Source organism: Papio anubis, chromosome 5 (assembly GCF_008728515.1).
Source record: "Papio anubis isolate 15944 chromosome 5, Panubis1.0, whole genome shotgun sequence".
In the NCBI taxonomy this organism is placed as follows: Eukaryota; Metazoa; Chordata; class Mammalia; order Primates; family Cercopithecidae; genus Papio; species Papio anubis.
The window spans coordinates 142,737,240-142,846,389 of NC_044980.1; the positions used below are offsets into that span (position 1 = coordinate 142,737,240).

General features: G+C 45.8%; 4 protein-coding genes, 1 long non-coding RNA gene, 1 other non-coding gene and 1 pseudogene across 13 annotated transcripts in view; 3 read left to right on the top strand and 4 right to left on the bottom strand.

Annotated features, from left to right (window-relative positions):
- SLC26A2 (solute carrier family 26 member 2) overlaps positions 1-8,319 on the top strand; it is a 34,514-nt gene extending 26,195 nt beyond the window's left edge. Inside the window, exon 3 of one of the 2 annotated variants that reach the window (XM_009209373.4) lies at positions 1,161-8,319. In XM_009209373.4, coding sequence (XP_009207637.2) covers positions 1,161-2,681 — 1,521 coding nt within the window. In that variant the 3' untranslated portion in view covers positions 2,682-8,319. The remainder of the gene's footprint in view (positions 1-1,160) is intronic. The other variant, XM_003900357.5, reaches the window with a different exon arrangement.
- A 7,283-nt stretch (positions 8,320-15,602) lies between these two features.
- On the bottom strand, positions 15,603-21,909 carry TIGD6 (tigger transposable element derived 6). Of its 2 annotated transcripts, none has more exons than XM_003900355.4 (2): positions 21,223-21,909; positions 15,603-17,353 (listed from the first exon to the last, which is right to left on the bottom strand). In XM_003900355.4, exon 2 carries the CDS (start codon positions 17,270-17,272, stop codon positions 15,707-15,709), a length of 1,566 nt encoding a protein of 521 aa, XP_003900404.1. In that variant the 5' UTR covers positions 17,273-17,353; positions 21,223-21,909; the 3' UTR covers positions 15,603-15,706. The 2 variants fall into 2 exon arrangements, with proteins under 2 accessions (XP_003900404.1, XP_009207643.1); XM_009209379.3 differs by having other exon boundaries at positions 15,603-17,375; positions 21,223-21,301.
- Positions 20,589-73,636, top strand: HMGXB3 (HMG-box containing 3). 6 transcript variants are annotated; one of them, XM_003900352.4, is made up of 20 exons: positions 20,589-21,921; positions 25,906-26,044; positions 27,464-27,638; positions 31,047-31,544; positions 33,151-33,249; positions 39,385-39,516; positions 45,075-45,493; positions 47,505-47,680; positions 47,819-47,916; positions 51,393-51,491; positions 53,110-53,259; positions 56,849-57,150; positions 57,626-57,753; positions 61,244-61,375; positions 62,287-62,471; positions 65,967-66,186; positions 67,837-67,970; positions 68,751-68,867; positions 70,748-70,957; positions 72,226-73,636. In XM_003900352.4, the coding sequence occupies exons 1-20, from the start codon at positions 21,369-21,371 to the stop codon at positions 72,691-72,693; spliced, it is 4,434 nt and encodes a 1,477-aa protein (XP_003900401.2). In that variant the 5' UTR covers positions 20,589-21,368; the 3' UTR covers positions 72,694-73,636. The 6 variants fall into 6 exon arrangements, with proteins under 6 accessions (XP_003900401.2, XP_017815535.2, XP_009207639.3 ...); XM_017960046.3 differs by having other exon boundaries at positions 21,349-21,921; positions 72,210-73,636; XM_009209375.4 differs by having other exon boundaries at positions 21,349-21,921; positions 45,318-45,493.
- On the bottom strand, positions 42,346-43,541 carry LOC108586195 (annotated as a pseudogene).
- Positions 50,019-50,122, bottom strand: LOC116275170. The gene has a single exon (XR_004184127.1). It is a non-coding gene; the product is annotated as a small nucleolar RNA U13 (small nucleolar RNA).
- A 148-nt stretch (positions 73,637-73,784) lies between the features above and the next one.
- CSF1R (colony stimulating factor 1 receptor) lies at positions 73,785-108,309 on the bottom strand. Its single transcript, XM_003900353.3, has 21 exons — positions 107,907-108,309; positions 102,429-102,686; positions 101,714-101,998; positions 99,769-99,905; positions 98,950-99,109; positions 94,729-94,921; positions 91,847-91,962; positions 91,569-91,689; positions 91,260-91,450; positions 89,530-89,645; positions 83,087-83,213; positions 82,855-82,959; positions 82,230-82,340; positions 81,079-81,241; positions 78,632-78,720; positions 78,418-78,515; positions 77,017-77,139; positions 76,824-76,935; positions 75,735-75,834; positions 74,829-74,937; positions 73,785-74,731 (listed from the first exon to the last, which is right to left on the bottom strand). Exons 1-21 carry the CDS (start codon positions 107,953-107,955, stop codon positions 74,567-74,569), a joined length of 2,928 nt encoding a protein of 975 aa, XP_003900402.2. The 5' UTR covers positions 107,956-108,309; the 3' UTR covers positions 73,785-74,566.
- LOC116274971 lies at positions 84,530-99,873 on the top strand. Its single transcript, XR_004183857.1, has 3 exons — positions 84,530-84,672; positions 98,912-99,143; positions 99,761-99,873. It is a non-coding gene; the product is annotated as an uncharacterized LOC116274971 (long non-coding RNA).
- Positions 108,310-109,150: the final 841 nt, after the last annotated feature.

Sequence of the window (109,150 nt, forward strand, 5' to 3'; positions counted from 1 at the left end):
TTGGTGACACTTCGTTTCAGTTATCAGGTGGGTGTTTAACCGTTTCAAACATCATTGAAACGCTTTCGTTTTTCGTGCGCCGCTTCACCCTGGCTTTGGCGTCAGGTCAGTGCCAGGATTAAACCTTCTCTAATGCAGGCATTTCAAACCAACAAGGGGAGGGGAAGAGTAGCTCACTTTAGTTGGAGATCAGGTGAGTGGGGAGGGAGAGTGAAGATGGTGTGAAGAAGAGCTGTGCTTCTCAGAGTCTACTTATTTATTATTTACTCATTTATTTATAAAGAGACAGGGTCTCTCTATGACCAACCTAGGTTGGTCTCAAACTCCTGGGCTCAAGTGATCCTCCCAATACTGCCTACCCCAATGCTGGGATTACAGGCATGAGCCATCACGCCCAGCCAACTTTTGCCTTTTTGTTAGTATGTCTTACCAAGAAGGAGGAAGGCATAACAATTCTGAAAACTTATTAGATGGAGGAGAATATAAAGAACTAAAATTTTAGAATTTTTATTAATATGGGAGACAGTGTGGCATAAGTACATATATACTGTGTGAGAATGATTTCTTAGTATGAGGTTAAAGATAATTCTACAATAATTTCTAAAGTGTGATTCTATTTTGATGTAAATCTGGTTTTTTGTTTTACCAATTAAAACTTTCACTTGTACACTTGCTCTTAGCCAAGGGGCTAAGAAAGCAGTAAGACTTCACTTTTACAGTAGTGATTTGTAATTTAAGGAAAATACATGGTTTCTTAACTAGAAGAATTTTTTCCAATTTGAAGTTTTCTTGTGGGTCCTTGAGAATATTTTTCTTTTAAAAGAAGTCTGTTCTTTGTGATGGGAAAAATGAAAAATAAAAATAAAAGAGGTCTGAACCTTTTCAAGTTTAAGAAACATTGTATGAAAAGACAGAAATCTAAAGTTCCTGTCTCACCTGGGCTAATAAGTAACAATGTGACCTTGGGCAAGTTGCTTAGCCCTTTAAACATAATTTTCGTATTTGTAAAATGAGAAGATTGATGTATGATTGTGTTTATTCTAGCACTGACATTCTGTGATGCTCTGATGATATGTCTGCATGCAAGAAATATCAGGATAATACAAACTTTAAAAGTTCTTTTCCATTTATATTTAACATTTCTATATCCTTCCTTCCAGGTAGCGATGGGCCTCTTTCAAGTGGGTTTTGTTTCTGTCTACCTCTCAGATGCCTTGCTGAGTGGATTTGTCACTGGTGCCTCCTTCACTATTCTTACATCTCAGGCCAAATATCTCCTTGGGCTCAACCTTCCTCGGAGTAATGGTGTGGGCTCACTCATCACTACCTGGATACATGTCTTCAGAAACATCCATAAGACCAATCTCTGTGATCTTATCACCAGCCTTTTGTGCCTTTTGGTTCTTTTGCCAACCAAAGAACTCAATGAACACTTCAAGTCCAAGCTTAAGGCACCGATTCCTATTGAACTTGTTGTTGTTGTGGCAGCCACATTAGCCTCTCATTTTGGAAAACTACATGAGAATTATAATTCTAGTATTGCTGGACATATTCCCACTGGGTTTATGCCACCCAAAGTACCAGAATGGAACCTAATTCCTAATGTGGCTGTAGATGCAATAGCTATTTCCATCATTGGTTTTGCTATCACTGTATCACTTTCTGAGATGTTTGCCAAGAAACATGGTTACACGGTCAGAGCAAACCAGGAAATGTATGCCATTGGCTTTTGTAATATCATCCCTTCCTTCTTCCACTGTTTTACTACTAGTGCAGCTCTGGCAAAGACATTAGTTAAAGAATCAACAGGCTGCCAAACTCAGCTTTCTGGTGTGGTAACAGCCCTGGTTCTTTTGTTGGTCCTCCTAGTAATAGCTCCTTTATTCTATTCCCTTCAAAAAAGTGTCCTTGCTGTGATCACAATTGTAAATCTACGGGGAGCCCTTCGTAAATTTAGGGATCTACCCAAAATGTGGAATATTAGTAGAATGGATACAGTTATCTGGTTCGTTACTATGCTCTCCTCTGCACTGCTAAGTACTGAAATAGGCCTACTTGTTGGGGTTTGTTTTTCTATGTTTTGTGTCATCCTCCGCACTCAGAAGCCAAAGAGTTCGTTGCTTGGCTTGGTGGAAGAGTCTGAGGTCTTTGAATCCGTATCTGCTTATAAGAACCTTCAGACTAAGCCAGGCATCAAGATTTTCCGCTTTGTAGCCCCTCTCTATTACATAAACAAAGAATGTTTTAAATCTGCTTTATACAAACAAACTGTCAACCCAATCTTAATAAAGGTGGCTTGGAAGAAGGCAGCAAAGAGAAAGATCAAAGAGGAAGTGGTGACTCCTGGTGGAATCCAGGATGAAATGTCAGTGCAACTTTCCCATGATCCCTTGGAGCTGCATACTATAGTGATTGACTGCAGTGCAATTCAATTTTTAGATACAGCAGGGATCCACACACTAAAAGAAGTTCGCAGAGATTATGAAGCCATTGGAATCCAGGTTCTGCTGGCTCAGTGCAATCCGTCTGTGAGGGATTCCCTAACCAAGGGAGAATATTGCAAAAAGGAAGAAGAAAACCTTCTCTTCTATAGTGTGTATGAAGCGATGGCTTTTGCAGAAGTATCTAAAAATCAGAAAGGAATATGTGTTCCCAATGGTCTGAGTCTTAGTGTTGTTTAATTGAGAAAGTAGATAGAGGAATGTCTAGCCAATAGGTTAAGATTTCAAGTGTCCAACATTTCCCAGTTCCACAGTGGAAAATTTTGCACACTTGAAATTTTAACCAAGTGGCTAGATATTATTCCTCCTTTGAAGCTAATGGCATTTGTATATACACACTGCAGCAGAGCTTGTAGCTGGACAGGGTCAAAAAGAAGAAAATATGGTTTCAGGTTTTCTTGCAGATATGAAGTGTTCTTGGAATGCAATAAGTATGTACTGAATTGAACTGTAAAGTAGCTCCAAAACTTAATTACTATCCTGTTTTAGGGGTTATACATTTGGATTCTTCATTCTCCAAGAGATGAAGCAGTGAAGTTGGGATTTGCATTGGAAGTGCTGTAGACTTCTTTATGTGGCTCAGTGGAGAGAGAGGAAAAGAATGTTGCACCTGCTGTAGTACCAATAGGTCAAGAGGCTTCTGGATCACAAAGTCATAACTAGACAGGTTTGTTCTTGTAGTTCTCTATTCCCAGTCTTTGCTCCCCAGATGGCAGTAGTTTTTAGTAGGAAAGTGCCATTCCTGTCCTTAAGGCACAGTCTCATCAGAAGTCTAACACCTGGGCAGGTTTGTAACATCCTGAGAGCCAGCCTGACATTAGACAGAATACCCTTTGTAATACACTGGAAATTTTTAGTCATGCCTTTCTGTTTAGGATAAATAGGTAAGCACAAAGAGCTCTTCAAAATCAGAAAAACAATAGGAGTCCTTCCTTGTCTTTTCTGTGATCTCTGTCCGTCCTTGTTTCTGAGAATTTCTCTACCATTAAGCTCTGTTTTAGCTTTCAATTATTCTAGTTTGTTTCCCACAGAATCTTTCCTAAACTGGTAATTTTGTCAGTGACAATCTTGTCAGTCAGCAATTTCTAACAGCATTTTAAATGAGTTCGATGTACAGTAAATATTGATGACAATGACAGCTTTTAACTCTTCAAGTCACCTAAAGCTATTATGCAGGAGGATTTAGAAGGATCACATTCATGAAACCCAAGTGCCATGGGTGTATTACTCATGATAGCTGGCCTACAGGTCATGAATTGAATAATTTCCTTTCAAAAAGCAAGAATGTCCAACATTGAAAGTTTATAGTTTTATATTTGGACCTTGAAAGGTAAGAAAAAACCAGGCTCTCCAAAGTTAGGAATAGGGAACTAATTTATGAAACAGCCCTCTTTTTAAAAAAAAAAAAAAAAAAAAGCAAACTACAAAAGCACAAAATCATTTTTCAATCTGTTCCCAGATTCTAAACAATTTTAAACATTTATGAGAAGCAAATCCTATGTGTAGGGCATCTGTTGGAGTGGGATGCTTTTAGACATATATTAAGTATGTACATGTTTAATATGTATGTTTAAAATGCATATATATTTTATATCTCTATTATCCTGTATAGATATATGTAACTTAGCTTTATTGTTAGCTCCATAAGCTGCCAGTGTTGCTTTTCTGTTGGTAGAGCTCTCCCATTTGGTGACATGGAAAATACCTTTCCATTATCACAACAAAGCAGTTGCTCAGTAGAAAGTCTAGATTTCTGTCTTATAGGTGATTCACGTTATAATTAAATGTAGACTTCCTGAATTTTGACATCCTTTTAGAACTGGGGTCTGGAATTCTAGAAATGTTAATTGCTGCTTGTATTTGTGCTTGTTTGTTTTTAGCCAGTATTTGCCCTTTCTATCCAGCCTTATGAATAATAGCAGTAAAATCACAGTATCTTGGTCAGTCTTTATTTTTTTCCTTTTTTCTTTTTTAAGAGACAGTCATCCAGGCCAGAGTGCAGTGTGATCATAGCTCACTGAAGCTTCCAACTCCTGGGCTCAAGTGATCCTTCCACTTTGGCCTCCTGAGTATCTTAACCATAGGTATGAATCAACACACACTGCTAATTTTTTAAATTTTTTCTAGAGATGGGGTCTCACTGTATTGCCCTGGCTGGTCTCAGACTTTAGGCTCAAGCAATCCTTCAGCCTCAGCCTCCCAGAGTGTTGGGATTACAGGTGTGAGCCACTGCAGTTGGCCAAGTTACTTGTTTTTAATCTCTCTTGCCCTTCTCCCAAGGCAGGCTTAAGTTGAGACTATTAAAGGTGTCTAATACCCTGTAACAGAGTAATGAATACATGCTTAAGACGTTATAATTAGCCAACACCAACACAGCAAAAAATATAATTCCAGCCAGACTTTGGAAAATCCCTCAGAAGGAGGGATAACAGGATTTGACCTTTACCAGCAATTTCTGTCTATATGTGGATGTAAACAGTTCTGGAACGTTATGTATGCAGTTAGCGAATCCTTGAATTATGTTCTGGTTTGTACTTGTCCCATCCATCCAGACAAACAAGAGATTCTGCTTTTGGTAGCCATTTGTAGAAACATTTAAGATGTCACTAGAATTTACATTTCATCCTCTCTACTTGGGTTGAGGTTGCCTATATTTGGATATTGTTAAAAATGTTTTGGTTGCTGATATTCAGAGGAATCAAACCTGGAACCAAAGCCTAATTTGCCAATAAAAAAACTGTTTTCGGCCAGGCACAGTGACTGATGCCTGTGATCCCAGTACGCTGGGAGGCTGAGGTGGGTGGATCACCTGAAGTCAGGAGTTCGAGACCATCTTGGCTAACACTGGGAAACCCCGTCTCTACTAAAAATACAAAAAATTAGCAGGGCGTGGTGGCACGTGCCTGTAGTCCCAGCTACTCAGTCGGCTGAGGCAGGAGAATCACTTGAACCCGGGAGGCAGAGGTTGCAGTAAGTCAAGACTGTGTCACTGCACTCCAGCCTGGGTGACAGAGCGAGACTCCGTCTCAAACAAAAAATGTTTTCATTTGCTCTCTTGACCAAAGGCTAGGATTTTAGTTCATTAGGCGTTATTTTAAATACTATATTGATACAAAAATATCTTGCTTACTCTAAACTTTAGAGTCTAAATGAAGCATTTTCTCAATGATTACTGACATATACAAAATTCTGAATATCATAAAATGGTTACCATTTAATTGAAATGTAGTGTGGTATACTCTCGATGGTTAGAACTCTTACAGCCTTATATATTTTTAAATTTGTTACACCCAGAGGGTTGGAGTGTGCCAGTGCACAGGTAGACTAAGGAAAACATTGTAGAGGAGTGAAGAGAATAGACCACTGAAAAGACTATTATCTGACCAGTGGAGGCAGAAAAGAGAGGAACCCAGTTGAATAGGATCCAATCCCCGGTTAGCCCCCACACAATAATAGGGAGACAAGGATTAGGAGCCATACCTCTGAGAACAAGGTCTCTTTATAGAGCAAATTTCTCTTTCTAGAAGGGGAGCGTCACAGGGTCACAGATTCACCAAAGCTGAAAGGGCTGAGGAGCTCATGGTAGCCTGGGTTGACCTACTCTGGAGCATGGTGTCTTTCTTCTAAACTGAGTGACTGTAGTACTATCTGTGCCTCTGATGGAATAAAACTGACAGATGTCTAATTTTTTTTTTTAAGTAGGATCAAAAGAAAACAAGATTTAGATAGTCTGACTTTGCTTTTGAACAACAGCAGACATTGCAAGTCAAAATTGTTGTCAAATTTATATATGGTAAATGATGAACTTTAAAAATGTGTCCAGGTGTTAGACGAGTTCATTAGACTATTTTAATGCTAATGGCTAGTACGTTTTAACAAGAACAGCAATTATCTGCTGTGGTATTTCCTTAGTAATTGGTCATTTAAGAACATGTTAGGGTTAGCCCTGATCTGAATATAAAAGTGAGAAAAGGGCTACAGTGCATTTCTTGGTAACTTAAATTGAGTCTTGAAGTTGTAACGATCCATTTGGAGTTCTGTGATCCTTATTGTTCTTAATGAATTGTGTTTCTCTATGTTTTGTTACAGATGAGCCATAGGTTTCTTTGTATCAATGTAGACATTACTTCAGATACCTCTGAGGACCTAGCCAGCAGTCTAGGATCCTGGGCCAAGTGCTGGGACTATGGTACTAAATCCAGTAGATGGACTGTGTAGTAACTCTCCCAGGGAACGCACTGGGGTACTTAGGGAGGTGCTTTGTGGAGCATGTTGAAGCTTTGACTGAGATCTGAGCAGGAGGCAGTGATGTCCCTGGTCTATTCAGGGAAAGATTTCACTGGAAATGGTAAACATCCAATTGACAGGATTTAGATTTCGCTTAGTTTTTCTGCTTTTTAATGTGTCTCTCCCCCATCTCAGTGTTTTCTTTATCCATTCTAGTGATGCCTTATTTGAAACTGGGCTTAAACTGCAAAAAGAATGAAGTTGGATTTAGGAAGCTGTTAGATCATTGAGTGGCATTAAGAGTGAAATTTCACTGGCAGTGAAATTTCCTTGAGCCTAAAAAAAAAAAAAAAAAAAAAAATTTAAAAAGAATCAGTTTTTTAAATTAAAAAAATAGAAAGCTGTTAGGCTCCTAATTTGTGGAGTTTTTTTGTTTTTTTTGTTTTTTTTTTTGTTTTTTTTTTTGTTTTGTAAAAACAGTTTAGATAATCCTGAATGGAATCATTAACTTGGGTGCTAATTACAAGAATGAAAATTATAATGGAAAAGGATAAAATAATATACCAGCTGGTTTGTTACTATAGTCCATGTATTAAAATACTGTTGAAATATGTTAAAGGTAAATTTTTAAGGTTTAAAAACTTTTAGTAACTTTCAGGGATGCAGAATTTAGATGTTGGAGGTGGGGAGATTTATTTTTATAAGGTAATTTTTATCCTGATAAAGACTTAAAAAAAAAGTTTTGCAACTGAAATTTTAAAGTAAACATGTGAAACACAAAAAGTAAAATAAGCATTATAGTAAATAGTGGATTCTCTGGTGTGTGTTTTTTATCTTAGTGTTATAAAATTGGAAAAGAATGGACTGAAGTCTAAAAACTAGAATAATGAAGGACACTAAAACGCCTTTATTGTAGATACTATGTTTGTAAGTCTGTAGATAAGCAGCTTAAGCCAAAAAGGTCTTTCAACTGAAACTTTAATCAACTTATTTTGGAGATGTTCTTTTCCCTTGTCTCATGCGCCATCCCTAAAATAATAAGATACATGGGATCAAACAGCCCTTGCCTTTTCAACACAAATCAGTTGGAAAATTATGATTTGAGTCCTGTTGTTGCCATGGCTTCTGTTTCTCAGAAATGAGTGTATATGAACATACCGATCTATGTAATAGACTACTTTTTTTTGTCTTCTTTGCAACTTTGTATACAAACCAAGACAATATCAGGGTGACAGGTGAATGAACTTAAATTCTCAGTCTTGTCTGTTCACCAAAAAAGTATACTGCCTGTTTTTTCTTTAATTATTCAAGGTTGATGACTTTTAGGAACATGTTTTATACTGTATTTTTTAATTAAAGCAAGTGCCTTGATGTAATTCCATGTAAATCATTGCTTAACCCTCTTAGGGGATGAGGATGAGTTATGAACATATTGCAGCCTACTGGAAAGAAGGGGGAGTTGGTTAATAGCAGATACTTTTCTTCTAGAAGGTTATGTTTTATGCTGTTTATTATGTAAGATCCTGTATGTGTGTTGAGATTTAGAGGTTTCATTTATTTTATCTGCTAATAAATTGTTACTCTAATAATACATTACTCTGTATTTAAATTATTTAAGTGCAAGGAGGGTTCTGACTAAAACACATTTAGGCTCCAGTGAGTTTTAAAATACCATCTGTTGGCCAGGCTCAGTGGCTCACACCTATAATCCTAGCATTTTGGGAGGCTGAGGTGGGCGGATCACCTGAGGTCAGGAGTTCGAGACCAGCCTGGCCAACATGGTGAAACCCTGTCTCTACTGAAAAAGCAAAAATCAGCTGGGTTTGATAGTGAACACCTGTAGTCCCAGCTACTCAGGAGGCTGGGGCATGAGAATTGCTTGAATCTGCGAGGCAGAGGTTGCAGTGAGCTGAGATCACGCCACTGCACTCCAGGCTGGATGACAGAGTGAGACTCTGTCTCAAAAAAATGTATAAATAAAATAAAATATCATCTGTTAGGCTGGGCGTGGTGGCTCATGCCTGTAATCTCAGAACTTTGGGAGGCTGAGGCAGGTGGATCACGAGGTCAGGAGTTCAAGACCAGCCTGGCCAAGATGGTGAAACCCCGTCTCTACTAAAAACACAAGAAGTAGCCAGGCATGGTGGCAGGGGCCTGTAATCCCAGCTACTCAGGAGGCTGCGGCAGAGAATTGCTTGAACCCAGGAGTCAGGTTGCAGTGAGCCGAGGTCAGGCCATTGCACTCCAGCCTGGATGACAGAGCAAGACTCCACCTAAAAATAAATAAATAAAATAAAATAATCATCTGTTACATTTGAAGAGTAATTCAGTCATTAATGTTTCCCAGCTATAACAAAAGGATCTGTCCTCAGAGAAGGACATAAAGAAATCCAGTTCTTTTTCCTTTATGGTCTTGAATGAGTCAGTTAACCCTTTGGTGAAGAGGGGAGGAAGACCAGATTACTTGAGGACCCTTTTTGTTGTTTGTTTGTTTGTTTGTTTTGAGACAGGGTCTTGCCCTGTCGCTCAGGCTAGAAGTGCAGTGGCGCGATCATGGCTCACTGCAGTCTCGACCTGGGCTTAAGCAATCCTCCTGCTTCAGCCTCCTGAGTAGCTGGGACTATAGGTGTGTGCCACCACACTTCGGCTAATCTTTTCTATTTTTTGTAGAGATGGGGTTTTACCACGTTACCCAGGCCGATCTTGAACTTCTGGGCTCAAGCGTTCCTCCCGCCTTGGCCTTCTGAAATGCTGGGATTATAGGCATGCATGACTCCTATTCCATACAGTGCTGGGATCAGAAAGCCCAATTTTGGATCATGTTTTACTACTATCTTAACTTTTGAGTTTGGACAAGTGACCTTTGAGCCACATTTTTTTCCATCAGTAAATACAGGCTAACACCTTCTGAAGACTAAGTGAGAGAACTAGGAGTAGATTCCTGACTGGAGCACACCACTTTGTAAGGAATAGAGCACTACCCTCACCCTATACATGCCATGAAGCCTCTCCCAGAATGTCCTCCTCTTTATGCCTCTCTCAGTTCATGAGGGTACAGGGTTAAGAACAGTTTTTAGTCCTCCTTTTGCAATAACTCTGAGCATTCTCCCAACCTCATACCCACCTCACAGAGTGAAGGAGTTGAATAGTCTAAGGGGCCTTCCAGTCTTACCGTAGTGTGCACTGCTGCCTGTGAGCAGCACCTGGGATCCAGAGCCCTGTGAGGTATACTCAGTCATTCTCAAGCATCTCTGTCAGCCATCTTGGAGGGCCTTGCTTCCCCATCTGTCCTTTCAGGGCTTGTGTCCTTGGCCTCTTCTCTCTTCACTCACTGCTTAAGTTTTTTGTTTTCAGATCCAGTTGAGGCTGATGAAAGTATGACTCAGGGAAATAGCCACATGTGCAGGTATACACATACAGTTCTAAAAAGGTTGGCTCATGGGCTCTCATATGTTGAACACCTTGCATTATAAGCCCACTCTATATAACTGCATCCACATGTATGGCTTCAATCACCTTGCTATCTGTGGCAGCCAAAAAATAGTTCTAGCCTAACCATTCTAGAACGCCAAACAGTCTATCTGTCTATATATAAATCTCCAGGGCTGGTTGTTACCAGACAACTGCCTGGATGCCCAGAGACATCTCACGTGTAACATGACCCTCAAACTCGTCTTCCTTACGTCCCAGTAACGTACCTTGATCATGGTGCGACCCAGCCACTTAAGCAGAAACCTGAAATTTCATGAAATCTTCCTTTAAAACTCCCACAGTAAATCCATCTTACCTCGTAAATGCCTCTCAAATCCAACATGTTTTTCCTACCCCTCAGTGTAAATTATTTCTCTTCAGTACTATACTACAGCCTAACTAGTTTATCTGCTTTTCTACAATCCAGCCTCCATACTAGTTATCAATTATTTCAGTAAAAAATAAAAATTATTTCAGCCCTGACCATTGCTACTTGTCAGGGCAAGTAGAAGGGGTCTCCAGTGTCTTTAGGATAAGTTCAAAATAAATGGTCTAACCCACAAGACTTAAAAAACTCTGCCCTTACATCTCCAGCCTTTCGTTCTACCACACATCCTTTGCTTGGCATACCACCCACCAACCTGAGGTGCTCCCAAATGGGCCATTTAAAAAAAAAATACCCCAGGCCTTTGTATATGCTGTTCTGCCAGGAGTTGCCTCCCAGCACCATCTCCCTAACTCCCTACTTTTCCTTCCAGATACTTACCAAATGTCCCTTTTCCTTGGCAACATTTCCTACTGAATTCGTCTTCTCTTATTCAGGGGCTTCTTTAGGGTCCCCCTCTATATTCCTGTATATCTTTGCATATCCTCTAAAATGACATTTACCACTCATAAAGCGTAAACTATATTATTTGCATATTCTCTAAAATGACATTTACCACTCATTCCCCCATGCCCCATCTTATCTCCTCTACTAAGCTTCTTGAGAGCAGGGCCACGTACTTCATCCTTAGAGCTCCTATGACCTGCAGTGGGTTTATAAGGTTAAATAAGTTATTACTGCAAACATGGATATATTTGTTGGGTAATTATTTCCCTAATACTGGCTCATTTCCAGAGCTTGAGTGTCTATCCACAATCAGGTACATAGCCTATGGTTTTTCATTTTGGGGGTTTTTTGGGGGTTTTGCCATTTTTTGAGACAGGGTCTTGCTCTTTCACCCAGGCTGGAGTGCAGTGGCGCGATCATGGCTCACTGCAGCCTCAAACTCCTAGGCTCAAGTAATTCTCCCGCCTCAGTCTCCCAAGTAGCTGGGATTATAGGCATGAGCCACCACATCTGACTAATTTCATTTTTTTAGAAACAGGGTCTTGCTATGTTGCCCAGGCTGCTGTCAAACTCCTGGGCTCAAGCAATCCTCCTGCCTCAGCCACCCAAAGTGCTGGGATTACGGACATGAGCCACCACGCTCAGCCTGGCCTATGGTTATTAATAGGTTGGAAAAAGTCTCTAGAGAAGAGATAGTATGTAATGGAGGGGATTAGGTGGTCCCAGGCAGTTACTTCTAGGTAAATTGTTTGAACAAGTCCAACATCCTATGTGTCTTCCTTCTTTCTTTGTTGCCTTCCCTCTCAATCTGTACCACATCAGAGAAATTACAAGTGGCAGCTCCAAAGGTTTCTTCAGTTGACACTGTCTCCCTATGTAGTCCACCTGTGCCCTCTGGTGGCCACAATATGCTACCACATTCCACTTTAAAGATAAGTCTGGCTTCAGGTAGCATGAACAGCAGTTTAATAGGTCTACAACCTTGGAATTAAATTATCTGAGTCTATTGTGGTTTTGTATTATGATTTACTAAAAATATTAAATAATAAGTAAATAGTGCTTGAAATATAATAGACAATAAATCTTAGCTTACTTGCTTTTGAATCAGGCCCTTATGAGTAATGGCACAGAAAACTCTTTGAATTATCATCTATTGATTAGGCTGGTGGTTCTCAAACACTGAACCCCAAGACCTGTTAGTGGAAGAAAGGGCTGATAAAGCAGGTCCCTGATTCTAGACGGTACTCATTTCGTTCCAAATAGGGATAGAATGACAATAGAGTGCATTTATAGAATACTTAGTCTGTACCAGGTACACCTTTTTATCCTCATGACAACACAATTGAGGTAGGTGCCTAGGCCTAGTATGCTGGCCTGCAGAGAGGATTAGTCAACTGGAGCAGAAGTGGGGTTGCCACTCAAGTGACGTTGGAGTGACCAAAGAGGTACAGAGAAGCCATAGAAAGCCTGACGAGGGGTAATACCAACCTCTTTTAGCTTAATAAAATACCAAAAAACTCTGTTGTCCAATAGAATCAAAGTTTTAGCCATTGTAAACTGGACTGCAAAAATTTTCTTTTTTGGATGATTTCCATCTTCCAGGATCTAAATCATGACATATTAAGTAAATCAAGAATGTTAAATTTGTTTTTATTATTAGTAGTAGTATTTTAGATGGAGTTTCACTCTGTCACCCAGGCTGGAGTGCAGTGGCAACCTCTGCCTCTTGGATTCAAGTGATTCTCCTGCCTCACTCTACCAAGTAGCTGGTATTACAGGCACCCACCACCATGCCCAGCTAATTTTTGTATTTTTAGAAGAGACAAGGTTTCACCATGTTGGCCGGGCTAGTCTCAAACTCCTGACCTCAGGTGATTCGCCCCCCTCGACTTCCCAAAGTGCTGGGATGTGTGAGCCACCACGCCTGACCAGGGATGTTAAATTTGTTTTTTAAAAAAAGCAAGTTTAAGCACATATTTACTGAACATCTACTGTATGCAAAGGACTTAGACAAGCCCTTTCATACTAAAGTCCTGTGTGTATAAATGGAAGCCAAAAGAAACCCTGGAATGACTTTCTGGTGGAGGGACATGGGTTCAACTATAAATGGTATATATTCTGTATACTTATCAATTATATTCTATATAATTCATTATCAAAGAACAGATTGTAGCCTGGATTGGAATTATATTTGAGGCAACTATTTCCATGGAAAAATTTTGCAAGCCCTTTTAAATGGAGTAAAACCCTACCTTATCTCCAAGCCATTTCTAGTAGAATCAACGCTTAATACAGCTTTAAAAATAAGATAGCTTCAACACATTATATGTGTCTATCAATTTATACACAAATGTTTATTGAAGTGCCTATGATGTGTCCAGCACAGTCCTAGGCACCATTAAGATTATAAAGGTTGACTGACCCCTGCTGTCATGGACCTTACAGTCTAAAGAGCCAGAGAACATCTAGAAAACATCTAAGTGTTTGAGTGGTAAAGACAAGAAGTTCAGAGATGAGGGGAAAACAGGTGGAGTAGTTGCTGGAGTCTCCAAGAAAGCCTGGAAGAAAGAGGATTCCAGTTAGTTCTTGAATGTGTAAGGCCTAGCTTAGTAGAGAACAGGGTGAGTCATTTGGGCAAGGCACACAGGCAGAAGTCAGTACACAGTGAGAGAAAACAGTGACCTCTTCAGGGAGCATTAATGTACACGGAATTGTATCGAGCTAACAAGTTGGAAATGCAGGTTGTAGTCAACTATAGAGGATACTAAAACTCAGCTAAATAGTTTTTTTGTAGGCATTTGAAAGCCACTACCGACACTTGGGCAGGGGAAATGGTGTGGTGCCAATAGATCAAACAATATGTGCAGAATGCACTGCGGGAGAACGGTGAGGGAAGGAATTAGATACCATAGCAGTAATCCTGACACCAGAGGATGATAACAACAATTAAGGAGCTGACAAAGAAATATAACCACAGGGCTTAGCCAGAAGAGTTTTCCTCTCTCACATGTTAAGAATTTAAAATATGTACAGTACTTTTAATTCAAATGATCGTATTAGTCTGTTAAAAGAAAAATATCCAAAATGAGCGGTAAAAGAATCTATTTAAACATCTGCCGTTTTTCAGTGATTGTTGTTTTGTTAATGTGGAAGCAATATTTTCTATGATTTATCTGCTGTATCTGTTTTGACTAAGCTATTACAGAAAGAAAAATCACTGAATTGCTATGGGTTTCTGAAATATCCAGAAAAATTAACCTGAAGCAGGGGGGAAAAATGACACCACACCATTAGCAGGTATTGTGTGAAACTTCTGAAAATGAAACTGACATTTATCTTATTAGGAATAAATATACTGTCTAATGAACTCTCTAATGAACCTTCCTCTCACCCTTTCTGGAAAGTGAGAGTCATGCTGGGCTGTATGTTCTCCGCCATGATTCTGATTAACAGGATGCTCTATTATTATACCCTCCCTCCCTGGTTGTATCCATGTCTTATTAAATTTTTTTTTTAGAGATGAGGTCTCGCTGTGTTGGCCAAACTGGTCTCAAACTCCTTGCCTCAAGTGATCCTCCCAAAGTGCTGGGATTACAGGCATGAGCCACCATGCCAAGCCTATGTCTTAAATGCACTGTATTTCCTTGTACTCCAGCTCCCTATTAGTGAAATGCCTATTAAAACATTTTCTAAGGCCAGCGTGGCAGTATGCATCAGTAGTCCCATCTATTTGGGAGGATGGCTTGAGGCCAGGAGTTAGAGACGTGTTATAATCATGCCTGTGAATAGCCACGGCATTCCTGCCTGGGATGCAATATAACAAGACCCCATCTTTAAAAACAAAGTCTTATAGTGCTTCCGGCAAATCAACGGAAAGGAGAAAGAGCTCTAGAGTAAGAACAGTTTTTTTTTTTTTTAACAATTAGTGACGGGGGAGTATTGAGATGGCCAGCTAAAGAGAGAAGTTCTAGAACTCAGCTAGACCAGTATATTGCTTTATTTAAATTGGCTCAATATCCTATCTAAAGCTAGACTGGTGGTTTTCAAAGCATGGAGCCTGGACTGCATCAGCTGAGAATACGTTAGAAATGCACATTTCTGGGTCCCATCTGAGGTCTACTGTATCAAACTCTGGGGGTGGGCCTAGCAGCCTTGGGTTTTAACAAGCCTTCCAAGTGATTCTGACGTGAGCTAGATTTGGAAGTCCCTGAGATAGACTTCCTGGAAAGAAGCTGGACCCAGGCCCATAGTGTACTTGATGTTCCTGTGGTTGGTTCAGTTTCCAAACTTGTCTGCACATTGGAATCACCTGGAGAGCTTCAAAACTTCCAATGCCTGTGACCCATCACCAAAGATTGTGATTGAATAGGCCTGGGATATGGCCTGAGCTTTGGAATTTTTAAAGGATTCTCAAGTGATCCTAATGTGCAGACAAGTTTGGAAACCCTTGGATAAATCAAAATACATCTTGAATCAAGGACCAGAGATAGCCAAAAAGAAAAGACAAGACAAGACAACACACGTATTAGTTAAATTCCATTCAAGGAAGTTTCCTGGCTATTTCAGAGTACTGGAATGTTGTCATAATAATATTGCTTTACTTAAATTGGCTCAACAGCCTATCTGAAGAAATCTTTATTCTTGTAAACTACATTTTCTGAAATAAATTCCTGCATTACTTTGTTTGGAGGAAATCTGTAATTTTGGAATCAACAAGGGTTTGTGTCACTCTTTTCATTAAATATTCATCTATGCCATTTAATTGTCCAAAAATGGCATCAGGAACGTCTACACAAGTGGAAAGGAACTGTCTAAGTTTCTGTACACTTGATATGGCTTCTGTGATGGTGACTTTTGGTTGCTGTGGTAAAGATACCTCCCCTTCATCTTCACTTCCTGCTTCACTGGTATTTTCGCCAGCCACCATGCCCTGGATGATGTCTGTGTCCTGAGAGATAATGAGATCATCATCTGCAGTAACAAAGTCCTGGAAATTTACTTCATTTGGGACACAGGTGGCAATAGCCACTGTGTGCCACAACTTTTCAATGGCAGTATCTGGTTCACTGGCTGCTGATTCTATGTCACATTCTGCAAATTCCATAGGGATGATGCCTGCCTTCTGCCAACATTTGACCACTGTGGATGGCTTGACTGACCACCATGCTGCAGCAATCATGTCGATGGCCTGCTTGATGTCCACCTTTTCTTGATCCTCCCTGCTGCTGAGCTTGAGGAGGATCTGTTTGAGAAGGTGGCTCCGGTATAGTACTTTCATGGTGTGAATTATGCCAAGATTCAGTGGCTGCAGGACAGCAGTACAGTTGGAGGGCAGATACCCAACCTGAATCCTTTCCAAGCGTGGAAGCATGTTATGAGCAGAGCAGTTGTCGATCAGCAAGAGGATCCGGCGTTCCGCCCTCTTCATCCTGGCATCCACTTGCATCAGCCACTCATTAAACAGATCCCTTGTCATCCAAGCCCACTGGTTGGCTCGGTAATCACAAGGGAGGGAATGGATGTTCTTGAGGCAGCGTGGGCTGGCTGACCTACCAACGATCAATGGTCTCATTTTTTCAGTCCCTGAGGCATTGCAACAAAAGAGTGCTGTCAACCGCTGCTTTGCTTTCTTGCCCCCTCTACAATGGTCTCCTTTAGCAGCAAGTGTATGCTGGGGAAGCAACTGGAAAAACACTCCTGTCTCATCAGCATTAAAGATATCATCTGGGCTGTAGTCAGCAATCAGTTTTATAATTTCCCCTGCATGCCACTCGTTAACCTTATCTATTCCTAGACCATTCATTAATCTGTCAGTATCTTCTCTACAGACTGCTTTCAAAGCAATTCCGTGGCGATCTCTAAATCTGTTCAGCCAGCCCACACTTGCTTGAAAATTGTCATAGCCAAGCATGTTGGCCAAGTTTAGTGCTTTTTTCCTAATGACAGAACCAGTCACAAGAATGTTTTTGGCATGGATTTCTTGAAACCAAGCAAAAACAGCCTTATCAATGTCATCATAAAGAGCGCTCCTCATCCTTTTCCGCTGGGGTCCCACGGATGCCTCCCGTACCTTTTTTTCAAATTTGGTGCGATCCTTTAAGAATGTAGATAAAGTAGAGGGAGTGATACCAAATTCTTTTGCCACGTCACCTTTCCTCTTGCCTGAGTCTACAGCTTCCACAACTTTCATTTTCTCTTCCAGAGAGAACTGCCGACGCTTCTTGTTCCCCTTGTTTGCCATTTCCAGGGAGTGAGGGCTGGCCACGACTAACAGGGCTGTCTGGTTCCTCCTCGCAGCTTGCTTTGCCACAAGTGTGGCAAACTGAGAAGACAAAATGGAGTACCTATCAGGAAACAAAGATAATGGATTTCCCCTAAAAGATGGTTCAGGTTTTCACAAATCGTATTAGGAAACGACAATTTATGGTCAAAGTAAAGAGAAGATAGGATTCACGCTACTGACTTTTTGTAGAGGCTACTTATAAAGACTCACAGAATGTTTGAAACAGAAGGGATCTTATTATATAGTTTACTTAAACTTTCTGAAGCCCTTAAAAATGGGAATAACAATGTTTGCTCTGCCTACCATGAGAACAGATTGAAATAGGCAGGGAAAGAACTTTGCATATAGCACTGTGCTGTATACATTCCGAGTTATTATCCAGTTTCTTTGATGGACACAGAAACTGGGGCCCTGGGAAGGGGCCTACGCAGGTTCATGCAGCTTAGATTTCTTAACTCAGATTACTATTTCTGCCAGGTCATGGTCCTGCTTGAAATTCCACCAAAATGAGATCTTCAAAGCTCTACCACCATCTTGCCTGGAAAGATTTTTACTGTGGGAAGATGTTTCTGGTAGCCATACATTCATTTTATATTCATAGGTGCCAAGCTTTAAGGGTACAGTAATGAACAAAAGAGTCAAGGTCTCTGTTCTTATGAAATATAAAATGTGGTGGGAAAGATAAATAAGTAAACAAGATAATTACAGAGGGTGATATGTGCTATAAAGGAAATAAAGACTATGACAAGGAATAAAAGAGGAAGATCTACTTACTATACAAAGGGTGGTCAGGGGTGTCCTCACTAAGATGGCACTGAAGCAGAGATCTTCAAGAATATGGGGAAACGGCTGTCCAGCAAAAGACATAGCATCAGCAAAACCTCAAAAGCAAAAATAGGCCGGGCGCGGTGGCTCATGACTGTAATCCCAGCACTTTGGGAGGCCGAGGTGGGCGGATCACTTGAGGTCAGGAGTTTGAGACCAGCCTGGCCAACATGGCAAAACCCCAACTCTACTAAAAATACAAAAATTAGCCTGGCGTGGTGGTGGGTGCCTGTAATCCCAGCTACTAGGGAGGCTGAGGCAGGAGAATCACTTGAACCCAGGAGGCGGAGATTGCAGTGAGCTGAGATCGTGCCATTGCACTCCAGCCTGGGCAACAAGAGCAAGACTCCGTTTCAAAAAAAAAAAAAAAAAAATAGCTTGAGGTATTCAGGGAACTGAAATATTTGCATGAATCCAAGTATATGACAAAGGTGGGTGGCCAGACCATTCAAAGATGCCATGGTAGGCTGGGTGCGGTAGCTCACACCTGTAATCCCAGCACTTTGGGAGGCTGAGGTGGGTAGATCATGAGGTCAGGAGATCGAAACCATCCTAGCCAACATGATGAAACCTGTCTCTACTAAAACTACAAAAATTAGCTGGGTGTGGTGGTACGTGCCTGTAATCCCAGCTACTTGGGAGTTAGAGGCACGAGAATTGCTTGAACCCAGGAGGCGGAGGTTGCAGTGGGCCAAGATCGCACCGCTGCACTCCAGCCTGGCAAGAGCGAGCCTCCGTCTCAGACAAACAAAAAAAGATGTCATGGTAAAGAGTTGGTATTTTGAGTGCAACAGAGATCCGCTGACGTTTTCAGGCATTTTAAAAGGATCACTTTGGCTGTTTTGTGGAAAATGGATCAAAGAGGCAAAGAGACCAATTAAGTGACAGATTATGGCTGAAGTGATGGGCAGGTTATAGTACTTCTCTGGGCCTGTTTTCTTTTTTTCCTTTTTTAAATATATTTTTGAAAAGTCCCATGGTTGCAAACCACAAGACCAGATGATGCCTAAGGTCCTTCCAGATGTAAGTCTTGGACCCTAGATAGGTACTCCAAACTCAAATGCCTTTAGGGGCCAGGATGGTGGTGTAAGTGAGTAAAACAGGGATTGAAGTATTTGGAGAATGTTGTGGTGTATCCTGTCTAGAAGTATTCAGAATTTAAAACTAACAGTCCCCCTGCCCCAGGCTGGTCCAACAAAACATGATCCAGCAGTAGCAATTTTGGGTAATTGCCTTCGTAGGCATTTTATCATGAGAATCCTCAAAGGACAAGAGAAACTGCTGTGACTTTACGCTATGATTGTCCCTTCTAAGGGTAGATTTTTACTATCACCTCCATACATTATCCATCCATTCGTGACATGTACTATGTATTAAGCAGTATGGTTGATGCCAGCCATACAGAGATGAATGGAGCATAGTGCCCACCTTTGAGGAGCCTACCAGGGAAGACAAACACTAGAGCATGTGAAAACTATAGCAGAGGTTACAGAGTACTACTGGAACATAAAAGTGCAGATAATCAACTGGAGTGGGGCATGGATGGCAGTGCACTTCAAAGAGGGAACAATATGGTGGGCCTTAAAGAATAAACAAATAGGAACTCATGAGATGAAAGGAAATATTTAATATGAAAGGCGATGAAATGCTATAGAAAATAGAATGTCCTTGTCAGGAACAAAGAAGTCCTTGGAGAAGAAAGCAAGGACCAAATCACAGGAAGTCCTAGTTAGGATTCTAGCTTGCATTTGGGGCATTAAGAGACTTTTGACGGTTTTTTGGTTTTGTTTTTTTGGAATGACATGATCAGATTTACAATTCAGTCTTCTGGTTGCAGGGTAGGGAACCTAATGGGTAAAGTTGATTTTCCTAAGAGATGGCCCTAAATCTGAATATAAAAGCAGGCTAGCCCAGTAGGCCATATATAGTTTGGATGTTAATTTGAGTGCAATAGGAAGCTACTGAAGGATTTTAAGAGAGGAGAGATAGCTGCCATGTAAAGAATAGAAGGGTATCAGAGAAAAAAGCAGGAGAGTCCACACTAGATAATGGTGGCTTGGATAAGAGTAGTAATAGCGAGATGGTGAGTAGTAGTCAGTTTGGGGCTATGTTTTTGCAAGCCCTGTCATGGACCGGATGTGAGGTGAAGGAGGAATCAAGGATAACGCCCAGGTTTCTGGTTTGAGCACTGAGCAATCCAGCGGATGATGGTGCCATTTACTGAGGTGGGAGGATCTACTGCGTAAACGTAATTTGTTAAGCACTTTACATGGTTAATATTGCTTACCTGTGGCAGGGCTGGGATTCAAACCCAGGGAGGCTCACAACAAAGCTAGCACTCCAAACACTACAGAGTGCTATATAGCTGGTTCTGGGAACTACTAATATTGAGAGGAGACATAGAAAGAGAATAAAGCGAGAGCCAAATCAAAGTCTTGGTCAAGCTAAGTCGTCTGAATTTTATTTTAAGTGAATGAGACACTGGAGGGTTTTAAGCTGGGAGTGACTTGATCAGACAGGGCAAAATGATCAATCTGACTGCTTCGTGGAGAACAGACTGTAGAGGGGATGTGGGGAGAACTACATCAGTCCAGGCAGGAGATGATGGTGGCTAGAAGGTTGGTGACGGCGGTAGATGGACAGAAGCTGACAGATTGGAAACACATTTGCAATACAGTGAGAGTTGTGCGGGCACTCGTACAAATGTGGATAACCTGTGACACTGGGGAGAAAGGATTGGATTGTCAATCCAATCCAATCCCTATTTGACTTACGAAGGCTCTCCACACGGTCATTGAGCTCAGCATAAGTCACTCCAGGAACTCACTACCACCACTATTCGTGGGCCAGTGGGAGAGACGGATTGAGGGCAGATCACTGGAGTGATGAAAGCGCTACTTGATGCGGCACTACGTATGAACCCGATCTTGAATGAGAGGGAAAGACGGGGCAGGCAGAAGTCAGGCCTTGAACGTCGTGCGGAGGAGAGGGTGGTATTGTAGGCTTCCCAGCGCCCGATGTGGCTCTTAGAGGTGAGGCGGGGTCTAGATCCCTCACGCTCAGCACAGCCCCGCCCCTGTTACCTGAACACCCCACAGCAGTGCCCAGGGGCTGAGCGGCCGGGGTGCCCCACCGCCGGCAACCACAGCTTCCTCCTCTGCCCGGGACCTCTGGCCGGAAGCAGTCCTTTCACCTTAATAGACCCCCTCCAAGCCTTTGAGTATTTCGTATGGGTCCGCCCCCAAGCTACGGCTGGGCTGTTGCGCTTGCGCGAGGGGTCGCACGCAGTCACGCGCCGCCGACCGCTTCCGGTGCGCCGCGAGGGCAGCCGGGACGGGTCTCCCTGGCGATCCGTGGTGTGCTGCTGCTCAGCGGCCAAACCGGTGCCTCGGTGACGACTGTGTACCTGCTGTCTTCCTCGAGCTCCCCGGGGCTTGACCCCCGGGGCCCTCGGCAGGCATCGGTGAGGAGCCTGCGGAGCGAACCTGTGCTCCTACACTTGCCCTTCTCGACTCCATATCGCGACTCCGAGGAGGGGAAGCGAGGGGGGCTGTCGCGACTCCGCGCCGTGTGTCGCCGGGCGGGGCCGCGGGGCCGGGGCTCCTCCAGCCCCCGGGATGCGCGCGCGAGCCCTCGCCTCCACTTCCTTGTTGCTGCTGTCACGACTGGAGCCGCCTCTCGCCGACAGCGGGGAGCGCGAGTGCGCCAGCCATCCCCCTCGTCGAGCCCCCGGGCCGAGCGCCTCCGGGAATGTGAGCGGCGCGGCTTGCACGCTCCTCCGGGTAAGTCCCGCCTTCGAGGGTCGCGCCGAGCCGCTGGGCGACCTCGAGTTGGCTGCTGCGGCTCTCTGAGCCTCGACTGACTCTTCCACAAAGTAGGGCCACTGAGCCTTGGTGTCCTCCTTCCGCAATCCGTATGGGACATTCGGATGTCCCAGACGTCTTAGCTTGACCAATACTTTGTCTCGTTTGGCTCTTGCTTCATTCATGACCCACAATGAGGGAAAGAAGCTAGCCCAGAGTCAAGCTGTGGCCCATGGCTGAGCCCTCAAAGGCCATCTCGTGAGATTCCGAGGAGGATGTGATGGGACAGAGAAAGTGTCTCGCATATTTTAAGTATTGACCTTAACTGTATTTTACAGATGAAATAACGGAGACTTAGGGTAAGTAGACTGCTTAAGGTCATAGGGCCGCGTGCTGGTGCGACTCTGTAGCCTGCACTAGAACCCGGATTTTCTGTCCTCCAGAGCCTTTCGTTTTTAACCTTTGTATTGTCCTGCCTTTTTTTGCATTGCTATACTGCGGCCTCCAGTCTGATAACAAACTTGGACCCAGGCTTAGAAGAGGGTAGTAAAACAAAACCCTAGGGTGTTCTCTTCCTGCCCTCAGCCCAAGGTGGTTGTAATGACTGTTTCCTAACCCGTTTTGCTCAGAGTGCTTAGTACCCTATATGCCATTCATTACAGATGCTCTCCTGCAGTTACTGCCCTGCTCCACAAGGGTTTCAACCGCCCAGAAGTCAGTTAAGGGCAAAAAAGAGCAGTCCCCACGTAGCCTTGATTTGAACTCCTGCTTCCCTTATCATTTACTGGCCTATTGTTTACCCAGCCAAGTTGTAGACTGTGTTCTCTTCCTGGGTTGCACTATGGCAGTTAGAATGTAGGGTTTTTTTTTTGTTTTTCTTTGTTAGTTTAGTTTTTGTTTTTAATGGGAAGAGGAATCGTTTAGAGATGACAGAGAACTAGGAAGAACCTTAAGAAAAATGTGTGCTTAACCTGGGGTATATCCTTAAAACTATAGGTGAAATACAGTGTGTCTGCATTTTCTAGGATAGTTTTTGTTTGTTTGTTTGTTTGTTTTGCTTTTGCAACATTGTGAAAAGAATTCTTGCCTCCAAAAGATTAGGAGCCACTAGGTTCATCCTCTTCTCACAGTAGAAACAGTTGAAATTTAGGTTGTGGAATAGACTTCTCTAGGATCATAAGGTTAGCGTTTAGGTCTCTTGACTCCACATGCAGTGCTCATTACGCCTTATTTGTGGAGTGAGGTCTAATTGAGAGGTGAATGGGCTTCGTACTGCACATATCACTCCCATATTTACCACCACAGCTGCTTCTTCACATAATTCTAAATTTCCTCCTGACAGATTTTCAGGGGCAACTATGTTATTTCCCTCCTGCAAAATTCAAGTGGTTTCTGTGAGCCTTTCTGGCTCCAAGGATTGAGACTTGTGGTAAAACTCCAATTTAGAACTTGGCTACAAAAAAAGCTAACTCTTCTTGAAGTAGTTATTAAGTTTTTTTATGCCTCTTTTCCTAGACATAAAAGCTGTTAGTAGATTCTCTGTTTGTTAGCCCAGCACCAGAGAGCTGATATTGGTTGGTGAGATGACTGTTTAGATCTGTGCTGTCTCTAGCTCCTAGCCTATGTTGCTATTTAAATTAATTACAATTGGCCAGGTGTGATGGTGTCTCATGCCTGTAATCCCAGCACTTTGGGAGGCCAAGGCAGGAGGATTGCTTGAGCCTAGGAGTTTGAGAGCAGCTTGGATAATATAGTGAGATCTCATCGCTACAAACATTTGAAAATTTGCCAGACGTGGTGGTGCACATGTGTAGTCCCAGCTACTTGGGAGGCCAAGGTGGGAAGATTTCTTGAGCCTGGGAGGTGGAGGCTGCAGTGAGACAAGATCGCATCACTGCACTCCAGCCCAGGGGACAGAGTGAGACCCTGTCTTGAAAATAAATACATTTAAAATTAAAACTAATTCAATTCTTCAGTCACACTAGCCATGTTTCTTTTTTTTTTCTTTTGAGACGGAGTCTTGCTCTGTCGCCCAGGCTAGAGTCCAGTGGCACAATCTCGGCTCACTGCAAGCTCTGCCTTCCAATTCACACCATTCTCCTGCCTCAGCCTTCAGAGTAACTGGGACTGCAGGCGCTCGCCAGCATGCCCGGCTAATTTTTTGCATTTTTAGTAGAGACGGGGTTTCACCGTGTTAGCCAGGATGGTCTCGATCTCCTGACCTCGTGATCTGCTTGCCTCGGCCTCCCAAAGTGCTGGAATTACAGGCGTGAGCCACCGCGCCCAGCCCGCACTGGCCATATTTCAAGTGCTCGATAGCCATATGTGGCTGGTGGCTACTATGTTTGACAGCACAGATGTAGAACATTTCCATCATCAGAGTTTATTGAACAGTGCTGGTTTGGAGAGTTGCCAGTAGAGATGGGTAGCAGTGTAGCATAACGAAAGAAGGCCCAGGGAGTTGGATTTTTTAATTGAAAATCTATCTCTCAAGTCCCTGTTTGGGCTTGGTGGCCTTGGGAAGGTTGTTAAGCATCTCAGACACAGATAATAGTCTTTAACAGAGGCCAGATATGGTGGCTCACGCTTGTAATTACAGCATTTTGGAGGCTGAGGTAAGAGGATCGCTTGAGCCCAGGAGTTCAAGACCAGCCTGGACAACATAGCGAGAGCTCATCTCTATTATTATTTTTAAAATTATATAAAATTAAAAAAAAAAAAACTTAATGAACTCTTTCTTTTTTTTTTCCTGCCTGCCAATTACCTGACTTTAGGAATGAACCCAGCTGGGTGCAGTGTAATCCCACTCATGCCTGTAATACTAACAGTTTGAGAGGCCAAGGTGGGCAGATCGCCTGAGTCCAGGATTTTGAGACCAGCCTGGCCAATATGGCAAAACCCCATCTCTCCAAAAAATACAAAAAATTAGCCGGGCGTGGTGACATCACCTATAGTCCCAGCTACTCAGGAGGCTGAGGTGGAAGGATTGCTTGAGCCCAGGAGGTTGAGGCTGTAGTGAGCCCAGAGTGTGCCACTGTACTCCAGCAACAGAATGAGATCCTGTCTCCAAAAAAAGAAAAAAAGAAAAAAAAAGAAACCCTTTTCGTTTGTATAGCACTTGACTATTTTCTTTTTTTTTTTAATTAAAAAAGATTTTTATTTTTTAAATAGAGATGGGGTCTCACTATATTGACCAGGCTGGCCTCAAAACTCCTGACCTCGAGCAATCCTCCCATCTCAGTCTCCCAAAGTACTGGGATTATAGACGTGAGCCACTGCGCCCAGCCAATTATTTTTAAATAGAGTTGTGTCTGTTGTATCCTTTGAGTCCTATCACTATAAATCTGTGAGAAGGTAGGTGAGACATCTCTTTTTTTATACATGAGAGGGAGAAAGCTGAACAAAAAGCAGCTAAGAGACCTGCCCAAAATTGCACAAGCTGGCAGAGTGTAAAGAAATCTCTTATATACAGACCCTTACTACATGTTTGAGTGAATCAATGAAGGCATTTGCTTAAGTTGATGAAACATAGGAGGAATGGGCCAGAACTTCTGATTTCTGGTCAAGCATTCTTTTCACCTATTTCCGTATAGAATTGTCATAATTTGGGGCTAATAAATCTTTGCGTAAAAGGGGTGGGTGGGTACTGTATCCCGTGAATATAAGTGAAAAGTCTTTCTAAGTCAGTGGTCACAAATTTGCCCGGTCTAAGGAATTACCTGAGGCATTTGTTAAGCATGTGGATTTCCATACCCTTGGGAGATTCTGATTCAGAAGGGCTGAAGTGGAGCTCTGGAATCTGTATGTTAACCAACCAACCCAGGTGCCTCTTAGGAAATATTGGGTTTGGGAAATGTCTAAGCCTTAAGGCACTGGCAGAGGTAAGGGGTTATTTGATCAGGAAACTGCTGCCCCTCTTAGGGTAAATTCTGGAAACTTTATTTTGACTTTCCTTTCCTTTAGCCATGGACGCATCATATGATGGTACTGAGGTAACTGTCGTGATGGAGGAAATTGAGGAAGCCTATTGTTACACCTCTCCTGGGCCACCCAAGAAGAAGAAAAAGTATAAAATACATGGAGAGAAGGCCAAGAAACCCAGGTTAGCCAACACAATTTGGTTGCTGCTAGCATTTATAAACAGAAGTTGCTTGGAGAGCTGCATTGAGGAAAACTTTCAAGACTCTTTGAAAAAGAATGTTATTATTGAAGTCCCGGGTCGAGGGATGGGGAGTGGGAAGTGAAGGGATTTCTGCCAGCATTGCTATTACTGACTAGACTTTGCTTTTGTTTTCAAGTTGTCACAAGAAATTGTACCATACTGATGGTAGAAGCTAGGTACAAAAGAGCTACATTATTTATTATTATGCCATTGTTGTTATTTAAACATTTAAAACAATGCATTAATAAAATTACAAAATTAGAAATAAGGCTGGGTGTGACGGTTCATGCCTGTAATCCCAGCATTTTGGAAGGCCGAGACGGGTGGATCACTTGAGGTCAGGAGTTCAAGACCAGCCTGACCAACATGGAGAAACCCCGTCTCTACTAAAAATATAAAATTAGCCAGGCGTAGTGGTGCACGCCTGTAATCCCAGCTACTTGGGAGGCTGAGGCAAGAGACTCAGTTGAACCTGGGAGGCAGAGGTTGCGGTGAGCCAAGATTGTGCCATTGCACTACAGCCTGGGCAACAAGAACGAAACTCCATCTCAAAAAAGAAAAAAGAAAAAAACCACACGAAAAGAAATAATACCAATTACATCTGTACAGAATATCCAAATTGTAGCTCTAATTTCACTGTTGACTGTGAATACCTCAAACTTGCTGAAACTACCAGCATTGGTCATTTTGATTGGTCTGCTTGCTTCCCTCTCTCATCCATGGGGAGGTGCTGTTGACCAGGATGGTGACCAAAGGCTGCGTAGAGGAGTACAGAGTGTGAGTGATAACCAGCCCCTTGAGGAAGCTTTCCCTGAGAGTGGAATGACAGGACAGGACACCTGTATCTTTCTTTGCTTCTGTTGGGTTTAAAATCATTCCTGCACAAAAGATGATCTTTAGGAAAGCCAGTCAAATGAGCCTTTGCCTCCAGGTTTCTGAAGAGAAAACAGCCACTTGCTATCTTTACCATTCATTTTCCCCTACTCCCTTGGAGCCCCTTATCTTCCTGGATAGTTACTCCTGACTGTAATATACTGGCTCTAATGTAGTAACTTTAATATGGTAGCTTATATAGGCATTTCTCCTATACCATGAGTTTTTGTATTACAAACTGAATGTAATATAATTTGTGTTGTACTGACAGCTATCAGTTATAATCAGGAATAAGATTATAACTTATTATAACACCATCTAAGGATGTTATTTAAATGTTGCTTTGCTTCACTTTCAGTCCCTATTTAGATAAATGCTTAGAAATGGGAAGCTGGGTTTTATCAACCTCTTGACTGCCCATACCTTAGCATAGTAGTACTTACTGGTTGAATGATGGAAAGCCTGAAGAAGTCATTGCTTCCTCAGGTCTGCTTACCTCCTGTACTATTACGACATCTACCTGAAAGTGCAGCAGGAGCTCCCCCACCTCCCCCAGTCTGAGATCAATAAGAAGATTAGTGAGAGTTGGAGGCTTCTCAGCGTGGCCGAGAGGAGTTACTACTTGGAGAAAGCCAAACTAGAGAAGGAAGGTTTGGATCCTGTAAGTAATTTTTTTTTTCAGCTATTTTTTCCACTGGTTCAGTGATGAAGGCCTTAGGGAAACGAAGCCCCTTGTTCTGTTTCCTTTTCTTTTTTGGGGGAAACTTTCATCATTTTGTTCTTCTTGACTCTGAGCTTGCTTGTTTCCATTTTGATGATGCCCTGCACTCTCTTGTCCTGTTCGGTTGCAGCAATACGTGGAGCTGACATTTTTTGTGTTTTCTACAGTGAGCCTTAGGTTCCTTTTCTAAATTGTAGTGTAACTTGGAGCCCTTTGTAGTTACTATAATATAATAGCTTTAATGTAGTAACCTTAATATAGTAGTTTATATAGGGCTTTTCTCCTATGCCTTGAGTTTTCATATTACAGATTGAATGTAGTGTGTTGTACTAATTGCTATCAGTTATAATCAGGAATAAGGCTTGCATGTTTAGAGGTAGGTAGAGCTGCTTGTGTAATACAGTACCATATTATTTTGTTAGCACTGGTGGTTGGAAATTATGCTAAAAGCAAAAATGCCAGTAAAGCCAAAGATGGTGGAGAAGACCGAGGCTTTGGGTGCTTGGGTTAAAGGACTAACAAGGAAGCATTTAGATTTATGTCTGTCAGCATTTTCTTATTTCTAGTTCACAATAACAAAACACACTGACAGCTATTTAAACTGCTGGGTTTTTGTTTTTTTGAGAGTATCCCTGTCATGGCATACACTGCTGTTTTTTTAAACTGAAATTCCTGCAGGAAGAATAACCTTGCTGTTGAAGACTGGAACCTTTTAACCTTAACTCCTTATTTCAATAGAAGCAATTGTTTGTAACTTCTGTTTTGGTGGTGTAGAGCAACAGCAACAACTATGTTATAGCAGAACAGGTTTTATTTTCCCTTGTTGGAGCCCGTCTGCTACTGCCGTTTAAATTATTTTGTGCTTATTGGCCTGGCATTCTTCTTTCTGGAAGAGCTTTGTCTTACCTATAGGCTTGGAGATGCTACTCTGTGCTCCCTCCTCTAGGTGATTTGTTTATTAACAGTGAATCTGGGAAATAATCCCTGTAGTGGATGATGAAGTCTAAGAAAAGTTTATCTACTCCCTTCGGTTTCCTTTCTATAATAAAATCAGCAATCTAGGCCGGGTGTGGTAGCTCATACCTGTAAACCCAGCACTTTAATAGGCTGAGGTGGGAGGATCACTTGAGCCCAGAAGTTTAAGACTAGCCTGGGCAAGATGGCAAAACTCTACCTCTATGAAAAAAAGGAGGGGGTGGGGCGGGGAAAGATTAGCCAGGCGTGGTGGCACGCACCTGTAGTCCCAGCCACTCAAGAAGCTGATGTGGGAGGATCACTTGAGCCCGGGAAGTCGAGGATGCAGTGAGCGGTGATTGTGCCATTGCACTCTAGCCTGGGCAACAGAGTGAGACTCTTTCATACACACACACACAAAATCAACACAATCTTTCTTTATCATGCACAATCTTTTTGTGCATGATAAAGAAAATCCTATGTAATCCTGGAGTGATTTGGTTTTTAAAACTATACACTAATGTAGTTCATTATCAAGACTTTAAAAAAATTTAAATCGTCTGCAATGATTCTTACTTATTTACATGCTTATTTATATCTACCACTATCTCTACTGCTGCCACCAAGAACATGAATAGGTTAGTTCTGATAATAGCTGAGTGACCATTGTAACTTTTGAGTCTTGGTCTCCTCATCTGTAAAATGGCAATAGTCTCTTCTCGTAATGTTTAAAATAGGTAATGTAAATCACCTAGCTGAATTCTTGATAATACTGACATAATAAATATTGCCCTTTAGTAGATTAAACATTCAGTAACCATATAATAAGGAAAAGTGGCATTTATTGAGTACCTGAAATGTACCAAGACTGAGTGAAGCTTTATGTGCTGTGTTTGACGTCTCCCAGACTGCCTGGTGTGATGGGAAGACACTCAGTGTCTTCATACCTTAGGAGCCTGTCAGAGCCCTGTGGCAGGCTGTCCTCCTCAGCAGCCCTTCAGGTCTCTTGCCAAGTGCAGGTTCCAGTTTTATGCCTTCTAGTCTATAAAATGAATATCATTCAGGCCTTCCAGGTTTCTTTGTGCTTGGATTTGTTAAGTCCAGACCATCCTATGTGTATTTGCCACCATTTGGTCTTGTTCTCCTAACATGGCTGCTTCAGAGGTTGGCTTGAGAATGCCATTTCCCCATTACCTCTCCAATAAAGGCTCCATAAAAGATTCAGTCCATCTGCTTTTATGTTTCGTCTGAGTGCTGCTTTTAACTTTTCATTTCTGAGTGCTTCCTTTATGCCTTAAGTAGTCTCATCGACTTCTTTCTTTTGATTTATTGAAGAATCCTTTTGTAGTTGACTTTAGTGTTCCTTTTAAAAGATACTTCTGAAATTATTTTTTTGTTCTGTTTAATTTCAGGTCTCACTTATCTGTTCACTTTGAACTTTTCCGTTTTCCTTATTGGGTGCCTTTAAATTGAAAAAATAAAACATAAATTACTTTTTCTTGGTGCCAATTAGCCATTCAGGGCTGTGCTTTTCAGTACCTGGCCTTGATACTTAGAAGACCTGGCCTGGAGTCCCAGCTCTACTGCTTACTAATTTTGTGTTTAGGGAAAGTTTACCTCCCTGAGTTTTATCCTAAATTTTCTCATTTGTTAAATGGGAATAATAATCTTATCTAACATAATAGTGTTGTTTTTAAGATAACATCAGATAATGTGTTTGAAAACATTTTCTAAACCTGAAGGTATTGGGTCATTGTTAGTATTCACATTTTTTTCCTTAGTGTATTCAGGACCTTATCACATAACCCCTTCTATATATACTTTCTCTCATGAAGGCTTCTCATGAAGCCCCTTAGCTTTGTGATCTGTTCATCTTCTTTGTAAGTCTGGGGAAAACCAGTGAGGTCAGAATGCTTACTTGCTGCCTTGAGTTTCATCTTAGCCTGTTAACTTGTATTTTATGCTACTTTGGAATCCTAAAGTGTCAGAGCTCAAAAGGAACTCATAAATTGCCAGATTCAGCTCCCTTGTTTTACAGATGGGGCAGCTGAGGCCTCAGGAGGGGAAAGGATTTGCTCAAGGCTATGCCAGACCTCAGGTTCCAGCTCACAGTTTCATATGGCAAGACCAGTGCCATTTCCAGAGTTCAGTTCATGCTGTTTCCTGTGTGATTGAGTGAATAAGCTACATTGGCTAAAGTGTGATTCAAATGAAGATGACACTGCTGTTGACAGGGGCTGACCTTATCTGAATTAGGTCAAGAGAGTAGAGTTTTTCCAGTCCCTTTTGCAGGGGGGGGGAAAAAAGACCTTACATACATATATATATATCTCCACATGGTCTTAGTCCATTTATCTTTGCTTGTCTCCCCCTTCCTGGCTTCCTCATCCTCAGAACTCTAAGCTCTCTGCACTGACTGCTGTGGTTCCGGACATCCCAGGTTTCCGCAAGATCCTCCCACGCTCAGATTATATCATCATCCCCAAGAGCAGCCTGCAGGAGGACCGGAGCTGCCCTCAGCTAGAGCTATGTGTGGCTCAGAACCAGATGTCCCCGAAAGGACCTCCTCTTGTGTCCAACACTGCCCCGGAGACAGTGCCCAGCCATGCAGGCATGGCAGAGCAGTGCCTGGCTGTGGAGGCCCTGGCTGAGGAGGTGGGAGCCCTTACCCAGTCAGGTGCTGTACAGGAGATTGCCACCTCAGAGATCCTCAACCAGGATGTGCTCCTAGAGGATGCTTCCCTGGAAGTAGGAGAGAGCCACCAACCTTACCAGACAAGCCTGGTAATTGAAGAGACCTTGGTGAATGGCTCAGCAGACCTCCCCACTGGAAGCCTGGCTGTGCCCCACCCCCAGGTTGGAGAGAGTGTATCAGTGGTAACAGTCATGAGGGTAAGTGGCTTTGGTACTGGTGTCTTTGGCTTTGTCTAGAGTTACTTAAAGGGCAGCTAGCACCATGCAGTGTGATTCCAGAGCAGTGGCAATCAAGAGTGCTGATGTGGCGCTTCTACTGATACTGCAGTTCTCTTGAATGTTTCTTGCCCCTGCGCTCACTCCAGAGTTCTTTGGAATTTCTCAGGCACTCTTACCAACTCTTTGCCCAGCTTAGCGAGAATTTTCTTTACGTGAGATAGTTCATAAACTACATTAGCAAGAAAGCTGCAAATTGTATTTGAGTTATCCATGAGTCAAAGCTAGGATCTGTTAGGCAATTTAGTATCAATCAGGATTTTGTTTTCTGAAGACTGCTTCCTTTTCTTGAAATGGGATGTCACTCTGTTGCCCAAGCTGGTCTTGCATTCCTGGGCTTAAGCAGTCCTCCTGCCTCAGCCTCCCAAGTAGCCAGGATTATAGGCTTGTGGCACCACACTGGCTCCCTGAAGACTATTTCAGCAAACAATGGCACCTTGAACAGTGTACAAGAATTTTCACACAAGACCTGTACCAAAGTCTTCCTGGGTTCAGATGGGGTAGGAAGACAAAGGTTATCTTCAAGGCCAGGTTGATGGGACTCATATCTGAGAAAGAAGCAAGTTTCCACAGTGGCCTAAGTGTCATTCTCAGCTGAAGGGAAAGCAGCACTTTTAGCGATCCCAACAACCTTGTCTCCTAAAAGTGGAAGTGGAGAGAAACTGCTACCCTGCTGTAGTATAATATATAACCTGCCCTCTATAACCTTGGAGAGGATAGCATTCTCAGCAATGGGAATCTTTCTGTTCAGGCTGAGAGGACCAGCTTGCTGTAGCCCTTATGGCCTGAGCAGAGAGAACAAGTACCCCTGCAATCTGTCCCAAGTCTAAATCCTTATTTGTTGCCTCAGTGCTATTTATGATAATGAAGCATGCAACTAGCCTGTTTTTGTTGTTGTTTTTTGAGATGGAGTTTTGCTCTTGTCGCCCAGGTTGGAATACAGTGGCGAGATCTTAGCTCACTGCAACCTCCGCCTCCTGGGTTCAAGCGATTCTCCTGCCTTGGCCTCCAAGTAGCTGAGATTACAAGCATGTACCGCCACGCCTGGCTAATTTTTGTATTTTTTTTTTGGTAGAGACAGGGCTTCATCACGTTGGCCAGGCTGGTCTTGAACTCCTGACCTCAGGTGATCCACCCGCCTCAGCCTCCCAAAATGCTGGGATTACAGGCGTGAGCCACTGCACCTGGCCACCACTAGCCTGTTTAAAGCAGGTAAATAGGGTGCTAAGAACACTTGAAAGGGTTAGAATTGGATTCTCTCACTAACTGCTTATGTGATCTTTTAAGTCCTAAATCTCTTAGAATCTCAGTTTTCTCATCTGTAAAACAAAGATAGCACATTTCCTGTGGTAGTAGTTTTCTCTTTGTTCTTAATTAAACTTTTTGAGATCATCACAAATTCATTCCTTTTGATAAGCACACTGGGATGAGTACACTGTCTGTTATTAAACTTAATCCAGTCTTCCAGTGTCGAGTGGCCTGGGTGTTTACTCTGTTTCAGTGAAACTGTCCTCTTCGTTGCCCATAGGATTCCAGTGAGAGTAGCTCCTCTGCACCAGCCACACAGTTCATCATGTTGCCTCTGCCTGCCTACTCAGTTGTGGAGAACCCCACCTCCATCAAACTGGTCAGTACTGTATGTGGGGGATTGATGGCAATTAGGGTGTCATAAGCATTTTTTTCTACATAGATTTGTTTTTTTTTTTTTTTCTTTCTGAGCTACCAGTTGTAGGACCAAGTAGATTTCTAAAAGTATTAGAACCTCAGGATGTGAGAACTGGCAAAGGTTTCGAAGAGATTATGTGGTCCATATGCTCTTAATGGGGGTGAGGGGTTGTAGATAGATCTCCATGGGATCCATGAACTCACCTCAATTTTTATACAAACCTTTTTCCTGGAATAGATTCCATGACTTTTATAAAATTTTCATAAGTGTACATGATTTAGGAAAATGAGCAGCCGCTGATCGAATTCAATACTGTGATCGTACAGATTAGGAAAAGGGCCCAGAGGAGAGAAGGGACTTGTTCAAGGTTACAACACAAGTCAGACCGGATTCTAGTTTCTTAATTCGCAGTTGATATTTTTTTCAGCATCGGGGCTGAGATTTATCCCTAACTCTTTCTCTTTTTCTGACACTATTATAAATGGCATTTTAAGAAAATTTTCAATATCTGATTGCCTACAGCTAATACGTTGTAATACAATTGATTGCTTTGTATATTGGGCTTGTATTCTGCAACTTTGCTTAACTCACTTATTAGTTCTGTTAACTTTTGTAGGTGCTGTTGGATTTTCTACGTAGTTAATCTTGCTGTCTACATGTAATGACAGTTTTATATCTCCTTTCTGATTTGAATTCCTTCTTTCTTTTTCTTGCCTTATAATATTGTCTAGGACTTCTGGTACAATGCTAAATAGAAGTGGTAAGAGCAGACATCTTTGTCTTGTCCTCATGTAAGGAGGAAAGGATTCAGTCCTTCCTCATTAAGTATATTAACTATAGGTTTTTCCTACCTGCCCTTTATCATGTTTAGGAGTTCCCTCTATTGCTAATTTTCTGAGAGTTTTTATCAGGAATGGATGTTGGATTTTGTCAAATGCTTTTTCTGTGTCTTTTGAGAGTATTATAAGAATTTTCCAGAAGTTGGTTAAGGTAGTGAACTTCACTATTATTCAAATTTTAAACCACCCTTGTATTCCTGGGACAAACCCCATTTGACAGTGATATATTATCCCTCTCATAGATTGTTGGATTTGATTTGCTAAAAATTTTGCTCAGAATTTGGCTCAGAATTTCCTTGTACAGTCTGTCCACTTTTTGTATCAGGGTAATGCTTGCCTCTTAAAATGACTTGGGAAGTATTTTCTCCACCTCAGTTCTTTTCCTTAAATGGTAGTATTACCAGGGAAGTCATCTGGGCCTGGAATTTTCTTTGTGAGAAGGTTTTTAACTGCAAGCCCAATTTTAAAAATATATCAAGTTGTTCGTAACATTCCCTTATTACCCTGTAATAAACACTGTACTTATCTACAAAGATAATTTGGACTGTTGTTTCCCTATTGCTGACAGATGAAAAAGTTTAGACCTTAAAATAATACCTGATTCTGTTGGCCGCTTCTGGTTAAGGCCACTCTCTACAGCTTTCCAATGACGAGTAATGCTTTACATTACAGCCAGCTAATATTCTAAGATTCTTAGAAGTGGACAAACCACTTGTTGCTTATTTTGGTTGTAATCTGGACAGTTACTACCTGTGTGGAAAAATTCAGGGTACTAAACAACAGTGTCACTTTATGGCCTGGTACTACACTGGAGCATGTCACAAGTTTGCAAGGGCTGTAGCTCCTCCCTCTACTAATGGATACTACCAGAGACCTTCACACAGCGCAGACCTCGATTACAAACACCTAAATATTAACACTCATGGGATTTGCAGTCCCTATGTTCATGCCTAGTACTTTGGTAAGCTCCACACTAGGCACATACTGTTTTATGCAATCTTTAAAGACATCTGCAATAGACAATATGCAGTTTGTTTATAAACTATGAGGTTTATAAACAGAGAGAACTCTTTACATTTGCTATTATGTCTTAACAGGCACAATCTGAAATACAATTTTGTACTAGCAGTGTATAAAAATACTTTTAAAACAATACTTTTGATAGGTACAGTAGCACTTTAAAGAAAACCACTGTGTAGTTATTCCTTTTGAGGACCTACTAAAACAATTCAACTTACTGTCCCCAGCTACATCTAAAGCACGAACGTGGAAAGCAAGTTCTCTTACCCAGGTACATACCACATACACCCACGTACTGAAACAATCTCCATCTATGATGCATGCTGATGAGGTATCAGTCTCAAACAGGGCATGAGATGACGGTGTTTGGAGCCTGTTTCCATTTCCAGGTTTGGTATGAATGAACAAAAGGCAAAGGCAAGATGGAGTCTGTGTATGGGCCCTCTCTAGGAGTTTAATCTGGCATGTCAATATTTAACTTGGGAGGTGGGGGAACGTATTTCCTGGGGCTCTGGATTAAAACTACCTGATCTTCCTCCCAAACACTGAAGCAATTTTTGGAGCTTCTGGAACCGATGTTTCTTCAGCACCTTCACTATCTTCCTGATGGAGATTGTATGAAATGTTTCCATATTCTCTTAAAAGTGGGAAAATTTCAAGCAGAAATTGACAGAAGTCTCTGTGAATACCAAACCACTAATGATTGCCCCCTTTTCGCCTAAATGTTGTGACCATTAAAGTTAGTAACAAAAGCCAAAGGGGGACAAATATGGAGATATAGGAGAATGTATTGCGGCCATCCAATCTGTGAACCAGCAGGACCTCAAAGGTGAGCAGGGCACGACGGCAGTCGTTATCCAGCTGATGTCCATGGTCACGTGTATTCTTCACTGCCCCAGTAGTTCTCATTTGTTCTTTTTCTAGTTTTTTAAGGTAGAAGCTGATGTCATTGATTCAAAACCTTTCTTTTCTTTTCTCTTTTTTTTTTGGTAGATAAGGTTTCACTCTGTTGCCCACACTAGAGTGCAGTGGCACAATCATGGCTCACTGCATCCTTGACTTCCCGGTATTGACCTGCCTGCCCCAGCCTCTCAAGTAGCTGGGACCACAGGTGTACACCAATATACCCAGCTAATTGTTTTAAATTATTTGCAGAGACGGGGGTCTCTCTGTGTTGCCCAGGCTGGTCTTAGAACTCCTGGGCTCAGGCAGTCCTCCTGCCTTAGCCTCCGAAAGTGTTGGAATTACAGGCGTGAGCCACCGTGCCCAGCTCTTTCTTTCTTTTCTAATGTAGGTGCTTGCTGCTATGAATTTCCCTCTAAGCACTGCTTTAGTGGCATTCCACAAATTCTGATATGGTGTGTTTTCATTTTCATTCAATTCAAATACTTTCTAATTTACTTCTTTGACCAATGAGATATTCAGAAGCTATTATTTACTCTCCAAATATTTGGGGATTTTCCAGATATCTTTCTGTTATTGATTTATAGTTTAATACCACTCTGGCCTGACCTTTTTGATTTATATAAACTGAATCCCTTTAAATTTATTGAGATTTGTCTTACAGCCCAGAATGTGGTCTGTCTTGATAAATGTTATGTACACTTGAAGAGAATGCATAGTCTGCTATTGGGTAGAATGTTCTATACGTATCTAATTAGGTCAAATTGATTGATAATGTTCAACCCTTTTATATCCTTACTGATTTTGTCTACTTGTTCTATCAGTTATAAGAGAAAGCATCTGGCCAGGCACGGTGATATGTGCCTGTAATCCTAACACTTTGAGAGACTGAAGCGGAAGGATTGCTTGAGCCCAGGAGTTCAAGACCAGCCTGGACAAGGCAGGGAGACCCCATCTCTACAAAAAGCAAAAAATTAGTTGGGTATGGTGGTACACACCTATAGTCCCAGCTACTCGGGGCTGAGGTGGGAGGATTGCTTGGGCCCAGGAGTTGGAGGATATTCCAACTGTGATCGTACCACTGCACTGTAGCCTAAGCAACAGACTGAGATTCTCCAAAAAAAAAAAAAGGAGGTGACATCTAACTATCCTTGTAGATTTGTCTATTTCTTACAGTTCTCTTAATTTTTATGTCATTAATTTTGACTCTATTGTGAAGTATGTAAGCATCTAGGATTGTTGTGCCCTCTTGATAAATTGACCCCTTTGTTGTTATGAAATGACCTTTATCTCTAGTAATCTTTGTTCTGAAATCTACTTTGTCTAATGGCTAGCTTTTAAAAATTATTGTTATATCAATAAATTTATTTTTCCATCCTTTTAACTAATTTATATCTTCATAAAGTGTTTTTGTTTTGTTCTGCTTTGTATAGATAGCATATAGTTTGAATATAAAAGCAAGACCCTCTGACGGTCTCTGTCTTTAAAAGAGGTTGTTTATGCCATTAATATTTAATATGATTATTGATATGGTTACATTTAGATCTGTTATCTTACTATTTGTCTCATCTATTTTGTTCTGCCTTCTTCTGATGTGATTATTTTTTATGGATCTGTTTTCTTTCTTTTATTGGCTTATTAGCTATTGACTTTGTTTTGGTTATTTTAGTGGTTTCTTTAGGGCTCAAGTACATATTTTTAACTTACCAGCTTATTTTATCTTCAAAAATGTCTGCTGCAGATAAACAATATGTTGCAGATAAGAAAGCTGCAATATTTTAAAATAGGAACAGCCTGTAGCTTTGACTCATGGAGAAACTGCTTGTTTCTCCTGAGTCTTTATTCTCCTGGAAATTACTGTTCTTTCATGCTCTAATAAATGTCAGCCAAGCACTTCTAGAAAAGTGTTTTATAATTAATACTTAGGACTGAAACATCATCCTTGAACATTTAGCAGTTTTTTTCCTAAAGTCATTTCTCTAGCCTACTGTTAAGGAATATTTCCAAGTTCATGGTAATTTTCTTATAAAACTAACTTATCTTAAATTTTTACTCTGCTTTCTTGAGGTGTTCAGAATGAGAATTATACATTGGCCACAACCTGAGAAAGGATCAGAGATGTTTTATATTCTAGTATTAATAGTCTCTCACAAGCATGTAGAATCTAAATGTTTTCTCATTCCTTATGTCACTTTCTCAGCAAGACATGCCTATGAAATAGGAAAAACAGGTGATTTTACAGAGGAAGAAACTCAGGGCCCAAGAGTTAAGGTCCCTTACCACCAGGTCATTCAGTGTATTAGTGGCAAAATTGGAACCCAAATCCTGGTCTTTCTCTCTTTTGGTGCCATACGACTTCACACTCATCCTTGGCTTAATACCACTGTCATAATTGCTTTTTCCTTAGGCTTCCTTGCAGAGGTAGCTAATGGTAGTTTAGTGTTCCCCAAGGGAGTTTTTTGCTTTTCGACTGGGCTAGGTAAGCTGGGATTAATAGCTGAGTAAACATTCATATGTGACAGAACAAATCTGACAGAGAAATGGATTTTTTTTCCAGCCTTAATCTAGAAGTGAAGCATGACTAATGAATAAGTCATTTCTATTTGTAGCTGAAATATAATAACCCATTGTAATACATTTTGCTCAAAGGGAGATCGGTGGAGATGATAAGAGCCAGTGGCTATATATATTAATATGCAAATAACTACATTCTTTTGAGTATCAAAGGATAGGGCCTGGCTTATACCCTGAATTGCCCTTGTTTTTTCAGTGACCATGGATCTACTTTTATTCTGAATCCCAGGTCCTTGGTTGTCTGAAGAATGAAGATGAAGCAAATTCTTTGAAGTATTTAGAGCCAGAGGGTGCAGCTGGATGCATAGAAGGAATGTTGGACCAAGAATAGAGAAATCTGGGTTCTAGGTCTAGCTCTGCCCTTGATTGATGATATGAAGCAAAGCATTTAAACCTCAGTAGTAATAATACATACTTAATACGATTGCTGAGAGTATTAAATGACATATTGATAAAGTGTTTAGCACTGTGTGGTGCCTAGCTCAATGCATAGCAACCAGCACTTTCTTCATTCTTCTGGTACCTAATTGTAACGTTGGGCAATTGTCTTTCCCCATTTGAACTTCGTTTCTCCATTTCTAAAAAGTGAATTTGTTGTATTGTAGTACCTTTCCAACACTGACCTTTTATGGTAGGATTATGAATTGGTTATCCTTCCATAAGCTCGTGACCTCCTGGTGTTGGCTGTGGTTATAGTGGTCATCTGAGTCCGAGAGAGGTTGGATTGTTCTATTGATTCTGATGTACTCTTTATTTACAGACCACTACATATACCCGCCGGGGCCATGGGACATGCACCAGCCCAGGGTGCTCCTTTACATATGTCACCAGGCACAAGCCACCTAAGTGCCCTACCTGTGGTAACTTCCTAGGAGGGAAGTGGATTCCAAAGGTAAGGTACATTGGCTGTTGCTGCTTTGGAAGCCTCACAGAGTAGGCTTTCTGTTTGCCATTAGGAACAGGTGATTTTTAAAAAGTTAACATTTGTTTTTACTGTCTGACTATACAAGTAAATCATTTCCATTATATATAGTTTGTTTAAAAAACACAAGAAAAATAAATTGTTATCCAAACTCATATACCATCCAAAGAAAAGCCATTATTAACATTTTGGTGTACTTCGTTCCAGTCTTTTTTTCTGTGAATAAGTTCTGCATCTGTTTTTTTCTTCTTCTTTCCCTTCTTTTTTTCCTTTTCCAATAGAGATGGGGTCTTGCTCTGTTGCTCTGGCCTGAAACTGTCTCCTGTCTTGGCCTCCGAAAGTGCTGGGATTACAGCACTGTGAGCCACTGTTTTCCCTTTTTTTCTATTTTTTCGTGGATATCTCCAATACTATAATATTTTACTTTTTTAAATTTAACATATCATACCTTTAAATATTCTTCAGAAATATTACCTGTTTCATAATTTCCATGAACTACTACACCATGTTTATTTACTTATTTCTGTCATCCCCTTATCTATATATATAGATATATCTGTGTCTTTATTTAACACTCATCGCCAGTTAACAGTGTTTCTGTTTATGTCACATTGTGAGTTCCTTAATGACCTTGGGATCCCCCACAGTCTTTGCCCATAGAAGACACTCAAGAAATAAATGAGCATCACAGCTGTGCCCTTTTGAAGTTGTGTTTAACATGCTGTCACCTGTGTATGCTTGGTGTGCACCAGATAAAACATACATACTTGCTACATTTTTTATATGAAACTATACATTTTAAGGGCTAAAATGGATGGAATAGGCAGTAAATTCTCACCTAGTTCAGAGAGGAGAGACATTTATAAGGCCTGGGACAGACAGGGAAGGTTTTATAGAAGAGAGAGAGTCTTGAAGAATCAACAGAATTTGGGTGGGTAGAAAAGGAAAGAGAGGACATTATTTTAGTGAAAATTGCTTAGGTTGGGATTGTGATGATCACATGTTTAACTCAGCATGGTCCAAACTTATATATGTGTAGAAAAACCTTATAGCAGCATACCTTAAATTTCTCCAGGGCAATTTTCACATCTCTTTGAGAAATAACTGGGATGGTGACTTTTGCCCTCTGGATGAGTGTTTTCGCTTCTGGCTAAGTTCAGGGTAGCACCAATTCCAGGAGACAGAACAGGATAATTGAGAACACAATTCTGGAGTTAGCTACCTCAGTTCAGACCCCTACTTGCCATGGTTTTTAACTATGTAATCTTGGTCAAGACATTCTATATCTGTTCTGGATTTAAGTTTTGTCTCATCTGTAAATAGAAGTTAGTACCTACTTCATTAGGGATGTTAGCAGGGTCACATAAGATTATCCATATAGACTAAATGGCACAGTTTCTGGTATATATTAGATCTTCAGTGAATGCCCTGCTATCATCATGATAGACATCAATGTAATTATTAGCCCTACTATTGCTCTTCATGTTATCACTTCTAGGGTCAGGAAGGACCTAGTGCTAATATCTCACAGGAGGTTTTGTAAAGCTCTTGTGCCATCTTCTCTGATGTGCTTCTGTGAAGCCATCAGTGTATTCCCACTGTATTCCCCAAAAAGGCAGTTCTCTAGCTGCAGTAGGGAGATTGAACTGGATAGTAGTCAGAATTTTCCTTGGCCTTTCTTGACCAATGCAAAGCAGGTCTCTTAAATGACCATATTTCCTGCACGTGTGCATGAAAGACTGTCAGTGACCGTTATGGGCTTGTCCCTCCTGCAGGCTATTTTTACTTTGGCTTTTTCATTTCTTGTATGTATGGTTTCTTTCCACTTTGATTGAAATAACTTTTGTTTTTTTTTGAGACAGAGTCTCTTGCTATGTTGCCTAGGCCCATTTCGAGTTCCTGGTCTCAAGTGATCCTCCTGCCTCAGCTTCCTGAGTAGCTGGTACTGTAGGCATATGACATCGTACCATCATACCTGGCTTTAACTGAAATAACTGTTTTTGTTTCTGGTTTTTTTTGAAGATAGAGTCTTGCTGTATTGCCCAGGCTGGATGGCACGATCTCAGCTCACTGCAGCTTCCACCTCCCAGGTTCAAGTGATCCTTATGCCTCAGCCTCCCGAGTAGCTGGGATTACAAGCATGTGCCACCACAGCCAGCTAGGTTTTTTTGTATTTTTAGTAAAAATAGGGTTTCACCATGTTGGCCAGGCTGGTGTCGAATTCCTGGCCTCAAGTGATCCACCTGCCTTGGCCTCACAAAGTGTTGGGATTACATGTGTGAGCCATGGTGCCCAGCCTGAAAAACTTTAGAGCCGTGGTTCTCTTACTAAGATCAAGCTGATGGCATGAAAACAATTTTTTTCTTAGCTACCTTCCCCCCATCTTGACTTGCTAAGTCAGAATTTGCCAATGTATTTTGCAAGAATTACCATGTAAAGAGTAGATACTGTGATCTCTAAAGCTTATAGGAACAGAATAAGTGAGAGAAGATAGGTAACATTTTACCATCAATGCACTTAGAATTTTAGAAATAAAATTGACTTTGATTATCAACTACTTCAACTCTTTTGAGTTTCCAGCTGAGGAAAAATAGATTTTAGAAAAGCGACTTACTAAATTCACACAGCTAATTATCCCATTGCCTTTTCCACTAAACCACACTTCTCAGGCATTGCTGTGCTGTTTAGCTGCAGAATGTAAGACAAGCTTGTCCAATCCATGGCCCAGGATGGCTTTGAATGAAGCCCAACACAAATGCATAAACTATCTTAAAACATTGAGATTTTTTGTTTTTTAACAACTGGTAATCAATGTATTAAAATAGTTGACTTAAGCATCTGTAGTGGTGACTTCCATCTCAACTCCTGGCTCAGTACTGATGGAAGTAATCTGCTTAATTTCAGAAGGACTGTGCAAGTCAATTAGTTGTTTGTGGATTCTCCTATGGCAACATTCCTGTGTCTTAGAACCTTGACCACAAATTTTTCTTGTAGTGATTCTCAAAGTCTTGGTAGGCATTCGAACTGATCCTTTCACTGAGATTATTTTCCTTTGCTCCTCTGATCAAGTCAGCACACATCTTCTCCAGGGACTTTTTGTTACAGCTCGTTAGAATGATTTGAATTCGGTGAATTGCCACCTCCAGCTCCATGAGTGTTTTTCCGGTATCTTTAAAAGCCTTGGCTGCAGCGGGCTTCCTGACCGACTTGTTCCTTGGCGAGAGAGAACAGCGGTGAGTCAGGAGCAAGAGCGGGCAGGAGCGGGCGGACCACAGCTCTGCACCACCTACGACCGTGTCTTCCTCAAAGAGCAAAACATTACAATATTTTTGTGTGTGTGATTATTTTATTTTTATTTTTTTAAACTCATCAGCTATTGTTAGTGTATTTTATGTGTGACTCAAGACAATTCTTCCAGTGTGGCCCAGGGAAGCCAAAATTGGACACCCTTGATCTATTAATAAAATTTCTTGAATTCTGATTTTTGAAGCAGCAAGTATAATTTGTCTCTAAAAGCTCCAAGTGTGTTTGTGCCAGGCAGGAAATGACTCGCCTTTTGTTGTATTGTTCTAGAGTTCATACTGGCTAAAGTTAGCCCAAGAAATATGTGGCATAGTTCTCAATGAATTGAATAAAACAAAAGATAGTATATAAGGCTGTTTAGCTCAAGGCTTCATTCTTAAGGCTCTCCAATGGCAGCAACTGAGGTCTCTCTGAGCCTGCAGCCTGTTTTATTTACCTTAAATTTTGAAAGTAACATCTAATATGAGTAGGCTGAGTTAATGAAATGTGAGATCACCAGGTAGAGTTTTGCTCAGGTTGCTTAAATTAACCAATCTTTCTGCAGTGATTTTTGTCTAAAATAGCCTACTTAGTGCAGTGTTTGCTCAAAGATCTTATCTCAAGAAATGAGTTTAGTCTCCTGTTTTTCTAATAAATTTTCTCTCTCCTGCAGTAAATAAACTCTGTGCACTTGACTTGGAATTTCTCGTCATGTTAACTCACTCTCTTAGAATCTGAGAATGCTTTACCAAAGAGCTCTTAAGAGGTCACCTGTTACTGGCTCTTCTTTTTTTTTTTCCAGACAGGGACAGGGTCTCGCTCTGTCATCCAGGCATGAATACAGCTCACTGCAGCCTCAGCCTCCTGGGGTCAAGTGATCCTGCCACCTCAGCCTCTCTAGTAGCTGGGAAAACAGGAACACAGGCTGCATACCACCATACCTGGCTAATTTTTTTTTTTTTTTTTTTTTTTTGTAGAGATGTGGTCTTGCCATGTTTCCCAAACTGGTCTTGAACTCCTGGGCTCAGGCGATCCTCTTGCCTCAGTTTCCCAAAGACTTAGGATCACAGGCATAAGCCATGGCGCCTGGCTGTTACTGGTTCTGAACTAGAAGTGCAGTGTGCAGATGGCTTTAGAAATGTTGAGGGGTTTTGGGGTAGTAAGCTACTGGGAGATAAATCATATTGAAATTTAATGACATTGGCACAGACACTAAACTTCTGTAATGTGCAGGTAGGTCCTCCACGCTGAATAATTAGGTCACCCAAAATGCTGTCTGGCTCCTGTTGACAAACACTGAGAGCCCAACCCTTTGCTATTTCATAAGGGGGAATGAGGATTCAATTGAAGCTTGCCTTACACCACATAACTAATTAGGAGTGGAGCTAAGCTTGATAGAACCTAGCCTTTATGTTTCCTAGTTTACAGTGCCCTTCATGATATGCATGGTGGGTAGAAAACCTTTCTGAAACCTATTCCAGAGACAACCACTATTTAAAAACATTTTTTTAAAGTGTGCAGGTGTGTATGTAATACTGTTATTTCCACTGCAGTGCTAATTGGATAAAAGCTGAGACACCAAGGGCTTTTTAAAACCAGGTCTAGCTAAAATAGCGGCTGCCATTTTTAGTGAGTTTGAGTATTTATAGCAGATAATAATGCATGAGTTAATTTGATCCAGTGCAAAGTATGTGACATATGTGTAAGTCATTCTTAAGACTCACCTTAAAGAATCTGGAACAAAAAATAGAATTTTTCCCAAAGGAGGTGAGAAAATTTGAATCTGTCCACATGAGGTTGTGGCCACACTGGGATTAACTGAATCTCATAAAAGGACCACCAAGGTGAACAACTTAGGACTTTTAGTTCCTGTATGGCAGTATGTCACCCTCTTTCTAGACACAGAGAAGTAGGCTTTGAATAATGTCAAACTAAATGTAAAACTAAAAAATGCCGACATTTGGTTGATGAAACCTGGAGAGGCTTTTCAATAAGAATTCATTAGAAGATGAATAGCTTTATTCAGATGAAAGCGTTTAATACTATAGTGAAAGGAGCCTGTAGCCAGAAGACTTAGATTCAGGCTAGTTTTACACTTGAGACCTTAAGTTAACTTCTTCGTTTCATGGACCTTAGTTTCCTTATTTGTTGCCCATATGTTATTAAAATGATCAAATGAGAGAATGTTTGTGAATGTCATCAACTGTAAAATGCCTTATGTATACAAGGTATTCTTATTTTTCTAGGAAAAGCCAGCCAAAGTAAAAGTGGAATTGGCTTCTGGTGTCTCTTCCAAAGGCTCTGTGGTGAAAAGAAATCAGCAACCTGTCACCACTGAGCAAAATTCCTCTAAGGAAAATGCCTCCAAACTGACTCTGGAGAATTCGGAAGCTGTAAGCCAGCTCCTGAATGTAGCTCCTCCCAGAGAAGTAGGTGAGGAGAGTGAGTGGGAGGAAGTGATCATCTCCGATGCCCATGTTTTGGTTAAGGAAGCTCCTGGGAATCGTGGTACAGCAGTCACTAAGACACCAGTCGTCAGAAGTGGTGTGCAGCCTGAGGTCACTCTGGGGACAGCTGACAATGACAGTCCTGGAGCAGACATACCAACACCATCTGAGGGGACAAGCACCTCCAGTCCACTCCCTGCTCCTAAAAAACCTACAGGGTAAGTCAGTGTGTTTGTATAATATAGAGTTGTATTTAAAATAACAGCTTTGGAAATGCCCCATGTTTGTTTTATCCCATGTCCTTACAGCATGCCTTAGAGAGGCAGCAGAGCCCAGGCAGTGGTTCCTGTTTTAGAGATACAGAAACCAAGGCCTAGAGATATATAAAGATTGTCCCTTCCCCTTGGACTCTGCTATCCATGTACTGCTGTCAGATTACTTACACATCTCTTCTTATCAGTCTCCCTAAAGCAGTTACTAGAGTCTTGCTGGCACAGGCTCTGGGCAGTATTAAAACTGTGAGTTACCAGTCCTGGATACTGGATTTGGAAAGAGAAGCTTTATTAAAGCATCCTGTAGAAAGAGTTCTGGCCTGATGGTCAGAGAACTCAGTACTGGTTCCAACTGTTTCTGGCTTCTGTTTGACCTTGGGCGTTGTCACTTCATGTCTGTTGACCTCAGTTCTCTCCTCTGAAAAATCTTGAGTTGGGTATTAGAAAATCTCTTCCTCACAGGCTGACTGTACAAACTGAAGATTGTGTATAAAACATGCAACCGAGTACCTTGTAAGTTGGAGGAAGTCACTATCTTTTTCTCCCCTTTTCCTCCTTAATTGATTCTGCGTATATCCCTTCCCTGAGGAAGTTGTGTTCTTGTAACTGAAGACCCTTATTTGTATCAGTGGTTCTCAACTGGTAACAGTTGTGCCCACAGTGGACACCAGAAGCCAATTCCACTTTTAACTTTGGCTGGCTTTTCCTGGAAAAATAAGAATGCCTTGTATACAAATATGTATGTGTGCATGTATATATATTTTTCCTACTTTTTTTTTTAAACACAAATCATAGCACAACATACTTCTACATCTTATTTTTTATTTTTATGTTTATTTTTATTGTTTGAGACAGGGTCTCGCTTCGTCATTGAGGCTGGAGTGCAGTGGCGCAAACACAGCTCCCTGAAGCCTCACCCTCCCGGGCTGTCGATCTTCCCATCTCAGCCTCTCGAGTAGCTGGGACTACAGGCACGCACTACCACACCTGGCTAATTTTTGTATTTTTTTTTTGTAGAGATGGGGTTTTGCCATGTTGCCCAGACTGGTCTCGAACTCCTGGGCTCAGGTGATCCACCTGCCTTGGCCTCCCAAATACATCTTGCTTTTTTTTTGGAATGGAATCTCGCTCTGTCGCCCAGGCTGGAGTGCAGTGGTGCCATCTCATTTCACTGCAAGCTCTGCCTCCTGGGTTCACACCATTCTCCTGCCTCAGCCTTCTGAGTAGCTGGGACTACAGGCGCCTGCCACCACGCCCGGCTAATTTTTTGTATTTTTAGTAGAGACAGGGTTTCACCTTGTTAGCCAGGATGGTCTTGATCTCCTGACCTTGTGATCTGCCCACCGCGGCCTCCCAAAGTGCTGGGATTACAGGCGTGAGCTACTGCGCCTGGCCCCATCTTGCTTTTTTTTAAAAAAATAATGTGGCAATATACTTTGGCGATGGTTTTGTATATTTAAAGGGTGAACCTATGCACTTTAGAACTTTTGTTTAAGACATGTAAATCACTTTTTATTTAGGCCTTCTGCAGTGCAGGCCCTGTGCTCAACATTGGTGCTGCAAAGATGAAGCAAACATGGACTCTGTTCTCTAGGGTCTCTAAGCTGCTGTTATAAGTATGTGCTCTAACTAGAGATAGATTAAATGTTATAGCTATAATAGCGATTGGCATTACTTGCTATAGACATTGTTTTACACTTCTTTGTCTTCGCAGTGACTCCATAACGTATAGGTAATTACCGTTCCATTTTACATGTTAGAAACTAGAAGTTAACAGAAGAATGAAATTACTTGCCCCAGGCCGCACAGCTATTTAGTGGTTGAATTTGAACTCAATCTGTCTAAAGCTTGATAGCTGAACCCCAATACTATCCTCTAATAAAGCACTATATAGAGATTGCACTTTGGTTTTCTTCCCTTTGTTCCCGAATTTCCAGATTTCTCTTCTTCTTTTCAGAGTTGACCTGCTTACCCCTGGGTCCAGAGCTCCAGAGCTTAAAGGCAGAGCACGGGGCAAGCCCTCATTACTGGCTGCAGCAAGACCCATGAGAGCGATTTTGCCAGCCCCAGTTAATGTGGGGCGAGGCAGCAGCATGGGACTGCCCAGGGCCAGGCAGGCCTTTTCCCTGAGTGGTAAGGGCTGGGGCATACCTGGGATGGAGGGGCTGTCTGATGGGAAAGGGACAGGAGTAGGGGGTTGAGAATGGACATAGAGACTTGGGGAGACTCTGAATGCACTGAAGTCACCAGTTTGGCTCCTGTTTCTCTCAGATAAGACTCCTTCTGTGAGGACTTGTGGTCTGAAGCCAAGCACACTGAAGCAGCTGGGCCAGCCCATTCAACAGCCATCTGGCCCTGGTGAGGTGAAGGTAAGACCCATTTTCCGGAGTGGGAGCTGTTTGAGGGTCTGGCTGCTGCCGTTTAATGTATCAAAACTATAGGTAAAGGCAGATCCCAATTCTTACACGTTGGCAGACCTCTGGGAGGAGGTTAACATGAATGATTTATCTATTTTTTAAGTAATTTCTTTTTATAAAGTGAATACATGTTTTTAAACCTTTTACTTAGAAATAATTTATAACAGAAAAAAGTCGCAAAAATAAAAATAGTACAGAGAACACCCATATACTCTTTACCTAGAGTGACCTATTGTTAATGTATTGGCCCATTTTGCTTTATCTTTTTTGTTCATGTTTTTCCCCCTGCCATGTGTGGGTGTGTACACGTGCATGTGTGTAAAATACACATTATAGGGTAAGTTATGCCTTTATGCTTGTTTGTGTATTTCATAAGAATAGGGATATTCTTTTTTTTTTTTTTTTTTTTTTTTGGTGGCGGGGTCTTGCTCTGTCACCTAGGCTGGAGTGCAGTGGCACAATCTTAGCTCACTGCAGCCTCCACCTCCTGGGTTCAAGTGATTTTGCTGCCTCAGCCTCTCCTGAGTAGCTGGGATTTCAGGAGCACACCACCATGCCCAGCTAACTTTTGTATTGTTGGTAGAGATGGGGTTTCACCATGTTGGTCGGGCTGGCCCTGGACTCCTGACCTCAAGTGATCCACGCACCTCAGCCTCCTAAAGTGCTGGGATTACAGGCGTGAGCCACCATGTCCAGCCTAGAATAGGGATATTCTTTTACTGAAACATTGATGCATACCTTTACTTTCCCATTCATATTCCAAATTGTGTCAGTTTGACCTGTGAGCCCTGAAAATCTGAGACAGGTCTCAGTTAATTTAGAAAGCTTATTTTGCTAAAATTGAGGACATGCACCTGGGACACACCCTCGGGAGGTCCTAATGACATCTGCCCAAGGTAGTCATAGCAGTTTGGTTTTATACATTCTAGGGAGACATCAATCAACATACACAAGATGAACATTGATTCAGTCTGGAAAGGCAGGACAACTCGAAGCAAAGGCAGGAAGACTCAAAGCAGGGAGGGGGCTTCTAGGTCGTAGGTAGATAAGAGACAAGTGGTCGCATCCTTCTGAATTTCTGATTAGCCTCTCCAAAGGAGGCAGTCAGATATGCATTTATCTCAGTGAGCAGAGGGTGACTTTGAATAGAATGGGAGGCAGGTTGACCCTAAGCAGTTCCCAGCTTGACTTTTCCCTTTAGCTTAGTGATGTGGGGGCCCCACGATTTATTTTCTTTTCACAGACCCAATTTTATATATATATATATATATATTTTTTTTTTTTTCCCCCCAGAAACAAGGTCTTGCTGTGTTGCCCAGGCCGGAGTGCAGTAGTGCAATCATAGCTCACTTCTGCCTCGAACTCCTAGGCTCAAGGAATCCTCCCGACTCAGCCTCCTGAGTAGCTGGGTGCACAGGCAGGCACCATCATACCAAGCTAATTTTTAAATGTTTTTTTTGTAGAGATGGGGTCTCTTGCTGTATTGCCCAGGCTGATCTCAAAACTCCTGGCCTTAAACGATTCTCCCTCCTTGGCCTCCCAAAGTACTGGGATTACAGGCATTAGCCACCTCACCCAGTGTCTTTTTTATTTTATTGTATATTTTTAAAGCCTCTCCCATTCTAGGACAGTTCCTTTACATGGCATATTTTTCTCCAGTCTAAGATCCAGTCTAGGATCAGATATTAACATTTAGTTGTCATGTCTCTTTAGCTTCCTTTTAAAAATGAATGCATGATTGTAGAAAATAAAGAAAATTCAGGTAAAGGAGAAAGAAAAGTCCCTTATGATCCTGCCACCCAGAATGACCATCTGATATGCTTTCAGGTCTGTTCCTGAATTTGTGTGTGTTTATTTTTTACAATTTTTTAAAAATCAGAAACTTGGCTCTTACTCCATATACTAGTTTGTGGCTTATATTTTCACTTCATTTAGTGATACAGATATTAAAAATTTTCTGGGTGTCCAGATTCCATGGATTAGTGGGGTTTGTTTGTTTGTTTGTTTTTAGCTGTATGTAGCTAGAATAATTATCAAGGTTTTTTTTTTTTCCATGTCAAATGGGTAATGTGCTGACATTATAATGAGGTTTGAGGGAGGCACATCTCACCCATGTGGGTGAATACCAGATCGTCATACTTGTGAGCTATAAAAGGATCTATCAAAATGTCCTTAGCTAGCATTTTTCAAGCTTTTGATCATGACCCTCAGTAACAGGCATATTTTTATATTACTGCCTAGTAAACATATATACTAAAGGTTTAATGAAGCTGTGCCCTTACTATATGCAGTCACTTTTTTTCTCATTCGTATTTGCAAAATGCTGGTTTCAACCCATTAAATTAATGTTATGACTCCTCATTGGATTGTGGCCTGTAGTTTGCAGACTGTGTCATGGACCAGGTTGGAATAGGAAAACGGGTCTGCCATCTTCCTTTTCATGTGTTCTTTGTCAGTTAACTTCCTTTCTTTAACAGTTTTACATTTGCCCTGACAGGAATATCAACTGGCTTTTACTTTGAGAATTATTTTATTTTCCACACAGATATGGCAGCTCTGGGTGTATGTGCGATCTTGCGGTGTAGAAGGAAGGTATCTGGTTAGTGTCGGTAGTTTTGTAGATTTCCAGCCCCTAGATTCCTTCATGTACACTCTGTTACTTGGGTCAACCCCCGTCTTCTCTGTAAATAGTTTCCTTTTGATTGGTGACATTGGGTATTTGTTAAAAGCCACAAACTCTTTTACTAGTCTTAAACCAGTAAACAGGTACATGAAATACTCTGAAAATCAACTTAAATTCATTATTATAGAATAATTTTAATTTTGTTTGCTTTATCTTTTCTCTTTTTAGCTATATAAGTAAAATATACATTCCTTATAAAACATTTGAGGCTCATGCCTCTAATCCCAGCACTTTGGGAGGCTGAAGTGGGAGGATTGCTTTAGTCCAGCAGTTCAAGGCCAGCCTGGGCAACATAGTGAGACCCACATTGCTACAAAAAAAAAAAAGAAAATTTTGTAGATAGTGGTAAAGAGGGAGAAACAACCATGATTGTCCTCTTACCCTGTGACATTTTAGTGAATAATCTTTCAGACATCTTTCTATGCAAAGTTGTTCAACCGTGTATTTGTATGTATAAAAGCTATTATATGCTTTTATAACTCAGTAGTAGTTGCAAATCTGATTCATGGTGTTTCTAATACCTGGTATTAGAAACTGCACAGAAGCCTGTGGCAAGCCCTGGACTTGAACATGACACTCAGCCTTTGGTGGACTGGTGACTGCCAGCTGGCAGTCCAGAGGGCTCATTTGGAGAATAGCTCTACAAATTCCCTGGGAAAGCATTCCCTCAAGTTGTTTCAGGACATGGGACCTCAGGAGTTTGGCTAAGGTTCAAAAGCACTAAACAATTTGTTCTGATCCACAGCTACCAAGTGGCCCATCCAACAGGACTTCTCAGGTGAAAGTTGTGGAGGTCAAGCCCGATATGTTTCCTCCATATAAGTACAGCTGCACTGTGACATTGGTAAGTATGCAGCTAGGTGGGTGGTGGGTTGACATGGAGGTTGTTTTGATTTTGTGGTTGAAGGTCAGTAGGAGGCTCGGGGAGAGGGTGGTTGTAGCTGGGAGGGAGAACAGCGTCAGGTATAGATTGTTAATGCTGAAGATCCCCTCCCTGATGCAAATGATAGCTACTGGATAAATCTGCTGGGTTGTTTTGGTCTCTTTCCAGGTGAGATTTATAAAGTGTAGGACAGCTGAGATTAGTGTATTTTTATTGAGAGCTGCCAGAGATGAGAATCCAGTCCAGATTTAACATTTAGCAGTCTTGGAACCTTTTAGCTTAGAAAGGGTGTTCCACAGTTACGTTTAGGCGACATTGCCTTTTTCTCCCTAAAACAGAGTCCAGTTCAACACTGCTATCTTAAAGTAAAATAGAGAAGTACTTTAGTAAAGCAACTTATTTTGTTTAGCCTAGTGTTTCCCACAGGGGTTTTCTCTTTATTTTTTAACATAACACATATTAACATCCTAATGGACAAATGTGTGACATTGGGATCACCCTTTTGTAGGGCAGGCAGCATAGAGCAGGGAAATAAATGCTAGACAGCTGAGAGACCTGGTCCAAAAGGAGTTCTGGCTCTGCTGCTAGCATGCCGTATGCCCCTGGGCAAGATTCTTTCCTTCTGTGGTCCTCAGTTTCACTGTCTGTAAAATGCTGCATTGGTTTGGACATCTTTGGGGCATCTATCACTCTCAGTATTCTCTAATTCTGTTGATGCTTAAAGTATCAACCAGCCAGATGTCTTTTGGCAGTTTCTCGAGCTGATTTGATTAAGATGAACAGATTTTGAGAGAACAGCTAGATTTTTAAAAATTCTGGCCTCATAATGGCAAACAGGTTCAGAAAGGGTCATTCATTTGTTCAAAAAATATTTATTGAGCACATATTCTGTGCCAAGCTCTGTGCTGGGGATTCAGTAGCAAACAAGACAGCACGGTATGATGGGTTAATGTCTGGTCTGACCGGATCCCTAAGGAGAATGTGTCTCTTATCCTGGAGATGTGCTCAGATTTCTTTTTCCCGTGACCTAAATATAATCACTACCTTCTCCATGCCTTTACTCTCCATTTCCTTTGGCTACAGGAGGCAACTAGATTTACCATTTAGGGGGAACTACCCCTAAGTAGACCCTCTCTTCTGCTGATTAGTTAGTAACTTGTCATAGGAGCTTAGATGCTAGAGCTTTAAGCTTTAATAGTCCATAAGTCACAGTTTGTCTTCAGGCAGGGCTTGAACTCTTTAGTTCACCAGTCTCTAGCCCTCTTTGTTTAAACAGACCTGCTTCACTCCACCAACTGCCTGGACCCTGAAGGCATTTGAGTTTCTGACCATTGAGAGTCTACTCTCTTGTTTCACAGAGAGGGAAGGACTGGACTGGATTTGCCAAAAATTTACAGCCTATATTAAAAGTAAAAAGGTTAACTGCAGAAAAAAGGTTAAGGCTCTTGAAGTCAGGCTGAATCTGGTTTGCAGTTGCCACTCTCTTCTCTGATTTACTGGCAGCTGCTCATTCTGGTTCTGGGCTCTGCCCAGGTTTAACTTAATTTTTGTAGAATTGAACATTGGTCTTACTTTTTAGGATTTGGGCCTGGCTACATCAAGAGGCCGGGGAAAGTGCAAGAATCCCTCTTGTAGCTATGTCTACACCAACAGGCACAAACCTCGGATTTGTCCCAGCTGTGGTTTTAACCTTGCCAAAGACCGGACTGAGAAAAACACCAAGGCTATCGTGAGTTCTTTCCCCAAACACATCCCCTGGCCTGTTCTGGGCTCTGTTAGTGAACCTGTCTTAGTAGAAATAAGAGGATTTTTAAAGTACATGGTGGTAGTTAGAGCATCCAAACTGGAACCAGATTGTGGGTTCTGAACCTGAACAAGTGCCGCCTTTTCTCCGAGCCTCCTTGTCCCCATTGCCAGGGTGAAGGGGTTGATTAGGTACCTTGATCTCTGAGAACCAAGAGTTCATTCACTGAAGAGAATGATATAGCACAGGCCTTAAGTAGGAGTCAAAGGAGAGGGATGAAAGGGTTGCATCCTCTTACCTCTGAGGCCTGATACTAGACCTGTAAGTTGATTTACTGTTTTGGTAAATAGAGAATGCCAAAGCTAAGACTTTGTAGATTAGGGCACCACTGCTTTCTCAGGTTCCTTGGAAAGCTTTTAGCTAATCAAAGCTTTATTTCTAGCAGTCTAGGCAAACCTCCTCTCTCAAGTTGGGCCAAACTACTTGGACAGTAAAATACTTTCCACTTGGCTCCTTAGGGCTGCTATTATTACTATTACCAGGAAAAACGGGCATTTTCAGAGGTCCTCAGAATTTCCGTATGAGTTTTTTAAAGTGAACAGAAAACAATTGCACTTGAGGCAGCAAATGGAATGACTAAAATAAGGGTAAGAAGAGAAATGTCACTGATCTGCCTTGGGGAAAGAAGGGATGGCACATAGAACAAACAGGTCAGGACCTGAGATGGAGCCTGGTCACTCCAGATCAAGTCTGGACCTTGAAAGACAGGCAGGTTTTGGATGGAAGGGGAAGGCATACCATACTTAAGGATAAGTGTGAGTGAAAATGTGAGAAAGGAAAGTGGAACCAAAGTATGTGGGCACTAATGACTTGGTGGGAAAAACACTGGGGCTGGGAGTGACCCTGAGTTGGAAGCTTCCCTCTCCCGAGCTTTGTTTCTCCATTGGTAAAATAAGGTGGGCAAGGTAGATTAGATCTGGGCATTTTACTGTCAGAGCCAGGAGCCTTAGAGAAGACTGAGAATTGAGCTTGAAGGAGTTTATAAATCCCTGAAATTTCATGCAAAATGGGTCCGTAGCTTTCATCAGATTCTCTTGCTCCACTGGATGCCTACTGCTGGAAGTAAGCTTTCTTCCCAGATTTTCAATGAGTTTTAATGTGCTCCTCTTGCCATAGCACTGATCACACCCCATATTGACTGCTTTTCTTAACTCCCTATGAGACCACAATCTCTCCTAGGCCAGGTATGTCTGTTTTTCCTGCACCTTCTAACCCTGGAGCTTATATATACAAAGTGTGTCTATCTGTAATTAGGAGATAGAATTGAGTTCTGTGTAGGTAGAAGCTCTGAGCATTCCTTTCTTCTTCCAGTTCATTTTAGCTATTTGTGCAGTTTGCAGTGGAAGTGGATGTTACTCTCTAGATCTAGGATGATGAAGTGACTTAACTTTTCAAGTGACATAGGAAATTATCTAGGGACCTCTTGCCAATTTCAGATCCCACTCTTAAAACTTATATCCCTCTGTATTTGGTTAACTGAGAGCTGCCCACCCCCAGGACTCACCTCTGCAGACCCTCCATCACTTTCCAATCTCCTAAAGTTTGGAGAAATACAATGTAATTATTGCTTTCCACAAAATAAAGCACTGGTGAGAACCACAGGTACCTTCTTGTGTGTTGTCATTTGGAGTCCCCTGGTGGCCAAATGTTTTCACATCTCTGAGCTGGAATGGTCTTTAGTCCTTTCTGTTCTTCATCTCTGGCTAGAGTCACAGGACAGTATTCCTGCCAAGTGGTCTCCAGCTATGGTTTCATAGTCGTGACTGAGAACACACAGCCTCTCGGGGCAGCTCATTCTACTGTTAGTCAGCTCTTCTGTAGCCATTAATGAATTAATTCTCTCAGCCAGCATATATTGAATGCCTGCTATGGGCCAGGCTTTCAGAGATGAATAGGACGTGGCCCTTTTCCTTGAGAAGCTTACAGTCTAGTGGGAGAGAAAGATAACCAAACTATTACAAACGAAAATTGTCATAGGTGTGCAGAGTTAATAAAAAGCTCCTTGTTATTAAGTGTCCTAGTCTGTTTTGTGTTGCTGTAAAAGAATACCTGAGGCTAGGCAATTTATAAAGAAAAGAAGTTTATGTGGCTCATAATATGGCAGTCTATACAAGAAGCATAGCACCAACATCTTTTTCTGATGAGGGCCTCAGACTGCTTCCACTCGTGGAGGAAGGCAAGGGGAGCCGGCATGCACAGAGATCACATACAGAAAGAGAAGGCAAAACTCATTCACCACCTCCCTTGCCCCTGCCCCACGTTAATCTACTCATGAGGGATCTGTCCCCCTGACCCAAATATCTCCCTTTAGGACCTGCCTCCAATGTTGGGTTCACGTTTCAGCGTGAGATTTGGAGAGGGTAAACATCCAGACTATAGCATTAAGCATTTAACTTCTATAGAACCATGTATAATGTGTCCATCAGATATGAATCAGTATCTTGTGTGTGTCTCAGGCATCATGCTGGTTGGGAATCAGTAAATAAGCAGAATTCCACCCTTACTGAAGCGGGGAATGCAGTGGTTTAGCAGCTATCAAATGATGAATTCTGCAGTCAAGGGGTGCACTCAGAGAACACAAAGAGGGGAGTGATTTATGCTGCCTTGGCAAAAAGGATCAGGGAGGAGCTCCATTGAAGAGAGACCTGCTTGAGAAAGACCTATTTTTAATGAGTATTTCAGAACATTGTTCCTGGAAGCCTCTGACTGGTATATAAAATTACCTTGTACCCAGAAGCCACTGAGAATTAAAGACGGATAACTTTAAGCAGTGCAGATACTTGTTTATATATCAAAACTATCATTCATAGAGCCTTCATTGCACCATAGGCATTGTGTGCTAAGTGCTTTACTTATAATGTCTTATTTAAACTGTGTAATAGCTCTAGATTACTATTTTCATGTGTCATTTCACAGATGAGGAAATTGAGACTCAGAAAGATTAAGTAAATTGCCTTGGGTCCCACACATACAGCTGTTAAGTGGCATATCCAGAACTGAAACCTGGGTCTGTTATCCTCTAAACCCCATACCTGATGAATGAGAGCTAAGTGTTGAATCCATTACCAAGAGTTGTATATAATCCTTTCGTTTACTGATGCAGGTTGAATATCCCTTATCTGAAGTCCTTAATACCAGAAGTGTTTTTGAATTATTTCATTATTTGCAATATTTGCAGAATACATACTGCTTGAACATCCCTAATCCAGTAATTCGAAATCTGAGATGTCTAATGAGCATATCCCTTGAATGTTGTCTCAGTGATCAAAAAGTTTCAGATTTCAGAGCATTTTGGATTTGGGTGCTCAACCTATAGAGAAACTGAGCCCCACAGAGAAAAATAACCAGCCTTTAGTCACACAGTGAGTTATTAGCTGAGCTGGTTAGGAACCTAGGTTTCCCACCTATCAGTCATGGGCCCTATCTGTCTGCTGCTCCCAGTCTTTTATTATTTTAGCCTGAAGCTGGCTCTTTCTGCTCTGAGTGCTTGGTGATCAATCCACTCTCTTCTCAGGAGGTGAGCTCACCACTCCCAGATGTACTGAATGCCACAGAGCCCCTGAGCACAGCCCAGAGGGAGATCCAGCGCCAGTCCACACTGCAGCTGCTGCGCAAAGTCCTGCAGATTCCTGAGAATGAGTCAGAGCTGGCTGAGGTCTTCGCCTTGATTCATGAACTCAACAGCTCTCGACTTATCTTGTCCAACGTGAGTGAGGAGACAGTCACCATCGAGCAAACCTCTTGGTCGAATTATTATGAGTCTCCGTCCACGCAGTGCCTTCTCTGTAGCAGCCCATTATTCAAAGGGGGACAAAAGTAAGCACCCCTTAACTCTGCCCCTAGCTGCCCCATCCCAGTTGGTTCATATTGCTCCTTTCTTCAGAAAACTTATATTAAAGCTGTAACTGTGAAGATGTTATTCTCTGCCGTTTCTAGGCTTCCTTTACCTTTCTGATTGCTAAAAGTAAAGTGATAATTGGTAATTCTCATTTCTGTTGAAATGCCTGAAATTTATCACCAGCTTAGGATTTAGTTTACATCTGGACTGCCCCACACAGTGTTTAGGTTTGGGAGTTCATTGGGATTTGTTAAATTGTGTAATAAATTCAGAGTTACATTAATTGTAGGGGACGATTCCACAGATTCCAACAAAGTGGAAATACCTACCAGAAAACCTAGAAAATCCTAAGCTCCAGCAAATGAGAATTTGCCATTGATCACTGAGCCTTGCAACAACATAAGGAAGTCTCTTTCCCTTCTTTTTTTTTGTTGGTGATGTTTCTGGTACTAGCTCCCTGGCTGGGCCCCAGGAGTGCTGGCTGCTGACAGCCAGCCGTCTGCAGACAGTGACTGCCCAGGTGAAGATGTGTCTGAACCCCCATTGTCTGGCCCTGCACAGCTTCATAGACATCTACACAGGTGGGTGCCAACCTTCTCTTCCCTCAGAGAATCCAAAAGCAGGCTTGGGAACTGCCTTTTTGGATGAGACCTTGGGCTCTTTGAGGACCGGACCTTCTCAGATAGGGTTTCTGAGGAAGGGGGAATCTTCTTCCTAAATGTCTTAGTCCCAGAAGATGACTTTTACCTCTCAAGTGTTGAAGCTCTGAACTGGGATCTTTAAAATAACATCTTCATTGTGAACGGGCTGGAAAATGCAGACAGACAAAAAGAGGAAACAAAAAATCAAGAGCATTCCTACTGCCATGAGATAAACACTTAACAATGTTCTCAATCTTCCAGAAATGTTTATTCATCTGTGCAGAATATAAGAAATTATAGGATTTATAGGTTTATAGTCTTTCTTTGAACAAAAGTGCGGTTGTGCTAGGTGTTGTTTTGGAATGTGCTTTTTAAATTTAGGGGTACATCATGGGCATCTTCCTGTGCCAGCAAGTAGAGAAGTACATGACCATTTTTAAAGGGATGTATGGTGCTCCATTTTACACTTTTGTGATTCAGTCTTTGTGTACAGCCCTAATTTGTCTTTTGGACAAATACTCAGAAGTGGAATTGCCCCACATTTACCCTTTCCTACCCTATTATTCATCAACATCAGGCATTTATGGAACACTCACCATTTTTGGTTGAATCCTAAATTTTGTTTGTAGAATTGAGTGCTAAAGATGAAAGCATATTTGTGATGTATTCTCTTTGTCTTAGAACTTAATGGTGCTTTATTTTGAATTCGTGTTTTTAATGTCTTATATTATTAGATTGAATTTGTACTATTTTATGCTCTTGCCAACAGTTAACAAGAGTGCTTGTTACCCTATAGTGTATCTAGGCCAGTACTCAGGATTATATATTTGTTTAATCAACATGTATTTTAAAATTTACATGTAGTTAAGTGTGTTGCTCCCAGTTCCATCATTTCTGACAGATATACTAAGTGGTGTAACTGCCTTCACAATCAATATATAGAACAGGTCTATCACCCAAAACATTCTCTTCTACTGTTCCTTTGTATTTAAACCCACCCCCTCCCCCAACCTCTGGTAACTGTTTGATCTCATCTTTATCCATATAGTATTCTCTTTCCCAGAATGTCATGTAAAAGCAATTATAGCACGTAGCCTTTTAAGTCTGGCTTCTTTCAGTAAGCTAATCCTTTGAGTCATCCATGTTGTCTTTATCAGTGGTTTGTTCCTTTTTATTGTGGAGTAGTTTTCTGTTGTGTCGATGTACAGCAGGTTGTTTATCTGTTCCCCGTGGGAGGATATTTGGTTTGCTACCAGTGTTTGGCAGTTACGAATAGAGCTGCTGTAAATATTTGTGTACCAATATGAAATGAAACCTAAGTCTTCATTTCTCTTGGGTAAATACCTAAGAATCAGATTGCTGGGTCATATGGTAAGTGTGTGTTTAATTTTATAAGAAAACAGCATTACCAAAGTGGCTGTACCATTTTGCATTCCTTCCCACAGTAGGTAAAAGTTACAGTTGGCTCTGCATGCCAGCACTCAGCATTATCTGTTTTTGTTTTTCAGCCATTCTAATACGTATGTCTCCATATAAATTGTAGAGTTAGCTTGTCAGTATCTGCAAAGTCCTGCTTGAATTTTAATTAGATTGTGTTCAATCTGTACATATCAATTTGGGAAATTTTGACATGCCTAAAAATGTTGAATCTTCCAGTCCATAGTCTTTCTCTCCATTTTAATAGGTTATCAGTTTTTCTAGTTTCAGCATATAGGTCCTGCACATATTTTGTTAGACTTACATGTAAGTATTTTACTTTTTTTTTCAGTCCTAAATGACATGGTTCAGTTTCCAGCTATTCATTGCTAGTATAGAAATACAATTAAGTTTGTCTGGTGACTTTGTTTTTGTAGATGAGTATTATAATTTTTTTAAGTTTATCAATTTTATAGGTAAAAATTTGTATATAACCTGTTAATTTGTTGTATTTCTTTGTGCTAGGTAGACTATATGTCCTTTTTATGATCCTTTATGAGTTTTTTCCTATAGTAAATTTCTTTTGTGAGTGTTTTCATTCTTCTTTTGGGCTTTTCTTGACAGTTTTCTCTGAGTTTATCACTCTGTTTATTCAGTTTTACCTCTAGCCTGTCAGAATGTGGTATCAGTTGTCTTTTACATTTGTACTTGGTGATTTCTAGGGGCATCATGACTCTTTTGCTTTTTTATTTTGTTTTTTTTTTTGAGACGGAGTCTCGCTCTGTCGCCCAGGCTGGAGTGCAGTGGCCGGATCTCAGCTCACTGCAAGCTCCACCTCCCGGGTTTACGCCATTCTCCTGCCTCAGCCTCCCGAGTAGCTGGGAGTACAGGCGCCCGCCACCTCGCCCGGCTAGTTTTTTGTATTTTTTTTAGTAGAGACGGGGTTTCACCGTGTTAGCCAGGATGGTCTCGATCTCCTGACCTCGTGATCCACCCGTCTCGGCCTCCCAAAGTGCTGGGATTACAGGCTTGAGCCACCGCGCCCGGCCTCTTTTGCTTTTTTAAAAAAAAATTTATGGGACCAGAGCTTTGCTCTCTCTTATGGTTTCAGCCTTTGTACTTCTCCATACCCTTCTTCACTGGGAACACGTATTCCAAAATTTGCTTTTGTGCAAATTAGTGCATTATATTTTGTGCACATACAAAATCACCCACTTTTATTTGTCTTAAATTGACTGCACTTAAATTCCTCAGATTCATTCATTTCAGGATTTGGTGTTGGAGTGATTTCATAGCCTTTGTTACACCCCTTACACATTAATGATCTAAAGGATGCTCCTGGCCTTTCCGCAGGTGCAGTTGTGTGAGGGGTAAAGGACCTTTGGTCGTAAGGACTGAGCTGGGTGGGAGGAAAGTGTTTCTTTTTTTTTACTGGGGGGAAAAAGGATCTACTATATGTACTATTTCATTCTGTTGTTGTTGTTTAATGATGTATTGTAGGCAGCTTTGTGTCAGAACAGGTAGATCCATTTCTTTTTTAAAAAATGGATTCCATGTTGGAATACTTTATTCTTTTTAATGCTTTCAATTTTATGAATGCATCACAATTTAATTAACCTTTCTCTATTGATGGGCATTTAGTTGTGAGGTTTTTGTTTTCCCCTTTTAAAATACATAACTTGAATAAAATAGAGATGGGGCTTTTCTATGTTGCCCAGGCTGGTCTTGAACCCCTGGGCTCAAGCAGTCCTCCCACCTTGGCCTCCCAAAGTGCTGAGACTACAGGCATGAGATTACAGGCCATACCTGGCCTGTTTTGTTTTTTTGAGATGGAGTCTCTCACTGTGTTACCCAAGCTGGTCTACAACTCCTGGGCTCCAGCGATCCTCCCGCCTCATCCTCCCAAGTGCCTGCAACTACAGGCGCGCGCCACCGCATCCTGCTGGTGTGTATTCTATTTTTTGCCATTGTGTGTGATACGTTAATTTCCTTGTTGCCTCTTCTTAACCTGCAGGTCTCTTTAATGTGGGGAACAAGCTGCTGGTAAGCCTGGACTTGCTTTTTGCAATCAGAAACCAGATCAAGCTCGGAGAGGACCCCAGAATGTCTGTCAGTGTTGTTCTGAAGTCAGTGCAGGAGCAGACAGGTAAAAGTTGTTTTCTTCCCTTTCTCAAGGTTAATCCTAAGCTCCCTGGGAATTTTCAGTGATCGTCTTTGGTTAAAAGACTTGTTTTGAAGAAGAGTCTGATTATTTTGAAAAGGAGACATTCTTAACTTCTGAATACACTCTTCCTTTTGAATTTTACAAATGCCAAACTAATTTTGGAAAGCATGAGTCTTTCTGTGCATCCAGGGACCCTTAGCAAGAGTTTACCAGTGACTTCCACAAGTACCTCCTTTGGTCATAGGGCGACTTGGCCCCATTGCATGTTAGACTCATTCTGACCACAGCTCCTGGATGTCTGCTTCCAGTCTCAAGGCTCATGCCAAGACCTGAGAGTGAGAACCGTCCTTTCTGTCTAGAATTTTTTTCCTCCATGCCCTCTTTACTCCTATTTGTGCTTTTCCCGTCCCTCTCCTATAGGCTCCAGTTCCCCTCTACCTTACCTGCTGTGAGAACAGATGGAGTAGAGCAAAGGTGCTGGAGTTACATGGGCCTGTGTTTCAGTCTTGGCTCTGCCGCTTAGTTGCAGTTTGCTTTTGAGCAAGTTATTCTTGTGCCTCTGTTTCTCCAGCTATAAAATGAGGATAGTAGCTCCTGGTTCATAAATAATTAAATTCGTGTGAGATTTGATGAGATAACATATTCAAATCTTTCAGCACAGCATCTAGTACTTAGTACAAGGCAGCTGTCACTCCAGTGGGAATTGCCCTTTGGGTTGCCACCTGAGCATTTGCAGGCCAGATCCCTGACCCTCAGGGTAGTTAGTACACTGGAGTGTTCTTTGAGGTGAATCAGTCTGGCAGAATTGCTCTACTTGCTACCCACTGGCTCATCCCTAGTGGCTTCAGTGTCTTTTTTCTGTGCCCTTCTCAGTGTGCTTGCTCTTCTTCCAGAGAAGACTCTGACCTCGGAGGAGCTGAGCCAGCTGCAGGAGCTGCTGTGCAATGGCTATTGGGCCTTTGAGTGCCTCACTGTCCGAGACTACAATGACATGATCTGTGGCATCTGTGGTGTGGCCCCCAAAGTGGAACTGGCCCAGAGGAGTGAAGAGAATGTGCTGGCATTGAAGAGCGTGGAGGTAAGTGCCTCTTAGCCACCATGAGGGACCTGCGGAATTCTCTCATTTTGGCAGCTCCCTTCCTACATGATATCCTCAGCGGGTGGATAGCGCCAGTCCTGTCTAGGTGAGGCAAGTGACTTTCTCCTCCCACAGCCCAAGATTTCATTTAGGGAATGCCAGATGGAAGTAGAGGCATTTATTTATTCAGTTACTCACTTGAAAAATGTATCCAGTGAGTAAGTATCAAAATATATATATAATAAATATATTGAACATAAACTAAATGCATGTTTTAGACACCTGAGAGATAGTAGTTAAAAAAAAAAAACACAAAACAAAGTTTCTGTCCTCATGGAGCTCACTTTCTGGTTTGGGGGACACAGGAAACAAATATCTGTCCAGGAGTAGTGAGTGCTATGAAGCACAGTAAAGCTGGGTAAGGAAGAGGGAGCAGTGTCATGGGAAAGGGCATTTGTATTTTATAAAGGGCAGTCAGTGGCGAAGGCCTATCTGATACAGTAGCATTTGAGTAGAGATCTGAAACCCATGTGGCTTTGTGGAGGAATATTCCAGGCAGAGGGAACAGAAAGAACAGGGTCTGAGGTGGGCTCGCTGGGCATGATTGAAGACCAGCAAGGAGACCGGTGGTGTAGCTCAGAGTGTGGGAGGGAGGGAGGGAGTGGTGGGGTATATGAGGTCCAGACGGTGCAAGAGGCCGACGCTATGTAGGGTAACGTGGGCTGTTTTAAGGACTTACACAGAGTGAAATGGGAGAGCCACTGAAGGGGTTGGAGGAAAAGAGTGACCTGAGCCGACTTAGGTTCTGAACTGAAAAATTTTCACACAATAATAACACCAAATTCAGATGGCTTCATAGATTAATTATAACAAATATCCAAGAAATGTTATTCCAAACATAGGCAAATAACAAAAGTGGATATATTTCCCCAACTCATATAAGGTTGTATAACTTTGGAAACAAAATCAGACATTTGATGTAAGAGAAGAAACTGGGGCTGAGTGTACTCATGAATATAAATGAAAGTCTGAATAAAATAATAGCAAATCAGATCTAATGAATAAAATAATGCATCATGACAAAGTTTATCACAGGAAAGCAAGGTTGTTCCAACAGTAGAAAATATGTTAATGTAATTCACTACTTAACTGATTAAAGGAGAAACCCTATATGATAATTTCATTAAATGTATGGGGGAAAAAAAAGGTTTTCTAGTGTGATTCTACACCCATATTTATGATAAAACTCGTAGCAAACAGAATAGTAGGAAATCTTCCTTAACCTTCTTTAGGGTTTAAAAAAAATCCCTTAGATTACTTTTCCCTGTGATCATGCCATGAGGTCTGGTCTACACTCACAGGCAGGGACTGCCCCTTGGGTATGCCAGTAGTTGCATTGGAGTGTAAGGTTTCCATCTCTGAACTCTACCATAGTAAACAAGAGCCTAGGACATGAGCTGACCTTCAGGTGCTTACTGGACTTGCATCTCATGTGTTCACTGATCAGGCAGGTGCAGAACCTGTAGAGAACAGCTTTGGTGTATTTTGACTGGACCACTAGACATATTAAGGGTTGAATGCATAGTCCTGTCTTTTTCTTCCCAGTGAAAAAACCAGGCAGCTAAACCATTTTGTGTGTGTTGTCTCATCTAGAGGCTGTTTCCAGATTGACTCAAATGTGCTTTCCTAGTAGTAGTAATAATAATGTAGCTAACATTTATTGAGCATTTTATTACTATGCCAAGTTCTCAATCTGTGCTAAGTGCTTTACTATATGACTTAATTTTCCCTACAACCCCATGAGGTTTTCAGAGACATAGGCACTGAAGCCCAGGGGCCTTGCCCAAGCTCACCAAGCAGAGAGGGGTGGGGCTGAGATTGACCTTCTTCTTTCTCAGCCACTGACTGTGGAGTCTGCACCCTAAGCACTGCCATTCTCACCAGTACCTCCTAGGACCCCGAGTTCTAGTTTTTCTGATCATATCTGGCCACAGCAAGTTTACGGTTTCCAAGAATAGACAGAGGCCCACCTCCCTGCAAAGGTGCCATCTGCTAGTCCTGCCTGGCACCTGTCCTGTCCATATCAAGGCTCCTCTGTCCCAGAATGGAGTAGCATTCCCTTCACTCTCAGTTTGCTTATCTCTTCCCTTCAATGGTACCAGGTTCTTCTTTCATAGAGGTACTTCTTTGTTCTGGAGAGTAGTGTGGTGTATGTGGGAAGAGGGTATCCTGAAGTCTATGAACTAAAACAGGAAGTTATGGAACAAAACTTCAATATGCTGTTATCCATGAAGAGACTTGTCAGCCCCTCTCTTGGGGTTATATAAAGGAGGACCCTGTGATTAGTTGGTGTACTGGGTTGGCATTTCCTGTTCCCTTGCACCTTGTGGAGAGGATAGACTCAGCTGGCCTCATTCCCCCAGGTGTGCCGTTTACACAGAGCATACACTAAGCACCCTGTGAGGTGGCGAACAAAGGAATAAGGTGAGGAGAGGAGCCTTTATGGGGAGCAGTGGTTCTTGGACTTTAGTGGGTATAAGAACTACACAGGGCAGTGGTTCTCACAACCTTTTAAAGTGGAGGGCTTGCTGGGTGCCACCCACAGGATTTCTGACTCAGGAGATCTGGAGTGGGGCCAAGAATTTGCATTTCTAGCAAGTTTTCAGGTGATACTCTTGCTGCTTGTCCAGGGACCACCCTTTGAGAACCATTCCTCTAAGGAAACTTTTTTAAATGCAAAATTAGGAGTTTAGTTCATACAGCTCAAGATGTGGCCAAGGTTTTTACATCTCTAATAAGTAACCTATACAACTCTGATTGAGGTATTAGGATCTGGGTCACGTTTTGAGAACCATATAAGAGGGCATTGCAAGAAGAGAAATTGAGTAGCACAAGCACTATTAATAGATGTCTATAAGAGATAAGTAAATGCTGCATTGGGTAGAAGAGATAGCTGTGTGCTGACAATGTGTGGGAGGAGGTCGGCGATCCACAGGGCCTTGGAAAATGGCTGGAATTTTACTCAATAGGATTCTGCTCGTTCTTGCCAGCCTGGTATCGGGAGTAAGGGTTTGGGCTTTGGAACTAGACCTGTGTTGACATGATTGTTCTGTCGCTTCGAGTGCTCGAATACTCACCTCAGCCATCCCCAGACTTGTTTTTTAGTAGTTCATTACAAAGTGTCTGACACATAACAGGTACTCAAATGGTAGCTCCCCTTTGTTTGTAAGACGGGGGAAATGACATGAACAAAGCTATAGAAACAGAAGAGACTTAGGGACTATTCATGCCTGGGAGAGTACTGTGGTGTAGGAGAAAGAAATGTGACCAAAAGTGGGTACAGAGCTTGAAATTCAAGGCTCCCTGGCAGGGCCTGGCTGTCTGACTTCTTCACCAAGCCTTAGTTTCCCTGTGTTTATAATGACAGGGTAGACTGTTGTGTTGTTGATGTTCTGTGACTCCCACAGTTTGACCTTCTTTATCCTGACCTTCTAGTTCACCTGGCCTGAATTCCTGGGCTCTAATGAGGTAAATGTGGAGGACTTTTGGGCCACGATGGAGACAGAGGTGATTGAGCAGGTGGCATTTCCTGCCAGCATCCCTATCACCAAATTTGATGCCTCCGTTATTGCCCCCTTCTTCCCACCACTCATGAGAGGAGCTGTGGTCGTCAACACTGAGAAAGACAAAAACCTGGATGTGCAGCCAGTACCTGGTAAGGCCACCTGGTGGCTGACTGGGGTCAAAAAAGGGCTCAATCAAGAGTCTGGGACGTTGTCCTTGGCAAGATAGCACAGTGGTAGCAAGAGGGCCAGGCCCCACTGAAGGACTCCTTTCAGAAAGATAATAACAGCCCGTGTCAAAATCCCCTAGAGTTTAAAGTTCTGGTGCAGAGTCGAAGAGCGGTCCACCATATTAAATAGCAGGGGAGTACGGCTCATTGTCATTCTTCTGGGATACACACACTGAGTAGGGGAACTCCTGTAAAAAATGCTGATAAGGCTCCATCCCCAAAAATTTTCATTGAGAAAGTGTAGGGGCAGGCCAAGGAATCTGCCTTCAAAACAGGCCTCCCAGATGGTTTTGCAGCTGGTTTTGTGGATTATACATTGAGAAACCCTGGACTAGCGGATAAGAGGATAAGTTTCTAAGAGCTTGAGTTGGATTCCCAGCTATGCCACTTAGTAGCTGTGCGACCCTCTGTCAGGTCCCATCATTGCCCTAAGCCACTGTTGGTTCATTTACAAAGAGGCTGTGATAATAGCTATCCACTTCCTAGATCACTGAAGATAAAGTGAGCTAATACAGTTAGAGCAATAGCCTTCTTCTTTAACTGTAACTCATAGTAAGAAATACATTTTGTATCATGACACAGAATGATATTCGTACATATGCACGTGTGTATAATTGAAACAACATTCCTAAAACAGTATTTTTCCTTACCAAGTGCGATACACTTTATTTTCTGTCTTATTTCATTTTTGAATTTTTGGAAATGACCCACTGAATTGATACCATAAGTACTTAATATATTGTGATGTGCAGGTTCTCAAACACTGCCTCCTAATATTAGATACTGAGGTCCAACCTCATATTCCTATTAATACTTTAAGGGCCCAGGCATCTTTTTTTTTGTTTTGTTTTTTTGTTTTTTTTTTGAGACAGAGTCCCGCTTTGTCACCCAGGCTGGAGTGCAGTGGTGCGATCTGGGCTCACTGCAACTCCGCCTTCTGGGTTCGAGCAATTCTCCTGTCTCAGCCTCCCAAGTTCCTAAGACTATAGGCGCACGCCACCACACCTGGCTAATTTTTTGTATTTTTAGAAGAGATGAGGTTTCACCATATTGGTCAGTCTGGTTTCGAACTCCTGACCTCAGGTAATCCACCTGCCTTGGCCTCCCAAAGTGCTAGGATTACAGGTGAGAGCCACTGCACCCGGCCCCCAGGGATTATTTTTTTAAGGCCCCCACGTAGTTCTCTTGCGCTAGCCAGGTTCAGGAACGTTGTGTAGAGAACACTTTTAAAACGAGAGCTACTGCTCTCTTATTGCTGCAGTCATGGTAAGCATCTGAGGTCTTGGTTCTGAAAAACCTTAGAAGACTGGATTAAAAGCTGACTTATTTTAGGGTTTTTTTCAGTAGCTGTCTGCAGGGTATCTCACTCAGATGTTCCAGGGCAGAAAGCCAGTTCTGAGAGATTTCAGGTATCTGCAGAAAGCATGGACCTGACTTGAGTCCCACCTCTGCCAGCACCAGGGGAGAGCTTGGTGCAGAGCTGGCTTCCACTGTTTGCTGTTTTGTGGGCCTAGCCATGGCCTCTGGTGGCTGGCAGCAGCACCCTCCCACCAGCACTGTTGTGTCTTGCAGGTAGCGGCAGTGCCTTGGTGAGGCTGCTCCAGGAGGGCACCTGCAAGCTTGATGAGATTGGCTCCTACAGTGAAGAGAAGCTGCAACATCTGCTAAGGCAGTGTGGAATCCCCTTTGGAGCAGAAGACTCCAAGGTGAGTGTCAAGGGCAGTGGTGGATATCGGGGCTTCTAGGATAGGCTGATTGGTCCACTTTTCAGGGCAGGGATATGAATACCTGTGATGGCATCCGCCTTGGACCCAAGCTGCTGGCAGTCAGGGATGCCTAGGAGGTGGTCAACAGCTAGATGGTGACATGTATGTGGGGCCTGGCCTCTAGCAGTTCCTCCTGTTGAAGGCTGTGAGCCTAGGTTCTGGGGTCAGGAATCCTGGCTCTCCTCCTTACTGCATGTGACCTTGGATAAGCTGCTTTATATTTTGAGCTTCATTTTCCTTGTTTGTAAAATGGAAATAACCAAAATACTAACCTCGTGAGACTGTTGTAAGGAATGCACTTTACAGTGTCTTGTTATTACCTATGCAAGCTCTTAGAAAATGCCTATTATTACAAAGAGTGTGTGTGTGTCTATGTGTTTGATTCATACGTTACTTACTTTCCCTTTCATATTTCTGTGCTGTTGAAAATGTTCTGCTTCCTTCAAGATCAGATTCAAATATTAGCTCCCCTTTGATGGTTTCTTTGCCCTGTAAAAAGTGAAAGGACTCAGGCCTCAGAATCCGACTGGCTTTGTCTGTGACCTAATCCTTTCAGGGCCTCAGATTGCTTACCTGTACCTAGAGGAGGTTGGGCTGATGAGGCTCCAAGGCCCACTTTATTCTTTTGCTTTGGGTGTTGGGTGAGTATGTGATGCTGAGCACCAGGTGTGGTCCCTTAGCATTCACCCTTATGTTTTTAATCTTGTCCTTCTACTCCAGGACCAGCTCTGCTTCTCCTTGTTGGCCCTCTACGAATCTGTACAGAATGGAGCTAGAGCTATGCAGCCCCCACCTCACTTCACAGGTGGTAAAATCTACAAGGTGTGCCCCCATCAGGTAAGAAAATAACTAGAGGGAGCTTGGAGTGAATTTGCTAATGTTGAACTTCCCACAGAGACTGATCCAGCTCAGTTTTGGGGGGCAAGACTTAAGTCACTGGGCAACCTCTGGCATAGCTGCCCACGGGTCAGGTACTACCCCGTGGGCTAGGGAGGGAGGCTGGGTCTTTTGTCAGTATTTTTTAAGCACTCTACCACATCCTGGGCATCAGCTGTTGAGGGTATAAGTCGAACTTGTATAAAGAATGACAAAGATGTCATTCCTCCCTAGCTGACCATATATTTTAGTGGGGAAATATAGTCACCACAGCTTGTGGCACTGGCTCCGAAGAAATTAGATAAGGGCCTAAGATAGAAAGTAACGGAGGAGGCCGGGCGCGGTGGCTCAAGCCTGTAATCCCAGCACTTTGGGAGGCCAAGACGGGCGGATCACAAGGTCAGGAGATCGAGACCATTCTGGCTAATCCGGTGAAACCCCGTCTCTACTAAAAAATACCAAAAACTAGCCGGGCGAGGTGGCGGGCGCCTGTAGTCCTAGCTACTCGGGAGGCTGAGGCGGGAGAATGGCGTAAACCCGGGAAGTGGAGCTTGCAGTGAGCTGAGATCCGGCCACTGCACTCCAGCCTGGGCAACAGAGCGAGACTCCGTCTCCAAAAGAAAAAAAAAAAAAAAAGTAACAGGGAGGAACCTGCTGTCTGAGGTGGCAGAGAAGACCGAGACCTGCAGGATAGGGAGGAGCCCAGTGATAAGCCAGGGAAGGAGTGTTGCAGCCAAGGGACCACCAAAGCCGTGAGTAGGGAGACAGAGTGAGCTGAGAGGAGGGGATGTTGGAGGGCTCCCCAGGGGCCAGATCACATAGAGCTCTCTAGGCCAGAGTAACAGTGGGTATTTTATTCTGAGTGATGAGGGACCTTTTGGACGGTTTTGAATGGGAAACCTGTGGAAGGGTGTGGAGAAGGTCACTGGGTTAATTAGCTCCAGGACAGGTTACACACTAGATGACAGAGTGGGCCCAGGTAGATACTGGGATGGAAACCCCACTTAACAGGTACTGAACGGGAGAGAGGTGGCTTAGCAGAGCCTTCAGTTCACTGAAGCACGTGAGTCAACAGGGGGACCTAGCTGTAAAAAGAGAATCCAGTTCCCAACTACTTTAACAGAAGCTGTGTCTGAAGGAGATGCTTAATGCTTCTACCCTGGGCAGATCAGAGCCTGCTCAGGGGATTAGTGTTCATGCGACGGGGGTTCATCTCATGAGAAGCAGCTGACAGCACAGGGAGAGCTGTAGATCTTGGGGACTGTGATGGGAGTGGCATCACCTGAAGGTGACAGCCAAGTGGGTTTTCCCAGAGCTGTGGAATGGTGCTTGGGGAGCCCTGTCAGTGGAGGTGTTTACTAGACTACATTGTGAGTTCCCATCTGGGCAACAAGCCCACTGGGGTCTGGTGGGGAGCTTGCTCAAAGTACAGATGCTTAGACCCTACTCCAGAGACCTTAGTTTCTTAGGCTTGACCTGGGGCCCAGGCATCTCCATTCTTAACCAGCTCCTAGCTGCTGCTGCTGTTGCTGTGTAGCTAGCATGGTGAACTGGTAGATGGTGTGTAGAGAGTGGGGTTTTGAAAGATGTTCTGAGGTGCCTTTCAGCCTAAGTTGAGGACAGGATGCTCCCAGCTGTCTCTCTGAAGGGCAAAGATGAGCTGGTGCCTTCATTTAAGGACAGAAGTAGGAAGGGAGCAGAATGCCATGGGCTCTGGCAGGATGGCCATGGCTTCAGCCATGAAGCTGATTGCTCATCTTCCTGGGAAGCGAGTGAGAACTGTACAGTGTCTGCAGACTGGCTTCCTAATTAACCCTGCGCCCTTGCCCTTCGTCTCTCAGGTGGTCTGCGGCTCCAAGTATCTTGTGCGGGGTGAGAGTGCCCGTGACCATGTGGACCTGCTTGCCTCTTCCCGCCACTGGCCGCCTGTCTATGTGGTAGATATGGCCACGTCAGTGGCCCTGTGTGCTGACCTCTGCTACCCAGAGCTGACCAACCAGATGTGGGGGAGGAACCAGGGCTGTTTCTCTAGTCCCACGGAGCCACCTGTGGTGAGTCACCTCCTGAGGAACTGCCGTGTCTCCTCAGGCCTACCATGTCTTGCTCTGTCGCGCAGGCTGGAGTGCAGTGGCGTGATCTTGGCTCAGTGCAACCTCTGCCTCCCAGGTTCAAGCAGTTCTCCTGCCTCAGCCTCCTGAGTAACTGGGATTACAGGCACGCGCTACCACACCCGGCTAATTTTTGTGTTTTGGTAGAGACAGGGTTTTGCCATTTTGCCCAGGTTGTTCTGAAACTCCTAGGCTCAAGCAGTCCACCTGCCTCAGGCTCCCAAAGTGCTGGGATTACAGGCATGAGCCACCACGCCCAGCCTACTCCATAAGTTTTTACTGACCAAGCCCTCTGTTTGAGGCCACAGTATGTCACTTAGGTGTGCCCAGGGTATCCCAAACATAGGTACCTTGTGTTAAAAGAGGTTGCCTTCCAGAGAAGCCTAGGAAGTTGCCACCTTTGACAGTCATTGTGCACACTGACGTATTAAAGGCCCCAGCCAGCCCTGGATTACGTTTAATTCACCATGTCTACATTTAGTTGACCATGGATATACTGCATGGCATGCAGTATATCTGTTGTGATCTGAAGATACTCTGGTTAGAAAACACTCATTTTACCAACCCTTTCCTTTTATTAAAAGGGGAAACTAAGGCCCAGAGGGGGAAATGGACTTTTCCAGCTCACACAGCAGATTAGTGGCAGAGCTCTTGTTTCTGTGTCTTGGTATATTGTACCAGACGGTATTTTTCACCAGTCATGTACCCTCCAAAGCCAACCTTTGTCCTTTGCTGAAATAGATGTCAGAACTGATAATTAGGAAGAAGTTCCGGAAGAATAACAAGGGTTGAGTGCCCCAGCCAGGATGCATTATGGGAAGTGAAGGCCTCTGGCTTTGCCTTGGAGGAGTCATTGTTGTCATTACTCCCTGGGGCTCACTGGCTCCATGAGCATGCCGGGGACCCCAGCAAAGTGTCTTAACCTTAGTCAGAGCTTTATCTTTCTGCTCCCCTGCAGCCCCTGGCCTGAATGGACCGGGGGCAATAACAGCCCAAGTAATCCAACATCTGCTCTGGAAGGTGGCCACTGTTACTGTCCCTGTTCTCACGTGAGGAAATGGAGGCACTGGGGGGCGGGGGTTGGCCTAGGAGGCACAGTACATGGTGATGTTAGGATTCAGACAGGGCTGGCTGAGCCTACAGTGCTTGTTCTCACCAGATGGGTTCCCCCTTAGTCATTCCTTCTTGTCAAAAGGCATTCTCATTTCTAGAGTGTGTCCTGCCCAGAGCTCTTGGACCAGCATTATACTGTGGACATGACAGAAACTGAGCACTCTATCCAGCACCCAGTCACCAAGACTGCCACACGGCGCATCGTCCATGCAGGCACACAGCCCAATCCTGGTGACCCCAGTACTGGGCACCACTCCTTGGCACTGTGCCCTGAATTGGCACCCTACGCAACCATCCTGGCCTCCATCGTGGACAGCAAACCAAACAGTGTCCGCCAGCGGCCCATTGCCTTCGACAATGCCACTCACTATTACCTCTACAACCGCCTCATGGATTTCCTCACCAGCCGCGAGATTGTCAATCGTCAGATCCATGACATTGTACAGAGCTGCCAGCCTGGTGAGGTGGTCATTCGTGACACCCTCTACCGCCTTGGGGTTGCTCAGATCAAGACAGAGACAGAGGAGGAGGGTGAGGAAGAGGAGGTGGCCACAGTGGCAGAATAAGCCAGGCTGTTGTACAGGGACTATACCATCTCTCAAGCCATAGTAAGGCCCTTGCCTGAGGCAGAGCTATCCAGGGGACCTGCAGAAGTGGTCTCCTGTGGGGAGGGCCTCTGACTGCTGGGACTGACCAAAGAGCTTCCATTCCCTGAGCATGGTGGGACCCAGGGTCCTCGGTTCTCAACCCCCCACAGGTCAGGAGTGGTGCCAGGAAATCTCTTCTGGCCCCGAGAGAACACTTGGGGGACATGGTATGTTTAATGGAGGGAGGGGAGGCTGAGGGAAAGGCTGGTAGCTGGTGGCTTCCGTGGGGCCTGCTGTGGGTCAGGGTAGAGATCCTGGGTGGGCTAAGGCGTGAGTCCCAGCACTAGGTGGGAAGGCTGCTCAGGTCTCTCCCACTCCTGAGGAGCCCTGGTTTCAGCGCCCCCAGTCTCATGAATTGCTTAGCCTGTTGCCTTTGACTAGGGGCCTGGGGTGGCCTGCCTTTGACTAGGGGTCCCTTTGGGCTCTTGATTCTCTCTGAAGGAGGGATATATTTCTCTCTTGCTCTTCCTGTACCCACATTTGGGGGAAGCTGAGGAACAGTCAGCCACAGCTCTCTTCCAGGACTGTCCTCTCCGCCCCCAAGCTTTGAGGAAGAGCATCCCCTTCCTCCTTTCCCTGGCCACTGCTGCTGCAGCCAACATCCTCTCTGGGCCTGGGACCCTCTCCACAGACAGGATGTGGTCCCTGGCCATGACATAACCTGGCAGCAGTAGGAAAAACTCCCTTCTGTGAAGGGGAAGCAGACTGGGCCATAAGGAAACAGCAGGACTGGCTCAAGTGCCCAAGGTTTGTTTAGGGCCTGGGAATTGGCCATGTGTTAATTTATTGAGAGGAGTGGAGTAGGTGGCTTTTTTTCCCCTCCTTCTCTCTTCCCCCAACAAAAATAAAGTTTATTAAATTATCTGGTTTTGGTGAAGCAGGAGTCAATTCCGTGCACATTGTGGTCAAGCGCCACAGACATGAGCTCGTCACTGCATGTGAAGGCGGGAGGGAAAGAAGTTCCAGGGAATTTGCAGGCACTCATATGGCACAAAGAACCAGAGGCTGACTGCATTAATGCTGTTAGTTTAATGTGGACAGAGACATCCCGCGGCGTGACTGTTAGTTAGGATGAGTCAGCTTGGGGGAGTTTGTGCTTCCTGCTTGGTGTGGCCAGCCACATGCCAAGGTCCCCTGCCTTCTAGCCAGAATGACAGGGGACTGGGCAGAACACCCCCAACTTTTAGCTGCCACTTGGCTCATCACAGCAGTACCAGTGCGGGGGTAGGAGGGGTAGGGCTGTGGAGTGAAGGCGGCTTGTAGGGCAGAGACTAAGAGGTCCTGTGAGATTCTTAGAGGAGCCATCCTGCTCCAATGGGCCTGAGCTGAGTGTAGTCTGTGAGCATCTGCTGCTCTTGCTGCGCCTCTCGGAGAGGAAGAGCTCAACTCTGCCAGTCTGTCTAGCCCCAAGGAGCCTGGTTTTCTCAGTAGCAGTGTAGCTCCTGGGGACTTCACAGGCATAAAGTCAGTCCACTTCCATTAAGAGAAGAATATTAGGAAAGGAGGTTCTACCAGTTGGCATAGCAAACATGAGGCCAACACCATGAGAACGGTAGGGGAGAGGGGGTGAGGGCTCAGCCCCCAGCCCCTGACTGGCAGTGATGGCCCACGCTCAGGGAGTGGGATCCTCAGACCTCCCCTGGATCCCTCACCTTCCCAAGTTTCAGCGCTGGGCCAAGCTGTTGAGTGAAATGACCGAAGGCAGAGTTTGTGTGTTCTCCCCACGTCACCCCGTCCGTGGAGAAGTTGAAGCTTGCAGGAGGGGAGAGTGGTGCTCCCTGTCGTCGGCTCCTCAGCAGAACTGATAGTTGTTGGGCTGCAGCAAGGGCTGGGCGATATCCCCTTGCTCGCAGCAGGCCAGGTGCTCACTAGAGCTCTCCTCTTCTGGCTCACTGCTGCTGCTGCCGCTACCGCTACCACCGCTTCTGCTGCTGCTGCTTGGCAGATTGGTATAGTCCTGAGGGTGGGAGAGACCAGAGACTGTCAGTCCAGATCCATCAGGCCCAGCCCAACCTGCTTTACCGGCCACCCACCCCAAGCCTCACCCCACTCACCCGCTCTCTCCTGTCCTCTTGGGCTTGCTCCTGAAGGAGGGAGCAGATCTGCTGGAAAGTGGGTCTGTGGGTGGGCTCCAAGGCCCAGCAGGCCTGCATGATGCTGTATCTGGAGATAGGACAGAGGATGCCCATGTGCAGCTCTCTAGGGTCCAGGGGTCATTAACACACACCCCTAGGGAGACCTACCCAGCAGAGGTCCGCAAACCCAGTCAAAAATAAGTTTAGTATAAAACTTGTGCCACGTCCTTGGCATGCTTTACCGTTTAGTCCTCACAGTAACCCTTGCAGAAGGGTACTCTCATCACCCTTATTTTGACAGATGAGGCCCTTTTGGTATCCTCAGGGTCACTGTAATAACAGTCTCTTAAAAGACTGAGTTTAGGGACAGGTACAGTGGCTCATGCCTATAATCCCAACACTTTGGGAGGTTGATGCAGGAGGATTACATGAGGCTAGGAGTTTAAGACCAGCCTGGACAACATAGTGAGATCCCATCTCTACTAAAAATTTTTTTTAAATAGCTGGGCTTAGTGGTGCACACCTGTAGTCCCAGCTGCTTGGGAGGCTGAGGCCAAAGGATTGCTTGAGCCCTGAAGATCGAGGCTGCAGTGAGCTATGATCGTACACACCACTGCACTCCAGCCTGGGCTACGAGCAAGATGTCTCAAAAAAAAAAAAAAAAAAAGAAAAGTGGTCATTTCGGACCAGCCCTAGCAGACAGCTACTTCTCTGAGAACATCGCTCATACCCTGAACTCAGAAGGGGCTTGTGCCCACTGTGGGAGAGAGAAAGCCTGACCCTGGAACATTTTAGACAGGGAAAGATCAGGGCCACACGGCCTTCCATCCCTTTCTGGCGAAAGCCTGGGGTGTCCTTTTCCCTCCCTGGGATCCCTTCGCTTACATATTCTTTGGGGCAAATGCAGGCTGGGCCATTTGGTATCCATCCTTCACCAGTTTATAGAACTTGCTGTTCACCAGGATGCCAGGGTAGGGATTCAGCCCTGCAAAGGCCGAGATCAGGTAAGAGGCCATGCCCGTTGTCCTCTCCCCGTTCCCGCACACCCACACACATCTTAGACTGGGTTTGAGGGGTCCTACTTGACAACACTGCAACAGCAGCTGCTCTTATCCACTGTGTGGTAGGCTTAGGCTTTAGGAACGTGTGAGCCTCCAGCCAGGCCTTATCACACCAAACAAGAATTCTTGCACAGGCTTTGGGATCAGTAAAACCAAAGCTTCAGTTGTGTACCGTTAAAGTGGGGACAGTCGGGTGGTTATGAGGGTGCTGGAGCAGGGTATTTAAGAACTGAGGGGGGGCCGGGCGCGGTGGCTCAAGCCTGTAATCCCAGCACTTTGGGAGGCCGAGGCGGGTGGATCACGAGGTCAGGAGATCGAGACCATCCTGGCTAACATGGTGAAACCCCGTCTCTACCAAAAATACAAAAAAACTAGCCGGGCGTGGTGGCGGGCGCCTGTAGTCCCAGCTACTCGGAGGCTGAGGCAGGAGAATGGTGTAAACCCGGGAGGCGGAGCTTGCAGTGAGCCGAGATCGCGCCACTGCACTCCAGCCTGGGTGACACAGCGAGACTCCGTCTCAAAAAAAAAAAAAAAAAAAAAAAGAACTGAGGACAAGTCCTTGTGCCTAGTCCTCAGGAAATGGGAGCTCTTTCTACTAGAGCCTAGTAGTAGAGAGCTGCATCTTCAAGGGTCTGTAGATTTCAGGCAAAGGAGGGAAACAGTGACAAAGGAGGGTAACAGGTAGCAGCAACTGAGCAGAGAGAAATGAGGGAAGAGCCAGAAAGGAGCGCCTGTCAGGGGCGGGGGTCTGCCCCGCCCTGCAGAAACCGCAATGCTGGGTTTGGAGACCCTTGCCCATTCCTGCACTCTCACAATCCTTGTTGTGTCCTGGGCACCAAACATCTTTGTCCACCAGTGGGGCAACCAGAGGAGCCAGCCCCAGGCTCTGCCTGGAGTGGGCCCAGTGGCTCACCAAGTGAGAAGATCTCCCAGAGGAGGATGCCATAGGACCAGACGTCGCTCTGAACCGTGTAGACACAGTCAAAGATGCTCTCTGGCGCCATCCACTTCACAGGCAGGCGGGCCTGGGATAACAGTCCCCAGTTATTTTGGGCCCTGACTCTTCACCCCCTCCTCAGCCTGGCCCAAGCCCTCCCAGCACTTACATTGCCCTTGACGATGTAGTTGGAGTCATTCATGATGTCCCTAGCCAGCCCGAAGTCCCCAATCTTGGCCACATGCCCATTGGTCAACAGCACATTTCGCGCTGCCACATCCCGGTGGATGCACTGAGGGAAAGCACTGCAGGGTTAGTCTTGGGCCGTCTCCTACCTTAACCTGAGGTGAGGAGGATGGCAGGGAGGGCCCCAGATGGCTTTGGGGTCCCTGTTGGAGTAGACATCAGTTTTGGTCCTTTACCATAAACCCTTGTCTATACCTTCTACCAGGGCCCAGGATCTAAGAACGTGTAGCATGGTCTGATCATTTAATGTTTAGAAACCGCCGTTACCCTGAGCAGCCATGGCCCTTCTCGCGCTTTGTCCTCTGAGTGGTCCGCTCAGGCCCCAGCAGCAGAGGGCTTCTGTGCAGAGCAGTAGTCTCCAAACCCTACCATTATTTCTGATCATAGCAGCTGCTGTCTGCCAGGCCCTTCCCTAAACTCTGCACACACTGAACCCTTTTTTTTTTTTCAAACATTGTTACACCCGTTTTTATAGGTGTAGAAACAGGCACAGAATTTAAATAGTTGCTTAAAGTCACAGAGCAGGTGGCAGAGCCAGCAATCAAACCACTGACTCCCAAATCTGTTCTAAGGAAGATGGCAAGAGCTCCCATTCCCTGGCACTTCTTCCTAGGCTGAGTACACTTTATACATTATCTAATATCCTCAAAATTCCATGAGGAAGCTTCCATTATCCCCACCAGACCATGTGCTTCATAAGCAGGGACAACTGTTGTCTTTTATACACTATTTAGCAAAAACAAATGAAAAAAGCCTGGTACCAGGCCAGGCGCAGTGGCTCATGCCTGTAATCCCAGCACTTTGGGAGGATGAGCCGGGCGGATCATGAGGTCAGGAGATCAAGGCCATCCTGGCTAACACGGTGAAACCCCATCTGTACTAAAAATACAAAAAAGTAGCCGGGCGTGGTAGCGGGCGCCTGTAGTCCCGGCTACTCGGGAGGCTGAGGCAGGAGAATGGCGTGAACCTGGGAGGTGGAGGTTGCAGTGAGCCGAGATCCGGCCACTGCACTCCAGCCTGGGCAACAGAGCGAGACTCAGTCTCAAAAAAAAAAAAAAAAAAAAAAAAAAAAAGAAAGCCTGGTACCCTTTTTCATCTTCACACTGGGGACACAGGTGCCCAGCCCCGGAGCTCCAGCCCTGGACACAGCTTTCTCCCACTCACCCTTGCAGCTGCTGCCCAAATGACTCTCGCACTCTGTCTCCTCCCCTACCCCGCGCCCCCAAGTTCCCCTTTCCCCTTTCCTCCTCCCCATCGTCACTCATTCAGCCTCCCCAGAACACAGACCTGGGTGGCTACGAGCCAGGGCCAGGTTCCTACTCACATTCTTGGAAGCGAGGAAGGCCATGCCCTGGGCTACTTGGCTGGAGAAGTGAAGCAGGTCCCGGAGCTCCAGGGGCCGTCCATCCTCCTTGTCCAGGTCTAGGGTGGGAAGAGGCATCAGGGCAGCCCTGCCACACTCTCCACCCCTCACCCCAGCAGCCCCTTCTCCTTTTCCCTTATCAAGCAAATGGGGCCTGGCTCTGAGGCTTCCTCACCTTGCTCAGAGAAGGAGTCATTTGAAGAAGTAGAGACAGGTCTCATCTCCACATAGGTGTCCACACCCTGGCTGGAGAAGCCACTGTCCCTACGTAGGAGAGAGGGTTGGAGGGCAGGGGTCAGTCCCCATCACTGCACTGCTCAGCTCAGGCCTTGACCACCTACCACCCCATGGTCAACTGGAACCTCCCTTTGTGTACACTCTATCTGAGTGAGCATCGGTCTCTGCTTGGCTGGCCCGGGTGAGGGAGCTTACAACCCCTTCTGGTTTGGGGCAGCTCTGCCTGTGAGAAAGTTCTTCACTGTTCCTAATGCCAATCTGCCCCTGAGATTTTCCTCCTAGCCCTTGCTCTACCCTCAAGGGCCACAGAGAAGATAGAGTCCTCTTCCCCATAATAGCCCTACTAGAATCGGGGCATATCCTAGGGCCCCTTGAGTCCTCTCTAGACAGTGCCTCTCACCCCTGGCTTCACATTAAAATCACTTTGGGAGCTTTTAGGACCAGGCTAATTACTAATACTTCAGAAACTCTAGGGGCAAAACAGTCATTCACAGATTTAAATCTCCCCAGGGGATCACAAAAGTGCAGTCTAAGCTGAGGCCCACTGGTCTAGGTCTAGAGCAGTGCTGCTTAAACACCAGTTCATGTGCAGGTAAATCACCCCGGGAATCTGCAATGCAGATTTTGAATCAGCAGGCCTAGGTGGGTGGGCCTGAGGTGGTGCACTTCCAGCAGTCCTCAAGAGATGCCTGTGAGAGCACACGGGGTAGAGAATTTGAGAAGCACTACTGTAGACTGAAGCACTACTTACTGCTCCTAACGTTCCAACCAGATAGGATTTGTCTCTCCCTCCTGTCCCCTCTGCACTAGGGATGTGTACCTTGACAATGTCCATATTCTAGTGTTCCCAGAAGGAGAAACCAATGTTTTATTTATAATCTGACCATGGCAAAATCTTCCACTCCCTTGTAGAAACTATACTTCTGTTAACAGCCTGGGATCCTTTTACAGGCCATTTGCCTTTGAAATTACCCACTCTGGGAATACTTTCCCCATCTGCGTATTTGAAGACGGAAGCTAATACTTTCCTTTGGTGCTCATTTTGATCTGATCTTCAGAGGCCTAGTGTGTGCCACCCTCATAGAAGTGTCAGAGAATCAGAAGAGGAAGTGATGCTGCCAGGCCCCCATTTTTAGGACCCTGGGTGAAGACAGGGCCTCCTTCTCTTTTGCCTCCTGGGGCATGGCAGCTGACAGTATCTAGGATAAGGGCACAGTGTACACCCTTCTTGTTCTGATCCTGTCCTGGCCCCACAAGCCCCTGAGACAGAGACCTCCAGGACAGCAGTGTGGCTTGGGTGACTCCTGGACTGGAAGTCAAGAGAGCAGGATTTTAGTCCAGGCTCCACCTCTGCCCCTGACTCATGTGTGACATGAATCTCCCCACTTCCTCTCTTTGGTTCCCCATGTGACTCTGTCTGTTGGATGGCTCTGTTCCGGATGGCTTCCAGGAATCACAGCACCACAGAACAACAGAGCCGGAAAGACCCTGAGAGGTTCAACACTGACAGCTTGGCTGGGGAAACAGGTCCAAGTGGGCCGGGGACCTGGCCACAATCATGCTGTTTTGTCTCCTGTCATCCAACAGTTAACACACCCTGTCCCCACTCCCCCATGGGAATGTGGGACACTGATATTGGCTGCTCCTAGTTGGAACAGGTGCTCTGCATCGCCAGCACGGGCTATGGGCGAAAGAGGCGACTTCTCCCCACATCTGTCCATCTCTCTTTTTTTTTTTTTTTTGAGACGGAGTTTCATTCTTGTTGCCCAGGCTGGAGTGCAATGGTGTGATCTTGGCTCACAGCAACCTCTGCCTCCCAGGGTTCAAGCGATTCTCCTGCCTCAGCCTCCTGAGTAGCTGGGATTACAGGCATGCGCCACCACGCCCGGCTAATTTTGTATTTTTAGTAGAGACAGGGTTTCACCATGTTGGTCAGGCTGGTCTCAAACTCCTGACCTCAGGTGATCCACCCACCTTGGCCTCCCAAAGTGCTGGGATTACAGATGTGAGCCACCACACCCAGCCACATCTGCCCATCTCTTACTAGGGCTCCAGGCACAGATCTCGGTTGATCTTTTACACACACTGGGTGGTGATTTCATTAATGCATGTCTCCACCAGACTATGAGCTGCCCATCTTTGCCCTCCACACTCCCAGAACATGGTAGATGTTCAAATATTTGTTGAATGAAGGGGAAAAGGAGTAGAGAAACAGAGGTGCCCATAAAACCTGTGGGTGGCTACTTCCCATGACACAGGTGACAGGTGAGGGCCGCATAGCCACCCAATCATTAGCCATCCAACCCTGAGCTGGCTTTGAAGACAGACTCTGGTCCCGCCCGCCTCCCAGACCTGGCCTTTTTCTTATCCTTTGCCAGGGGCTACCTGCGGACATATTTCTTCTCCAGGTGGATGTTCTTATAGTCAGCGCCTCCCTCGGGGTCCTGGCCAGGGCTCAGGCTGGGTCCCAGCATGGCCTCAGCCTTCCTTCGCAGAAAGTTGAGCAGGTCGCCATAGCAACAGTACTCCGTGATGACCAGTACAGGGCCTGAAGCAGCCAAGGGTGTGGGGTAAGGGAGGTGCTGACTGCTCCCCTGTGTGAACAGGAGCATGGGACTGGGGGCAGTGAGGCCACTGGACCGGGACTCAGCACAGCTGACTTCTATCCCTGGCTCTGAGCAAGTTTCCCTGTGCCTCAGTAGTTCCATCTGTTTAAAACAGATGGCTTTGGCGGGGCGTGGTGGCTCGTGCCTGTAATCCCAGCACTTTGGGAGGCCAAGGTGGGCGGATCACAAGGTCAGGAGATCAAGACCATCCTGGCTAACATGGTGAAACCCCATCTCTACAAAAATACAAAAATTAGCCAGGCGTGGTGGCGGGCGTCTGTAGTTCCAACTACTCAGGAGGCTGAGGCAGGAGAATCGCTTGAACCCGGGAGACAGAGGTTGCAGTGAGCCAAGATCACGCCACTGCACTCCAGCCTGGGTAAGAGTAAGGCTTCATCTCAAGAAAAAACAAACAAACAACAACAACAAAAAAGGCCTTAAAAAAAATGTAGCCCAAGAATTATTTCTTCAAAGGAAAGCTGTGGCGGCTCAGTGTAGGTCAGAGCTGCTCTCGGTGAAGAGGATGTGGGGCACTTGGAGTTCCAAGAAAGCCTGGGGCACCTTTGTGGGCCCTGGGGAGAGTGTCCAAGCATCCTTGAATGGAGGCTTCATAAGAGGTAGACAGGGGCTTCACTGCAGACCCACAGGATCCAGCTCCCTGGAAGCAGGGCCTAGGAGCTTGCACGTTCATCTCCTTCTCCAGGGGCTCTGATGTTCCCTCTATCAGTCTCTATGCCTTGAGCTGCCCGTGCAGCTCCTGACTAGTCCAGGAGATGGGCCCAGGAGTTTAAGGGATGCTGTGACCAGGATCCCACTGGCACTTGGATCAGTAGGATCCTGAGAAGGGGAAGATGGAACAAGGTAGCCCTGGGGCCCTCAGATCCCCCAGAGGCCCCAAGACCTTGGCCCCATGAGCCCCAAGGCCCTTACCTCCATGAGTGCAGGCTCCCAGAAGGTTGACAATGTTCTCATGCTGGCCCAGGTGGCTCATGATCTTCAGCTCAGACATGAGGGCCTCCTTCTCATCAGCATGGGCCGTGGCTGGGAGAAGGAACCACAGGTCCCACAGACGGGGAGAGGGCAGGACACAGAGCACCACACAGATACATGGGGACCAAATGCAAAGACCCAGGGGAGCAAGCAGGGCATACCCCGAGACCCGGAGTGGCCAGAAGCCAAAAGAAGGAGGAAAAATGCAGACACACAGATGACAGAGAGAGAGAAGAGAGATGGGCCTGTCACTGAGCTGGTCTTCAGGTGACAGGAAGCCAAACTGTGGCCAAGCCACGGTCCTAGGTGACCTCTCTGCACCCACAGCCTTTTTGGAACTCAGTCAGAAGCCCCTTCACAACTAAAGGGTGACCCAGACCTTCTTGGAGGCAGGAGTCAGAGGGCGCCTGGAGCTCACAAGAAAACTCAAGTCCTCACCCCTGAGCTCTATCCCCCAGGCTTCAACAGGTTGAAATGTGGGCGATGCCTCTTGTGACACCAGGGCCAGTCCACCCCCAGCATCTACCACCCCCCATCCCTTCCCTCATCCCCTCCCATCACTCACACTTCAGCATCTTCACAGCCACCTTCAGGACAGCATCCTCCTTGCCCAGACCAAAGGCCGTGGCCTCCACCACCTTCCCAAAGGCGCCAGCTCCGAGGGTCTTACCTGCCACGCACACAGGTCCCTTAGGTCCCAGGGCACCAAAGGGCCTCTGTCCAAAGGCCCACAGGCCCCCTGCAACCCCCATAGGCCCTGTGACAGGAAGGTGTGGGGTGCTGAGCTGCCGTCTCACCAAACTGCAGGTTGTTCCGGGGGAACTCCCACTTCTCATTGTAAGGCAGCTGCGTGGGGTCAATGAAAGTATAACTGTTGCCCTCATAGCTCTCGATGATCTTCCAGCGGACCTGGTACTTGGGCTTCTGCAGAAGAGGAAGGGAGCACATGGCAGTCGGGGCTGGCAGGCAGTTCGTGGACCTTATCTCCGACCCCTAAGAGCAGGGGTGTGGGCAGTCCCGAGGCACCCAGTGGGAGAAGGCAGGGCGAGGCCTGCTCTGGGCTGAGAGAGGACATGAGAGCATGTTCCTTCTTGACTCTGCCTTCTTGTGTGACCTTCCCTTCTCCAAGCCTCAGTTTCCCTATTTGTGTATTGAAGACCTTGGACAGGACAACCTCTGAGGGCCTTGATATCTCTGATAATCTGGTAATTCCTGAGCCAGGGAGGGTGGGACTTGAGATCTTATCCATCCATTCATCTGTCCATCCATCTACCCACCCACCCTCCCATCCAAATATATATATTTTTTAATTGTGGTAAAACATACATAAAATTTATCATCTCAACCATTTTTAAGTGTATGGTTCAGTAGTATTAAGTAAATTACATTTTACATTGTTGTACAACCAATTTCCAGAGCTCTTTTCATCTTGCAAAACTGAAACTCTGTTCCCGTTAAAGAGCAACTCCCCTTTGCCTCCTCCAGCCCCTGGCAACCATGATTCTGCTTTCTGTCTCTGTGAATTGTACTGCTCTAGGCACTGCATCTCAGTGGACTCACACAGCATGTGTCTGTTGGGATTGTCTTATTTCACCCAGCATAATGTCTTCAGGGTTCATCCATGTTGCAGCATAGATCAGAATTCCTTTCCTTTTTAAGGCTGAATAATAATAGCCCATCCACATACTTTCTTGAGTGTCTATTTGTGTCAGGCACCGCTGATTCAAAGTTGAACAGGACAAAGTCCCTGCCCCTCCATGGAGTTTGCATTCTAGTGGCTGAGAGAGGCATTAAACGCAAATAAATACATATGTAGGAAATTCTCAAGTGGTGCTACGAAGAAGATAAAGATAAGTCAGGGAAGGGCCCCTAAAGAGCCCGCCATGTGACCATCAGAGGAAGAATTTTCCAGGAACTGTGCATGGAAATACTGTATACTTGACATGGGAACGATCCTGCCAAGTTTGAGCTACAGGAAGGCAGCCATCATGACTTGAGGGAAGTAGGGGGGAAGGTTCCAGAAGCAGGAAGGTCTTGAGGGCTATGATAAGGTAAGTGGGTTCCCTTCTGGGATTTTTTTTTCCAAGACAGGATCTCTGTCACCCAGGCTGGCATGCAGTGAGGCAGTCTTGGCTCACTACAGCCTCGACCCCCGAGGTTCAAGCAATCCTCCCACCTCAGTCTCCCAAGCAGCCGGGACTACAAGCGTGTGGCACCACACCTGGCTAATTTGTGTAGAGACGGGGCTTTGTCGCAGCCTAGGCTGGTCTTGAACTCCTGAGCTCAAGCAGTTTGCCTGCCTCGGCCTCTCCAAGTGCTAGGATTACAGGCGTGAGCTACTACACCTGGCCAAGCAGCAAGAGACCCTGAGAGTTTGACACAGGTGAGTCACCATCTGACTTTTTTGAGACAGGATCTTGCTCCTTCACCCATGCCGGAGTGCAGTGGCACGATCATAGCTCACTAAGCTCAAACTCCTGGACTCAAGCAATCCTTCTGCCTAGGCCTCTCAAAGGGCTGGGATTATAGGTGTGAGCCATCGCACCCAGCCTTGTCTTTACCTTGTTGAGAGAGAGACAGACCCTGCCCACTAGATAGATTCGGGAGGACCAGGACCTTTGGAAAGACCCGATTTCCTTCCTTAGGCTCTCCATGCTGTTACCACCCAGCCAGGGGAGGCACAGCCCTAGGATGTGGGGAGGAGGAATGGCTGCCCCTGTTTCTTGCCTAGAGGGCAGCTACTGAGGGGGAGCACCATGCTAAGGGTTGCCCATGAGAAGTGCTGATGGAAGACCAAGTTGAGGGAGAAAGTGGAAGCTGGGCTGGGGCGGTGGAGGACACTGAGGCCTTGGGTCAGCAGAGCAACTCTTTCCGGCCAGGCTTTGAGGATGGGACCAGTTTGGCTGTGCCTGCAGCTGGGCTCCTTCCCTGGGCACCCGAGTTAGAAGCTTAAAGGAAGTGTGGGCCGGTGCTGGGGAGGAGGCTGGCCTTTAGCTGCGAGTCGTGGTTGAGAGAAAAGATTCCAGTCATGTCCTTTGCAGCAACATGGTGCAGCTGAAGGCCATTATCCTAAGCAAACTAACACAGGAACAGAAAACCTACATACCACATGTTCTGACTTATAAGTGGGGGCTAAATATTGAGTACGCATGGGCATAAAGATGGCACCAACAGACACTGGGGGCTACTAAAGCAGGGAGGGTGGGAGTAGGTGAGGGTTGGAAAACTATGGGTACTATGCTCAGTACCAGGTGATGGCATCCATATCCCAAAACTCAGCATCACGAAACATACCCATGCAGCAAACCTGCACATCTACCCCCGAATCAAAAATAAAATGTTGACATTTTTAAAGAGAGAGAGACGGAGAAAGATTCCAGCTAACCGTCAGGAAGAACTTCTAGCTGGTAGTTAGGGAGAAAAGACTGCAATTAGAAATGAGGAACTAACTTCCGGGCTCTGATTCAGGAGGGTGGACTGCAGATGAACTTCAGAGCCTCTGTGGTGTAGCTTGGGAGAGAGGCTGAAATGGGACACAGGGCGAAGAACTTCCCAAGCCTCCGAGGATCCAAATCCTGCCCGTGGGCACCTTCCCAGCCCAAAAGACAGCCACAGGGCGAGGAGGGGATTCTTCAGCCTCTCCCGGCCACTTCCATCTCTAGGAGCCTCTGTGGCCAAGACTGTTTTTTCTCCTCACCACTTCTTGTTCCTCTGTCACTCTGCAGCTGGGCTGAGTCAGCCCCTCCCTGCCCCCAGCTGGGCAGGGGGCACTGTTGAAAGGGAGGGGATCAAGGAGGAAGAGGTTTGGCTGGATTCTCAGATCTCTGAATCCTAGGCTCGTATTCCTGGAAGCAGACCAAGCTGCCTTCCGCCTGCCTCCAGAACCCTCCTCTGCCCCTGCTGGGCCTGTAAACCTCCCAGGGCACCTGTGCCATCCCTGGAAAGGGCTCATGGGCATCTACCCAGAGGCAGCCTCTCTTCCAAAGAACTATGAGTGAGATCAAGAGGTGGGGATGGGCCAGGCTTCCTGAGAAGGGTGGACGTGATTGTCATGATGGCAGCGAGTTCTTCCTGAGCTCTGCCTGGGAGTGGGGCGCTGGGCTAGATACTTGAAGCACATCACCCCATTGATCCCTTGCAATGGGCCTAAGCTCCAGGTCCACCCCGACTTCCTCCCTTCCTCCCCACCAAAGGGGGCATGGAGACCAAGTCCCAGTCCCCTCCCCATCTAGGCCTGCTGGTTCTGGGTGGGTGGATGTTCTCCATCCCAGGAAGGTGGCGATCTGAACAATTCCCAGTGGAATCTTTGGGGACCCTCCTGTCCCTTCTCAGAGCTCAGTTCCAGCTCCCAGGATCGTGGTCCCTCCAGCGGCCTCCCCGGACCCTCGCTTCTCTGCTGCCTCAGCCATTTCCCTGTGTGCCTCCTCCTCCAGGGGAGCCTGCTGACTCCTGCCCTTTTCTCTTCCCCCACAGCCCCCCTTGTGGTCACTCCGGGGGACAGAAAGGTGATGACTCAGCCCTGAGGCAGAACAAACCCTCCCCACAGGCCACTTCTTTCCCCAGGCCTGGGCAATGAGGAGAGGCTGGGCTGAGTCCCTAGTGAAGGAGCAAGGCTCCAAACCTCATGGAGCAAGGCAGAGGAGGATGGGAGGGCAGGCACTGAGGCAGGGGCATGACCATCCTGACCCCTCAAAGTCTGGTCCCACGGGTGGACACCTCAGCCTGGAGCTAAAGGGCCTGTGAATGGGTATAGGGGAGGAGGGTAGCTGCAAGTCTTCTCGAGGCCTTGCATGGGCTCCAGGGGCAGCTGAATTTCCTGGACAGGAAGTGTGGAGGTGACATGTTCCAAAAATGGTCCCGTAGAGAGAAGATACAGAGTTCCTAAACCACAGCCAAGGGGGCTGGCCAGCCCAAGGCAGAAAGGGCTGCAGGGGGCCCTAGGCCCTTCTCTGGAATCTCTGCATGGCTGTCCTGGCAGCTCTGTGGACACTGAGGCAGTTTTCAGTTCCATGTAAGGAAGAACTTTGCAAAAACTGGAGCTGCTCAGAGAAGGAACGGGTGGCCCCAAGGGTGAGTAAGGTCCTGTCCCTGGAGGTGGGTGGGTTGGGCCAAACAACTGCTTTGGGTATGTAGTCAAGGAGATGATGCCCAACCTCAGACCTCCCCCTCCCTTCCACCATCCCAAGATGCATGAGCTAACTCTGGTTCCCCAATGAACTTCCTCCTGGGACAAAAGTGTGCAGCTCCTATCACGGAGACTGTCTGCGTCCAGCACCCCACTCAGTCCTCTATGTGCGTTGTGGTACGGGATCCCTCACAACAGGCTGTTAATGATCCCATTTTACAAATGGAGAAGAAACTTAGACACACCAACTTTCCCATCATCCCATAGCCAGAACTTGGCAGAGGCAGTATTTAGACCCAGATTCACTGAAGTCCAAGTTTCTGGTTCTTAAAGTAGACCACCAGTGGGCTCTCGGCTTGTCAGAGGAGGAGGGGTTGTTAAAGAGCACCCAGACCCATGGTACAAGAGGGGAAACTAAGGCCCAGAGAGGACAGCGAGTCAACCGAGGTTACATGGCAAAACAGTGTCAGAGCTGGACCTAGATCCTGAGGTCTTGACCGGGGATGCCCTCAGGGCAGCCTTCTCATGCTGGGTGCTGGCAGGAGTAGAGAGCCCGATCCATGTGCCCCTAGGGCTCCCCCAACATGTCTCCCACCCTGCCCACTTCAAGCCTTCTTCTCACAAAAGCCCCAGGGAGGTGTGGGGAAGAAAAGGTAGCCAAGGGGACGCAAGATGGGTCATTCAGCCCCTGATCACAGCACTCCCTTGTTCAAACCCACTGACGGCCTTGGACTGACAGGGTGGGGTCCAACCCTTCAGACCCCCAACCCCACCCTGGTCTTCCCCTTGCCTGCCCCTCTGCACACTCTGCCCTCTCCCCTAGAGATACCCTTTCCCTGAGTCTCATCTCCCCTGCTGCATCCCTCATCCTCCAAAGCCCGTCCCACCAATGCCAAGCCACCTCCTCCAGGCAGTCTCCCTTACCCACCAGCCTGAAAAGTGCCTCCGCTTCTGACCTCCCACAGCCCTCTGGCCTGGTCCTCTCAGCTTCTGATCACATTGCACATGGTCTTTGTGTGGTCGGGCAGGCGGTGGAGGCCATGGGCTCTAGGGACAGAAGCCCCTGGGGCCCAGTGCCAATCATATCCCCCAGCCCCTTGGGGGGGTTTCTTAACCTTGCTGAGCCTCAGCTTCCTGATGGGTAAGATACTGACTAGTATACTTCCTGCCTCCAGCTTCTTGTGAGGGTAAAATAAGATGAGTCAATGTTTCATGTAATGATTGGGACATGCTTTGGAGTGAGTCCCCCACTCAGGGTTAAAAACCAGACTCTGCCTTTGACCAGCTGTAGACAAGGGCAACTGTCCCAAACCTCTCAGAACCTCAGTTTACAATTCTGTAAAATGGGCTAATGCTAGCTGCATACAATGGTTGCTGAGGGCATTAAATGAGATGACGCAGGTAACATGCTACAGAAAAATACCCCTCAAATCACTATCATATACTGAGCAGGCAGTGACAGGGAGCATACTACCTGTGCAACATGCACTAAATGGCAGCTTCGACTAATAGGACAGTAACATGAAATAATGAAGAGGATGGCCACAGGCTCTCGCCTTCACTAGACCATGTGCTACTTAGGGCAGGGCTCAGACCTAGCCCAGGGGACACCACCCTTGTATGTCCATTTCCTCTGTCCCGTGCTGGGTGCCAGGACACCCCCAGGCTGAGAGAATCCCAGGTCTAGGCTGCCCCGGAATGCCGTTCCTCTCCTCATAGCCTCTCCTCACTCTATAATCCATGCCCTTGCTTTCATGCCTTTTTTTTTTTTGAGCTGGGATCTGGCTGTATCACCCAGGCTGGTCCCTAACTCCTGGCCTCAAGTGATCCCCCTGCCTCAACCTCCCAAGTAGCTGGGATTACAGGTGTGCCCTTGCTTTCATGGCTATTTGATTAGCACCTGTCTCTCGCACTAGACAGTAAACACTATGAAGGCAGAGCTTCAGAGGCCACCCAGCAACTGGCTCATGTTGGCATACAGTAGGCACCCACTAAAGAGCTGTTAGCTGACTGACTGACTGACAGGAGGAGGAAGGGTGAATCCATGCAGCCTGGGGGTACTGTCCAAATCTGGCTCACTCAGACACCTGGCAGCCCCACTGCGCTCCGGCTCACCTGCTTATACTTGTACAATAGCAGCAGGAGCAGCAGCAGCAGCAAGGCCATGACGGACATGCAGGCGACCACCACCGGTGTGAAGAGGAACTCATCCGGGGGATGCGTGCGGGCTCCTGGAAGGCATGAAGCAAAGCAGTGAGCAGGCAGGGGTGCCTCTGAGCCCCCTCCCTGATGAGGTCAGGCCTGCACACTGCTTGTCACACAGTGGGTGCTCAATAAATGCTTGTTGACTGAATGAAGCGTCCCCCACTGGAAGCCTCTGGGGCCTCTCCTGCAGACCCTCCCCAAGAGAGGAAGAGGACGGCCTCTCCAGCTCTGCTCATGTCCACCCCAAACCCTGTCCGGAGTCACAGCCTCCTGTTGCTGGGAGTAGGGAGGCTCTGGGGTCATGCAGTCTCACCCTCTGCCAGTGTAAGAAACCTCTCCGCAGGAGCCTGGCCTGGTGCCCAGCCATGGCTTGCGTGCATACCCTCAGTGACGGGAGATGATGAGCGCACTACACCTCCAGGAAGCTGGGTCAGAAAGGCCTTCTGGAGGTCACACTGCAACCTTCCTCTCCTGCATTTCCCCTGCAGCTTCCCGGCATGCCCTTTGGAATCACACAGCCCTTCTGAGGGTCTAGAAAGCCAGGCTTGTGGTCCCCAGGCTCTCCTCTTTCCTGGATCTATAATCCTAGTTCTTGTGATGTTTTGGAGGACATAATTTCCACTTCCTTACTCAGATCAATAACTTAGGTCTGCAGTCAAATTTCACCTGTGCCACTTAGGAGGTGTGTGACATTGAGCCTAGGGAAAATTGTATTTATTTCCTAGGTTTGTAGGAGTTAATCGAGATAATCCCTGTAAAGAGCTTAACACAGTGCCTGGCGCAGCAGAAGCCTTCAACAAAATGTTGGCTTTATTATAATATACAACCTCCAGCAGTGAGACCCAGAGTGGCCACAGGCACCTGCATGCAGTTGGACCCCGGTAGCAGTTGTCCAAGGTCAGCAGCTGGGGACACGAGTGACCACCTCTGAGCCAGGCAGAGGCCAGGGTCTGGCACACAGTGGGTACCAGAGCCTAGCTGTCAAAAGCCTGAGGATGCTGTGGGCCTCTGAGAACCACAGAACTAGCTGGTGAGGAGTCTTTGTGTAAAGCAGAGAGCGGCAGCCTGTGTTGTGCACAGGGCCGGGCATCATTCCCCGGAGCAGCCTCTTGCACAGCAACCTCAAATGGATAGACTGTGTCTGGAGCAAGAGGGGAGAGTTGGAGAAGGCCGTTGTGAGCTGGCCCTGAGCTGGAGATGAACTGTTTCCTTGCTCATTGCCTGCCTCCTTGCTCATTGCCTGCCTCCCTCATCAGACTCTAAGCTCTGGGGAGGCACTGCTTCCTTGCATAGGGCACGTCCCTGGCACATGGCGCATAATGCCTGCACATCCTCGTGAATTAATGCATGAGTTAGAGTGCAGGGATAAGAGTGGGGGCCAGTTTCTTCAGGCTGCTTTCTCTCCGCTTTCGCAGAGACTGCTCCATCCTACTGCTTCAGGAGACCTGCCGGGCAGGAGGGGCTTGGATTGGCCCAGAGAGGTAGATCTTGGTATTGCTAGGATCTGCTCCAAAGGTGGATCTGACCCCAGCTCCCTCGGCAGGGTGGGTTGGGGGTGGGGTGGGCAGTTTCCAGGACCGACTCCTGTCTCCACCTAAAGGAGCCGGGGTGGGGTAGGGGGTGCGAAGGCTCCCGCTCACCTGCAGAGATGGGTATGAAGGCCCAGGAGCCACTCCCCACGCTGTTGTGGGCCCTGCACTCATAGGTTTGGTTGTGCTCTAAGGTCTCAGCGGTCAGCAGGCTCTGCACGGTCACCTTCTGGAAGGGCTCCTGGCTCAGGACCTCAGGGTGTGGGTCATCCCAGACCTGCAGCACTTGGGCCTCATCGCACCTGGGAAAAGCAGATTGTGGCTCAGAGCTTCAGGGTTCCCAGTGCCAGCATGTCCCTCCCACTCACAGGGTGCCCAGCCCCTGAGCCCAGGTGAGGGAGGTAAGTGGAGCCCACTTACCTATCAGTGTGGCCAGCGCACTGCAGCCATGTCACGTTGGGCTGGGGGTACCCAGAGGCAGCACACAAAAGGGTGCCAGAGCCATTGATGGAGGTCCATAGGACACTTACCTCTGGGGGATCTGAGGAAGAGACGAGGAGGCCCCAAGTCACATTCTCCCCGCCACCTCCCAACCTCCCAGTCAGTACCTCCTTCCCTGTGCCCTGCCCCCATCAACCCCATCCCTCCAGGCAGTCCCAGGGACTCCACCCCAGGCGGCACTCCGCCCCAGCACTCACATCGAAGGGTGAGCTCAAACGTCAGAGCTCTCCAGCCTCCTGGGTTTCTGGCCAGGAAGGAGTAGCGGCCAGCCTCAGAGGGCTTCAGGCGGGGCAGAGAGAGGGTGAAGGTGTGCCTGCAGGAGAGAATCAGGTGGTCTTGGTGAGCCCCAGCCTAGTATGGCCCCTACAGGACTGCAGTCAGATAACAGCCTTAAAGGGGTTTATTTTAGTTTTGGTAAAATATCCAGGGCCCAATGGCCTTGGGTAAGCGAGGTACTCAGGCAGGGTGCCATTGAGACATGCAAAAACCATCAATCCTATTTCCTCAGTTGGTTTTCTTATCTGAAAGTGTTTTTTTCCTGAGGTTTAATAGCGGTGATGTCTTCATGATGCTGGGAGGCATGTCACAGGTCCCCTGTGTTGACCACTGTCACTGAACTAAGCTTTCATGAAAGCTGCAATCCCTGCTAAAAATCCCTGAAGTGCCAACCTTGCCAAGAGGGACTGAGAAAAAGACAAGAGGCAGGATGTAGGGCCCTGGGTTCTAAGCCATGTTGCTGCAGAGACTGGGGTTCAAGTCCTGGTGCTGCCGTTTCTTGGCTGTGTGACCTTAGACAAGTACTTAATCTCTCTGATCCCTCATTTCCTTTGCTGTGAGTGATATCGATGGTAATTAATTAACAGGCTTGGCCTGAGGATTAAAGGGATATGTATTTAGGGTGCTTGACACAAAATTTGACTCTTTGTGGGCATTCAATTTAATGGTACCGTTTATTACAGAAAAGGCTCGGGAGCGAAAACTGACAACAAAAATCATCTTTGGCTGATTCTGGGAATTTTTTTTATTCTTTATCTCTATTTTACAATTTGTCCACAATGAACATGTGTTGTTTAGGTAATAAATACGTTTTTTAAAAAGTCCCCCAGTTCACTGTCAAAATAAATAAAATTTTAGAAATTATAGCAAATGGCCAGTTCTTGCTTGGGAAATGTCTGCAGCTACTACTGGACTAAAATCCATGGTATTCAGAGAGCAGTCTCATCCAGCCAGACCCTGGGCATATAGAAGCCCTCTGTCCAGGTCAGTTCTTGAGATACCTCCACCCCTTTAACTAAAAAGAATTGGACTTTTTTGGAGGATTGAAAGTCACCATTATGAACACACCCACCACATGAACTAAAATTCTGTGGCTGTTCGGAGTCCGGGCTTGTCTGCCTTATGCTGAAAGGGCCCAGACTACTGTGTTTTAGGGGATCTCGTGTTCCTTTCCTCAATGCCTCTGTGGCTTATGGACCCATTAAACCCATCCATGGACCAGCCCCCTCCAAAGGGCGTACAGATTCCAAATTCACAACTTCTGCTTTAAATGAGAGGAAGACAGAGACCTGGCCAGAAAGGACCAGAAGGGAACTGAGAGGAGGAAGGTGAGGACAAGAAAACATCCTTGTTGCTTCTGACAATTGGCAAGCAAGATTCTGGGAATTAGTGAGGTTTGTGCTTCCGGAGCTAGAACCAGAATCCCAAAGAGTTTTGGAATTAGTCTAAGGGATCCACACAGGGATGACAAACAGATCTCTCATGAGCCAATTATGCTGGAAATACTGCCTGGGGCCTGTGTTGAGGAGGACTCTGAGGCCACATCTACACTCTGCAGAAGAGAGTTGCAGAAAAATGAATGAGAGTGCGTGTGGCATGCACACCACGCATTCGCTACCCTTAATCAGGCTGTACTGTCTCATTCTGAAAGGGCAGGGTATGAATGATTATTTTAGGCCAGGCACGACGGCTCACACCTGTAATCCCAGCACCTTGGGAGGCCGAGGCGGGCTGATCACCTGAGGTCAGGAGTTCTCGGAGACCAGCCTGGCCAACATGGTGAAACCCTGTCTCTACTAAAAATACAAAAATTAGCCGGGTATGGTGGTGGGCATCTGTAATCCCAGCTGCTTGGGAGGCTGAGGCAGGAGAATCACTTGAACCCGGGAGGCTGAGGTTGCAGTGAGCCGAGATCATGTCATTGCACTCCAGCCTGGGCAACAAGAGCGAAACTCTGTCTTAAAAAAAAAAAAAAAAAAAAAGAAAGAAAGAACGGAAAGAAAGGAAAAGAAAAGAAAGAACTATTTTAATACCTGAGTTAATACCTGGTATAGCTGATATGAATGTTCTTCTTAGGGACAAAGCTTTCTTATTTAGAACCTACCTGCTTAAGCCACTTTGGATGAGAAAGTAAGACCCCAAGACCACAGTTCATAAGCAGACAGGAAAAAGATTTCTAAAATGTGTGTGTGAAATACACAGGATTGTGGGAGTGGAGAGATGCAAGAAGAGGGGGTGTCGAGTTATTATAGATTGCACTTCATGGGAAGAGTTTTGAGCTTACGGAGAAGAGCAGCCAATGAGAAATTCTCGGGGCTAGGTTAATACACTCCTTTAAAGAACATCTCATGTATCTGTGATTATGTGATGTTAATTCCCTCTTCCCCTCCCTCCAAGCCTGTGTATGTGGCAGATAACTTGGGCAGTCATTATCAAGAGGGTGTCTGTGAGTGGGGCTGTTTTCTGCATTTAGATTGGCCCCAAGAGAGGAAAATGAATGAAACTGAGGGTTCTTGAGGGGCCATGAGAATGCACACTCCCAAGAAATGGTAGAACCCTTGGGTGGGGCGTTGACTATCCCAAGGATGTGGGATGGAGAGGTAAGTCAATTTCATCCGGAACTCAAACACAGATAACCAATATTGGGATTCCATGAAATCAGGGAAAGTGAAGCCCAGAAAGGGACAGGGACTTGCTCAAGGTCATACAGCAAGGTTGGGACATGAGCCAAGTGTCCTGATTCTTGCTGAAGCATCCCCCATCTGGCTATAGGGCTGTGTAGATGGGAACTGATAAGTGGTACCTGTATGTGTCCTTGGTGGTAGCATTAGCAAGCTTAGGCTCAGGCTGGTGGTCAGAAAAGGGTCCCAGGTAGGTCCAGTTAAAACCTTGCAGGCCTGGGTAGGCTTCCACCATGACTTTGAGGTTGAGCCCCTCCCCCACGGTCACCTCCTGGATGAGGTTCTGCTCAGAGCTCAAGTCCAAGTAGGCACTCTCTGGAAAGCAGAACACATAAGCATCTGGCATTAGTGGGAAGATGTCCTGGTTTATTTGTCCATTTTGTTATCCACCCATTGATCCAGTCCCTGAGCAGCTATGTCACAGGTATACAGTCCTCACCACCACCCAAGACAGGTCCTCTAACACCCCTCTTCTCACCACCCCCTTCAGAATCGCTGGATCAAAACTTTTCTCACTGAGGCCCTAGGAGAACCTGGGCAAATTCCTATCCCCATTTGTGCCTCCATCTCCTTATTTGTGTAATGAAGAGATTGAATATAATCTGTGATTTTCCAAGTTTTTGAAAAATTTTTGGCAGCAAGAAAAAATACACATGTGTGCATGCACACACACACACACAATTTCACATGTCCTCATCTATTTCCCTTTCTTCTGGTCATAAGTCAGTCAATGCAGCTCCCAAATATAGCTCTGGAGTAGGTGTGTAACCCAGGCCAGCCAGTGAGGGTACTCTGTCCCCTCTGGCCCAGTGATTGGTTTGGGTTACCATGAGTCCATAACACTCAATTCCATGATTTTTGTTAAGACTCTGGGAAAAGAGAAGCCCTTATTTTACTGGTATTGCTAGGTCAGATACTACAAGGCAGACAGTCAGAGTCCTACAAGGGGAAAGCCTTCTGGGGGCTAGGCCCAAAAGGAAAAAGCAGAGCTGAGAGTTGGGGAGCCATAGATTCTTTCCAGCATCAGCTGAACGCCTGGATCCAAGTGTTCCTGAAGCTGATATCCATGAGCTTTTTAGCTATAAGGAAAAAAAAATCCCTTTAATTAGGCCAGTTTGAGTTGATTTCTGTTACTTGTATCTGAAAGAGTCCTAACTAGTTTCTCTTTTTTTTTTTTTTTTTTTTTTTTTTGAGACAGAGCCTCACTCTGTTGTCCAGGCTGGAGTGCAGTGGCGCAGTCTCAGCTTACTGCAACCTCTGCCTCCCAGGTTAAAGCGATTCTCCTGCCTCAGCCTCCTGAGTAGCTGGGACTACAGGTTCCTGCCACCATGCCCAGCTACTAACTAGTTTCTCCTAATGAAATTTTGCACAGCTTGTAATCCAGCTGCTCTTGTTGAATCTCAGGCAAAGGAATTGTGGCAAGAACCCCAATTCACTCAGCCTCTCCGTGCCTGTCATGGTAGCCCCTGACATGCCTTCTTAAAACCTCAGGGCTCTGCCACAAGCCTTAGACTAGATGATTTCTAAGAGCTCCTCTCCTTACTCTATTCTGTCTAAAAATCTGAAATTCACCCTTCTACACTGACATATGTCTACTCAAAAGCCCCCTATGGCATCCCGTTGCCTCCATTATTCAGCTTGGCATTCAAAGCTCTCCTCAATCAAATCAGGTCTCACTGTGCTCATCCAGCCCCTTTCCCTCTTCCTTCCTACACACACACACACACACACACACACACACACTCAACGCTCCACCCATCTGGGTCTCCTAACATCCCTGAACACACCACAGTCATTCCAACCTTGGAGGTTTTGCTCAAGCCATTTCCTCCACCAGGAATTCCATCCTCCTCCTTTTCATTATAGAGGCCCCTTTATCCTTTAATACTCACCCCCATGAGGGAGTCTCTACTCAGTGCTCCAGGACGCACGAACCTCTCACTCCACTGGCCTTTTGCTGCCCTTCCAGACTACACACTCATTAGGCACCACATCTGCACTGCTTCATGCGTCTGGTTCTCCCTCCAGGTAGCTTTCTTCTCTCTCCAACTAGTCTGTGAGCTTTTGGGGGCAAGGCTTTCTCTTCTTCTCTGTCTCTCTCAGCAGTCCATCTATTATTCATCCATTCATTCATCCATTCATCCATCCAAACACCAACACTTCCTGCTACCTTCACCATTGCCACTCTAGTCCACCCACCATCAGCTCCAGCCTGGACCACTGCGGTAGCCGCCTCCTTCATCTCCCTGCTTCCATCCTTGTCTCCCTACAGACAGTACTCAATGCCCAAGAAAGCTCTGTTAATTCTTGTTACATCCAACCCCACCATGTCACTCATCTGCTCAAACCCTCCCACAGCTCCCCATCTCTCTCAGGAGAAAAAACCCAAGTTTTTACAGTGGCCTCCAAGGCCCTGTGGGATCTGCCACCTCCCCACTTTAACTCTCTGACCTCATCTGAGACCACATTTTTTCTCGCTGTCTCCCCGCAGCCACACTGGCCCACTTGTCCCCTGAACACGGCAAGCACAATCCTGCCACAGGATGGAACTCCCTTCTCCAAAATGGCCACATGGCTTGCTCCTTCACCAAGTTAAGTCTTTGCTCAAATATCAGCTTTCCAGTGAGATCTTCCTTGGTGACCACCCAATCTGAAGCTGCAAATGCTATATCATTTGTTTTTTAATAATTTACTTGGCTCATTGCCTACCCATTCCCAGCTAGAGCACCCACTTCATGAGGTCAGGGGTTGTTGTATCTGTTTCATTTTTTTTTTTTTTGCAGCTGTATCCTCGATGTCTAGAACAGTGTTTGGCCCAAAGTGTGAATGAACATAAACACTTATTGAGTGACGACTGTATGCCTGTACTAGAAAGCAGACAGGATTAGAAGCCATAACTGAAGGACAATTCTTGTGCTTTTGCTCTTCTTCCCCTTTACCCTGCCAAAGCCCCCAGTGCATAATGGGGTCCACAACAGAGCTCACAATCTACTGCAAGTCATGCATGTATTCTAGGGTAGCAATGCTCATGATTCTCATGCTCCTCGCCACCTCTGTCTCCCATAACATTCAACACATGAGGCACAGCCAGACCTAAAGGCCTCAGAGCCTGCTCCCACTCTGATGAGCTCCTGCCTTGCTTCAGGGTCCGAGTCCAGTGACTGCCACTGCCTGCACCCAATCACCATAGCCAGAGACCTGGAGGTCATCCTTAGCTCCTTTCTCTTCCTCATCCCTACATCTTAGACTCTTCCACACACCACTGGCCATCTTCAGCCTATTCTCCAGCCTCCAGGCTCCCATCCAACCCACATGGTACCAGACTGAGCCTTCTCAGATACTATCTTCTAGTGCATACTTGGACAGCATTTCCTATGTCAGACCCTGTTCTAAGTACTATCTATCTATCTATCTATCTATCTATCTATCTATCTATCTAATCTAATCTAATCTAATCTATCTTCTATCTATGAAGGCAGTTACTGTTAATATCTTCATTTTACAGGTAGGAAAACTGGGACACAGTGGGGTTAGCAACCTGCTAGTCGTTGGCAGACTCAGGTTGGAACACTGCCCTGGAGTGTGTACTCCTGACCACCACACAGTGCCTCCTCTGTGCAATCTGACCCCATCACTCTCCTCTTTACAATGAGCACCCAACAGGTTAAGATGCAGTTACTCTCTCACTTTAAGACACCTTTACCTCTGGCTTCTGCTGCCTCCTCTGCTCCCCTGTGGCCACTCCTCACACCACTCTACATCCGACCTGTTGTCAAGTTCTTTCAGTGTTCCAAATGATCTATGCTCTCTTTGCCTTTGAGTCTTGCATATGTTCCTCCCTCTGCCAGAAGCGCTGTTCCCCTTCCTTTCCCACCCTTCTGCCCAGCTAACCCAGCTTTCATTCTTCCCAGTTTAGAGGCCACCTTCTCCAAGCCTGGGTTGGGGGACTCCTCAGTGTTCCCAGGACACCCTGTGCTTCCCCCATAATCACTGGGCGATCATTGTCTTTTCATGTGTCCATAAAGGAATGCGTGAAAAAATGAACAACTGCAGTCCAGTAGGGAGCTACTGGACCCCAATCCCCAAACAAAACAAAAAATGGCGCTAAGGTGTACCCAGTGCAGCCATACAATGCAAGAGCTCCAAGGTGGGAGAGAGGTCCCAGGACAGGGTAAGGGAGAGCTCCTGGAGAGTGGCTCCTTAGCCAGGCCTTGGATAAACGAACTCCGGCAGAGATATCCTCAGCAGGTCTCCTTCCCTGACATCAGCTTCCTCCTCAAAACCCTTCTGCTCCCACTCCTGCAGAATCCCTACTGACCGTCCACCACCACCCTGATGCTTACCTACGACCCGGAAGAACATGGAGGTGGAGTGCTTGCCCTGCACGTTGCTGGCCACGCAGGAGTAGTTGCCGGCATGTTGGAAGTCTACTTGACCGAGGCTGAGGGTCAGGACTTTTTGGTAACGGTTATCGTGAAAGTCAGATCGCTGAGGGATTGCGAGCTGCAGCCAGAAGGAATGGAGATGTTATACCAAGGTAGTTTAGGGATTAGAGAGATCTGGGTTCCAATCCTCAGCCTTTAATTACTATCTGCCTGTCCTCTGAGCCTTGTAAGATGGGGCTCCCTGCCCCCAAGACTGTAGTGAAGAGTAAATGAGATATGCATGCAAGTGGCTTAGGGCTGTGCCTGGAACACGGCAGGCACAGTGGGAAGGGAGGGGGCTCTTAGGGGCAGCCCAGCGTGATTCCCTCCTGGAATCCTCCCTCCCCCGCTCCCTGTCTCCCAAAGTCTTTCTGAAATAGCTGTTATATTCCTGGGCCTCAAAGGTGGCCTAGGAAACCCTTGCTAAATAGAAGTGAGCTCACCTCTGGGTTTTGTCTAAAGGCCGGGGCAAAGGCCATGTGTCAAGGGGACACAGAACTACCTCCCCCACTGACCCCCACAAAGTTCAGCAGCATAAGCCTGAGTCCTGGTTCTACGTCAGCTACTGACTGGGAGTGAGATCTTGGGCGAGTCTATGCCCCTCCTGGAGTCCGAACTGTGCCTTCAGCTGAGACAGCCGGTTTGGAGTGGGGGGCCCATGACTCCACCGTGTAAAACCTGGTGTGCTGGGAGGGTGGCCTTCCTTGTGACTTCACCTTGTGATCCGCAGGGACTGACCTTGGTGGTGTTGTGTTGGAGGAAGACATCAAAGTCAACGTCAATGTTGCTGGCTGAGCACACGATCTGGGCAGCCTCCCCTCGAATCCGCACCAGCTCTGCAGGCACCAGTGTCAAGGCTGGGGGCCCTGGGATGACTGAGACCGGGGGAGAGATCCCTGAACACCCAGGTTCCCTGAATGTGATATAGCTGTTGCTCTCCTCCCTGCCATGGGCCAGGCCACACTGGCCAGGCTTCCCCCACCACTGCCCCATCCCAAATCCTGGGAGGCAGCCTTGCTGCTTCTACTCCCCCGACTGCAAGTCCTGTCCTATATAGGCCTTGGAAAGTCTACTTTCTCCATCACCTCTACCCCTTCCCAGTCCCGTCACCATTCTCCACTCTGGACTTCTGTACCAGTCTCCTCAGAGGCCTCCCTGCCTCCCTCCGAGCCTCCTGCACCTGGACTCTTCACCAAAGTGACCTCTTACAAATATAAATGGGACCATGCCTCTCTCCTCTGTAAACATTAGGGGCTTCCCGTTACTCTCAGAAAAGAAGTCAAAGTCCTTTCCATACCCCAACCTGTTTCTGATCGCCCTGACAACCCCACCCCTTGTTCACTGCATGCAGCCCCCTGCACCTTTCCTACCACAGGGCCTTTGCACTCACCTTTCCCTCCTAGAATGCCTTTCCTCCCACTCTTCAAATGGGAGGCTGTTCTCATCCTTCAGATCTTTAGCTCAAAAATTCCTCAGCGAGGCCTCTGTGACCAGCTGATATGAATTAGCCTCCCCAGCACCCCCACGCCCTCCACTCCCCCAGCTTGGTTTCTTGCTCATCACGTTTGTATTTACTTTCTATTAAATAGTTAGACTGTAGTCGAATGTCAAATCCATGACAGGAATATTCCAGCAGCCGGCAAGATGCCTGATGCACAGTAGGCCTTAAGTTCATATTTATGCCCATTGCTGCTGTTGAAAGATAATCTAATCCAGATTCCTAAGGCCCAGGGATATGAAAGGACTCCCCCAAGGTCCCTGAGGGGGATCAAGGCAGAGCTAGGGCCCAGGACCCTTGGCTCTTGGCCAACCCAGGGCTCTGCGGGATGAAGTGCCAGGAAAGAGCCCTAACGGCCTCCTCTGCCCACACGGCTGGGGTCCTTTGACCTCCTGGGCAGGTTTAATGGCCTCAGGCCCCAGGGGCATCGGGCTAGCTAGTTCACTCTGACCCTGGCCCTCGTTACAGGGACTGATTGCTGTCTCAAGCCCAGGTCCTCAGCCTGGGGCCCTGCTTGCTCTCACCAGTCCTCCCAGAAACCAGAATCCCGCCTGCCATCCCAGCAGGGTGAGACTCCACCTCCACTGTTACCTGGCCACTGCAAGAGCCATCACATGTGCCCACCATCTCCTCCCTACCTCTTGGCTCAGCATCCCTCCCCTTCACATGCCCAGCACCTGGCCTTAGGCAGGCCCCGAGTGGGAAATCCATGTCTGAGGCTGAGCTTCAGTCCTTTTTCCATACCTAGAACATTCAGAGCCTGTTCCCACCTCACCACTTGGTACTCACTGTCCCCCTGCTGAAGCAGATCTCTGCACAGCCACCTCCTTCGTGTCATTCAGATTCCAGCTCTAATAAAGTGTTTTCTTCTCAGTGAGGCTTCCCCACCCGACACACTCTTATTCAGCTACCCTGTTGAATGTTTTTTTTGTGTGGCATGTGTAATGACCTGAGATGACCTTGCCCACTGAGTTATTTGCTCACATGTGGTTTGTCTCCCTGCCCCAACACCTTGTCAGTCCTGCCCCATGGATGATTGTGGAACCACTGAGGGGAAGAAGTGAAAGGAGGAGGACATCCTGCTACCCCCCATCACGCCCAGTCCCCAGCCACCACCCGTGTGGCTGCCAGCTCTCTGTCCCCGCTCTCCAGGCCTGGTTGCTGGTCCCCTTGTGCCCCACACACCTTTCTGCACTTTCAGCCGGATGCTGATGGACATCACCTTCCTGCCACCCATCAGGGCACTGCATTGATAGTCCTGGCCCTGAATGAATTTGGCCCTGTGGATGGTGAAGCCGTGCCAGGGCGAGAAGGAGTAGTTGGTGTGGCGCAGGAGGGGCCGGCCACGCAGACGCACCAGCGAGACGCCTGCCTCCAGCACCGGGTCTGTGAGCAGGCAGGGCAGCAGTGCATCCTGGTCCTCAAACACCACCACCTCCTTTGCTAGCACGTTCCAGGGCCGGGCAGGATCTAGAGTAGAGAAGGGCACAGGGTTATAACTGCCCTTCCTCCACTGGGCCAAGGAGTACCTGGACATAGGTGACAGGGAAGTTCAGAGAGGCTGGTCATTCATCTGAGCTCACACCATGCCAGGACAGTTCAGTGGACGCTTCAGCGTAGGGACTCTAGAGTCAGATGCACCTGGGCTCCACTCTAGTCCCACTGTGTGAGGCTGCGTGACCTTGGACAATCTCCCTGCACTTCTAGAAAATGCATCATCATAGACCCGCCTTGCAGGGTCATTGGGAGGACTGCACCACGTTAGAAGCTCTTCCAGGTCCTTGCTCATAGCCAGCACTCAGTAAATGCAGAGCTGAATTGTTATGATTGTTAATTTTAGGGCGCACTGTAGTGGGGCCTGCTGGGCCAGGCCTCTTGGGAGGAGGCTCAGACTCCTCACCTTTGACGTAGAGGTGGATGGCGGCGCTGCCTCCCAGGGGGTCTCCAGGCTCAGTGCAGCGATAGGTTCTTGTGTTTTGGAAGGTAGCGTTGTTGGTGGTGAGGACACTGCTGGGGCCATCGGAGTACAGGGTCCAGTGAGGTGATATGGGGCCATCCCATTCCACACTGCCATTGCCCACACATCGCAGGGTCACCGTTTCTCCCGGCTTCACGACCAACTCAGGGCCACTGGGCTCTATCACTGGGATTCCCTGACCTGGTGGGAGGGACAGCAGACAGAAGTGAGGTCTAGGATGCACCCCTTGGGTCGACCTGACTCTGAGATGGGTGGTAGCCTGGCAGGGATGGTGCTGTGCCATCAAGGGACCACCTTGAATTAGCCCCTGGCCCCTGGTCATAACCCTCAACCTACTCAGGGTTAGATTGATGTCTCTGATGTTCAGGAGGTCCCTTCTCTGAGAAAGGGGGCTTGCAGCTTGCTCAGCCTCTCATTCAGGCCTCTGTCTCCCTGGGGTCCTCAGCCTCCTGCCTCAGTCTACCCTGCTGTGATGACATCTTTCTTCTCCCCAGGAATGAACTCTTTTAACCCTGTGTACAAAGTGGATGTATTTCTACCACCGAATGAAGAAAGAAATGAATGGAATGTTCACAGCCAAGTCCTCTGACTTAATTCATATAGGAAAGAAAAAAAAGAGATGTAGGATCTTAGCCCGGCAGAGTTAGAGAGGTCCCAGGAATCTCCTGGTGTCCCCACTCCCACTGACGGACATCTGGTCTGCAGCACAGTGGGATGGGAGGTGCCGTGCCTCAGTTTCCCCACCTATAAAATAGGGATAATCGTCATACCCACTCATCGCTATGTTAGGCATTTTAAATGCATGGGAAGCCTTTAGAACATCACCTGTCACCAAATAAATGGTTCAGTAAGAGTTAGTCACTATGTTGTTTATTCCTAGTCTACACCCAGCAGCTTACCCCTGCACCCCCACACATCTGTGTTTACCGGGAAGCCAATCTCTTTTAAGGAAAATTTTCTTGAAGGAGAAAAGAGAACTTGAAACCCCTATCAGGCTGTCTGGGAAGAAGGCCCGTTGCCTCTGCAGCGTCAGCATTTTTCCAGGGCCTAAAATAGGGGCAAAGGAGGGAAGTGAGAGCTGATTCAAGCCTCCAAGGGGCTGCCAGGCGCCCCCCAGCCTGTATGGGCGGAAACACATTGTTGGCGTCAGGCTCAGCCCCCGGTTTCCGCTCAGCCTGTGGCCCTTCTACAGGGATGTTCTCACTTCTGCTTCCCCAGCCTCCTAGCCACTGCCCTCTCTCCAGGCAGGGAGAGGGAGTGCCACTTGCGGGGCAGCTGTGAGGCCGGGCTCTGATGCTGATCCACTGGCTGACCCTAGCCATCCAACTCCTCGCTCTGGCCCTTCCTATTCCCAGTGATGGGGGCACAACGACAGGCCAGCCCCAAGGGCTTCGGGTGAATTCAGGGTTTCTCCGTCGTTCTCTGCAAACCCCCTTGAAATGGGAATTCCCCCTGCCCCACCATAGAGCCCAGAATTGGAAAGGTTTTCTCTCTCAAGTCCTTTTGGGATGGCTTAATTCATGTTTTGATTTTGTATTCAGCAGAATGTACATCCCCTCTCCCCAAGACTCTGATCCGCACAAGGGACTGAGTGAATTGTGAACACAGCCAAGGCTGCCACCTGGGGTTGTAGCCTCCTATGCAGCGCAACCACCAGGAAGAGGGACAAATGTCATTTCTAGCAGCCTTTTAACAAATCTCAACAGAGCTGGGGCTACCCTATCACTGCGGCGGCAGTCTCGGGCCCCCAGGCGGGAGTTTTATAGCAGGAAACAGCTTGGAGTGTGGGCTCACACCAACTTGGGTTTGGAACTTGGTTCTTCCCTTGCCAGCTGGGTTAGCTGCTTAACCTCTTTGAGCCTCAGGCTATTCTTCTGTCTGATGGGAATAATCCCAGCTCCCACCCCAAAAACTTCAGCTGGGGGTTGAGTGAGATGATATATAGAACTGCTCCTGCCCTGGGCACCTGCTTTAATTGCTACATTTCTAATGTCCCTTCTGGGCCAACTCTGATTACTCAAGATTTTAACCTTGGATTCTGTGATTCCATTTGTTCCTTTTTTACACCTGCCTCACGCCTCACAGGGGGCTTTTCCCATCCCTTCCCTCAGCCTGTCTCTCTAGACCCTGCCTTGGCCTCCAGGAAATGTGGTCAGGGAGCGATGTCTGTCCTATTTTGTCCTATCCTATTGTCCCAGATATTCACACAGGATAAGGCTGATACCCACAGTTTCCGCAGCCAACTTCCCCTGCTGGCTTGGCTAGCAGGGAAGGAAGCCAGCTTGGTCCCCATCCTCCTTGGGGTGGGGGCATGGGCTATGAACATTAACTGAGGTCCCCTTCTGTGCCTGTCCATTCTTCCCCTCCTCATCTCCACTCCCCAATTCTCCCCATGCCCTACACCTCTCCACTAGCTCCCACTTGCCTGGAAGCCCCTCCATCGTCACTTCCAGAATGTACGCCAATCTCTACTCTTCTCTCCCAACACACACACACACACACACACACACACACTGCACACCAACGCTGGCTACAGCCCCTCCTCAGCCCAGGATCTCATCGCAGTGATGAAGAGCGAGCCCCCCTCTCTCTCTAGAGTCCTCCAGTACCATCCCCAGTCTCCTCACAGTGGCTTCTCATCTACTCACCATTGGTCTACTGGGCTGAAAACTTAGGTTTCCAGCCTCCCCATCTCTTCTTTCTCTTGGGACTGGACCCTGGACAACCATCTGGCCCCCTTCCCACACACCATGCCCCTGGGAAGGGAAAATGAAAACTCCAGACCCTAATTCACTCTGCCAAAAGGAAAAACTCAAGCTGAAAACTGAGTCATGCAAGAAGCTGCCTTGCCTTTTATTCCTAAGCTGATAGCGACAGATGAAGGGTAAAATATCCCACAGGCAGCTCCTCTATGCTCACTTTCCCTATGTAAAGAGCCAATTTACTGAACCGAGATAATTGACTGTTCCCCTACCTGCTACTTTTCTTTTGCAACATGTGGATTACCACAACGTCCCCTTTTTCCCTCCAGCCCACTTTCCCCTTTAAATGTTAAAGCCTTCAAATTCATCCAGAATGGCACAGACCACATAGTATTTTTGTGACTCCATGTTTTTTTTTCTTGCCAGCATGTCCTTAACCTTGGCAAAATAAACTTCTACATCGATTGAGGCCAGGCACGGTGGCTCATACCTGTAATCCCAGCACTTTGGGAGGCCAAGGCAGGGGAATCGCTTGAGTTCAGGAGTTAGAGACCAGCATGGCCAACATAGTAAAAGCCTGTCTCTACCAAAAATTAAAAAATTAGCCGGGCATGGTGGCAGGCACCAGTAATCACAGCTACTTGGGAATGGCAGAATCGCTTGAACCCGGGAGGCAGAGGTTGCAGTGAGCCAAGACTGTGCCACTGCACTCCAGCCTGGGCGACAGAGCAAGACTCCGTCTCAAAAAAAAAAAAAAAAAAAAAAAAAGAGATGGAGTCTTGCTCTATTGCCCAGCCTGGAGTGCAGTGGCATGATCTTGGCTCACTGCAACCTCTGCCTCCCAGGTCCAAGTGATTCTCCTGCCTCAGCCTCCTGTGTAGCTGGAACTACAGGCGCCTGCCACCACGCTCGGCTAAGTTTTGTATTTTTTAGTAGAGAGGGGGTTTCACCATATTGGTGAGGCTGGTCTCAAACTCCTGACCTTGTGGTTTGCCCACCTCAGCCTCCCAGAGTGCTGGGATTACAGGTGTGAGCCACCATGCCTGGCCGCAAGACTCCATCTCAATAAAAAAATAAAATAATAATAAACGAATTGAGACCTGGCTCAGATACTTTTTAGTTTTTGCCCCACAGGCAGGTTCTGGGTGTAAGGATAGGACAAGGCAGTGAAATCAAACCTGTGGGACTCTCTGAGATGATGGGGGTGGTGGATACACTGTGTATGCATTTGTCAGACCTCATTGAACTTAAGAGCCTGTGCTTTCTACTGCATGTAAGTTACACTGCAAAATAAGAAGTCCAGGCCAGGCGCCGTGGCTCATGCCAGTAATCCCAACACTTTGGGAGGCCAAAGCAGGCGGATCACCTGAGGTTAGGAGTTTGAGACCAGCTTGGCCAACATGGTGAAACCTCATCTCTACTAAAAATACAAAAATTAGCCAGGCATGATGGTGTGCCCCTGTAATCCCAGCTCAGGAGGCTGAGGCAGGAGAATCACTTGAACCTGGGAGGTAGAGGTTACGGTGAGCTGAGACTGTGCCACTGTACTCCAGCCTGGTGACAGCGAGAGACTCTGTCTCAGGGAAAAAAAAACAAACAAACAAAAAACAAAGCCAAACACTCAAGCTCAGTGGGATTGCCTGGGCCAGAAAAGGATGGTCAGTGGGCCATCTCCTCATCGGGGACCAGAAGTGCCACAGCCCCAGGGTCCTCCTTTGAAGAGGCCAGGGTGAGGCTGTCCTTTCTCCCCTTCCATCCCCATCCTCTCCCAAGGTCCCTTCGAATAAGCAGGCAATAGAATAGAAATGTGTTTGTTGGGCCAACAAGCCGAGCACAGCAGCCCCTCACCTCTTGTCATGTTCCCTCCCAGATGGAAATTCTGCACAACTGCTGCTGCCTGGGGACCTCCTGAGACTTGGCAGCCTGTGTCTGGGAGGGCTCTGGCCCAGGAGACCCTCGCTGGCCTCTTCCCAATCCCTCCTCTAGCCCTATACCCCTTTCACCCCAAATTCCCCTCTCCTGAGCCCTGGGCCAGAGAGGCCAACCTCATCTCTCCCTCTGACCCCTTACACAAGCCACCCAAGGAAGAACCACCACCCCTATCAGGCCCTTCCAGGCCAGGTGTTGCATAGAATCATCAAATCACAGGCTGGCAGAGCTGCCAGAGCCATCAGGGGCTCTCCAGGTCCTCCCAACTCAGTGTAGGTCTGGACCAGCAGTGCCGGCATCTCACCTCTCCCAGGAGTGTGTTGGATACGCAGAATCTCAGGTTGCACCTGAGACCGACTGAGTGTGAATCTGCATTGTAACAAGATCCTCAGGTAACTTGTATGCACAGGAAAGTATGAAAAACACTGCTCTGGTCTAATCTATTACTGTCCCCCTGCCCCCAATACCTGCAATTGAATAGAAGTGGACACTGAAGCCTCAAGAGTATCAGAGGCTTGTTCAGGACACACAGTGAGTGGATGGCGGAGCTGGGACATATCCACAGCACCAGGTGGACCAGCTCCACCACACCCACCTCTTTTCACCCCACTACCTCTCCAAAGCAGATACCCACAAACCTGCAGTCCAGTGCTGGGGAGACTAAAACACAGCCTGGGGACACCCAGTGAGGGGTAAGAGCTAAATCCTTTCACAGGCGTCTTCTCTGTCACACCCCATCAAAGTCCCCCACCCCCCATTCTGCTCTTACCATGCCAAGCTGTGACCACCAGCAGGAGCAGCAGAACTCCCGGGCCCATGGCCTCAGTGGGGAAGCGGAAGGCAGGTGCAGGGCTGTAAGGCGCCCAGGGCACAGAGCTTCCAGGTACTAGCTCCGCAGGGATCGGGACACCGGACACACGGTTCCTCTCCTCTGCACTGGCTGTTTGTCTTGTTTTCCTCTTCCTCCTCCTTGGGCTGATCCTCTTCTTCCCCTTTTAGCTGGGCAAGGCAACCACAGAGTTTGGAAATCTTGGGTCTTTAAGAAGAAAACAAAGCCTTGACCCCAAGAGGGAGGGGTCGCAGTCGGGCAGGGCCAGCCTGAGCCCAGGGGGACCTAAGTTGGGACCCTTCTAAAGCCATCTGCAAGGGGTCCTGGGAGAAGAGACATATCCAAGAGCAGCCAGACAGTTAGTAGCACAAATGAGGGTCTTCAGAGTGATCGGGCGGCTCTGGCAGAGCCCAAAGAGAAGTCAGGTTGTGTGATATTCTGACATATACATTTTTTCTTTATCCCCATTTCCTGGCTTACAACTCCTAAAATCCTTGGAATCTCCAAAGTAATACATATCTTTGAAAAATTTATTATTATTTTAGAGATGGAGTTTCACTCTGTTGCCCAGGCTGGAGTTCTGTGGCTCCATCATAGCTCACTGCAGGCTCAAACTCCTGGGCTCAAGCCTTCAAGCTGTGAGATCTGACGATACCTCTAGGTAAATACAGTGATTGAATTGAATTGGAGGGCACTAAATTCGTGTCTGCTGTAGAATCTGAACAATTGGTTGATTGCTTGGTCTATGGGGAAACATGCCCATCCCCTACATCTGGTGTCAGAAGTATTTTGTGTTGTGAGACAATAGGAGAAATAGAGTTTGTTTTCCTCCTATATACAGGTTGGTCTGGGAGAGCCTGATAATACTGGCAATAAACTTCCTTTTACGGGACACTTACTAGCCAACCCCTTTACATTCACTGTCTCCTTTAGTACTGCAAAACTTTATGTAGGTAAGTACTATTGTCATTCTCATTTCACAGATGGGAAAACTAAAGCTCAGAGAGATCAAACGCCTTAAGCTTGACCACAGTCAAACAGCTACCAAATGGTGGAGACAGGATTTGGATCCCAGCAGTCTGCTTATAAAACTATCTTTCATGGTTTACTTAGTTTATTTATTTATTTATTTTTTTACAAAGAATCTAATGTTTCTGCATAATTCTTAAAATATATAGCATTCC

Excerpts from the sequence above, each read along its gene's own strand:
- TIGD6 (XM_003900355.4), bottom strand. The coding sequence starts at position 17,272 with ATGGCAAACAAGGGGAACAAGAAGCGTCGGCAGTTCTCTCTGGAAGAG.
- HMGXB3 (XM_003900352.4), top strand. The coding sequence starts at position 21,369 with ATGGGTCCGCCCCCAAGCTACGGCTGGGCTGTTGCGCTTGCGCGAGGG. Across the intron at positions 31,545-33,150 it reads CAGTGGTAACAGTCATGAGG|GATTCCAGTGAGAGTAGCTC; the intron begins GTAAGTGGCTTT and ends CGTTGCCCATAG. Across the intron at positions 70,958-72,225 it reads GTCCCACGGAGCCACCTGTG|AGTGTGTCCTGCCCAGAGCT; the intron begins GTGAGTCACCTC and ends TCTCATTTCTAG.
- CSF1R (XM_003900353.3), bottom strand. The coding sequence starts at position 107,955 with ATGGGCCCGGGAGTTCTGCTGCTCCTGCTGGTGGTCACAGCTTGGCAT. Across the intron at positions 99,110-99,768 it reads TCCAACACAACACCACCAAG|CTCGCAATCCCTCAGCGATC; the intron begins GTCAGTCCCTGC and ends TTCTGGCTGCAG. Across the intron at positions 78,516-78,631 it reads TGACTCCTTCTCTGAGCAAG|ACCTGGACAAGGAGGATGGA; the intron begins GTGAGGAAGCCT and ends TTCCCACCCTAG.